This window comes from Microcaecilia unicolor, chromosome 8, assembly GCF_901765095.1.
Source record: "Microcaecilia unicolor chromosome 8, aMicUni1.1, whole genome shotgun sequence".
Classification (NCBI taxonomy): Eukaryota; Metazoa; Chordata; class Amphibia; order Gymnophiona; family Siphonopidae; genus Microcaecilia; species Microcaecilia unicolor.
Window position 1 is genome coordinate 74,453,508 of NC_044038.1, and position 144,162 is coordinate 74,597,669.

The window sequence follows — 144,162 nt, forward strand, 5'->3', positions numbered from 1 at the left end:
CACCTCCTAGTGGACTCCTTCCCTGGCAGCGTCTCCCTCCTTCGTTGGTGGGACAGTTGGTGCAGGAGCAATCCTCCTTCAAAATGGCTGCCAAGATGTCCAGCGGTGGTGTCTGGGAGGGGGACCACCAGAGTGGGGTGGGTGTTTGGGCCTGCCACCAGTGGGTGTGTTTGGGAGTGTGGCTGCTGCCAGCACAGCATTTTCGGCTGAAACAACACTGAACACGAATTTTGGGCGGTTTCGTCACCAAAGCCGGAACCCAGTCACCTCTACTCGCCTGCTTAATTTCTTTTACTGAATGACCAGAGTTGGATCGAGAGACAGTGCTAGATGTGGTGTACTAGATTTTAGCAAAGCCTTTGACACAATTGTACATAGATGACTTATAAATAAACTGAATGCTTTTGGTGTAGGCCTTAAAGTGACAGACTTGGTTAGGAACTAGTTGAGTGGAAGGCAACAAATGGACAAGTGGACGTGGTAAATGGAGTCCACTTTGAGGTTCAGTTCACAAACTATTTAAACAAATTCTCAATACTACACGACTCCCAGTCAGGATTTCGGACCACAGCACTGAAACAGTACTAGTTACTCTCATGACAAAATTCAAACAAATGATTGCAACTGGCAAGAACATACTACTTCTACAATTTGACATGTCTAGCGCCTTCAACAGGGTTGATCATGGAATACTAATGCATATCCTTGAGTACTTCGGAATTGGAGGCAATGTTCTCAATTGGTTCAAGGGGTTTTTAACCACACGATCATACCAAGTGACATCAAACTCGACTACATCAGCCACATGGATACCTGAATGCGGAGTTCCATAGGGATCCCCCCTTTCACCGACCTTATTCAACTTAATGATGATACCCTTGGCCAAACTACTATCAAACCAAAACCTCAACCCATACATATATGCAGACGACGTAATGATCTACATCCCATTTAAACAAGATTTAAAGGAAATTTCCAATGATATCAACCAAAGTCTACATATCATGAATACATGGGCGGATGCATATCAGCTGAAACTCAATGCAGAAAAAACCCAATGCCTAATACTCACCTCTCAACATAACACGATCAAATTCACCACCATTAACACACCAAAACTGAGTCTTCCAATTTCGGACACCCTAAAAATTCTTGGAGTCACCATTGATCGACACCTAACACTTGAGAGTCACGCGAAAAACACACCCAAGAAGATGTTCCACTCAATGTGGAAATTAAAAAGAGTAAGACCTTTCTTCCCAAGGACCGTCTTCAGCAACCTGGTACAATCAATGGTACTCAGTCATTTAGACTACTGCAACGCACTCTATGCTGGCTGCAAAGAGCATATAGTCAAGAAACTCCAGACAGCCCAGAACACGGCAGCTAGACTCATATTGGGTAAAACAAAATATGAAAGTGCTAAACCCCTATGAGAAAATCTACACTGGCTCCCTCTTAAAGAACCCATCACGTTCAAAATATGTACCCTAGTTCACAAAATCATTCACGGAGATGCCCCAGCCTACATGTCAGACCTGATAGACTTATCACCCAGGAATGCTAAAAAATCATCCCGTACATTCCTTAATCTTCATTTCCCCAACTGCAAAGGTCTAAAATACAAACTAATGCATGTGTCAACCTTCTCCTACTTGAGCACACAATTCTGGAACGCGCTGCCGCGCAACTTTAAAAAAACGATCCATGAATTAACATCTGCAAACTATTGAAGACCCATCTCTTTAACAAGGCATACCAAATGTGAACTCCTCTACATATATCCAGAATTGTCTTATAATATTTGATTGTTATACTAATATCTTGCTTTATCATTATCATGCTACCCAAGATCTTTCTGTAATACTAAATGTCTATTTCTTATACATCTCCACTATTCATGATGTATTGTAAGCCACATGGAGCCTACAAAGAGGTGGGAAAATGTGGGATACAAATGCAATAAATAAATAAACATTTTTGTAAGCAATATTGCTGAAGGGCTGTCTGGTAAGGTTTGCCTCTTTGCGGATACCAAAGTCTATAATGGGGTAGACACCTCTGACAGTGTGGTTAGCATGAGGAGGGACCTAGCGAAGCTTGAAAAATGGTCTGGACTTTGGCAGCTAAGATTTAACACTTAAAAATGCAGGGTCATGTGTTTGTGCTGCAAAATCCATAGGGAATGGTACAATTTAGAGATTGAAGAACTTTTGTGCACGAAAGAGCAGCAGGACTTGGCTGTGACCAAATGTGATGATCTTAAGGTCGCTAACCAGTTAGAAAAGGCAAAAGTGAAAGCCAGAAGGATGCTTGGGTGCACAGGGAGAGGAACGGCCAGTAGGAAAAAGGAGATGATAGTGCCTCTATATAAGGGAAAGAGGGATGGGATTTGATATACTGCATTTCTGTGGTTACAATGAAAGCGGTTTACATATTATATACATGTACTTTTTTTGTACCTGGGGCAATGGAGGGTTAAGTTACTTGCTCACAGTCAGAAGGAGCTGCAGTGGGAATCAAACACAGTTCCCCAGGTTGCTGCACTAACCATTAAGCTAATCATCCACTTGTCTCTGCTGACACCTCATTTAGAGTACAGTGTACAATTCTGGAGTCCACACCTTCAAAAACATAAACAGGATGGCGTTGGCCCAGACGGCAGCTACTAAAATGGTAAGTGGTCTTCATCATAAAGTGTATGGGGACAGATTAAAAAAATATCTCAATATGTATACTTTGGAAGAAAGGCTGGAGAGGGGAGATGTGATAAGAGATTTAAATGCACATGAGTCGTCTCTTTCAATTGAAAGGAAGCTCTAGAATGAGGGGGCATAGGATGGAGGTGAAAGGGGATACACTCAGAAGTAACCGGAGGAAATATTTCTTCATAGAAAGGGTGGTGAATTGGTGGAATGGCCTGTTTGTGGAGATGAAGACTATACCTTGGAATAAGTACATAGGATCTCTAAGTGAGAGGAAGGGATAGTGGATGGCATGGATGGGTAGACTGTATAGACCATATGTTCTTTATTTGCCTTCATTTTTCTCTGTTTCTATAAACTCAGTTTTTCATTTCTCCAAGCACATTCTCTTTTCCTCAGAACAGCCCACCACATACTCTGGTGACCTTGGTTTGATTCTCACTACAGCTCCTTGTGACCATGGGCAATTCATTTAACTCTCCATTGCCCCAGGTACAAAACTTACATTATGAGCACGCTAGGGACAGAGAAAGTACATGCAAAAATAGTATATGTATATCGCTTTACTGTATCTACAGAAAGGTGGTATATCAAGTGTGGAATAAACATAAACATACTCTCTTCTTTCCCCTCCAATGCCAATACCTACCATACTCTCTCCCTTTTTCTCCTTTCCTAAACCAAATCCCACCACTCCCTCTCTTTTCCCCCTCCTTCCACTAGTCCTAGGATAAATCAAGAACAAGTATACATATGATGTAACACTTCATACCATACGTAATGAGTTTATATTGTTGGGCAGACTGGATGGACCATACAGGTCTTTATCTGCCACCATCTACTTTGTTACTATGTCCTTCCTGCCCAAAACAGTGGCGGTAGTTTAAAGGGTCGTGTGCTTAAATGCTAGAGAGAGAGAGCATCCATCTTCAGTTGCATCAGTGGAAGATTTGGCGCAACAAACAGGGAGCAGTGTAGAGAGTTGCACGGGGACAGAAATCCTACCCATCCCCGCCCGTCCCTGCTGGAATCTTACCCGTCCCCACCCATCCCCGCTGGAATCTTACCCGTCCCCACCCATCCCCGCAAAAATTTAAACCATCCCAACCCGTCCCCGCAAGAATTTAACCCATCCCCACCCATCCCCGTAAGAATTTAATAGTACATAAAAGAAAGTTCCAGTCAGCTCCCTTTCTGGATTTGAGCCACAGCACTGTAGGCAAGGACGGACCGGAAGTTGGAACTTGGAACACTCTGGTGCGCACATGTAAGATTTGTCTCTGATTCACTTGGATTGTGTGCTGAGAGGCCACCACATGCACGCGCCAGTAGGTCAGGTGACATCTGATTCTCGTGCCTGTGTCAGAGCTGAGGTCTGTGCACCAGCCTGGGAGCAAAGAGGATTAATAGTAACCTAGTAAGTGACAGCAAATAGACCTGAATGGTCCATCCACTCTGTCCAATAGTCACACTCATGATCAATTCATCATTAAATCAACGAGTGTGATATTATATACTTGATTATGGTCTTTCTTTCGTGTTTCTAGAACAAAGACCACAGGAGTCTATCTGGCCCCATCCTTATGTTCCAAGTGCTGGAGTTGCCATCGAAGCCCACTCCAGCCTATTCATGTTCTCATTTGTGGGACACAGACCGTAAAAGTCTGTCCAGCACTGTCCTCATGTTCCAGCCACTGAAGTTGCTGTCTAAGCCCTTTCCAGCCCATCCTACACCAGATTGCCATGTATGAGACACAGAACATACAAGTCTGCCAGGTATCAGCTCTAGTTCATCACAGCCAGAGTCGCCATCTAAGCGTCACTTGACACATCCACACACATGCAGCCATTTAAGGTTAGCTTTTATATAACTTCCATTTTCTAATTAGAGATCCTCTGTGTTCATCCCACGCCTTTTTGAATTCCGTCATCATTTGTGACTCTACCACCTCCTTAATGGAAGACTTTCCACATTTATGCTGTTAAATCAAGGAAGAAGAGGAAGAGGAGACAGCACTCAAATAAATTGGTATTCGGTAGATGAGAGGCTGGTGCAGGTGCAGCTTACACTTCCACGGGAAGCCCACAGAACTGGTTCCATCCCCGCGGGAACCCCGCAGGAACTGCCTCCGTCCCCGCGGGAACCCCGCAGAACTGCTTCCATCCCCGCAGGAACCCCGCAGGAACTGCCTCCGTCCCCGCGGGAATCCCGCGGGTTCCGCGGGATTCCCGCGGGGACGGAAGCCGTGCAGCTCTCTAGAGCAGTGTGTCTGTGCAGCATCGTTGGCCCATTCAGTGAGAACATGGCAAACACGGTAGCAGGCCGCAGTAAAGAGAAGCCAATGAACAAGCTTTGTCAGCTACATCACCTATTTGATGACTGGGTTGGGGGGGAGGGGGGTTCTCCAATCTCCCTGACAGGGTCACTCTGACAGTGTTCAGGCAACAACAGTGAGGCACTGAGGAGGCAGCTTGCACCACAAGCATTAGCACACATTTAACAGGGTGCATGGTTTAAAATGGTGCATACTAAGCGCTATTTTATAAAAACACATCAAAGCACCTGTACATCTTTATAAAATACTAGAATAAGCGGCAGAAATTATGCCTACCTTGTAAGAGCTGTCATTTACATCCAGAATATTCAATTAGGCATGTAGATTAGCACAGTTAATAATCTATGTATGTACTTGTGAACTCCACCCCTGTATACGCAACAAAGCATATGCTGCTGTCACTGCACCTTTTACACTGGCCACATATGCATAAAAATGACTATTTTCAAGCATAAAATTTAACCTAAAGTGTAAACCAGCAAATACCTATGCCATAGGCCTGTTCAGGGGCAGAGTTTGGGTAGATCACAGGCAGAGTCACAATTTACATGAGTATTTTATAAAATACATGTGTACATGACCAAGCCGATTTCTGCTAGTATTTTATGAAGACACTCTCCCCAGTATTTAACACACAGCCCTTGTAAGAAACTACCACCGCTACCACTTGCAGTGGAGAAGTAGCCTGATGGTTAGTGCAGCAGGCTTTTATCCTGCTGACCTGGGTTTCATTCCCACTGCAGCTCCTTGTGACTTTGGGCAAGTCACTTAACCCTCCATTGCCCCAGGTACAGAACTTACGTTGTGAGCCCTCTAGGGACAGAAAAAGTACCTGTATATAATGTGTAGAGCACTGCATACATCTAGTAGCGCTATAGAAATGATTAGTAGTAGTACTACTTGGGTGAGGAGAACAAGTGGAGGGAGAGGGGAAAAGAAATTTAGTGGTGGGGTTTGGTTTAGGAGGGAGAGAGTGTGGCAGGCAAAAATAGATGCCTTCCTGCCCTATTAACCTAGAGCCTGTTTAAAATGACCTTCATAGTGGGGTTGGGATTCACTTGTTCTCCTCACCCAAGTAGTACTACTACTAATCATTTCTATAGCGCTACTAGATGTATGCAGTGCTCTACACATTATATACAGGTACTTTTTCTGTCCCTAGAGGGCTCACAACGTAAGCTCTGTACCTGGGGCAATGGAGGGTTAAGTGACTTGCCCAAAGTCACAAGGAGCTGCAGTGGGATTGAAACCCAGGTCAGCAGGATAAAAGCCTGCTGCACTAACCATCAGGCTACTTCTCCACTGCAAGTGGTAGCGGTGGTAGTTTCTTACAAGGGCTGTGTGTTAAATACTGGGGAGAGTGTCTTCATAAAATACTAGCAGAAACCGGCCTGGTCATGTACACATGTATTTTATAAAATACTCATGTAAATTGTGACTCTGCCCGTGATCTACCCAAACTCTGCCCCTGAACACGCCTATTATTATTATTTATTACATTTGTACCCTGCGCTTTCCCGCTCATCGCATAGGTATTTGCTGGTTTACACTACATGCACTTTTAGGTTAAATTTTATGCTTGAAAATAGTCATTTTTATGCACATGTGGCCGGTGTAAAAGGCTTAACTTAGAGGGAACAGTGGTGGGATTCTTAGCTTGTTCTGTGATAATGTGTGCAATAGATGGAGATTGGCTTTCATGGGATAGGACAGGGGTTCTCAACCCACTCCTCGGGACACACCCAGACAGGTTTTCAGGATATCCACAATGAATATGCATGAGCAAGATTTGCATACTAATAAGGCAGTGCATGCATATTCATAGTGGATATCCTGAAAACCTGACTGGTGAGTCCCGAGGACTGGGTTGAAAACCCATGGTATAGGATAAATACACACTTTTTGAGAGACAGTACACTATTGGTCTGATTGCACACCCAGATGTATACTGTTATTCCCAACTTAAGGAACACTGTAGCTGAAATCGTACAAACTCCTTTCAGGAAAGAGCTCCAGCCAGGCAATTTGATATTTTCATACAGCTGATATAGCTACAATAAGAAAAAAAAAAGTTATTAATTCCGCACCATACATAACTCATTTATTAAGTTCCAGACTGGATGGCTGTAGACAAATGTGCTAAAAAGTCACTTTTCAGTGGCAAACGATTGTTGAATTGCCTAGCATTAATTCAGCTTGTTTGTTTGACCTTGTGGTGTGGACTGCGACCAGATAAAGGTGGGTTTAATTCCTCACTCTCAGCTACACATGAAGAATTTTCATGGGAACCTGCTTAAACCCTGCAGTCACAGGCCTTCCAACAAGTAACATGCCCCAGTCACAAAGTTCCACATTTCTGAGCCACACTGCAGACATTTTGAGAAGCTCCAGGCTTCCAATAAAAGCTCCAGGTACCAGTCCCAGACTTCTGTAAAACTCATAGGCTCCTGTCCCAGACAGGTCACTAATTGTTCCAAAAGTTAACAGATACTCTGAACGTTACTGACCACCCTCCACTTTGTCCTCTTCAGGATGCTCAACAGGATGGAGCAATCCAGGAGGCTGGTCACCACATTTAGTGTTTGCTAATATCACGCACGTCAGTTCCCAAGGAAATTTCAGCTCCCTATTCCACTCAAAGTGGCTGTGTCTGTATGGTGAGTCTTTTGGTGATCTAGGAGCATGCCTGGGCGGGTGTAGCTCTTTCCACATACCTCGCATCTATATGGCTTTTCACCAGTGTGTGCCCGAGAATGCTGTGTCAGTGACTGTTTGTGCCGAAACCACTTCCCACAGGTTCCACACCCATACGGTCTCTCCCCCGTATGCGATCTCAGGTGCACCTTTAGAGTACATTGCTTCCGGAAGCTTTTCAAGCAGATACTGCACTGGTATGGACGGTCATCTGAGGGAAGATGGAATCCTGTGCTCTTACACTCTGTTGCATGCTGTGGTGGAGGGCAGTATGACACCATTTGGTGGAATAACCTTTCATCCATATCAACCTGTTCAATGGAAAAGCTTTCGGCTTCACTTTCCACCACTGGTGCCTGGCAATAGGTAGTGAGTCCAGCACCTTGGTGGGTTGGTGCCTCTTCCATGTTCACTGACTGTTGCAGTGCAGGCTTGGATTGGGTGCTAGGGATGAGGTCTTTGGCACTCTGGTAGTACAGTGTATCTTGGATGTGCGTTGGCCACTGTGTTGAGAGCTGGGACTGTGTGCTAAAGTTGCCCTCAGGCTCCTCCTGTTTACATGGTTCCTCTTCCATGTGCATCTGCCAATACGCTGCAAGCTCAGAGGGCTTGTTGAAGACCATCTTACACTCTTCACTCTTGTAGAGTTTCTCCTCGTGTTCTTCCTGGTGCAAAGCAAGCTGGGATGGTTCAATGAAGACAGTTTCACACTCCTCACATTTGTATGGTTTTGCTTCTTTGTGTACCTCCTGGTGTAGAACAAGCTGGGATGGCTCAATGAAGACCATTTCACATTCCTGACACTTGAATGGTTTCTCCTCCCTGTGCACCTCCTCTTGATGAGCTACTAGCAGGGAAAGTTCACTGAAGACTATCTCACACTCCTCACACTTGTATAGTTTCTCTTCATTAAGCTTGTGAAGGACGAACTGGGACGAGGTGACACAACCTATGTCCCAGTCATGCATGGTTTCTTCACATGTCAGGCCTGGAATGGAAAGGTCACAGTGCGTGACCCAGTTCCCCTCTTTCTCTGGTTGTTTCAACTGGGATTGTGAACTGAATTCCCGTGTGCAGATAGACTCACCTTTTTGGGCACTTTCCCTCCCTTGCCCATGGGGCCTGTCTTTCTCATGCACCCGAAGGTGCTCCATGAGGGACGGTTTTTGGCTGAAGCTCTCGTCACACCTGCTGCACTGGTATGGATTCTCCCCAGTGTGTGACCTTAGACGAATGCTCAATGCCAACTCCTTGCAAAAGCCTTCTTGGCTCTGGTAAAGCTGTGGGGCTTTATGGGTCTTGCAGTGGGACATGAGCTGGGCTTCTTTAGTGAATGTCTTCCCACACTGGCCACAAGCATGTGGCCGGTCTTTGGCATGGGTCTTTCGGTGCTCAGCCAGAATGGTAGGCCGGCTGAATCGCTTCGGGCAGGCTTCACAGCTGTAAGGCCGATCACCAGTGTGTGTGCGTAGGTGCTGGGTCAGTGAAGACTTGTGGCGAAAGGTCTTCTCACAGGCAGAGCAGCAGTATGGACGCTCTCCTGTGTGGATCCGCTGGTGAATTACTAGGGTGCACCTCTTGTTGAAACTTCGGCCACAATCCCCACAGTGAAAGGATCTGTTGGAAAGTGGTACTGTTAGGGGTTCAACGGAGGGAGTCTGGTCACTGAAGGTGGTCTCCACCTCCTGCTTCACTGTTGGTTCTCCTACAGTCCATTGCTCCTGGCTCAGTGTGAGAATCTGCAAGTGCTGAGGGAGTGCTTCACAGTCTGTATGTGCCTCTGCTTTCACTCGTGTGTGAGTCTTTTGATGCAGGTTAAGCAAGGAGCGCCGACAGAAGCTCTTCCCACACTCTGTACACTGGTACGGCCGTTGCCCTGTGTGGATCATGCGATGGCTCACCAGGGAGGAGCGATGCCGGAAGCTTTGGCTACACATATCGCAGTGATAGGGCCGCTCCCCTGTGTGGATGCGCCGGTGGATTACTAGGGTGGCATTCTTTGTGAAGCTTCTCCCACAGTCATTGCAGATGTAACGCTTGCTGTGGCCATGGGCCCACAAGTGTTCAGACAGGGTGCTTTGTCTGCTGAAGCTCCGTGGACATTCGGGGCACTGGTAGGGTCGCTGCCCTGTGTGGATTCTCCTGTGCACCAGTAATTGAGGCTCTTTGCGGAAGGCATGACCACAGTCGGTACATTTGTGCATGTTCTGATCCGTGTGTGTTTTCTGGTGGCACACGAGGGATGACTGGTGCCGGAACCTTTTGCCACACAAATCACAATGGTAGGGGCGCTCTCCAGTGTGGATCCGCCGGTGGATCACCAGCGTAGACTTTTGCCCGAAACTCTTTCCACAGTCGCTGCATGGGAAGAGCTGGGTGGTAGATTCTTGGAGGCTTTGACATTCAACGTTAGGAATTAATTTCTCTTTGGTATGTGTTTTCTGGTGCATGTTGAGTAAGGAACGGCGGCAAAATTTCTTCCCGCACTCATCACACTGATATGGCTTCTGCCCTGTGTGGATCATGCGGTGGCACACCAGGGAGGAGCGATGGCGAAAACTTCGGTTGCACAGATCACAGTGATATGGTTGCTCCCCAGTGTGGATGCGTCGGTGGATCACGAGGGTGGCATTCTTGGTGAAGCTCTTCCCACAATCATTGCAGATGTAGAGTTTGCTCTGGCCATGAGTCTGGGTGTGCTTGGACAGTTCACTCCAATTGTTAAAGACAATGGGACACTCATGACATGGAAACAAATTCTCACCCATGTGAGTCCGCTGATGTACTGCCAACTGGGACTTGCGGTGGAAGTTGTTGCCACAGTCCATGCACTCATACAGCTTCTGATCTATGTGTGTTTTCTGGTGACACACAAGGGATGACTGGTGCCGGAAGCTTTTGCCACACAGACTGCAAGGATAGGGACGCTCCCCAGTATGGATGCGCTGGTGGATCAGCAATGTAGACTTTTGCCCAAACCTCTTTCCACAGTCACTGCACAGAAATCGTTTGCTTGGAGCCTGAATGCCATTCTGACCCCGGACCCCTGTGTTGGTGTCCACTTTCTCTTCTGTATGTGTCTTCTGGTGCATGTTGAGCAGGGTCCGTCGGCAAAAGCTCTTCCCACACTCGGCACACTGGAACGGCTTCTGTCCTGTGTGAGTCATGCGGTGACTCACAAGTGAAGAGCGGTGCCGGAAGCTTCTACCACAGATGTCACAGTGGTAGGGTCGTTCCCCAGTATGGATTCGCTGGTGGATCACCAGTGTAGCATTCTTGGTGAAACTCTTCCCACAGTCACCACAGATAAAACATTTACTGGGACGTGGTGGTGTCTGCGTATCTTGCAGGACTGTGTCCTTGCTGCTGGCCTCACTCAGTCGCTCCATGCATGGCTCTGAAGTCTGTCCTGTGTGAACCTTACGATGCACATTCAGCAGGGAGCGTCGACAAAAGCTCTTTCCACATTCGGCACACTGAAATGGCTTCTGCCCTGTGTGGGTCATACGGTGACCCACCAGGGAAGAGCGGTGCCGGAAGCTCTTGCCACAGATATCACAATGGTATGGTCGCTCCCCAGTGTGGATCCGCCGGTGAATCACCAGTGTGGCATTCTTGGTGAAGTTCTTCCCACAATCATCACAGACAAAGACCTTGCTTCGGCCATGTTCCTGCAGATGCTCTGAACCAGCATTCTCTGAGCGAAAGCTGCTGGGGCACTCCATGCATGGGTATAATGCTTCCCCATTACGGGTCCCCTGGTGCTCTACTAGCTGAGACTCCTGCCCAAAGAACTTTCCACATGCTCCACACTCATGCAGTTTTTGCCCAGCATGTATCTTCTGGTGAGTGGTAAGGGTGGAGCGGTGCCGGAAGGTGCGACTGCAGAGATCACAGCGGTACGGCCGTTCCCCAGTGTGGATCCGCCGGTGGATCAGCAGCGTGGCATTCTTGCCAAACGTCCGTCCACAGTCACTGCAAACAAAGAGCTTGTTCTCACCGTGCCTCTGGAGGTGCTCGGACAGGGCGCTATCTGAACGGAAGCTGCTGGGACATTTGGTGCATGGGTACTCCTTCCTTCCTGCATGGGTCTTACGGTGCATGAGCAGCAGGGCCTGGCGGCTGAAACCCTTTCCACATTCAGTGCACTGATATGGCTTCTCGCCTGTGTGAGTCATGGCATGGTTGACCAGGGAGGAGCGGTGCCGGAAGCTCTGCCCACAGACATCACACCGATAGGGTCTCTCGCCTGTATGGATTCGCCGGTGGATGCGCAGGGTGGCATTCTTGGCAAAGCTCTTCCCACAGTCACCACAAATAAAGAGTTTGCTGTCATTTGGAGTCCCAGGAGTCTGGCTGCTAATGCCATCTGTGGTGTGGGTCTTTTGATGCAGGTTGAGTAGAGAGCGCCGTCTGAAACATCTCCCACAGTCAGAGCATTGATAAGGCTTCTGACCTGTGTGGGTCATGCGATGGCTCACCAGGGAGGAACGGTGCCGGAAACTTTGGCTGCAGACATCACAATGGTAGGGCCGTTCCCCTGTGTGAATGCGCCGGTGGATCACTAGGGTGGCGTTCTTGGTGAAGCTCTTTCCGCAATCACCACAAATGAAGAGTTTGCCACGGCCGTGGGTGTGCATGTGCTCCGCCAGGGCGGGCTGGCTCCCAAAGCTCCGGGGGCACTCTGGGCAGAGGTAAAGCCGCTCCCCTGTGTGGATCTGCCAATGTGCCTGAAGCTGGGATTTTTTGTTGAAGCCTTTGCTGCACTCACTGCACTTGTACATCTTCTGCCCTGTGTGCGCCCTCTGGTGGCAGACGAGGGAGGAACGGTGTCGGAAGCTGCGGCTACAGAGATCACAACGATACGGCCGTTCCCCGGTGTGGATCCGGCGATGGATCAGCAATGTGGGGCGCTTGCTAAAGCTCCGCCCACAGTCAGTGCATTTGTGGGGTCTATGCTCTACAGTAATTGGAGTGCACTGATGTGCAGATATCTGAGATGGTTCAACAAAGCTCCTCTTGCACTTTTCACACTGGAGTCCAATCTGTTCAGGAGACAGAGTCTGCACCTCTGCACTATTCTCCTCCTTGGCTACTGAGATTGCCACTGACTCCTGGTTTCTGTGTGTTGAATCCCAGCCTGTATCAGAACCTGGGATCTGCTCGTCTATAGTAAAGTTCCATGACTGCATCTCAGGGTTCAAAGAGAGAGCAAATCCATTTAACCACGAGGAGACATAGTTCTCATCACTGTTCATGTGCAAGATAGACTGGGTTAGCGTCATGTGTTTGTCCAGGGCTGGCTCAGAGGGCAGCAAAAGTGACGAGATTAAAGATGGGCTCCCTGTAGGCATGGTGACATTGCTTTCAGGACATCTGGCACTGTCCAGCCACTGCTGTTCCCCTGGAGTGTGCAGTGTGGAATGATATGCAGAAGCCTTGGCTGTGTTCTGTACAGAGATTTCCGCTCCATCCACTGAGGTCTTGCAAACTCCACCGTCCATTTCAGGCTCCCCGTCTGTAATAATAGAGAGAAAAGACAGAACAGGTTCAGGCAAATGGAAAATAATACTAATTCCTTTGTCATGTTTCATACAGCATCTGCCTTGTACAGTAAATTAGAAGATTATTCTACCACAGCATGAGTCAATGCATTTCCTATCAGACCAGTAGCCTAATGGCTAGAGCAGTAGACTGAGAACTGTGTTCAAATCCTACTGCAGCTCCTCATGATCTTGGGCGAGTCACTTAACCCTCCATTGCCTCAGGAAGAAACTTAGACTGTAAACCCTTTGGGAAGAGGGAAACACCTACTGTGCCCGAATGTACAGTGGTGGAAATAAGTATTTGATCCCTTGCTGATTTTGTAAGTTTGCCCACTGACAAAGACATGAGCAGCCCATAATTGAAGGGTAGGTTATTAGTAACAGTGAGAGATAGCACATCACAAATTAAATCCGGAAAATCACATTGTGGAAAGTATATGAATTTATTTGCATTCTGCAGAGGGAAATAAGTATTTGATCCCCCACCAACCAGTAAGAGATCTGGCCCCTACAGACCAGGTAGATGCTCCAAATCAACTCGTTACCTGCATGACAGACAGCTGTCGGCAATGGTCACCTGTATGAAAGACACCTGTCCACAGACTCAGTGAATCAGTCAGACTCTAACCTCTACAAAATGGCCAAGAGCAAGGAGCTGTCTAAGGATGTCAGGGACAAGATCATACACCTGCACAAGGCTGGAATGGGCTACAAAACCATCAGTAAGACGCTGGGCGAGAAGGAGACAACTGTTGGTGCCATAGTAAGAAAATGGAAGAAGTACAAAATGACTGTCAATCGACAAAGATCTGGGGCTCCACGCAAAATCTCACCTCGTGGGGTATCCTTGATCATGAGGAAGGTTAGAAATCAGCCTACAACTACAAGGGGGGAACTTGTCAATGATCTCAAGGCAGCTGGGACCACTGTCACCACGAAAACCATTGGTAACACATTACGACATAACGGATTGCAATCCTGCAGTGCCCGTAAGGTCCCCCTGCTCCGGAAGGCACATGTGACGGCCCGTCTGAAGTTTGCCAGTGAACACCTGGATGATGCCGAGAGTGATTGGGAGAAGGTGCTGTGGTCAGATGAGACAAAAATTGAGCTCTTTGGCATGAACTCAACTCGCCGTGTTTAGAGGAAGAGAAATGCTGCCTATGACCCAAAGAACACCGTCCCCACTGTCAAGCATGGAGGTGGAAATGTTATGTTTTGGGGGTGTTTCTCTGCTAAGGGCACAGGACTACTTCACCGCATCAATGGGAGAATGGATGGGGCCATGTACCGTACAATTCTGAGTGACAACCTCCTTCCCTCCGCCAGGGCCTTAAAAATGGGTCGTGGCTGGGTCTTCCAGCACGACAATGACCCAAAACATACAGCCAAGGCAACAAAGGAGTGGCTCAGGAAGAAGCACATTAGGGTCATGGAGTGGCCTAGCCAGTCACCAGACCTTAATCCCATTGAAAACTTATGGAGGGAGCTGAAGCTGCGAGTTGCCAAGCGACAGCCCAGAACTCTTAATGATTTAGAGATGATCTGCAAAGAGGAGTGGACCAAAATTCCTCCTGACATGTGTGCAAACCTCATCATCAACTACAGAAGACGTCTGACCGCTGTGCTTGCCAACAAGGGTTTTGCCACCAAGTATTAGGTCTTGTTTGCCAGAGGGATTAAATACTTATTTCCCTCTGCAGAATGCAAATAAATTCATATACTTTCCACAATGTGATTTTCCGGATTTAATTTGTGATGTGCTATCTCTCACTGTTACCAATAACCTACCCTTCAATTATGGGCTGCTCATGTCTTTGTCAGTGGGCACACTTACAAAATCAGCAAGGGATCAAATACTTATTTCCACCACTGTAACTTGCCTTGAACTACTGAGAAAGGCACAAGCTAAATCCAAATCCAGTCTGGTATTCAGCATATGCCAAATAGCTAGATCTACTGTACATACACACTGAAGGCAGTGCATTCAAATCCTCTCATGCACAGTTATTGGGTGTACCCTGATGACTAGGCCAAGAACCACTGGTGTAGTAATTATGCAGATTCCTATTGAAGAAATTCTTCACCCATTCACATCGGACTGGAACCTTCATACCCAAAATTCTAGAAACTGATTATTGTTTAATTTATTTTATACTAGTGCAACCAAGCCCGTTTTGTCAAAAATGAAACGGGCCCTAGGAAGGCTCTCATCTAAGCGATTTCTCCTCTCTCCCCTGCCCTCCCCTCCATGTCCTGCGATTCCTCCCTCCCCTCCCATCCTCCCCTCCATGTCCCGCGATTCTTCCCTCCCCTCCGTGTCCCGCAATTCTCCTCTGCCCTGCCATCCCCCCCCCGTGTGCCGTGAACCCAGCCAGCCAGCCATAGAACGTTGAGGTACAAATTATTATATAGATATTGCCTTTCCTGTAAAACATAACAAGGTAGTTTACAAGAACAAATTAAAAATCAAAAGAAGGGGGAAAGGTACGCCATTTCATATAGTCAAAGACAGAGAAGGGGATACTCACAATCAAATTCCATCATAGGCTTTATGAAAAAGATATGTTATTAAGGCTACCTTAAATTTTGGAAAAGAGGGTTCTATGCGTAGTGTTATGGGCACCAAATTCAGAGAAACGATGCAGCACAAAAAAATGTGATACTACATGTAGATTCTTAAAAATGCAGAACGGGGAGAAAGTAAATGTAATCATCCATCATGTAAAGAGCGTAATGTCCCAGAGTATGAAACGTAATCAAGGGTGGGATGACATCACGAGCCAAGATGGACGGCTGAGTTCTGCATGCCCTACTGCGAAACAACAGGTTATCCCTGACATCAGGTGGAATTAAACGTCTTTCCTAGCACGATCTGAACCATCTTCTAGTGCACAACTTTTGGGAGTGAAATGTCACAACTCCAGAGACCCATTCTCAAAGACTTTGCTTACCAGCCGCATTTGCAATCTCCCCTCAAGGCGGCAACAAAGATAGTATCAGCAGATGGCAATCTTGCACTTACACAGCGACAGAATGCCGAGCTGGATCAGTTAGCTTTAGTGGCTGCCATACCAGAACAGATGTCCGATTTTTGAGAGCTCCTCCACGAAAAAAAACTGCCATCAAGGCGGTATGCGAGGAGCTCTCCATCCTGGCTGCAGATCTCCGAGAAGAGATCAGCGAGTTAGGCCACAGGGTGGAGGATACTGACACAAGGCTGCAGGAGCAACAAGAGGCTTTTTTGGCACTGGAAACTCAGCAAACGGACCATCTCCTTCTACTGGACAAAGTTGAGGATTTAGAAAATCGCAGCCACCGATCAAATATTCAGATTCGGGGAGTACCTGAGACAACGGAATATACTAACTGAGAATTGGTGGTCTAAAAGATTGCCAGCATGCTTTTGTCGGAAGGCGATCAGGTTGTTTCTCCCTATCATATTAAGCTAGACAGAGTGCTCCAGGTCACTAATCGCCCAAAGGCGAATGCCTCAGGACATTGTTGCCTGTTTTTCAGATTATAAAACTAAAGAGGCTGTGCTCTTTAAAGCCCACTCAAAGGCTCCCATTATCTGGGACACTTGCTCCATCGAGGTCTACCAAGACTTGGCAGCACGGATTGAGCAGAGATCCTTGACAAGTATCTGTGGGAAAAAGACTTCAAATACCGCTGGCAATATCCATTTGCACTAGCCTTTTATATAGCAGAGAAACTACATGTGCTGAGAAATATGACAGAGGCGAAGCTCTTGTTCCCGGATCTGGATCCCCAGTCCCCCACAACATCTTCAGATACATTTTACAATCGAGCGGCTTGACATTCCGTTCCACACATCCCATGTGGCAACAAGTTATTCAGGGCAAGGGATGCTTAACCCAGCAAGAGTCGGGCTCACAACTTTCCTCTGGGAAGGGAACTTGAAGTGTTGTAAGAGCTTCCAACGGATTAGCTCTGCACACTCTGGGAACAGGCATGTTGCTGTCCTCACTACTGGAGCTGAGGAGCTTCTTGTGGGCTTTGTGTCTCCTGGTTATGAGCTTGTACACTTTATTTTTCATAGTACATATGGTTTGACCATGTTCTGTTTATTGGACTGAGGCTCTTGTTATGTTGGGGATGACCTGAGGAAGTATGCATAATAGGGCTTTAGACTTGCTGTTTACCCTCCCCCATATGATCATGCCTACTTGGGCATGCGTTTCTGCCTTTATTGGAAGGCTTATAAGGTTTGAGCGAGGGAAGGGGTGGAAGGGTGCATAAGGGATACATAGAAACATGAAGGCAGATAAAGGCCATATGACCCATCCAGTCTGCCCATCCTCTGTAACCCCTAATTCTTCCTGTTCCTAAGCGATGGTGGGAGGGGGAGTGTTGGATGGGTATCATTATATTTTGGATTGGCTTGGATCATGGTATTTGTTTTTTTTCTGTGTGTATTTGAGAGGTTGGGTGATGATGCCACCTGTGGAAAGTTCCTGAAGATGTATGGTTGAGTTAACATGTTTATCCCTTAATGTTAAGGGTCTGAATATCCCATATAAACATGATTTGCTTTTCAAAGAAGTAGTGTGCTTGGGGGTAATGTGCTCTTTATTCAAGAGACGCATCTTTTGGTGAAACATGAGCACTTACTTAATAATATGGCAAAATATGCTGTAGTGCATCTAGCCTCCAACCATGCCTGGCCCAAAACTGCAGGGGTTGGTATTCTATTAAGTAATGCCCACCCCTGGCATATTTGTAAGAAAATTTTAGACAAAGAAGGCCACTATCTACTTTTAGTGGTTGAGGACTTGTGTTGACGCTCCTTACTCTTTATGCTCCCAATCAAAATCAGGGCTCATTCTTTACTCATCTATCTGATCTACTGGCAAAAAATATAGAAGGTATGGGGGAGACTTTAATATCACTCTCAATCCAAGTCTAGATAACTTGGCTGTGAGAATTACCTATGCCAGGAAGGACAGTGCCTGTCTGCACTCTTTTATCACTCACTGGGGTCTACATGATATATGGAGGGAGGTACATGGTGATGAAAGAGATTGCATTTTCTATTCCTCTACACGACACCTGTTCCAGAATAGATATCTTGGTGGAGGGGGGGAGGGCGATTCCCTGCTAGCAAATACGTCTACAAAGTGGACATATATCCTAAAACCTGGTCTGATCATGCTCCTATCACAGTTCATCTAGCGTTGAATAGTGGCAGGCATACCTTTATCCCTGGCATTTGAACAATGCTTTGTTAGATGGATGACCTGTGCATTTGCAGCAGTTAGAAAAGAATTTGTTAGACTATCTGCATTTTAATGACACTCCAGATATGACTCCCTTGACTATCTGAGAATGCTTAAAGGTAGTCCACATTCATAAAAACACTTGCCAAAAGGAGCAGGATCTTCGGGATGAAATCCTCTCCTTGGAACACCTTTGTAAGCAGGGGCAGGGCTCCTCCAGACATCAGGCGGCCTTACATAAGGTTAGATTATATAATTTAGAGCTTCATACTATCAATGAGCACTTGAAATGTACTAAACAGGAATATTTTGAATTCAATAAGAAAGCGCGTAAAATACTGGCCCACAAACTAAAGCGACAGGCTACTCATAATTATATCTATAAGATCTTAAATGACCAGGGTCTGTGCTGCACACGGGAAGTAGATATTCCACAGGCTTTCTTAACATGCTATAAATAGCTCTATACCCTGGGGAATACTCCATCTACAGAAATGATTGATGCCTTCTTAGCATGCCTTTCCCTTCCAGTATTGGCACCTTCAGAAGTTGAAGCTCTCTCTGCCCTTATTACAGTTGATGAGGTGTTATGAGCTATCAAGCATCTCCCTGCTGGAAAAGCCCCGGGCTATGATGGACATAGCAATACATTTTATTTAAAAAAATAATGTAAAGGCATATTGGCTCCATTGCTCACTAAAGTTTATAATTCGATTGATGCAGACACAGTTCTACCTCATTCGTGGCACTTGGCTATGGTGATGGTATTAAGCCTGATAAAAACCCTCATCTCTGTAGTTCTTATAGACCTATATCATTACTTAGCACAGATTACATGATCTTCACTAAAATTCTAGCACACAGACTATAAAAAGGTCCTACCCTTCTTAATTCATGAAGATCAAGCTGGCTTTATTCAGGGCAGACAGACCTTTGATAACACCAGGAGGGTTTTGCATCGCATTGCTACTGTGGAGCAGGGTGCAGACCCCACTATTTTAGGGTCCCTAGATACAGAGAAGGCCTTTGATAGGGCCTCTTGGCCCTTTATGTTGGCTGTTCTGAGGAAAATAGGCTTGTCGGGGCCATCTTTGCATCGGATGCAGGCGCTGTACAAATATTTCTTGGCAGTGGCGTTCCTAGCGTCGACGACACCCGGGGCGGATCGCCGATGCGCCCCCCCCCCCCCCGGCGAAATAGCCCCCCCCAGGTGCACGCCGCTAGGGGGGGGTGCTGCGGCGCACGCCTGTCGGCTGCGAGTTCGAATCGCTACGCTAAATTCTCTCGTTCGCTGTAGCTCCCTCCCTCTGCCCCGGAACGATTCGAAGTCGCAGCCGACAGGCGCGCGCCGCGGCAACCCCCAGCGGTGTGCACCCGCGGCGGACCGCCCCCACCTTGGTACGCCACTGTTTCTTGGCCTTGCTCAAGCTAAGTGGGTCTTTCACTACTTCCTTTGAGCTCTCCCGAGCCACTCGGCAGGGGTGTGCATTATTTCCCTTACTCTTCGTTTTATCCATTGACCCTTTGGCACATCTAATCTGCATGTCCCCTGCAGTAACAGGGGTCAATTGTGGAGGAACAGTACATAAGCTTATGTTGTTCGCAGATGATATATTATTGACATTGATACATCCCCACACCTCTTTACAGGTGTAATAGATATTTTAGATTCCTATGGTTTGGTATCAGAGTTCAAAATCAATTTACAAAAATCAGAAATTCTTAACCTTACAATGAAGCCAGAGGATATCTGACCGCTGCAGCAATCTTTCCCTATCTGCTGGGCCTGACTCTATCAGGTATCTGGAAGTTCAATTGACCAGTTCTTTGCATCAGATCTATAAAGCAAACTTTCCTCCTAAATTGAAGGAGATGTTTGCAGAATTAGATTGATGGGACAGTCTTCAGGTTTCCTGGTTAGGTTGTATATCGGCTCTCAAGATGATTGATCTCCCAAAACTACTTTATTTGTTCTTGGCTATTCCATCTCCCAAAACTACTTTATCTGTTCTTGGCTATTCCATTATCCTTTTTCTTAGCCTTAAGGAAAAAAGCGTTTGCACATATTTGGAAACAGAAACCCCACAGAATGGGACATCACACTTTTTATATCAGCTAAAGATTCATGGAAGAATGGGGGCACCTTATTTTGAATTATATCACCAAGCGGCCTTCCTGCAAACTGTGGCAATCTGGCAACAGGGCAGCAATAATCCCTGGACTAGACCTGATCAGCACTCAGTGGGAGCAACCCCCTTGTGGGCTCTTCCCTGGCTCCCCTTACCATGCTTGAAAAACTTAAGACGGATTGTTTAATGAAGGCTCCATTATTATTTTGGGTTAAGATAAGATCTTGATTTTTCCCTAACACAGTATCTCCTCAATACACTCCCCTCATTTTGTTCCTGGGTTGATAGACAAAACATATGCTCACTGGGCTGCCAGGTCCTTACATATTTTGGGACAAGAAGGGGTAGAAGGTGAACTTCTTCCCTTCTCTGAACTTCAAGACAAGTATGGCTTGCTCCATTCTGATTCTTTCCACTATAGACAACTCAAAGGTTTTCTACTTTGTAGAGCAAGGGATGATCGCTCCTTAGCAGAAACCTCCACAGAATTAGCTATGAACTCAGGCACGGGGAAAGGGGGGTTGTCTCTAGATTATATAAAGCACTAGTAAAAAAGCCCCGTTTCTGATGCAAATGAAACGGGGGCTAGCAAGGTTTTCTTCAGAGTGTGCATGTGGGAGTGTGTGTCCCTGCCCTCTGCCCTCTCTCCCTCCCCCTCCCCCCTTGGAGTCCAGTCCTTCAGTGTTAAGTTTCCTGCTGTTCTGTGTTACAGAGAGAGTGAGGGCATCTCTTTCCCCTCCCCCTCTGAGTCCTTCACTGTTACAGAGAGAGGGATTTCGTGCTGTGCTGTTTTCCTTCACTCATGGGGAAACCGGATATCTCTGGCGCTTCACACTTCCGGCTGGAGGCTTCAGAACGTTGGTCTTGCCTTTTATATATATAGATTGTTGAAAAACGGCACTCCAGTCCAGAAATATATCGCTAGAAGGGAAACAATCTTGTCTTATGATCCCAAATAATGGGATAAAGTTTTTCAATACTTGTTTAAGATATCTATTATTACCCCTATGACTGAAAAGGGCTATAAGACTTTTTTTTACCAGTGGTATTATACTCCAAAGAGACTGTTTCGGATCTATAAGACTGGCTCACCACTGTGTTGGTGTCATTGTGGGGAGCAGGGGTCTTTCTTTCACGTCTGGTGGACATGTCCGGTAGTACAAGCCTTTCGGACAGCGTTTCTGCAGGAACTACATTTTTTGCCAGTCGCCTACCCACTGCGCGCTGATTGTTGCTATCCCGAAGGAAATACACTCCCTAGTGATACGTTTTCACGGCAGCTAAGACAGTATTGGTACAACTTTGGAAACAAACTGCTGCTCCACCACTTGAGACCGTCTTTAAAAAAGTGGATTATTATTGCTTGATGTCCCAATTTATGGCTCACAAATATAATCGTATTGTCTTTTACCACAAGATATGGGACATTTATACGGCTTGGAGGGCAGCTGCCCAAATTTTTACTTTACCTTGGCTTATCCATGACCCTTGTTCTACTGTGGTCATTAATACCTAGTTAGGGGAAGGAGGGGGACAGGTTTACCACCTTTGTTCAGTAAGCTTTCATAGAACATATACGGTTATCTTGTTCTCTGTTGCTATTGTACTTGCTTGTCATTGAATCAATAAAATGTTCACCAAAAATAAAATGAAATGTAATCAAGGAGGCTAAATAAGATGGAGAACCAGTGTAAAGGTTCACAGATCTTACATTCAATATATGATTGTATAGGCAACCAGTGATACTTTTTCATTAAGGGAGAAATATGACCGTATCTTTTAGCATGACAAGAAATCCATATTGTTGTGTATTGACTGAAGATTTTTGATAAGATACTGTGGAAGTCCAGCATAAGAGATGTTACAATAATCAAGACACAATGCTATTAAAACATATAATAGTGTCTGTGGAGAAGAATCAATTACAACTTGAAGTGGAGGAGTGGCCTAATGGTTAGGGTGGTGGACTTTGGTCCTGGGGAACTGAGTTCAATTCCCACTTCACGCACAGGCAGCTCCTTGCGACTCTGGGCAAGTCCCTTAACCCTCCATTGCCCCATGTAAGCCGCATTGAGCCTGCCATGAGTGGGAAAGCGCGGGGTACAAATATAACAAAAAAAAACAAAACTTGACTCTTTAAGGTAAGGGATGGAACCATCAAGTAAACCCCACCCCTCCAAGTTTAATTCAAGTAAGATTCAACCTTCCTGGAGTCTATTCTACTCTCTCCATTTCCACCTGCCTTTTTACTTTTCTGTATTATTTTGTAAACCACTTAGCAGCATCTTTTTGCTATTAGAAGTATATCAAATCTTGTTAATAACTTATCTATCGCAGCAACAATCATGGTGTCTATAGAAATATGACAGTAGCTCCAGACTGAAAGGCCCACTTAGGCTGCCCGATTCACTTACTTTTGCAGTGCCATAAGCCTTGGTTTGTCCCTGGCTTTCCTTTTACTGCAACCAAGGATCCTCTGTGCTTATTCCAGGCTTTCTTCAGTTCTGTTACTGTTCTGGTTTGGGAGGTAATCATATACACCCACCCTTCTTTCTGCAAAGAAATGTTTTGTAATGTTATTCCTCAGTCTCGTACCATAACCCCAGTGCTAGAATGTCCTTTCCATTGAAAGGTTGGTATCTTGTGCATTATTTTATATCTCTGAGGTACCTGAATGGGTCTGTCATATTCCTCTTCTTTCCCCTCTCCTCTAGGGGACCTGGGAGCTCCAGTGGTCCACAACAGAAATTCAGGAGCTTTGCCAAATCAAACACACACTAATGAAAAGAAAAAATATATATACATACACAAGTTTTTAGTTAATTTATATACAGAAGGAAATATTTGCAGTGGGACATGGAACAAGTGAGAATAATTTTTACACCATGGCAGGGATGTTTTACAAGGAAAAAAATTGGAAATCCCTGGCTTTAAGACATACGTTGTAGGTTCCTTAGACTTATTTCACAGGACTTAAGGTGCAGACCCTGTACTATGCTGGCGATCCTTCTCTGGGCTCTTTCACTCTGTCTGTATCCTTCACAGGTGCAGTCTCCATGACTGGATGTGGTACTCCAGGCAAGATCTCACTAATGAGATGTACAAAGACATTTCCAGCTCCTCTGTCCTGTTGGCTTTACCTCTCCCTATGTCCCTTAGCTGCCCTGTCACATCGTTTCACTGCCTAGAGATCATCAAATGTGAATACCCTCCTGCTCAGTCCATATCAGTATCTCAACCTCCCTCCTCTACTACCCAGGCTTCCACATTGAAACAGGAAGCTCTCTAACAGAGGAAGAGGTGGACTGCAGTGATTGACAGCACTGCACATGTTCTAAGTCCCTACAGGCTGCTCTGTAAGGGCTGCTGAGTCCAGCATCTTGCATGACACGTTTGCCTCACTTGTTGTGGGACCTCATTTCCTCCACCTTCTGCAGAGGCCAGTTCAGCAGTGGATGATCTTAACATGGTCAAACAGGCAGAACAGGTGACAGCAAAAACCAGGATGCTTGGGTGCATAGGGAGATAAATGGGAAGCAGGAAAAAGGAGGTGATACTGTCTCTGTATAAGTCTCTGGTGAGACTTCATTTAGAGTACTGTGTACAATTCTGGAGACCACACCTTCAAAAAGATATAAACAGGATGGAACTGGTTCAGAGGATGATTACTGAAATGGTTAGCAGTCTCTGTCAAAAAGTGTAAGGGGACAAACTTAACGATCTCAATATATATACTTTGGAAGAAAGGCGGGAAAGGGGAGATATGATAGAAATGTTTAAATAACTCTGAGGCAAAAATGAACAGGAGGCGAGTCTCTTGCAATTGAAAGGAAGCTCTGGAATGAGAGGGCATAGGATGAAGGTGAAAGGGGACAGACTCAGAAGTAACCTAAGGAAATACTTCTTCATGGAAAGAGTGGTGAATAAATGAAAAAGCCTCCCAGTGGAGGTGGTGGAGATGAAAACTGTATCTGAATTCAAGAAAGCCTGCACCCTCTAAAATACAGAGCCGGAGCAAAGCCCTTGTTGCCTTGCTCTAGTTCCAGCCCTGTAAGCCAGCCATAAGCTCAGCTCCACACCTTACCCATTGTGGTTCTGGGCATGCCCTGATGATCTGAAGGGGCTGGATCACAGCTGTAGCCCTTGCTTTAACATCAGCAAAATGCCTGGTTTGGCTACTTGGTGTCCTGAGTGACAAACAAAGCATCAGGGATCAGCTGTATTATTACATCTTCTGATTATAAAAGCTGTTAAATAGACACTTCCAGAGTTGACTCTTACAAAAAATATTAGGCATTAACAGCAATTTCCCTTACAGTATAATACAGAAATTAACAAATGCTTTCAGAGACTTACCAAGAGATGCTACAGTCTCACAGTTCTCCCTCCTCAGCCCCTTCTAAAGCTCCTTCTTCCATTCTTCTATTGCCTGCTACTCATCCTCCGAAAAATACACCGTTATGTCTTCAAAACCCTTTGGTATCTGCAACAGCAAGAACAATTCTTCCATAATCCACTGGAAACACTCCCAAGAAAAGTAAACATTAATAGGATTCCAAAATGTGCCAGTACCACAACTCTGTTTTAATGGGAGAAGAACGTAAGGGTGCATAGAGCACTAGGCTGAGAAACAGGAGTCCTAGGATTCAAATCCAGTTTTCTCACTAACTCCTTCACACACGTCACTTCACCACCCACTGATCCTGGTACCCACTTGGAATGTAGGCTCTTTGCGGCAGGGACTCACTGACCCTGGATTCTAACAATGCTGACAGAAAGAAGGACTACAGATCAGTAAATTATTATTATTATTATTATAAGATGTAGCCCTTGCTTTTTTTTCTCCCCTTCTGCATCTCATTCCTAGATTTTTTTTTAACCTTTCTGTTCATTGTAGGTCTATATTTGGAATCTTATGTGGCTTTTTATGAGAACTTTTTCATAGGTTTGTTTCCTGATATACTTTTCTTCTCCAGTCTTTCTTTTCTACCTTTTGAGTGCAGTTTAAATATGGTGTTTGAATTTTTGTTGTTCTATTCTTACCCTCCTATGCTATATACAGTCCTGTTTTCTGTCTGTCTGTCAGTAGTTTGTTGTTTGTTACAGCTATTATTAGATTAGTATGTACATTACCATGAAGAAAACAGATACAAATGTAGGCAGATAAAGACCAACAGGCTCATTTTCAAAGCACTTAGCCTCCCAAAGTTCCATAGAAACCTATGGAACTTAGCCTCCCAAAGTGCTTTGAAAATATGCCTCCATATGGCCTACTCAGTCTGCCCATCCATGCCATCTATTCTCCCTATCACGCCCTTAGAGATCCTATGTACTTGTCCCAAGCTCTCTTGAATTCAGATTTTTTTTCGTCTCCACCACTTCCTTTGGGAGGCCATTCCATGAATTCACCACCCTTTCCATGAAATAGTATTTCCTCAGGTTACTTCTGAGTCTATCTCCTTTTTACCTTTATCCTATGCCCCCTTGTTCCAGAGCTTCCTTTCAATTAAGAGACTTGTCTCCTGTGCATTTATGCCACATAGGTATTTAAATGTCTCTATCATAAATCCCCTCTCCTGCCTTTCTTTCAAAGTATACATGAGATCTTTAAATCTGACCCCGTACACTTTATGATGAAGACCACTGACCATTTTAATAGCCTTTCTCTCGAAAAGAGATGCTGAGGGGGGGGGGGGGATAGGATTGAGGTCTACAAAATCCTGAGTCGAGTAAGAATGGGATTGATTTTTCACTCTTTCAACAAGTATAAAGACCAGGGGACACTCAATTACATGGAAATAGTTTTAAAATAAGTAGGAGGAAATATTTTTTCACTCAAAGAATAGTTAAGCTCTAGAACTCATTGCCGGAGGACATACTAACAGTGGGTAGCATATCTGAGTTTAAAATCTCTCTTAACTGTACCCTTCTCCTCCACTGCTAACTCCAGAGTTTGCTCTTTTTATCTTGCTGTACCCTAAGCCTAGAATAGACTTCCTGAGCCGATACGTCAAGCTCCATCTCTGGCTGTCTTCAATTCTAGGATAAAAGCCCACCTTTTTGATGCCGCTTTTAACTGCTAACCATTACTCACTTGTTCAGTACCCATGTTTTATCATTCCCACCTTAGTAATTCCCTTATCCCTTATTTGTCCTGTTTGTCTGTCCTAATTAGATTGTAAGCTCTGTCAAGCAGGGACTGTCTATTCATATTCAAGTGTACAGCACTGCGTAGTAAAAAAGGTTTGGACAAGTTCCTGGAAGCAAAGCTCATAGTCTGTTATTGAGAAGGACATGGGGGAAGCCATTGTTTGTCCCTACATTAGTATCATGGAATGTTGCTACTATTTAGGTTTCTGCCAGGTACTTATGAGCTGGATTGGCCACTGTTGGAAACAGGACACTGGGCTAGATGGACCAGTGGTCTGACCTAGTATGGCTATTCTTTTGTTCTTATCCTGTTTATAACTTTTTGATGGTGCTTTTCCAGAATTGTCCATAATATTGTAAATGAAGTCTCACCAGAGTCTTATATGGGGGCATCATCACTTTGTTTTTCTTACTGGCCATTCCTCTCCCTATGCAACCAAGTATCATTCTAGCTTTTGCCATCACCTTTTCTATCTGTTTGGCCACCTTAAAATCATCACATACGAATGGTGGCCTATCAAATAATTAATAAATTAAAAAGTGAGCATCCCTGCCCTTCCATCCTCTTCACCTTCCCATTCCCATTTCTCTGGGGTCATCTAGTTTAGCTAGCCTCCTCTTCCTTTCATTCTCCTGTCACTCATCTATGACGTCATGTTCCCACTCTCCTTTCACTGATGCCATCACATCATCTTTTCCTCCCCCTCATCTGATGACTTCACAACTCCATACCCCTCACCTGGGGAGCTCATCAACTTCTTTTTCTCAGCCTGTTGCCCCTCCATACACGTCTCTGTCATAGACAGCTCTCCATAAACCAGTAGCAGCAATATGGGCCATGAGGGTTCTCTTCCGAGGAATTACTTTTCCCTCAGGCTTTTAGCTCCCCAGGCACAGCACATTGCATACATCAGCTGAGACCTCAGGAGCAGAAAAATCGCTCTGACCGGATCTTAGGGAGCTATCTCCCCGGGTCCAGAGGAGTCCATGCAGCCCCTAACCCCCTCCTGCATTGTTATATGGAGCTGAATAAAGACAGGCAGCCCAGCTGCAGGGACAGCAGGCACACAGGAAATACATACAATCTGGTCTGCTCCTCTATGGTGGCTTCGGGAGCTCAAACCTATTTGGGAAGCGCTGCTGAAAATACCAGGTTATGAAGTAATGCCGTCGCTGTGGTAATACTGGACAAATTTCTATAAATACAAAACAGGAACTCTGAGTCCTCTCTTGCATTTTTTTTTTCAGTCTTTGTGCCCTCTGCAGTTTGTGCATGTTCATCCATGAGTTCTCCTCAGTTCGCAGGACTCTGGCTTTTACAGCTCCTGAGTCCTGACCTGTCTGTGCTTCCTGTATTTTTCTGGAGTCCAATTGCAGCCCCTGCACACTGCGAAGCCTCCTGTGGTTTCAGCTCACGCATTTTTGAATTTTGCTGTGCTTTATTCCATGCACTTTTTCCTGGGGCCTCTTTTGGTTCTTGCTACTCGTTTTGCATTTTGGTGGAGTTTCCTGTATTTTCAGCCCCTGTGTTCTCTGTATTTTTTCCTTCTATGCTGTACTTTTCCTGAAGCCTCGTGTGGTCATTTTATCTCCTGTTTTCTATGTATTTTCAGTTGCACTATGCATTTTCCTGGAGCCTTCTATATTTTCAGACCCTGAGCGCTCTGCATTTTGCTTGGAATGGCCTTTTGTTTTCAGTTCCTCCAGCAAAAATGCATGAGAATTCAGATTAATTTTAAAGGTTAAAGGAGACTGAAAGGGGAGAACACAGAGACACAATTGGGACTAAGGACAGGGAAACTTGTGTAAAAGGGAATACATGAGCAGATTCCATGAATGGGGTGGTTCTACCCAATTACAAATTAAGCAATTAATTAATCTATCAAACATACAGACTTCCACTTAGATGAGGCTGAATTCAATGCCATGTCAGGGCACTGGTACTGAATATCCAGGCTTGTCTGTTCAGGAGTGAGCCACCAACACTTATGAGAGTCTTCAGTTGGGAGGGACCCACATAAGACACTTTTAACAATGTCCCAGCTGAATATCGGCCTGGACGTGAATAAGGAGGTTTGGCACTCCAACCCCCCCCCCCCCGGTCTGCCCATATGGATCCAAACCCTCCCCCAATCCCCTTTTTGACCCCCCCCCCCGGTTCCAATCCCTCCGTACCTCCTGGATCTGATCCCCCCAATACCCTTTCACATCCGCTCCATGCCCCCCTCCCCCCCCCCAGTTCCATCCCCTTCAGAACCCAGCCACCCCTGGGACTTACCTGGAGGTGATCTCTGGTAGTCTAGTGGAATGGGGCAGGAGTGCTCCTACTACTACTACTACTACTTATCACTTCTCCTATGCTCTTGTCCCACAATGGTTGTGATGACCCATAGCAGTAATATCACAGAATTACTCCTTGCCCTTGTATTGCAAGCTGATCCCTAGTGGTGGTACTGTGAGAATACCACTAGGGGTCATAATGGCCATTTTAAACCCAAGCCCAGATGGGGCAGGAGCAGAGGGATACTGTTTCTGCTCCGTTCCACTAGACTACCAGGGATCACTTCTGGACGTGCCCAGAACCACAATGGGTAAGGTGTGGAGCTGAACTTATAGCTTACAAGGCAGGAACTGGAGCAAGGCAAAAAGGGCTTTGCTCCGGCTCCATATTTTGCAGGGTGTAGGTTCCATAGAAACACAGAAACTGAAGGCAGATAAAGACCATATGGTTTATCCAGTCTGCCCATCCTGCCATCTACTCTCCCTTTCATTCTTTAGAAACCCTGTGTACACATCCTAAGCTTTCTTGAATTCAGATCCTCCGATAAGGGGATTATGGTATGAGACTCAGGAATAACATTACAAAGCATTTCTTTGCAGAAGGAAGGGTGGGTGTGCAGATTACCTCCCAAACCAGGACAGTAACAGAACTGAAGAAAGCCTGGGATAAGCACAGAGGATCTTTGGCTGCAGTGAAAGGAAATCCAGGAACCAACTGAGGCTTATGGCACTGCAAAAGTAAGTGAATTGGGCAGCCTAAATGGGCCTTTCAGTCTGGATGCTTGAACTTTGAAGAACGCTATTCATAAGACCAGCCCTGATGTAGATTGGAGCGAAATACACATGTCTGCTTCGGTCTGTTCACCTTTCAAAGATGTGCTTAATTTGTACATAGGAAATTCAATTTATTGTGATACAGAAATTGCTATTGTTAATACAAAAGATACGTTTAAAATGAGATATGAGAGATATGAAGATTTGAAGAATATTGATTCAAAAATAAGAAAATAAGAAATGACCAATTAAAAATATAGCGGTCTGAAGCACACTGATGCAATGGTCTCTTAGCACCTTTTTGTACCACTTTTAATGGTCATTCAAAAAATTATTTAATGTTTTAAAATGTATTTATTTATCAATAATTTCAAATTAGTCAAGCAAAAGAAAAATACTTGTACAGAAAAGTGTGATTTAACTTTTAACATTATTTCAATATTAAGTAAAACAGAAAAGAAAAATGTTATGCCAATCATACTTGTCCACATATTGGGATCCAAGATTACAATCAATGGAAGTTCTAATTTAAAGAAAAATAATAAAAGTAAGGAGGTCTTTTACTAAAGTGCGCTGGCGTTTTTAGAGCGCGCTAAAAATAGGTGCACGCTAAACGCTAAAGATACCATTTTATTCCTATGGGTGACTTTAGCGTTTAGCACACGCCTATTTTTAACACGTGCTAAAAGCACCAGCGTGCCTAAATAAAAGACCCCCTAAATAACCTAACATACCACAGAATTCCTATTCATCAATAAATAAAGAGCCAAACACTAGGCACTAGGTACTAATTACCCCCCCCCCCAAAAAAAAAAAAAAAAAGCTGTAAGATGGGAAAGTTCATAAAAAACATATTTAACCGATTGGTATCTGATTACACATTTACACGGATAACATAAAAAGAAAGTATCCCCTAGCTGGAGCTTCATTAATACGAATTGCAGACATCTCTTCTGGGTGTCTCTAGAAACATCCGGAAAAATTTGAATTTTCAATCCCCAAAAAGTCTTCTTATTTTTAAACATTCTCATTAACCAAGTTTTATCAGGCTCCAACACCACAGTAGCCACTAAGGTTGACACAGAAACTAGATCAATATCTGAAGGCTCTAAAAGAGCAGAGACATCCAGTGGTTGCGTATCTTGAGCTTGCTGATTAATCACTGGTTTGGTAGCCAAATAATACACTTGTGAAAAAGGTGGGATATTTTCTTCAGCAACCTCCTAGTGGTTAGGGTAATGGATTTTGGTCCTGGGGAACTGAGTTCAATTCCCACTTCAGGCACAGACAGCTTCTTGTGACTCTGGGCAAGTCACTTAACCCTCCATTGCCCCATGTAAGCCACATTGAGCCTGCCATGAGTGGGAAAGTGCAGGGTACAAATGTAAAAAAAAATTTCTTTAATATATTTTTTAAGCATATCCCAAGGGGTAACTGCAAATTGTTTAGGAAAATTAAGAAATTGGAGATTATTGTTCCTAGAAAAATTATTTAATTTTTAAGTGAATATGATTTAGGTTATACCCACAATGAGTCTTTACAACATTTTCTATGGTTTGGATGTGTGGGCTTAAAGTGTACTTCGCTGGACTGTGACATCTGTAGAGATTTTTTTCTCTCTTTGGTTTCTTTTCTTTATAACCATTAGGATATCGCCAACAGGGACCTTGAAAAGATCTAGCTAAGGTGAGCATAAGCTTCAGCTGGAAATATATTGCTGAACATAAGCACAAAGGGGAAAGTTATCAATGTGAGCTACTGCGTTAACCCCAGTTATTAGTAACTATGTCTCGTTGCATAAAATGAGACCTGTGCTAAAATAGCAGGAGTTAATGGTAAAAAAACCTGTCTTAACGGTAGCCCACATTGATAACTTCCTCCCAAAGTCTTCCCCTGAACAGTCTAGTAAAATCATAAAAATAATTTTTAATTCAGTCGTTTGTTAGACATATAGGCAATGTAAAATCCATAGAACTGGACAAATATGATCATGTAGTCTTGTATTAGTTAATAATCGTGTAGCTGTATTCTATGCCCATTACAGCCCTTGTAGTAAGGCAGATGCTCTATGTGAATAGAATTAACAATCTTAAAAGATTTAACAGAGTGGAGACAAGTAGCTTGATGCAGTGGGATGGGAACCAAAGGATCAGGTTAAAATCCCACAGCACATCTGGATCTGGAAAAGATTTAACCACTAGAGGGCAGAAGCTTTGTCTTAATTTAAACCTTGCTTTGATGTATTGCCACAGGACCTACTGATTCCAGCCAAAAGAGGCTCAAGACATACACACTGTTTTATGGTCTCTCCTTATATGGCATTTTATGGACTAACCGGTTAATTGAGGCATGAGTTTTCCAGGACCAGATTTCACCTTCTCAAATGAAAAACATGTTACATAACCCTGTATTGCCTCATGTACAGCAAATCTTTTTCAGACACAGGGAAGTGGAAGAAGTAGAGAAGATAAATTGAGGCTGCAGGATAGTAGATTTAGGAGTAACATCAGGAATATTTTTTCATGAAGGGGATGGTGGATGCCTGGAATATCCTCCCACTGGAAGTGGTGGAGACCAAACCAGTGATGGAATTAAAAAATGTGTGGAATAAGCACAGAGGATGCCTGTAAAGCAGGGGTTCTCAAACCAGTCCTCGGGACACACCTAGCCAGTCGGGTTTTCAGGATATCACACTGAATATGCATAAGATATATTTGCATGCAAATCTGTCTCATGCATATTCATTGTGGCTATCCTGAAAAACTGACTGTCATGAGGACTGGGTTGAGAACCCCTGCTATAAATAAAAAGGATGGAATCAAAGAAAAACTTAAATGACCTTCACGCCTTAAACAGGGCTTAGAAGGGTGTAACCTGCATGGAGTGGCAGGTTCAACTCTGGCTGCCTCGTTGGGCAGAATGATTGGACCATACAGGTCTTTATCTGCTATCATATACTATTACAAGTCCTCGGGCCACACTCAGCCAGTCGGGGTTTTCAGGATATCCCCACGGAATTCAATGGAGATATCCTGAAAACCCTGACTGGCTGGATGTACCCCAAGGACTGTGTTGAAAACCCCTTAGACCAGTTGTTCCCAAACCTGATCCTGGAAGCACTCTAGCCAGTGAAGGCAGTGCATGCAAATCTCTCTCATGAATATTCATTGTGGATATCCTGAAAACTTGACTGGCTGGGGTGCCTCCAGGATCAGGTTTGGGAACCACTGACTTAGACTGTGAGCCCTTTGAGGGAAATGTGTAGTGTACCTGAATAGCTACATCCAAATAAATAAATGTGTGTTTTGCCTCAAACTTATTTCTCTCTGTTCAGATCCCCACCTTCCTCCTCTGCACAGAATCCTCAGAGCTGCTTTGGGGTTTTCACTGCAAACCAAGGACTTCGGTTTGCTAAAAGGCGCTACCTAATTACCATATGCTGACACACTACTGGTCCAATTTTATGTAATGGGATCTATTTGCTAATAACATCAGCTAGCACGGGAGTGGACTTTAATACATCTAGTTCCAGATCATCAAGATCTTATTTTTTTTAGTTCTTATCTTACTTTTATTCCAACCTGTCATCTTGGCCAAGGCACCCAGCCCTGTTTTCAAGCTTATATCCTCAGTGTCATTTGGTATTTTATAGTCCTTGTTTCTTCTGTTTGAAATCAGTATTATGAAGATAAGCTTTCAGGAGTGTGTTTCTGGCAAAGTGTCCACATCCCTAACTGGGATTGTACAGCAGCTCTGGAGGTTAGTCAGTTGTTTGAGAATGCAAACACAGACTGGGCTTTTCTCCCTGCAGTAACTAGAATATAATAATTAAAACTCAGCAGATGGAAGCTTGGCATTATTATTATTATTAGCATTTGTATAGCACTACCAGATGCACGCAGTGCTGAACACCTGACACAGAGAGACAGTCCCTTTTCAATAGAGCTTACAGTCTAAAATGTCAGATCAACTGCACCCATGCCCATTACACAAAGAGATTAGCGTTATACCATATTTTATTTTATCACCAGAGGTTATCTTTATAATCTTTTCTGCTGTTTTATGTTGAAACTCTGCAAAACATTAACCAAACTTGTATGTTATATAGTTTGTTTATGAACATAAAGGCTCCCCAGCATCCCTTTGCAAACATTTTATTGCAAAATTGCCTTTTAGTAATATGAAGTCATAAAATGTCAGGCTTGGAGACAGAGATGAGGCACGCAAAGTCCAGGGAGATGGATGGGTTCATGCCAATAGGAACACTGACCAGTAAGTGTCAGTTACTCAGAGAAGCGTTCTTTCTTAAGCTACAGGAGTGGCCAGGGCCGGCACAACCATTACCCAAAACTAGGCAGCCACTAGGGCAGCAGCTTCTTGGGGGCAGCAAAGAGCAGCTGTAGTCGAAGCAACACAACAGATCCTGACTGCCAGACAGACTCAAAGAACCACCAGCACATACTTTCACCTGCAGAAAGGGTGGCCAATGTTCAAACAGCCCATTTATCTATGTAAAATGACTTTTGGAAATTGCCCTCTTTATTTGTGTGTATGTGATAGATTAGCACAGGGTTATCCAACTCGCGGCCCACGGGCCATAACTCGGCCCGCCAGCCTGATTTTCTTGGCCTGCAGAAGCACCTGGATGATGACCTCCGATTAAATATTCCCACAGGTTTCGGCACACCATGAGGTTCGGAGCTGCGTGGCACCAGAAGTTGAAGTTGTTCCCGCGGTATCGAGTTGATACCTTGGGAACAGCTTCAACTTCTGCTACCGCGTAGCTGTTAACCTCATGGCGCGCTGAAACCAGCTGCGGCAGAGAAGCCAATCCTGTGGGAATATTTAATCGGGGACTTCACCCGGAGCTTCTGTGGGCCATTCACAGCAGGGAAGCAAGTCTCCTCTCCATCGAAAGGTGAGCAGTACACAGTGGTGTGCTGGTAAATGTTTAACAACAGACTCCCCGGTCCACCTCTGCGCCCCCCCCCCCTCGTCCACCTCTGTGCCCCCCCCCCCCAAATTGCAGAGCTGGTTATAGCCGGGGAGAGAGCCTGCGGGGGGGGGGGGGCAATCTAATTCATGTTTAATGTGGGATAAAATGCCATAAATAAGTAAATAAAAATAAGCTTTTAATGTTGAGCACCTGATTCTCAAAGTGGACATATTCCAAACACTATGAAAATAAAATGATTTTTTCTACCTTTGTTGTCTGGTGACTTTGTTTTTCTGATCATGCCGGCCCAGTGTCCGATTCTGCTGCTATCTGTCCTCTTAACTCCATTTTCAGGGCTTCCTTTCCATTTATTTCTTTCCTTTCCTCCTTTCTTCTTCATTTCTGGTCCTCAGCTTCTGCCTATTTTCTTCATCCATGTGCAGTTTTTCTCCTCTCTTCCTTTTCCCTCTTCTCATCGCCTTCTTCACTCTTCCCTCCCCTCCATCCATGTCCAGCATTTCTTCTCTCTCCTTTCCCTCTCCTCCATCCATGTCCAGCAACCCTCCTCTCCCCCTGCCCTCCATGCACCCATGTCCAGCAGCAACCCTCCTCTCCCCTGCCCTCCATGCACCTATGTCCAGCAACCCTCCTCTCCCCTCCATCCACCAATGTCCAGCGACCCTCCTCTCCCCCCCTGCCCTCCATCCACCCATGTCCAGCAACCCTCCTCTCCCCGCCATCTACCCATGTCCAGCGACCCTCCTCTCCCCCCTGCCCTCCATCCACCCATGTCCAGCAATCCTCCTCCCCCCTCCATCCACCCATGTCCAGCAACCCTCCTCTCCCCTGCCCTCCATCCACCCATGTCCAGCAGCAACCCTCCTCTCCCCTGCCCTCCATGCACCCATGTCCAGCAACCCTCCTCTCCCCTCCATCCACCAATGTCCAGCGACCCTCCTCTCCCCGCCATCTACCCATGTCCAGCGACCCTCCTCTCCCCCTGCCCTCCATCCACCCATGTCCAGCAATCCTCCTCCCCCCTCCATCCACCCATGTCCAGCAGCAACCCTCCTCTCCCCTGCCCTCCATGCACCCATGTCCAGCAGCAACCCTCCTCTCCCCTGCCCTCCATGTACCCATGTCCAGCAACCCTCCTCTCCCCTCCATCCCCAATGTCCAGCGACCCTCCTCTCCCCCCTGCCCTTCATCCACCCATATCCAGCAATCCTCCTCTCCCCTCCATCCACCCATGTCCAGCAACCCTCCTCTCCCCTGCCCTCCATCCACCCATGTCCAGCAACCCTCCTCTCCCCCCTGCCCTCCATCCACCCATGTCCAGCGACCCTCCTCTCCCCCCTGCCCTGCATCCACCCATGTCCAGCAACCCTCCCTTCCCCTGCCCTGCATCCACCCACCCATGTCCAGCAACCCTCCTCTCCCCTGCCCTCCATCCACCCACCCATGTCCAGCAACCCTCCTCTCCTCTCCCCTGCCCTCCATCCACCCACCCATGTCCAGCAATCCTCGTCTCCCCCCTGCCCTCCTCTCCGCCATCTTCCAGCCCTCTCCGCTCCCCTGGTCGTCCATCTTCCGTCTGCCCTCTGCTCCCCGATAGTAGCCCTGCTGGTTTCCTTTCTGTGCTGCCGCTGCCGCCGCCCTGCCTTTAAAAATTTTATTTTCCCTCGAGGCACGCCAGTGTTGAAGCGAAGGCAGCAGGCTCAGCTCGGTTCCTGCCTTCGTTCCATTCCTTCACATCATGGCTCCGCCCTTGCCTGACGTATTTTCTGTTTGCGCAAGGGCGGAGCCATGATGTGAAGGAATGGAACGAAGGCAGGAACTGAGCTGAGCCTGCTGCCTTCGCTTCAACGCTGGCGCGCCTCGAGGGAAAATAAAATTTTTAAAGGCAGGGTGGCGGCGGCAGCGCAGAAAGGAAACCAGCAGGGCTACTATCAGGGAGCAGAGGGCAGACGGAAGATGGATTAGCGGGGCGGGGGAGCAGAGGCGAGCCGGCTCGCACAGGCCAACAACCGGCTCGCAAGATGCCAGTAAATTTAACAAACGGCTCTTGCGAGCTGGTGCGAGCCGGCTCCAGCACACCACTGACAGTACAAGACTCATTTATCGCCAGCTGATTTCTACCGCGAGCTAAAAACGCTACCGCGGCTTAGTAAAAGATCCCCAGTGTCTCTTGCAGATGACGAAGGTGCACTAATTCTTTGCTCACTTTTGAAACATAAGGAGGGGGAACTAGGTATTCCAGATTTAGCCCTATTTGAGTCTTTAAGTGGGGAATTTTTAATGCTGTTCCCTGTGTTGGAAACAGATTGCTGTTTGGGAGGCCAAGGGACTTCAGTACGTTTATCAGATGTTTGACAATGGAAGATTATGATCATTTGAGAGTAAGGGGGGAATTTTTAATGGTCTCTCCTGTGTTGGAAACAATATGGTGCTTTGGGTACCTTTTTTCCTTTGTGGTGGGATTGTTCATTTTCTAAGGATTTCTAGTTATCCATTCAAGATTCAGTGCATACAATTCTGGGTATCCATATTTTATTGACTGTAGATATGTGGTTACTGAATTGTTACCCAAAGAGCTTGGATTAAAATACCAGAATGTTTTTGCACTGTGTCATATAGGCTGCTTGATTCGTAATTCCAATTTTGTTCTGTGTTCTTAGGGACTATGTGAGTGTGTGATTCTCAGAAAGAGCATTAGTGCATGCGCGCACACGTGTTTCGGCCCTCTGAATGTTACAAAATGTGGCCCGTGATAGGAAAAGGTTGGACAAGCCTGAATTAGCATGCCTTCAGAGGAGGTAGTGTATATTAGGGACCTGAACATTTATTTGGGGGGGGTGGGGGACATAAGGATGAAAGTTTGTTTACAGCGAGCGCCCAATGTCCTGTAGCTAGGATGGGGGGGCCTCTTCCACACTCTCATCCATTGAACGCTCCTTCCTTAAATTCTCCCTCTCTCCATGCCCCATTCACTTGCTAGTCAATTGCTTTGTGCTCTTTTCAGTTTTCTTCCCCTGCACTCTCTTTCCATATAATCTGTGCTTTCCTCCCCTGCACTCTATTTCTGTGTGATCTCTTGTCTTGTGCTTTCCTTTCCTGCACATTTTTCTCCTACACACTCTTTCCTTGTGGTCTCCTGTGCTTTCCTCCCCTCCACATGCCTCTCTCACACTCTGATTCCCTATGCTATCTGCTGTAGGACCTCCTTGTGTGGTGTGTTTATGTGGTTTTATGTCTTTGCTTGTGTTAGTTTGATTCATTTATGTTAGGTATTGACAATTATTTGTGTAGTTTTGTGATTGGAAAGGTGGTCTATAATGATTCATTAAAATGCATAAAATTCTTCCTTTCTTCCTGAGTGTTGTCACCCCCCCCCCCCCCCCCCCAGGGTTCCTGGTAAGGCAGGTAAGAGATACCCTAGCTCCTGACTCCCTGGGGGTAGAAGGCTATAGAAAAAGAGTGAAGGCAATATTTCCATCCTGTTAGTTACATCACTCTGGAAACTGCATTGACAACAGGGGAGCTCGGATGTCACCTCTATCCTCCCATCCTGCACAACATAGAAAAAGCAGACCTGATGCAAGGTGATGAGTCAGTATTTGGCTCCAGGTCAGCAGATCCAGGCTGAGACAGTCCTGGCTTTACCCAGTAAAGTATTTTAATGGGTAAACAGCAGGCAGGGAAGCAGGTTCAAATCACACCACCACTCCTTGTGACCTTGGGTAAATCACTTCACTGTCCATTGCCTCAGGTACAAATTAAATTATGAGCCTTCAGGAACTTGAAAATACCTACTGTACTTGAACGTAATTTGCCTTGAGCTACAATTGAAAACGAAGTGAACAAACATTATAAATCTCTTTACTCCTATCTATTAAGGGAGTAAAGAGATTTTAAAATGTTTGATAGACTTCTTGCAGTTCAAGCATCGAGGTCCTGGAGTGATTTTAATATTTGTTCTGCTGCTCAGTTATCTTTTTTATTATTCAAGAAAAATGTAAATCGCTATCTTTTAAGAAGTTTGTTAAAATTAGTTCTTTAATAAAATTCTCTGTTTTTCGCTTCCCAAGAGACTGACTTGGTTTTTTAATTATTGTGAACCACTAAGAAGCAGGGGCGTAGCCACGGGCGGGTCCGAGTGGGCCTGGGCCCACCCAATTTGGGGTCAGGCCCACCCAGCAGCAGGTCGCAGGCTCGGCTCGCAGCAATTCCCACACGCTGCCTTTCCACTCAACAATCTCCTTGCAGCTACTAAGCACTAACCTGGAAGCCTCTCCTCTGCAGAGGCTTCCGGGTTAGCACTTAGTAGCTGCAAGGAGATTGTTGAGCAGCAGCCGGCAGGCAGCGTGTGGGAATCGCTGCGAGCCGAGCCTGCGACTGGAATCGCTGCTGGGCGGGCCTGCAAGGAGGGTGAGGGAAGATTCGTGAAAGTTGCTGCATGGGGGAAGGGATGATGGGGAAATGATGTTGCACGTGGGAGGGAAGACGGGGACAGCATCTGCACAGAGGTAGGGAAGATAGAAGGAAAGATGCTGCACAGGGAGGAGGGAGGATGGAAAGATGAGGCGTGGGTGGGGGAGATGCTGCAAGGGGAAGAAGGGAGAGATGCAGCAAAGGGGTGGAGGGGTGAGGAAGGGAGAAGGCTGCATATGAGGTGGAGGGGAGGGAGACATGCTGTATAGAGAGGGGATAGGTGGTGAGAGGGGGAAAGATTTTGACCATAGGGGTGGAGAGGAGGGGGAAATGGTGGGCATAGGGGCATAGGTGTCCTAGCATGTATCAGTCAACACTACATGTAACACCTGAAGACAAATCAGAAACCCAGTGGCGTAGCGAGGGCGGCTGACACCCTGGGCGGGTCGCTGCTGCGCAACCCCCCCCCCCCCCGGGTGCAGCACGGCGCACGCACCCCCCTCCCTCGGAGCGCATTCTTACCACTGGCGCTCCGCCCCGAGTGCACGTCGTCGCTGGGAGCTGCGTCGGCTCCGCTGAGCAGGGAACCAGCGGAGCTGACACCCCTCCAAGCGGCGTGCACCCACTGGGTTTCTGATTTGTCTTCAGGTGTTACATGTAGTGTTGACTGATGCATGCTAGGACACGGTAGGGTTACCAGCTGGGCACTACATAATCATGAACAGCCTGATCTAGCCCTGCTGTGCATCTATAGCAGTGATTTAGTGTTCTATAGCAGTGATTTAGTCTTCAGGGATCACCTAGCCAGACAGGTTTTCAGGCTGTCCACAATGAATATGCATGACATAGATTTGCATGCACTGCCTTCTTGGCATGTACATCTCTCCCACCCCCCCCCACCCCTTCCTACACCACTGCAGAAACCTAACTGTAAGCTTAAGTCAGTGTGTTTTATCTAGCAAAAAAGGTGCCAGTACTCAAATGCTAGGCCACTCTTCAGTGCAAATTGGGTGTATTCCATAATAGTTTTTTTGAAATGCTCACAACCCGCCCATTCCATGTCCATGGCCACACCCCTTTTCCTTCTGTGTGCATTAGAATTTACGTGCACCACATTATAGAATACGCCTAGAATGTTCTGTGTGTAAATTCTAATTAAAGCCAGTTAGTGTCACTAATTGGTTAAGTACCAATTATCGGTGCTGATTAGCATGCAGCCAAATTATCACACACAACTTAAGGCACCATTTATAGAATTATTATTATTATTTATTACATTTGTATCCTGCGCTTTCCCACTCAAAGCAGGCTCAATGCGGCTTACATAGTAATGGGAAGAACAATATAACAATCTCTATATATAAAAGGCACCTCCAACGTTCTAATTGAAGCCTCCAGCCGGAAACTTGAGGTGGCATAGATATCCGGTTTAGCAAGTACACAAAGGAAAACAGAGTAGTAAATCAAGCTGAGAGAAATAGCTGAAGGACATAATTGTTTTCTCAGGCACCTGGAGTGCTTGCCCTGGGTGATTAACAAGGTCAGCTGGGGTTCACAGCTCCTTGCAAGTCAACCAATTAACTCTGCCCTGAACTCTGCCCTGGGTGGTTAACAAGGTCAGCTGGGGTGCACAGCTCCTTGCAACTAAAACAATTAACTCCTTCCAGACTCTTAGGAGCTTGCCTTTACTCACCCAGACTGCCGTCATTGCCATACACTCTAAACCAAACAAACCTAGCAGCTGCTGCTCCACATTCTCCTTTTTAAATTGTTGCTCCATCAGAAACAAGTCTACAGCTGTTTCAACTGGGAGGCAAGGTGGCCCTGGAACTGGGAGGGTGGGGACTTTGAAACTCTGAGGGACGGAGGGTGGGGGACCCTGAAACTCAGACGCACCCTGGGACTGGGAGGGGGGACGACCCTGGAACTGGGAGGGAGGGAGGGAGTGGGACCCTGCAACTGGGAGGGAGGAGGGACTGATGGGCCCCTGGCACACACTCTGATTCTCATTCCCTTTCTCTCACACAGTCAATCTCACACACACTCTCTCAAACATACACACTCCGAGGAAAACCTTGCTAGCGCCCGTTTCATTTGTCAGAAATGGGCCTTTTTTACTAGTATACTATAACAAATATAACAGTAATAAAAGAGATAAGTAGGTAAAGATAGGTGATGTGGAAGGGAGGAAGGTGGGAAATTTAGTCTGGAGCAATGTCGTTGTCTTCTGGGTATGTGTTGGGTAGATGGGTTCATAAGATTATTATTAGGGGGAAAATGGATACGCTTGGCTGTTTAGTAGCATAAAGAGTCAAAGTTATCTATTAAAAATAAAGGCGTAGATATTCAGCTGGCAGCGAACAACATTTTTTTCTTCATGTCTGGAAATTCAGTGCCGGGTCATGTCTGGGCCTGGCATTGAATATCCACACATAAGTGGCTGGAAAACACATAGCCGGTAAAGGGGGTCTTTTACTAAGGTGCACTAGCGTTTTTAGCTCGTGCTACAAATCAGCTGGCATAAACACTTAGATGAGGAAAGGAAGAAGAGTGGGAATAGAGACCAAGGTTTCCAGAGACGGGAACACGAACAGTTTTTAATAAAACAGTGTTTATTGATAATCGAAGCGACTCAACACAACGTTGTGTTTCGGCCAAAAGGCCTGCATCAGGAGTCTGTGTGAGTGTGTGAGAAAATAAACTTAGGAGACATAATAGTTGGGCGCGATGGTCTTTAAGAAGGCCGTTGTGTATAGTTGCTACTGGATGCAAAGACAAGAAACCTTATACAATGCTGAAAAACACAACAAAACACTGAGATGGCCATTATATTCCTATGGGCATCTCAGCGTTTAGCACCAGTTGATTTGTAGCGCAAGCCAAAAACACTAGTGCACCTTAGTAAAAGAACCTCTAAGTATGATATTCAGCACTTAGGGGCCCCTTTACAAAGGCCCCTTTAACTGGCTATGATGAACACCATAAAGACTGTGTTTTATGTGGTCCTAATTATTTGGTACCATAGCCAGTTAAGTTCTGAATATCGGCACGTAACCGGCTAAGTGATGATTCCACCCTCAGAACACCCATAAAGTAGCTGGTTTCGGCTTAGATGGCAACCAAGCATTTTCAGCGGCATTGAATATGATTGGTTAGCCCCAGACAAGTGACTTAAACAGTTAGGAGCCATTTCTGGTTGTTTTTAAATCTTTTTGAATATCAACCTCAAATTGTTTATGTTGAAATTTCTTTATTTTCAAAAGAACCAACAGTAAATGGGCAGTTCAGTCTCTCAGATACCATAAGATACTCAATATGCCAGAATGCCCAATGCAACAAAAAGTACAGTACAATGTCACAACTCCCTTGAACTCCGTCCCTCCACCATTCCTCCACACACCCCGTCAAAGAATTATCCTTCAAGTGTTGCTAACAGTTAAATTTCTATATCATTTAACAAGACAAAGCAAACTCTTGCCATCAGAGTGTCTAAAATAGGTGTCCACATTTAGATGGATGTCCCCTTTACTCCACCGAAAGAAGTTTCATTCGCAAGAATTTGTGCATGAGATCTCCACTGAGAAACGGGCTGATCAGTCGGGATCCTTCTCTTATAGCTGTTACATCATCTAATAGGCTGGCCACAAGACTGATAGTCCACTGGCTGTGATGCATGCAAGCGAGGTGAATGACCTTAAATTGTTTATGCAGTCATTACCAACACCAACCACATAAGCACTTTGATATCTCTCTCTGTATGTTTAGCACACTGCATGCAGACACTTTATTAGTATGGGGGTAATTCTGATTAGCATACTGTCATATACATATGTATGTCTACATATATGTGTGTGAGTGCCAGATACCTGCCTACATACGCACTGTTCTATATCTTTGATAAGGCCTAGTTTGCAGATGGACGTACACATGGGCAGAGTGTGGGTAGAATGCAAAGTTAGATACAGTGCACTCCATTTAAGTGCACGTCGGATAAGCGCATGCTCTGTTTAACTGCATGCCGTACTTTGGTCCCGTTTTTGGCACCATCAATTTCTATGGGGACAAATCGGTTTAGCGCACCACTGATAAGTGCAAGATTTGCTTATATGCATGGTTCCAGACCGCTCCTCTACAGGAAAGACTCCGCATAAGAGCGTGCACGGAATATAGAAGCCGATTTGCACGTGACAACCAATGAGATTTCAAATTTACCACCCTTTTAACTGCCACAGGCAGAATAAGCGAAAGAATGTTGTTAGAGCGTACACGGGTCGTCGTCGCAGCAGAACTGTAAGACTTTAATACTGGCTAAACGAATAGAAGTTCTTAAAAAATTAGAAAACAAAGAGGCATATTTTCAAAGCACTTTGGGAGGCTAAGTTCCATATGTTTCTATGGAACTTTGGGAGGCTAAGTGCTTTGAAAATAAGCCTCAAAGTCAGGCATCTATTACTAAAGAATATGGTGTCAATCCCAGTCAAATTTCACGTGTTTTGAAGCAGAAAGACCAGCTTCTGGAAGACTGGCAAAACAATACAAATCCACAACGGAAACAAAAACAGGCGGGAAAAGCTGAGGAGGTAGAAGATGCTCTTCGGTGGTTTTCTCGAGTCAGGAGCAGACAGTTTCCTATCAGTGGTCCACTGCTTATGGAGAAAGCTAACCAGCTAGTTGAAAGTCTTGGACTAACTGAATTAAAAGCCACTGTTGGATGGTTGGAAAGATGGAAGGAGAGGAACAGTATAAAATTCAAGAAACAGCATGGTGAAAAACAAGACGCTGATGACTTTGGTGCCAAAAATTGAGTTGTTTCAGTTCTTCCTACCATCTTGAATGAGTTTGCACCCCGTGACATTTTCAATGTTGATGAAAACGGTCTCTACTGGCGAGCGATTCCTGATGGAACACTTGCATTCAAATATGCCGAAACTACTGGAGGTAAAGCGTTGACCGAATGACGATCCTCCTTTGCTGCAATATGGATGGGAGTGAGAAGTTGGAACCCCTCGTCATTGGAAAGCGCAAACAGCCCCGTTGCTTCAAGAAAGTAAAGCGACTTCCTGTGTCATATGAGGCTAACGCAAATTCATGGATGACTGGGGAAATTTGGAAGCAGTGGCTAAAGAAGTTAGACACTAGAATGCGGGCACAAAAACGTCAGATTTTGCTGCTGTGTGATAATTGTGCTACACACAGGGATGATGTCAGGCTGTCTAACGTCAAGGTGGTCTTCCTGCCACCAAACACTATCTCTTTGATCCAACCTATGGATCAGGGCATAATAGCCAATTTCAAAGAACATTAACAGACTCTTGTGCTACGTCATCTGATGAGTGTTATGGATGACCAGACTGGCAAGGATAAACGTGATGTTAAACTGGCTCGTAATCTATCACTGTTGGATTCCCTACATATGCAGAAAGAAGCCTGGAATCATGTTACACAGGCAACCATTGTGAACTGCTACAAGCAGGCAAGCTTTGTTAAGGATGTAGAGAAGGACAAAACAGATGCAGCTGTTGCAAACGCATCAGATGAACAGGTTATTGACATCCCAGTTGGTGTTACTGAAGAGGAGTTTCAATGATACATAGCTGTTGATTACGGTCTACAAACAGCTGATGACAGCACTGATGTCGAGATATGCGCCTACACGCAGGCAACAATGGCTGATCATGAAACAGAGGATGAAATGAGCAGCGAGGCACATGCTGACGAAATTCAACAACCTCTTCCTGTCACTTTTGCAAGAGGGCCTATGTGGAGGACACTGGATGTCAGTGCTATGACAGTTTTTACCATCTGGCAGACCTAGTCTTTGGAACTCACAGACCCAATAGTGTATAGAGGACTATAACTGATTACTTCAAGTAAGCCTAACGTCAGTTAATGGAGACTGTATACTGTATGTATAATAATAAACAGTACTATACATATGTTTATCAGATGTCAAGCTTCTTTGGGTCACAACGGTTAAGTGCACGCTCCGGTTAACTGCATGCATTTCTTTGGTCCCAGACCCTTGCACTTAAGCGGATTGCACTGTACATAATTTAAAGAATACTATAAGTTATGTGCATATCTTACACCAGTTCTACAGCTAGCATTGTGGAGAGAGTAGTGTTTATTATTGTCATTTATTTCTGTCTGTATTTTGGATGTTAACCTCTATTTTTATGAATGTTTTAAAGTAAACCACTTGGCTCAATCACTAATTTGTATTGTGTAGTTATCCTATATAATAATTCTCACCTCCAACAGGATGTGCTTGGGACCATGCCTGCCGGAAGTGGTCTGCTAGGCAGGCACGCACTGACCTCAGTGACAGACAATTTGGCAAAGCAAAACAATCTGAGTGCTGGCCATTAGGACACAGGGTTGATAGGAGAGTTTTAAAAGACTGAAGGAACCGAAAGTGTTAAATGGGGGGAGGGGGGGGGAGTTCTGAACGACTGAAAGACATGAACATTTGGGAAAAGAAAACAATCTGAATGCTGGCCATTAGGACACAGGGTAGATAGGAGAGTTTTAAAAGACTGAAGGAAACGAAAGTGTTAAACTGGAGGGGGGGGGGGGGGGGAGTTGTGAATGACTGAAAGACATGCAAATTTGGGACAGGAAAACAATATCAATGCTGGCCATTAGCACACAGGGTAGATGGGACACTTTAAAAAAAAATGAAGGACGTGAAAGTATTACATCTTGGGGGAGGGGTGAGGAGGAAAGCGGTGGGGTATCCGGATAATGGGCGTTAGGGCCACGGGGGTACATAGACTTTTGAAAGCCTTAAGGAACCCAAAGTTTGGGAAGGAGGAGGAAAAGGAGGGGAGGGAACGGGGTGAGGGGCATTAGGAACAGGGGAGGGGGCCCTGTCACACACTCTCATTCTCACACACACACTGTCACACAGACAGTCTCACTCGTCACACACCCGCACATTCACTCTGGCTCTCTCTCTCAAACATACACACTCCCAGGAAAACCTTGCTAGCGCCCGTTTCATTCGTTCCAGAAACGGTCCTCTTTTACTAGTATATAAGAATTTTAATAAAGCTAAAGTGTAAGGGAGCTGTTGGACGTTGGCTGCTGACCTGATATGGAGGGGTATGAAAGTTCTGGGCATTGCCTTAGACACCTGCACAAAGGTTGCTTTGCTTCTATCAATAAGTTTTATCACGTATCCTATATAATAAAACGTATCTCCAACATTCTGAAGCTGACTGCATGGCTGAGGCATTCCTGCTCTCTGTATCCATCTCCTGAATTGACATCACGTACTTCCGGGTTCGTCACAAGCAGAAGTGACCAACCACACGAGGTTTCTTGGCTTCAGAATGTTGGCGGTGCATTCTATTAAATAGGATTGGTCAGTTCCTTGAAGCACAGCCAGAGCTCAGCATCCTGCACAGTAAGCTCAGACACCAGAGAGAGAGAGGGAGGGAGGGAGAGGGGCCTGACACCAGAGAGGGGGGGGGGTATCTCTGTCACACACACACTCTCTTTCTCACACACAGTCAATGTCTTTCTCTCTCTCACTCTCACACACTGTCTCTCACATACTCTGTCTCACACTGTATCACATTCACTCTCTATGTGTCAGTCACTCACACACTCTCTTGGTCTCATACACTCAGTCTCAGAGAGAGTCTGTGTCTCACACACACTCTCTCTCTCACACACTGTGTCTCACATACGCACTTGCACACACTCTCATTCTCACCCACACACTCTCTCTCACAGACACACTCGCACCCAGACGCACTCTCTCTCTCTCTCACACACACACACACACTCGCACATTCACTCTCTCTCTCACACACAGTCACTCTCACATAAACTCTCTCAAACATACACACTCCGAGGAAAACCTTGCTAGCGCCCATTTCATTTGTGTCAGAAACGGGCCTTTTTTTAACTAGTTGTTTAATATTGTAAATAGCACATTATGCCATTCTATGTACTGCTATTTGAATATTTTTACCCCACGTATGCAAATATTATGACCACTGCCAAAGCAGGAGCATTGAAACTGCTAAAAAAAAAATCGCCCAGTAAGTTGCAGGTCATAGTAGAAATGGTGGAATCTTTCTAGGAATTTGGCTTTTTGTGTCTCCCTAACTGTATTTTGCAATCTTTGCTTACGTCAGGCATAGCAAGGCAGGGTTAGGGATTCATGCTGCCTGTGTACAGTCACGTAGAACAGCAAGGCAGCTGAGTCACCCAGGGCAGGAAGGAGAGAGGAGGAGCTGCTCTCCTAACTCCAACTAGATTTAAACTAGAGACAGAAAAAAACAGTGCTGAAAGTGCTAAACACAGCTTCCCAGAGAAAGCCAAGAATTCTGGGTGTCTCCAGCTCCTAATCCCCTGCACTCTTGATGTTTTCCTCAAATCTATTTTGACTCTTTCTGCATCTGCACTCTCTGCATTTGCCTGACAGTGGTGTAGATACAGGTGGGCACAGGCCCACCTAGCAGCAGCAGAGTAGCAATGTGTCATGGCCCTGCCCTGGGCCCATGGATGCACTCCCACCTCGCCCTTAGTTGTGTTGCTCCTCGGGCCGGTCCTGTGGCTTTCATTCGGATGATGGCTGCTCCTTTGCTGCGATGTCGGCCCATCTAGGGCACGCACACGCACTGAAGATCTGCCTTTGAAGGGGCAGTGTGCTGGAGTTCCAGGACGCCTGCAGAGACCCATTTCCAGCCTTGGGGGTACTTAAAGACGGTGCCTGCCCTCCATCAGGGCCTTCGCAATGAGGTCTCCTTGTGTTAGGAGTTCCTGCCTCGTTCTAGTTGCTGCCATATTTCCCAGATCCTGCCTTGCCTTTGTGTTCCAGCTGAGCCTTGCCTTGACTCCAAGTGCCTGCCTTCTCTACAGACCTAGCCTTGCTTCCAGTCCTGCCTTGTCCCTGAGTTCTTGCCAAGCTCCAGCCCTGCCTTGTCTCCGAGTTCCTGCCAAACTCCAGCCCTGCCTTATCTCTGAGTTCCTGTCTTGCCAAGCTCCTGCCTTGTCTCCAAGTTCCTGCCAAGCTCCTGCCCTATCTCCAGACTTAGTCTTGCCTTGGACTCTTGTTTCTGCCCTGTCTTGTCTAGACCTTGCCTTCCTTTGCCTTCAGCATCTAGTCCTAGTCTTGTCTATCTTTCTCCTTGTCCTGTCCAGTCCCATCTGGATCCAGTTCTTGCCTTGCTCTCCTGATGTCTGTCTGGACCCAGTTTTAGCCTGGTTCCTTGCCTTGTCCAGTTGTGTCTTGCATAGCCTCCTTGCCTTGCCCAGTCTTGTTTAGTCCTGCCTTACCTTGCCCAGTGCTGCCTTGGTTCTAGCCTAGGATCACCTTGCCTTGTGCCCAGGGGACTTGTCTACTGCAGTCGGGGTCTGACTAAGGCTCAAGGGCTCACCGTCCTGTGTTTGTGACACAATGTGACTGGCGGGGATCCCCAAGCCCCGCCAGCTAAAAACTCCTGGCATCTCTCCCTTCAGGAGATTGGGGGATCACTTAACTCTACGCCTGAACCCCCCCCCCCCATATCTTTAAATCCTTAAGGTTGTCACTGGTAGCAAGCAGCAACACACTCCACTTGCTCACACCAGCCCGAGCCTTCCCTCTGACCCAACTTCCTGTTCGTGAGACCATGAAGTTGCGTCAGTGGGAAGGCTAGGAGCCAGTGCCAAGGAGGTTGTATGACAGGAGATGGCATGATGTCAAAAAGTTGAAGCCTTGTCCCACTGCACATGTGGGCGCTCCGGAGCAGCAGACTTGTTTTTGGAGCTGCAGGAGGGCAGCTTTAAGAAAGGCCCTGGCTCTGCCTGAGCGTTGGGGCCAAGATGTGTGGACTCCTGCAGCTCAAAAACAAGTCTGCCGCTCCAAAGCGCCCGCACCTGCGTCAGGAGTCAAAACGATGACCCGTGCCCCAGGACCCCCGCACCCAAGAGGTTAAAAAAACCCTTGGGTTATAGAACGGTTAGAGGGTTCCCAAGGCCAATTATAACAGTTATGATGAACTTATTTGGAAACAGGATATCCTCACTGAAATTTGGTCATGTATTACTGTACACTATAGACCAGTGTAGAAAGATGAGCACAAAATACAGAGAGTTTATTACTGCTCTTTCTAATAGCTACAATAAATTTTAATGCTGTTTTAGTAATTTTAAATTTTATTTGATATATATCTACATACGGGAACCTTGCAAATAAATAAAAATGCTGTAAAAAAAAAAAACAACCTCCAAACACAGGCAGTCATAAGCATTTGCCATTGTTTTACGTAGAACTATCTTTATTGTCATCATAAGCAAAAATAAAGGCATATAGGGCAGCCCTGAAATCCACAATACACCATCTATTATCTATTATTATATATAAAAGGCACTTTGAAGCCTCATGCTGGAAACTTGAGGCGCCCGAGATATCCGGTTTGGCCTGCAGGCTCCAGTCACTGTAGTTCCGCCCTCGCGTCAAAACGCGATGATGTTGAGGGCAGGGCGGCCCTCGCGTCAAAACGTGATGACGTTGAGGGCGGGGCGGCCCTCGCAACCACGTCACTGAGGGACGAAGGGAGTAAGGGACGAAGAGGAGAGGTGTGCAACTTCGAACGGAGGCACGGAGGGGGTGTCTGCAACTCGGGAGGGAGGGAGGACCGGGGGGGGGGGAGGGGGATTACCCTGCTAGCGCCCGTTTCATTTTTGCCAGAAACGGGCATTTCTTACTAGTTGCAAATAAAAACAGCTCTGTACATTTTGAATATAACCCCACCCCCACACAAACCCCACCCCAACTCCCCTTATATCTATCCCCCTAAATCCCCTCCTAACAGAAAGAATGCAAAATCATGGAGGTTTACTAAAACAATTAAAAATCTCAGAAGTTTGCTATTGTTTTCAATAGCGTCTGCATGTTTAGAGGTCACTCAATATAACGGCAAGCTCCGCCCACTGGCTTCAGCCCACACAATGGTCCAGATAGGGTCATGCAGTCTCCTTTCTTTAAAACCTCCTTAGCCAGTGCAGAGCTACTGCTCGCTGCTGGCGAATATCTAAAGATTTAATGGTAGTGGGACAGGGGAGTGAAGTTAAGTGACATGCCCCATTACCTGAGGGGAAGAAGAGATGCTGGGCAGCGAGACAGCAGGGTGGTCGGGGTTGTCGTGCCCAGGGCCGTGCCAAGGGTCTCTGGTGCCCCCCTGCAGACTGTCAGTTGGCGCCCCCCCCCCCACATGTTACTACTACTTAGCGTTTCTATAGCGCTACTAGACGCAGCGCTGTACACTTGAACATGAAGAGACAGTCCCTGCTCCACAGACCTTTCAATATACCAAACCTCCAACGCCAACCATCCGACTCCAACTCCTACTGACACTAGGCTTCAAAATGTTTTTTTATCTAAATCTAAACTACTGGACAAAAATATATATAAAGTAGGGCTGTATATTTAATGCATTTTAACACAATTAATGCATTAAAATTCTTAACTTGCATTAATCATTTTAACACATTAAATTGCATCTAGCTGCTTGCTCCCGGTTCCGCTACCTACCTATCTTTCTCTCTTTCCTCCTCTCCCAGACTCTTCCTCCCTCTGGTATATTTTTCTCTCCTATTGTTGCCCCTTCCCTCCCCGATGGCCCTCCTAAAAAAAAAAAAAGGAATTAAGATTTTAAATTCAAATTTTAGCTTGGTTGTCTCTGGGAAAAACTAAGAGACAGCACAATATTAATTAACTGGAGAAATGAAGTGTCCAATTTCAAGAAGCCAATGGTGGATCTCTGATCTCTCTCTCTCAAATTGTCTCATCAACGGATTTCGTAAAGAAATCCACAAAAGCAAAACAGATCATTCATGTATCGAGCATCAGACATTTCCTCAATCATGTTGGTCAACAACCAGATGAGACGAACCTAACCTTCTGCTTCCGTCAGTCTGCAGCCAAACTCACACAGGGGTACAGCACTGTTCAAGTAATCCCTGGATTATACATACACCATCTGCACAACGAGAGAGCGTGAACCAACTAATACCTGCACCAGCCCAGCACATTTATTATTTATTTCATTTCAATGCTTTAGACTGACTAATCATGCCCCTCATGCACAACAGATGCCTGCACAACCTCCACTGCAGCCTGGCCGCTCACCAGCTCTGCTGGACACAGATTTTCTTAACTGTTTAATTACAACAGATTGGCAAATCCACGGACCAATCTCCAGCCATAACTCCTGAGGTTTAGAGGGGGTCAGATCCTCGTCTCTGTCCAGCAATGAGCACACCAAGACACGGCCCCAATCCAGCAGGCCTTGTGCTGAAGCAGCCACGTGTAACCGCGATGTTAGCGAGCGCTGACAAAGACCGCCAATGCAGAAAGCCATGCAGTACAAACACCCGCCGATGGCCCTACGCTTGGCTTCTACCGCGAGACTAACAAGAAAACATTTGTTCTCTTAAAGGCAAGTTTTTTGCCTTTTTCTTACCTTGATGATGAAAGGAGAAGGTTATTGCAGATGCATGACAGTCTTCGACCCCCCATATGAGGCAAGCTGCCATCACCGGCTTCAAATCGACCTCTCAGGGTGAACCAGCAGGCCATAGCAATAGGGAGAGCTTGTGCTGCAATTTTCGGCGCCAGCGGGCTACAAAAACTGATGGCAGTCCAGCAGACGTGACCCTTTGAAAGCGAGGTTCCAAGGCGATTGGGAAGCAGGGCGGTGCCAAAGAGCCGAGCGCTGCGCGCAGGAAGGCAGCAGAAGCATGCGCATAAGCGCCGACGCGCCAAGGTTTTTTTTTTCATTTTGATTTTGAAATAGCACTGGATGGCAGCGCCCGGTGCGGCGCCCTTCTAGGCAGGCGCCCCCCTGCGGTGCTTACCCCGCTTACCGGGTTGGCACGGCCCTGGTCGTGCCCACCCACTTTGAGCTCAGACCCACCCAAAATTGTGTGTCTACTATGCCAGGGCTGCCGGCAGGGGGGGGGGGGGCAAAATTCCCCAGGCCCGGGCCTCCAAGGGGGGCAAAATTCCTCAGGTCCGGGCCTCCAAGGGGGGCCTGGCGCCGGGATCTCTCTCTCTCTCTCCTGCTCCAGATGGGACCTCAGTGATCGTGTTCCGACAGGCACAGTAGAGAGAAAACTCTGGTGCCGTGGCCAGGGCCCCCCTTGGAGGCTGGGGAGGACCCGGAGGGGCACCTCCAGCGCTGCTCTTCTTTCAGCTTAGCAGCTGCTTTTCCTCTCAGGCGGGCATACTCAGTTTTGAAACCAAGCATGCCCTGAGAGAAAAAGCAGCAGCACAGGGGCAGGCAATCAGCAGAAAAGCAGCGCTGGAAGAACACATCTTCTGCTGGTGGGGCCTCGGGAACCCCGCTAGCCAACAAGGTATTTCAATTGGGCAGTGATGGGGGGGGGAGGCGGCGGCCCTGTCCCACCCTGGTTCAGTCTCTCAGCGGCCCTGTACTACACCCCCTGCCCGCCAGTGGGGTTGCAGCGGCAGGGGGAGGGGGGGAGAGGGTACAGACCCCCTCCAACCATCCAAACTCGAGGTCTGGCTACGCCTCTTGCTCACTGCGGGCAGACTAGTTCTATCACGGAGAAATCCTTAGTTCCCAGCAGCATCCCAGAAATTATTTTTGTGTACTCAAGATAGGCGCAGTGTCCCATAGGTGCACGGAGCCATAGATAACATGGCACCATGCACTGAGGGGCATGTGCGTTCGCGCCAGCGGGGTGCCTTAGAAGCGGGGTGGGCTCGTTCCCGCTGCCAAACGGCACCCCGCTGGTAGGGGAGGAGAGGATAACTGGGTTTAAAAACCCAGGGGCAGAGCCCGGACGACCTCTTCTCGCGTCCGGGCTCCAGGTGCACCCAGCCCTCCCCCCCCCAAACTATCTTATGCATTGTACTTGTATATATCCTTTCGCAGCTTTGGCGGGTTACCCAAGCCTGATGGTGTAAGCTGGGCAGCTGTGCTTACGGTTGAGCTCCCTTGCTGGGCGGCGGGGAGCTCAGTGGACGATTGGTCAGTCTTGCTATGACGGCGGACTGGGTTGGACATTGAGCCAGAGGCTGGACCGGCTTGGGTATGACCAGGGTTGAATTGTGCTGTATATAAATAAAGCTGCGGCCGTGTTATGCCATAAGAAAATACCATGTGTCGTGTCATTATTGTGTTGCGTGTGCTGTGGGAATCTGTAATTTTGAAACTGAGGTGTCTCGGCTGCCTATGTTATAATGAATACAAGTAAATCACATCGGTTGTGCTACAGAGAATTCTAAAAGTTTCCAGACATCCATGACCTCATTTGGCAGCTCTATATACAAATCCGGCTACAAGGAAGAAGGTTCCGGCCTTTGACGGCCAGTCACTCATTTCATTTTCCTCTTCAGCTCGCTTTAGTGTACTTCCATTTACTGCTCCTGCCGTGCTCATCACGCTGTATTCCAAATACAGCCTTCTAGGAAAGTCAGGATTCCAGGAACAAATCCAAGTCAAAACCAGAACTGGATTACTTTCCCGCGACTGAACCGGATCTAGGGCACTTGAAATAGCAACAACGCACAGTACACGAGCGCTGTGTGAGCCGGCTCTTGGCGCTTGTAGGAGTACCTCTTTTAAGAAGCTGCCCATCCCTCTTTCTACCCCGCCCCCTGACTCCTCTCTGTCTTCTGATAGGTGAAGACTGGTGGATCGCCGCACTTGGGGAGCGCGCCCTCCCTTGCTTTTAAAGGCTCCCTCTGACCAATGATGCAGGCGGCGTCCGAGGGGAGACGTTAGAAGAGAGGTGATGTGGCGCTGTAGTAAAATCATTGTGGCCCTGGGTGCTTGTAGGGGCCCTGCAGCTGCTGGTCCCCGAAATTACTGTGCTCGCGCTGGTCAACTGAAGGGCATCCTGTTCCGGCAGGTGAGCAAGAGGAGCTGCTGTCGTGGGGGAAGGGGAGAGACAGGTCACAGGCTGGGAAACATACAAGGAAAACGGGAGAAAGTCAGTCGGATGCTAGACTGTGTCTAAGGGGAAACTGAAAGCGAAATACATTTTCTGCCTGCTATGTAACTGCAGAGACGGCAGAGATACTGCACGTTTCCTGTGTCCTCAGGAAGAGAAGATGATTACAAGCTTCCTCTGAAAAAAAAAAAACAGAACAGCAAAACTTTGCATGATCTTGGGTGAACCCCCCGATTTTGTAAATATAGACCAAATTTGGGTGCGGAACAAGCTGTTAACAATCAAGTATTCGCGTTAATTGGCTCTAACTAGCATCTGTCAGGGGGTTCATTCTGTAACACAGCTGAGCTGTCTAAATTGTCTCATGTCTAATTGTAAAGGAGGTGTGGCCATGGGAGGGGCAGGGGTGTTGCCAAAATGTAGTGTTGTAGAATAATAGGGTCATGTACCCAACTGCCATGAGGATTTATACAAGCTTTTAGCAGGTGTAAGTTCTCGCATCGAAAATTGGGGCCTGGAATCTGTGCTAAGCACAATGCTATGAAGGACTCTTGGCGTGGATTACTGTTTATAGAATGAATTTAGTACGATCTTTCTGGTGCCTAACTTTGGGTGCCATTGAGTCAGTCCCATTCTACTACTACTACTACTGTTCTGTTCTTCCATAGGCTGCAAAAACACAAAGCTTCATTTTATTGCCTAATCTATGAGTTTTTAATTTTTATTAGCTGTGTACAAATTGTTCTACTGGTAATTGACATGGTAATTGACATGGAGTACACTCTCATGGTGCGTCCTCCTCCCCTATCCCGCTCTCTGTTGGAGTTCCTCAGGGATCTGTCCTTGGGCCCCTTCTTTTCTCAATCTACACCTCTTCCCTAGGCTCCCTGATTTCTTCTCATGGTTTCCACTATCATCTTTATGCCGACGACACCCAGCTTTATCTCTCCACACCACAAATCACTGCGGATACCCAGGCCAAAGTCTCGGCCTGCTTATCCGACATTGCTGCCTGGATGTCCAACCGCCACCTGAAACTGAATATGTCTAAGACTGAACTTATTGTTTTCCCACCCAAACCCACTTCCCCTCTCCCTTCACTCTCTATCTCAGTTGATAACACCCTCATCGTCCCCGTCTCATCTGCCCGCAACCTTGGTGTCATCTTCGACTCCTCCCTCTCCTTTTCTGCGCACATCCAGCAAATAGCCAAGACCTGTCGCTTCTTCCTCTACAACATTAGCAAAATTCGCCCCTTCCTCTCCGAGCACACCACCCGAACTCTCATCCACTCTCTCATTACCTCTCGCCTTGATTACTGCAACCTACTCCTGACCGGCCTCCCACGTAGCCATCTATCTCCCCTTCAGTCCATCCAGAACTCTGCCGCACGTCTTATCTTCCGCCTTAACCGATATACTCATGTCACCCCTCTCCTCAAGTCACTTCACTGGCTTCCAATCGGATACCGCATACAGTTCAAACTTCTCTTACTCACCTATAAATGCACTCGATCTGCGGCCCCTCCGTACCTCTCTACCCTCATCTCCCCTTACGTCCCTACCCGTAACCTCCGCTCTCAAGACAAATCCCTCCTTTCAGTACCCTTCTCCACCACCTCCAACTCCAGGCTCCGCCCCTTCTGTCTCGCCTCACCCCACGCCTGGAACAAACTCCCTGAGCCCATACGCCGTGCCCCCTCCCTACCCATCTTCAAATCAATGCTCAAAGCCCACCTCTTCAATATCGCCTTCGGCACCTAACCACTTCACCTCTTCTCAGGAAAACTTATCTACCCCAACTTGACATTTCGTCCTTTAGATTGTAAGCTCTTCCGAGCAGGGACCATCCTTAATTGTTAATTTGTACAGCGCTGCGTAACCCTAGTAGCGCTCTAGAAATGTTAAGTAGTAGTAGTAGTAGTAGTAGTAGCTTGTGATATGCTTATGTTTTCCTTATTTCTATATATTTATTTTATCTTTTTAATTTTTATTTAACAACTTTTGAGCTGATGTATTGAGCAGTGAGATTTCTCATTGGTTAGTGGTCTCTTGTTTTGAGAGCTCACCATAGGGCACACAATATCACTTGAGCAGGTGTGCTGTTGAGATGGATGCAGAAACTTTCCTATGAGTTGGCAAAAAGGATTACTGCATGGAGGTGTAGTAGTTTTTTTTGTTTTGTTTTTTTTGTGAAACTGGCCTGTGATGCTCTCTTTATATGCTGATTTTTGCTGATGCTACGTTAATGACTTGCTGTGTGAGATTGCACAGCATCAGCTTATTTAGGTGCTGATGATCAGAAGCCCCACGCTGTTCCAAATAGTGCCGGAACAGCATGGGTCTATAACTTCCCTATGATGAAAGCTAATAGCATGCAAATTAATGCACGCTATTAGCTCTTATCATATGCCCAGGCACAATCCTCCCACAGAAGTTGTTTGATGGGTCCAGGCTGTCAAAAACCCGGATCTGTTAAACAGCAGAAGAGGTTTAACAGGTCTGGGATTTTATCCTGGCCCTCTCAAACCTAAGCCCCCCCCCCCCCCCCCCCAAATACAAAAACCCTGGTGGTCCAGTGGAACCGCTATCTATCTAGCCTGCCCCCCCCCCCCCAAACACAAGACCTGGAGGTCCAGTTGATCTCCAGGCCCCCCATCCCCAAAACACAAAAACCCTGGTAGTCCAGTGGAACTGCTATCTATATATCTAGCCCCTTTTCTTCCCCCCCCTTGCCAGTGATCATGAGGGAAGAATGTGGGAGAGTCATGATTGCATGCAATTAGCATTCAGAGCCGCAAGAGCATTATTACACGCTGTTGCTGGCTCTCTCCATGGGGGGGGAGCAAATGCAGGAGCTATTGGCCTCTAGCACCTGTGTTTGCTTCTGATCAGAATTATAGTAAACAAAGGGGTACTTTTACTAAGCTGCGCTAGGAAGTGGCTGGCGCTATGAGTAATGCATGGGTTTGCCGCTCGCTCCTGCCACTTTCTAGTGCTGCTAAAATGTGGCTGTGATTTGGATTTTTTTTTTTTTTTTTTTAGTGCATGGCCATTACTGCCGGGAGTCCTTACGGACCTTTATTTAGGAGGCGGTAAGGACTCCCATATTACTCCTTCACTAATCAGGTAGCGCATGGTATGCCTGTGCTACCCGATTAGTGCAAGCACGCCTACCCTCCACCCCAGACATGCCTCCCGTGGCAACATTTTTTTTTACAGCTGGAGTAGCGTGGTACTTGAAGAGCGTGTCCCACAGTACTGCCCACGTTAGGCCTACTGCACCTTAGTAAAATGGCCCAAAGGTTGCTGCTTGTAAAGAGGAAATTGTTTAGAATTTTCATATGTGTGGTCTTTATGTGAAATTTTGATCAGAAATGTTGATATTTGTGTTTTCATGTGTAAAGACCCTTTTGCAAAATAACTTTGGGGTTCTTTTACAAAGGTGCACTAGCGTTTTTAGCATGCGCTAAAAATAAGCATGCACTAAGCATTTGAAATACCCATATATTTCTATGGCGTCTCTAGTGTTTAGCGCGAGATAATCATTAGCATTCTAAAAATGCTAGCAAGCCTTTGTAAAATGACCCCTTTGCATTTTAGTACACTTCTCTATTTAAATATTAGTTTGTGGGTTTTTTTTTTTGTTTTGATTTTTTCAACTTTAATATACTGCATATCAGCCATGCACTTAGGTGGTTTTGCAATATTTAAAACAGTAACAAAGATCTCTAAAAGCAAAAGGACCCTTTTACTAAGTTGTGTTAGGTTCTAATGCAGGTCAAAATGTGCCTGCAGTAACTACCAAATTAGCGCGTGCCAATGAATTTTAAAAATGTATTTTTGGAGTGGGCGTTCCTGTGTTAATCACACACGTGGATGAAAAGACTACAGTGTCGGAACAGATTGATATTTGGAATATACACTTAGTTAAGATCTTAGAGAAAACAGCACCACTAAAAAAAGTTCTTATGCCCCACTCACAAACTCACCTTAGCTTTCTCCAGAACTTCGGACCCTTAAGTGTGAAGGATGGAAACTGGAAAGGAGATGATGTAAATCTTGCCTGGATGAGGACAGGTAAACTGTAGGAATCACTTGACAAAGTACTGCCAAGCCTTAACAGCAGCCAGAAACCATTTCTCTCAATGCATTAAACAGGCAGCCAATTCAACCAAGCACCTGTTCAGCATAGTAAACAGACTACTGCAACCCCCACGACAGAACCAACCTGTCCAGTCACAATTGAACTGCAGTGATGTTGCTGCATACTTTGCCAACAAATTTAAGTCTCCACTAGGATTTACAGGCAATCCCACCCAATCTCCAATCAGCTAACCAGGACGTACAAACTTGTCCCCTCCTGACACAGATGTGTAGGACTCCCTTAACCCAATGAGGGCCTTGACAAAATCCTAAGAGACCTTTGACCAACTACCTGTTCCCTCGACCCCTGCTCATCAAAGATAGTGTAGCAGGCAAGTAGGGGCCTCATAGAAAGTGCCACAAAAATCGTGAATGCCTCCCTTTCTAATGGGCATCTACCAACAGCATTAAAAAGGGCAGTGGTGCGTCCTTTGCTAAAGAACAACCTTGACCAGGACAAACTGGAAAATTACTGGCCAGTATCCCATCCCATTTTTATGAAATCTTATAGAACAAACAGTCTGTGATCAACTTGCTGATTGGCTTGAAGAGAGAAACTGGCTAGATCAATGTCAATCTGGATTCAGACCCGGTTATAAAACAGAATCCCTACTAGATCTTCACAGAAACTGAGACGGGATTTAGTACTGCTAGATTTCTCAGCACTATCTCTTTGACACTGTGGATCATGATATTATGCTAGCACGATTGGCAGAAACGGGTATCAGTGGACCAGTACTTTCCTGGTTCAGACCCTATCAGACAGGCAACAGTCCATACTATTCAGGAGCATCTCATCACCACCATGGGCACTGTCCTGTGGGGCACCACAAGGATCAATACTACCTATTCTGTTCAATATCTACCTCAAGCCACTAGCCAAGCTGATTTGGTCTGTGGATACTCGCTCTACATCTGTGAGGATGATGTGCAGCTGCTCGTACCCATTGAACCTGACTTACCCACAGCCCTGAATAAACTGACTTCCTGTCCTACTTCAATTCGAGAATGGGCTAAAAGCAACAAACGTTTCCTGAACCCAAGTAAAACCTAGCTTCTGTGGGTCCCTAACACATCACAAGTCATGAATCTTGGAATACAGCTCAGTTCAACATTTACTCTGATCCCCCAAATCCAAGCAACCTTCAAGAGCAGCTTCTGTTACTTTTGACAACTACATTGCCTCTTTCCTTACATTGAGAAGGCAAGCCTTGTCTCAGATGTGCATGCCATGATAACATGAAGACTAGATTAATGTAATGCACTCTACAGTGGTCTAACTACAAAGGATTTGCATCAGCTCCAATTGATTCAGAATGCTGCAGCAAGACTAATACAAGGTTGTAAGTGACGTGACCACATCACACTATTTGTGCATAAACTTCGCTGACTACCAGTACAGTACAGAGTCAAATTTAAATGTTTGACCTTCAAGGCGCTTAAAGGAAATGGCCCAGAGTACTTGAAGAACAGGATCTCCCTCTACACACTTTCAAGGTCACTAAGATCCTCCCAAGGAGTACCTTAACCACACCCTCTCCAAAGCATATCACATGATGTTATACCCACAAGCGAGCCAGAGTAGCAACCACTCTCTGGAATACACTCCCTGAAAGGCTTCACTTAACATAAGACTATCTCTACTTCAGGAAGCAGGTGAAAGCTTGGCTCTTCAACCAGACCTTTAACAGAGGAAGTAAATAACACCGGCTGCACATACTATAGCAGGATATGTTTATCCATTCCTACCCTAGCTAAGATAATGTTCAGGCAACTTTCTTTACATTAGTCCCTTATTTTCTTACTTCTGTTACTCTATCTTATCTATATGTTCCATCTTTGCTTACACTCTGTGCTGTCTATTAAAATTGTTTTATTGTGTTAACATTGTAATGTAGCATACTAGGCCATACTTCGTAATGTTTGAATATTTTGATTGCTGTAATTCTCTATTGCTTGTTTCACTTATTCTTGTTGTACACTGCCTTGAGTGAATTCCTTTAAAAGGCGGTAAATAAATCCGAATAAATAAAATACATTACATTACTATGCTACAATACTGTGTGCTCACTGGTTAGTGCAGGATTACCACGGAGCCGTTAATGCTTACAGAATAGATGTCACTAAGTGCTCATGCTTTAAATTTTTTTCTTTTTTAATGGCTGCATGCTAATGGCAACAAAAACCTAGTTTTTTGAAATCAACTTTTAGCTAAGTTCTCTGACTGAATATTTCTGTATAATTGTAATATTTAAAGTATATTTAATTTTGTTGCGACCTGCTTTAAAACTTGTATATTAAGTTAATCCAATCCAATTAGCGCATGGCCATACAAAAAAAATGGAAATTCGGCCATTTTACTGCTGTACAAAAAATGGCTGTCACAAATCGCCTAGCCACCCACCTGTGGTTACCCCGTGGTCACTTAAGTCTATCCTCAGCACAGCTCAGGTGCGCCTGCAACTGCCGCTTATGCTCTACACTAGCACCCTCTTCCCACTGACTGGGTCACAACTGCCTCTGGGCGAGTCTCCCGCTCTCCAATTATCCCCAGTGGTTTTTAGGTTAGATAACATGGCGCCATGCACTGAGGGGCATTTGCGTTCGCGCCAGCGGGGTGCCTTAGAAGCGGGGTGGGCTCGTTCCCGCCGCCAAACGGCACCCCGCTGGTAGGGGAGGAGAGGATAACTGGGTTTAAAAACCCAGGGGCGGAGCTACACTCCCAGTGGTCCCACAGTTCCCAGAATGCACTCACAGAACGAATACGCAGACCACCAGGATTCTTTCAGTCCAGACAGGCAGAATGCACAAACAATTGTGTTTATTCTCAGAACTTGGAACAGTGGACAAAAATGTGCAATTGGCAAACAATAACAGGTAACTGAAATATGGATCAATTATAACACTAACTAAACATCTGTATACTGTCTAAAACAGTACCTGGGAAGATCTGTACATATAATTCACCGAGCTCAGCAAAGAGATCTCTTTCTTCCTGGCTAAGACTGAAGCAACAGTCAGCATCTGCTGGGTAACTTCCAAAACTCCAGGCCAATCAGAGCCCAGAACAGTCAAGTTTCAAATAAAAACTTTACCTCACTACAGACACTTCTATTATCTATGTGCCAAATAAGAAAAGAGAAATCGGTCCTCTTAACAGCTTTAAGCATAAACATGCACCATCTGCTGGCCAAACAGGAGCAATATAATTTAGAACACAATGCAGGAAAATATCCAATACATTTTACATGTTTAAAACACCCCCTCAGTTCAAGGCTAGGGTTACCATGTGTCCGGTTTTACCTGGTCATGTCCCCTTTTTGAGGACACTGTGGGACATCCGGGTCGTTTTTGGCCAGCATGCCCTTTTGTCCGGGCGGACAGGCAGGTGGGCCTCAGGGTGTCCTATCCTCCCCTCCCCTCCTTTACCTTATTTGTGCCCTTGTGGTCTAGTGGTCTCTTTGGGGCAGGAAAGAGCCCCCTCTTTCCTGCCCGGTGTGGCTGCAGACCTGTCTTGCTCCCGGCGCCGCTTCAAAATGGCTGCCAAGAGAATCTGTTTTCATTTGTTTTTGAAAGTGTGCAGCTGCAAAGCGGCCGTTGACCTTATGCTTGCTGTTTTGTGGGCAGCAGGGATTGCGACAAAGCAGAATGCATACAGTAGAAGCTAATGTGTGTGTGCATATGCTATATTTCCGCTCATGACCTAAACATGTCCACAAGAATAACTTTTTTTTTTTTTTTCTTGTGGCTATGAACTTGTGTATAGTTCTAACTGTATCTGGGTTGGCCATTTTTATTGAGTAATGGGTAAATAGCTGTGAAAATTGTCTACAGAGATTCTGGGGTGTGAATCTGAACTTTAAATGGAGAGATGAAAAGAGGAAGAGACAAGCTTGAAGGCCACAGGCGAGTTTCCTGAGAGTTGAACATTAAACTCTAGTCCTGATTTTGAAGTAAAATTTTCCCAGATTGCCAGTACATTTTATTTTGAAAATTAGGGAAGCCTTCCTGAGTGGCTGAAGGGGAGAGGGATATAGTATCTTCTCAAAGAACATATGCCACCAAGAATATTTGGTTTCTGTAATCTCTGGAAGAAAAATGATGTTGGATGCCACTGAGTAATAACGCCCTGGAGCTTCCTGTCCATTTCCTTCTCTTTTTCTCTATGCAGCTATTTGAGCCAGTGAGTGCCACCTACACCTATCTGCTGGCAGATGCAGAGAGCAAGGAAGCTGTCCTGATAGACCCTGTCTTGGATACTGCTCCACGGGATGCTAAGCTTGTGAAAGACCTCAGCCTGAATGTGTTGTATGCAGGTATTAATCACATGTTTTCCTTCACATGTACTGAGCACCAGGAATAAAAAGCTTTGACAGCCTGGCAGTATCCAGACATCTGGCACAGATTGCCTGGTTTTGTCTGCTAGGTAGTGCCCGAGTACACCAATAGTGACAGATCTTGGGGGAAGATATCATCTTTCCCTCTCCCCATCTGGTCTAATTTGGTTCTGTATTTTCTTCTCTTGATGCAGCAAACACACACTGCCACGCTGACCACATTACAGGCACAGGCATCCTGAAGAAACTGCTCCCTGGCTGCAGGAGTGTCATCTCCCGAGACAGTGGCGCGTGTGCTGACATCTTTATACAGGAAGGGGATCGCATCAAGTTTGGAAAGTTTGTGAGTTGTGGGGAAAGGGTGGAAAATCTGTCCCATTCACTGCCTCCTCCCCACGTGGTTAGTGACTCTCCATCTCTCACTTCTAGATGCCTTGTTCTGTATGTGTCTTTGTTTTTATCTCACTATCTCTCTCTGCACCTCTTACCCTCCTCATGTATTTCCAGGTGATTAACAAAGGCAGGATTTGGAAAATTCAGCAAGAATCTGTTATGCACCACTGAATGGCTTCATAGGTTTATGCATTATGTTTGTGTACTTGTGTTGTGTTGTGCTTTGGCACTGGGATCAGTGGAATTGTCAGTTTCCCGCCCTAATTTTTGCTTAGTAGTTTCCAGTAATGTTAAAATATGCACAAGTCAAAAACAAAACAGCCTGCAGTAGTTGAGGATATTTCAAAATATTACCCTAGAATCTGGAAGGAGTTGGTCCAGAGCAACGTTTTTCCAAATGTTTTCAAGCTGGTGGCGCGTCATCCACCATGGGGGCAGTGTGGAAATGAGAGGACTTGTGTCCAAACCAGAATCTACAGGAGCACTGAAACCCTCTCCAGAGAATGGAAAGCCTCGAAGGAGTAAGGTTGGGAGGGGGGAGATTATGCAGCTCACAGAACCAAGCAGGGCCTGGTTATTTGTGCCTTACTAATTGCCTGTTAATTCCCACACTGTGGTGCTCATGCTCCTATCTAGGAAGGAGAGGGGCATGCATTAGTGCTCAGGCAGGCGCTTCTGCAGTTTGTGTATTGCTGGTATCTTGCTGAGCAGAACCCATGTGCTGATCTGGATGTGAACATTGGACCTGATTAGGTATCCCATAGAGTGGGGATAAGTTACCAATGCCTGAAGGCTTACCAGTGTGCCATAGTATACTGATTGGGGAAATACTGGTCCAGAGAATAGATATTAAGATAGTATATGGGGTCTGATTTAAAGATCTAAGCATGTATACCCTGGAGTAAGTGGGAACAGGTGATCTGAAGCATTTAAATACTTTCAAGGTAAAATAAACAAGAGGCAGGCTACTTTCAATGGAAGAAGGCTAGAATGAGAATTCATGAGAGGAGGGTAGAAGGGGAAGACTTGAATACTGTATTTTCACATGTATAATGTGCAGAAATTACCGTGCAATGTATAAAAAAAAAAACTCATATAATGTGCCCATGAATATACCATATTCATGCGTTATGAGTGAAAATCTAGCAGCATGGGGCCTTTCCTCTTCATTACCTCAATTTCACTGGAAAGGTATCTCCCACAGTTCATCGCAGCTGGCAATTCTGCAGGGCTACATGCTGGATTGGGTTCTGCATTGTCAGTGTTCTGCAGAGCCACTGCTTCCATTTGCCCCAAAACAGATGCCAGGGATGTACCCGCAGTTTACAAGGCCTCCATGCAGTCCTCCACAATCCAGACAGGCAGCTTAGGCAGTGTCGGGGGGCCTTCCCTCTGATGCTCTTGATGCTGCCTTGATGAGGACTGTTGTGCTGTAGAAAGCAGTGAAGTAAGGATAACTGTGGGGAGAGGGAAGGAAAGAGGGAAGGGTTATTCTACCTCCCCATGACTTAAATAATTTTCTTTTGGATGCATGAGGACTGCAGGTAGGGGAAGGAGAGAGGGAAAGGGAGATATGCAGGACACATGGAAGACTACAGTGAGGCCATCTAAAAATAAATTCTTATAGCGAGCTCATGCATATAGGAAAGAATGCGGGGTGGGGGGTCTCTCATGGATTGCAAAAACACATATAATGGTCATGTTGTATGCGTGAAAATACGGTAATCTTAAAGTTTTCTGCACAAAGCATGTGGTTGATGCCTGGAACAGCCTCCCAGTTTGAGATGGAGACTAGAATAGTGTTGGGGCTAGAAGGCATAGGACGCATGCAGAAACTTTTAAAGGTGAAAGGACAGAGCTAGGCATGCTGAGCAGAAGATGAGGATGGAAGTATCTATTATCCTATTGTCATGTTTCTGTACAATAGCTGGCAGTAGAAGACTCAATAACTGTAAATGCTATTCCCAGTCCATTCACATGTGATTGATTTGAAACATAAGCACAGATGCAACCACTTCCAGGATGGAATGAGATGGTTGTCTGTTTGTGCAGCAGTGTAATTTTGTGCCACCTCTGTGGCTCTGATTAAAACTCTTTTGGTTATTTGCTTGTTAAAAAGTTAATTTATTTTTGGTTAACTAGATGTGGTTTGCTGGTTAATGTCATCTGCCTCCTTTCCTTCCCTCTACAGTCTCTTGAAGCCCGTGCCACTCCAGGACACACGGACGGCTGCCTAACCTATGTCCTCGATGATCAAAGCATGGCATTTACAGGGGATGCCCTCCTGATCCGCGGCTGTGGACGCACGGATTTTCAGCAGGGTCTGTATCACAAACAGGGTCTGAGAGGAACTTGCTAACTCCTTTTGGTCACGTGGGAGGTGGGTGGCTCCTCATACCTGTGCAGATCTCTTCTCCTCCTCACCCACACCACTTTTTTTTTTCATGCTCAAAAATGGGGGTATTTAAAAGCCAGACTGATATTGTGCCATCACAAAGCCATGTGACAAGTGCTAAAGCGTCTATGCCAGACTATATAACTGTAGCCCAATATTCTTGGATTTGTAGTCCTTAAAAATCCAGCATGCACGAGGGTGTGTGTGATTGTATTTACTAGCTATTTCATCGCATGGAATGATGGTGGTGGATGTTTGGGCTTGCTGAACCTCTATAGAGCAGCTTATTCCCAGCCTGCAGCAGAAGATAATCACCTATGCATGTGCTAGGGGATGATATGTGTTAGATTTTCCATGTATATGCAAGGTTAAAGCAGGTTACATACACATTTAAAGACAATGGGTTTTACTGTTAATGTGGGTTTTACTGTTAATGGGGTTATCTGTGTGTTAATGCCATTCTGTTCTGTAAAAAAAAAAAAAATAATAATCTGTTCATTAGGCTAACCCCCCCCTGCCCCCCAAACAAATATTGATTTGTAATTGGCTCTATCTCCTGTAACAGATTATCATTGCTCTTGCTGTCTCTTTACATCTTGACTTTGCAAAATTAGGTCCAGGAATATATGAAGCTAACAAGAACCAATTTTTTTTTCCCATTCTGCATTTTGGATTTTTTTTTTTTTTTATTAGCATCCTGAATTTTTTCCTAGGATAGCTTGCAGGTTAACCTTTAATTTGCAGAGACTCCAGGATAATTCTAGAGAGCTATGAGTCTTGGGAGATGACCAGTTGTCCGTCTTCATTGACCTGGTGGCCAGCACCAGATGTACTAAAATTAAGAATAGGAGAGGGAGAACTTCATATGAGAGAGGCTAGCAGGAAGGCAGATCAGTGTTTTCCATCTAGCAGGAAGTACCTTAACAGCAGCAAGTCCCAGTGGGGTTATTCTTTAGGAGTATGTATGCCGTCTAGGAGTAAATTCTTACCTAATCACTTTTGAAATTTAAAAGAAAGTTTAATTTCTTATGTTGTGGTCAGGCTGCAGTAAAGCCTAGGGCTTTACAGGACCAGAGGGTCCCCTACCATTTTTGGTGTCCTTATCTACAGGGCAATCAATGAATTGGGCTCCCTCAAGCCCTCATCTCAACACTGCTTCTAGGTAGGCAAGCAATCTGTTTTCTTTGACTGTAATTTACCAGGCGCCTCACATGCTATGTCCCAGGAAGGATTTGTCTATCTAGAGGGCTGTCTCTACCCCCTTTTCTCCTTGCCTCTACGTGCTGGTTTATCCAGCAGTCCCTGAGTATCTTCTGCACCCTGTACGTTCTTCCCCTAAGATGTGCAGTAGCTGAGGGAAATCTCCAGTCAAGTGGCTCACAACTTCACTAAGCAGGCTTGTAAAGTTCTTGCATGATCTGAGTCCCAAAGGTGAGCACATCTTGAATCCCGGTGGAATGAGCAGGAGAGAAGTGAGGTCCAACCAGCTCAAATTGGGGTGGAGGTGTTGGGATAGGAGGCCTGAATTCTGTCTCCTTCCTTTAGGGTGAAGGCCTGCTGGAGGAGGGCAGAACATCTACAGAAAGAATGCTTAAAGATTCCTGTCTGGGGAATCTTCCAGAATGTGTGCTGTGCTGTCTCTTGTCCCGCGAGAGAAAATGTGCTGTTTTTGTGAATTAATGGAGTATTAGATCATGTTTCAGCCTGGAACAAGATCAACGCCCCATCCAAGTATTATCTTTTCCACCATGTCTCATGTACATTTTTTATTTCATTAATTGTTCCCCTACTTTGTAGTCCATAATGGAAAATATAGATCCCCAGTAAGGTTGGTTCAGCGAGTTAACATTGTTGGGGTAGGGGCTTGTGAATTTTCTCATTGAGGTCTCCCCACCCTTTTCTTTATGTCTGCACTGCTGAGACCACATTCAGGGTTGCCAGGTGGAAAATTTTTTTCCAGCCCACTCGAGCCCAAAAAACAGCCCAAAACCCGCCCAAACACAAACCCCGCCCCTGACACCCCCGCCCCCGCCGTCATCAACCCCGCCTCCCACGTCATCGGCCCCGCCTCCCACGTCACTAACCCTGCCCAAAAACGTCACTAACCCCGCCCCCCGCGGCCGAAAAAACCGCCCTGAAGGCCAAAAACAGCCCAAAAAACCGCAACCCGCCGCGGGCAAAAATTTCCCGCGGCGGGTCGCGGAAAACCGCCCAATTGGGCGGTAAAACCGCCCACCTGGCAACACTGACCACATTCCTCCCATCCAGTTCATTCCTATTAGTACCTGCAGCAAGTGCAGAACCCTCCCCCCTCATTTGACTCTGCCAATAGGATCTTGTGGTTTGTGATGCAGCAGGAAGAGGTGTGACTACCCACTGGGGACAATATCTGTCAAGTAGTTGGCATTTGATTGAAATATCCTTTCAAAATGGTAGAACTCCTCCCACTCCAAATATAAAAGTTTTCATCAAAATCCAAAGTGGTTTCACTGTATATTGCTGTATGACTGTTCTTATATACTCCTTCTTAGATGATATACAATCTATTGCTTATACATCTCTTATCTTTTTAAACTGCAAATCTTCTAGAAAGAAGATCCACAGGAGACTTTAAACATTATAAAGGTTTTAAAGAGATGAGAATTCTTGGTGCGGGAAAATGCCTCTGTTCGTCAGCGGACTGAATCTCTTTCAACTTAACACTCACTGAACTGACTCTTCATTGGGATACAAATGTAACAAATAAAAATAAAAAATAATTCTTTCACAATTCATGATTATTTTATATTTTTTGATTTTTTTTAATTGATATTGGAAGCAAATCAAGCTGAAAGCAAAGACCCAAATTTTACTTATCTTCAGGTCTCAACAAGCCTGAAGATAAGTAAAATTTGGGTCTTTTTGCTTTCAGCTTGATTTGCTTCCAATATAAAAAAAAAACAAAAAATATAAAATAATCAAGAATAATTGTGAAAGTATAATAAAAGCAACAGGCATAACTGGTTTTTTGCCAATGAAGAGTCAGTTCAGAGAGTCTTAAGTTGAAAGAGATTCAGTCCACTGACTGAGGCATTTTCCCGCACCAAGAATTCTCGTCTCTTTAAAATCTTTATAATGTTTAAAGTCTCCTGTGGAGCTTCTTTCTAGAAGATTTGTGGTTTAAAAAGATTGTTCTTATATACTCCTTCTTAGGTGATATACAGTCATACATCAATATACAGTGAAACCACTTTAGATTTTGATGAAAATTTCACTGAAATATAACAGCCAAAACTAAACTATTTTTGATAATCAGAATTAAGCAGGGATGGATTACTCAACCAGTTGGGTGTTTGAGTTCATGAATTGCTAGTGATCTGAACAAGATTTGATGAACTGGCAGCACTTTGACCCTGAACTGTTTTTACTGTGTTTACACTTTCAGGTAACTCCAGGACGTTGTACGAGTCTGTGCACAGGAAGATATTCACTCTGCCTGAGACCTGCCTGCTCTACCCAGCACATGATTACACTGGTGAGTATTGACCTATTGTGTGGGGCAGTGCCCACTGTAACCTGTGTATGAATTTACTGGTGAGTACCAAATTCTTCTTAGAGAGCTAAAACTTCCTAGTGATTTACAGAAAAATTTACACCAAAAGTAAAATTATACAGACTACCAAGTTATAAAAGCTTAGGGTCAAGTCTATATACCCCCTCTGGGGTTCAGAAACAATTTTTCTTGTCAATATTTATAAACATTTCAAAAGCGTACAAACAAATGGTACTTTTGGGGGTATGCGCAGAAGGCTCATTTCCCACGGATGACTTATTATTTCCCCCCCCCCCCCCCCCCCCCCAATTGTGCGGCAAGAGGAGAGGACAGAAGTGTAGATGAGCAAAAGGAAATGGTCCTCCTTGCAAGGATGACTCGGAATGGCAGACGTCTTTGTCAAGCAGAAACAAACAGGAGACAGTCTACTGCAGAAGCAGAACAGACAACCAAACAGCAGCAGCGATCCAAGTAAGGACAAACACAGCAATAGTTTATCCAAATGCCAACTTTAATGGAAACGGGACCCAATCTGGTCAAGGTTTGGAAAAACCTTCATCAGGGGTCACATAGGTTTCTACATTGCATTCATAGATTAAACTTGCTGGTTACTGACTTTTGGAATTGGACCAGAGCTTTTTCTGTGCAGGTATTGCAGTACATGCATTAAATCTGTGAATGTATTGTGGAAACCTGTGTGACCCTTTGACAAAGGTTTTTCCGAAATTTGCCAGATGGGGTCCTGTTTCCATTAAAGTTGACATTTGAATAAACGTGTTGTCAAAACATAGTCCTTATTTGAAGTAAATAGTCTATCAAAAAAGGTGCATGGCAATCAATAGCATCAGTCTGTAGCACAAAAGACTCAACACAGCTGTGTTTAGGCACTAAGGCCTGCACCGAGAGTCAACGATACCAAATCACAGTTACCAGGGCTGTGCCGATGCAGTAAGCGGGGTAAGCACCTCTGGAGGGCGCCGCCGCGGAGCTTACCCTCGCCCCGCACCACCGAGGCCTTTAAATCTTTTACCTCGGTCGCAGCAGCGTCAGTGAAAGCGCTGCCAACCAGTGGCGTAGCAAGGGCGGGGCGGTGGGGGCGGTCCGCCCCGGGTGTCACCAGAAAGGGGGGTGCGGCCGCTCCTGCTGCTGTTCTTCCTGGCACCCCCCCCCCCCCCGCACCAGCCCTTTAAAAATAAATTGCCGACGCGATAGCGAGCGCAGCACCTCGTGTGCAAGTAAAAGAAGCGGATCCGATCATATCATTGGGCCTTCCCTCACTGTCCCGCCCTAGAGGAAATAGGAAGTTGCGTCAGAGGAGGGTGGGACAGTGAAGGAAGGCCCAATGAGATGATCGGATCCGCTTCTTTTACTTGCACACGAGGTGCTGCGCTCGCTATCGCGTCGGCAATTTCTTTTTAAAGACCGGGTGGCAGGGAGAAGACGAGGCAGGGTGAGGGTGGGGGACAGATGGGGTGAAGGCGGGGGGGGGACTCGGATAACAGAAGGGACTGGGTGGGAGTCGGATGGGCAGAAGGGACTGGGTGGGAGACAGATGGGGTGAGGGTGGGGGGCACTCGGATAACAGAAGGGACTGGGTGGGAGTCGGATGGGCAGAAGGGACTGGGTGGGAGACAGATGGGGTGAGGGTGGGGGGCACTTGGATAGCAGAAGGGACTGGGTGGGAGACAGATGGGAGAAGGGGCATGGAGCTGGAACTGGGGTCTGAAAAGTGAGCAGGAGGGAGAATGGGGTCATGCCTTGGGCAGGGGTGGATGGGAGAATCAATGGATCTGGAACTAGGGGCAGCCGCAGGTGGGAACTGGGAGCCGAAAAGAGGGGGCAGTGAGAGAGGGGATTCAGGATCGGGAGGCGGGGCTGGTGGTTGGGAGGCGGGGATAGTGCTGGACAGACTTGTACGGTCTGTGCCAGGGCCGGTGGTGGGCAGCGGGACTGGTGGTTGGGAGGTGGGGATGGTGCTGGGCAGACTTATACGGCCTGTGTCCTGAAGAGCACAGGTACAAATCAAAGTAGGGTATACACAAAAAGCAGCAAATATGAGTTATCTTGTTGGGCAGACTGGATGGACCGTGCAGGTCTTTTTCTGCCGTCATCTACTATGTTACTATGGAATGGGGAGTGAGAGGGAGGGCAGACCCTGAATGGATGGGAGGGGGAAGAGAGAGGGCAAATGGTGAATCGAAGGAGCAGAGAGAAAGGGCAGACAGTGGATAGAAGGGCGTGAAAGAGCAGACAGTGGATGGAAGGGGCAGAGAGAGAGGGCAAATGCTAGAGGGAAAGGAGAGAGTGGATGGAAGGGGGAGAGAGAGATGGCAGACTGGGGCAGATGGTGGATGGAAGGAACATTAGAGAGGGCAGACACTGGATGGCAGAGAGAGAGAGCGAAAACAGATGCTGGATGGAAGGAAGACGGTGAAAAGAAGATGAGGAAAGCAGAAACCAAAGACAACAAACTGTAAATATATATTTTTATTATTTTGCTTTAGGATAGTATTTTAGCTGTGTTAATAAATGTTTATAAATAGAACATGTAAATAAGGTAATCTTCTTATTATTGGACTAATTTTAATACATTTTGACTTAACTTTCAGAGAACAAAACCCCCTTCCTCAGATCAGGATAGGATACTGTAACAGCACTATACTGTATTGACCTGAGGAAGGAGATTTTGGCCTCTGGAAGCTAAATGTATTAGTCCAATAAAATGGTATTTTATTTTCTGTATTTGTTTTATTTCTATTTGTTAATTTGTAAAGTGGTGATTGGTATTTGTTAGTTTTTTCAAATTTACATCTGCTGTCTTTATATTTTGCACAGTACTAGGAGACATTTTCTGTTTCTGTGGTGTTGCATTGTATGCAGAGTCTGGCATCGGGGGTTCAGTTTAATTTTTGTCTAAATAGAAAGTTTATGATTACTTATTCTATAGTGGATTAGGGTGTATCTGTGTTTGTGAAAAAGACATGGCTTTCAGTTGGCATTGACTGTGCAGGATCGACGATCTGTACTATTCTGTCTGGTTTCGTTTTACAATAGGTGAATTGATGTTGTAGTGCTTAAGATGCTTTCCTTTTCCTTGTGTGACTCGTAGAAACGACTGCTTATGGTATGGTAGAATTGCTCTATAGGTCGTGAGTGTTTTGTATTCTCGGTATGCCTAGTACTGGATTGGGGGGGGGGGGGGGGGGTTAAAAAATAACTGGCCCCGGGTGTCAACTACCCTAGCTACGCCACTGCTGCCGACGTCTCCCTTCCCTTGCACTCGTTGGTTCCCTCAGTGTCCCGCCTTCTTCTGACATCAGAAGAAGGCGGACACTGAGGGAACCAAGAGTGCAAAGGGAAGGGAGACGTTGGCAGCGCTCCGCTTTCACTGACGCTGCTGCGACTGGAAGTAAAAGATTTAAAGGCTCCAGGGCGTGGAGGGAAGGGCAGAGGGGCATGGATGGGAGGGCAGAGAGGCATTGATGGGAGAGCAGGGCCCAGGGAGAGGACAAATTGCTGGAAGGGGAGGGGAGAGAGGATTGCTGGCTATGGATGGAGGAGGGAAGGGCAGAGAGGGACAAGGATGGACATGGGGGCCCAGGGAGAGGACAAATTGCTGGAAATGGAGAGGAGGATTGCTGGCTATGGATGGAGGAGGGAAGGGCAGAGAGGGACATGGATGGGAGGGCAGGGCCCAGGGACAGGACAAATTGCTGGGAGGGGAGAGAGGAGGCGAGGATTGCTGGCTATGGATGGAGGAGGGAAGGGCAGAGAGGGACAAGGATGGACATGGGGGCCCAGGGAGAGGACAAATTGCTGGAAATGGAGGGGAGGGGAGAGAGGAGGATTGCTGGCTATGGATGGAGGAGGGAAGGGCAGAGAGGGACAAGGATGGACATGGGGGCCCAGGGAGAGGACAAATTGCTGGAAATGGAGGGGAGGGGAGAGAGGAGGATTGCTGGCTATGGATGGAGGAGGGAAGGGCAGAGAGGGACAAGAATGGACATGGATGGGAGGGCAGGACCCAGGGAGAGAGGAGAAATTGCTGGAAATGGATATAGAGCAAGAAATGAAGAAGAAAGGAGAAAAGTAAAGAAATAAATGGAAAGGAAGCCCTGGAAATGGAGTTAAGAGGACAGATAGCAGCAGAATCAGATACTGGACCAGCATGATCGAAAAAAGAAAGTCACCAGACAAAGGTAGAAAAAAATCATTTTATTTTCATTTTAGCGTTTGGAATATGTCCACTTTGAGAATTTACATCTGCTATCTTATTTTGCAATGTATAGCAATTTGTTTCTAAGAATATTGCTGACAATTCCTTTCAGTGTGGCAAGTGGTGAGCGATCATTTTCATGGGGGGGGGCGTGATCATTTTCACGGGGGGGGGGGGGGGGGGGGCGCCAACTGATAGTCTGCAGGGGGGCGCCAGAGACTCTAGGCACGGCCCTGACAGTTACGACACTGATAGCCCGAGAGCACTTTGAATGGACTACAGCATCAATAAAATCACTTCACAGGGAAAGCAAAACCACTCATGTTTGTATCTTGAAAAAATATATGACCGTGAGCAGTTTGCTTTCTCTATGAGGTGATTTTTATTGATGCTGTAGGCCATTCATGAAGGTTCTCGGGTTTAGTGTCAACTGCTGCAGGCCTTAGTGCCGAAACACAGCCGCGTTGAGTCCTTTGTGCCACTGACTGATGCTGTTGATTGCCACGAACCTTTTTTGATATAGACTGTGTTTTGACAAGACATCTTCATTGCCTATATTCTTGCTTTTTATCTGTTTTTCCACAAGAGGGGAAGACAGATCTCATCATCATTCCCTGCTGTCCTGGGCCCAACTGCTGATTTTGAAGCATATGGCTGTGTGTGTGGAATCTTGTGCATTTCAGTCTGGCTCATGACCACAGAGGAAGAAGTGGCTGGATAATGCAGCTATGCTAGTCTTTTCTAGCTGTTCAGTCAAAGGGAGTGGGGATATGTGCCTGGGTATTGCTTATGAGAGCTCTGGTGCATTTGTGGGGGTGGGGGGGAGAGACCTTCGGGACAGAACTGAGGGACCTTCTGGAAGTTAGGAAGAGAGAACTGGGGCTTTGGGGTGGGAAGAGACCAGGAGAACAGAGGGTCAGGGGGAGAAGGAATAACTAAGAGGTGTCAGCACCGGAGAAGGAGCAAATAAGTTGGGGGTTGAATCTGCAAAAGGTGGGGATTTTGGGCAAGATGTGGGCTGGCTGGAACATGGAGAGTGGCATAGCTGGGAAGGGTTAAGCCTGAGGAGGGAAAAAACTGGGTGACGTTTCAGGCCTTGTGATGGTTTGGGGGTGGAATTCTGCACAAAAATTACAAGTGATGTGTGCAAAACTTTAAACTATTGAACACGCTAGGAGTAAAATGGGCATTTGCAAAGAAATTGTTAAGAAAAAGTAGTATATAACGCTATCGCGTAATCTGTCTTGGAAGAGAATTAGGGCTACGTTTTTCAGAAGTGGCAGACTTAATAAATACTAGCATTTAAATTTTATATATATATATATATATATAATATGCAGTGCTGACTGTGTGTAATGTAGTCGTTGCCATCAATATACACAGATTTTATAAAGGTTGTCCAAATTTACGTGCAAACTTGGGTGCAGTCTTGAGATGCCCATACAACTTAATTGGTTAATGAGCCAATTAACGGCAATAACTGGATGCAATCAGTTGGCTCAAATTAGGATTTGTCCTTGCATTTGGCTGTGTGCTATTCTATTAAGGCATGGCGCATAAATGTAATAATGCATAACTCAAAAGGGGTGTGGGCATGGGTGTGTCAGGAAATTCCAAGAAACTACACGCGCTATTACATAATACTGCTTCAGCATGCCTAACTTGGGTGCCAGCATTTACACTAGGTTTCAGCAGGCATAAGTCTGGTGCCCAAAGTTACTGGAATCCGTGCTAAGCGTGATTCTGTGCTCTTTATACAAGTGAACTTAGCACCAAATTTTTTTTATCATTTATACAATTTTGTTCCCCCTATGTGTTGAACATAAACATAAAGGGCTGGATTCAGTAAATGGAGCTCAAAATTTGGCGCTGAACGTTTTTTTAAAGGGTGTTCTGGGTCGAGTGCCCTTTATAGAACAGCATGTAGTGCTGGGATCCATACTCGAGTTTGGTCGTGAGGATTTACACCAACTGAAACCAGATGTAAATCCCAGCACGCAAGTTGGTAGTGGATCTGCAGTATTCTCTAATACTGCAGCATCTTAACGGGAACGCCCCAGACCTACCCATGTCCCTTCTTATCATTTTGCCCCCTTCGCAGATCCGTGCGGAAACATTTAGGCCATTTCTGCCCCATTTTGATGCCTTGCATCCATTAGAAACTCGGCTTGGAAGTAGCACCTAATGTTGGGCGCCGTATGTAGAATTTCCCCAATAGGGGGCGATTCTTTACGGTTATGGTTTATTAGAACTTGCTATAACGCCATGACTCGCTGGCAGCAGTTTACAATACAATAAAACAACTTCTGTTAAGAAAAGGAAAGGAACTACAAAATTTTGACAGGAAAGTGGATAGAGCAGAGATGCAGATGGGTAGGGAAAGTAGAAAGATTAGAGTGAAGAGGGGAAAAGGTAGCAGCGGTTTGCTGTAACAATTCAGTCTGTAGTAAAAGCTTTAGCAAAGAGCCAGTTCTTTAGTTTTGATCTGAAAAGTTTTTAAAGGAGGTTTCAGCACGGATGTCTAGTTGGAGAGAATTCAATGAGAAGGGGCATTAAAGAAAGCACAATGACGAGTAGGCTCTTAACTGGGCGAATTTGGGGCCGGGCCGAATTAGATGGTGATCATTTATTAAACAAAGGAGCAATGGCGTAGCCAGAAGGCAATTTTTGGGTGGGCACTAAAATTACCAACTTGTTGAAAGAGAAAAAACAGCAACCTGATGCACCCATGCTCTGTCCCTACTCCATGCGCGACTTCTACCCCACTCCCAATGTCTTCAATGAGGGTAGCAGTGCAGGCTTCAATGGCTGCAGGCCAGTTGAGAGCTAAGGGAAGTACAATAGTCTGCATTCTTCAGCCCCATTGAACTATGGTCCTCCAACACACATATGGTATTGAAGCCAAACACATTCCGCATGCAGAGAACCTCCTGGCCCTCCACCAACAATAGATACAGAGCAGAGCAAGGACATTTCCCCATAAAACATGCCATACAAAGAAATTTTGGTTTCTAGTGTAATCTCAATAACAGACATATAAAGTAATTTAATTTAAAAAAATTTATAAAACAAAAAGTCAGAACCTAGAGTAAATCTACCTTGTCAGCACTAACAAGGATCCTACCTATAAAAAGGCAGTGCCTTAAATATTCTAGTGGGGCCCTAAAATACCAATACATTTATCGAGAAAGCTGAACAAGCCAAATTACTACAGAATGCTACATAGAAACTTCATACCAACAGAATACCTAGGTCACACACAGAACACAAATGCGGACCTGAACATGTATACCCTGGAGGAAAGGAGGAACAGGGGTGATATGATATAGACGTTCAAATATTTGAAAGGTATTAATCCGCAAACTAACCTTTTCCGGAGATGGGAAGGCGGTAGAACAAGAGGGCATGAAATGAGATTGAAGGGGGGCAGACTCAAGAAGAATGTCAGGAAGTATTTTTTCACAGAGAGGGTGGTGGATGCTTGGAATGCCCTCCCGCGGGAGGTGGTGGAGATGAAAACGGTAACGGAATTCAAACATGCGTGGGATAAACATAAAGGAATCCTGTGCAGAAGAAAGGGATCCTCAGGAGCTTAGCCTAGAATGGGTGGCAGAGCTGGTGGTTGGGAGGCGGGGCTAGTGTGGGCAGACATATACGGTCTGTGCTGGGGCTGGTGGTTGGGAGGCGGGACTAGTGCTGGGCAGACTTATACGGTCTGGGCCGGGGCTGGTGGTTGGGCGGCGGGGATAGGGCTGGCCAGACTTATACGGTCTGTGCACTGACGAGGACAGTACAAATAAAAAAAGTAGCACATATGAATTTATCTTCTTGGGCAGACTGGATGGACCGTGCAGGGCTTTTTCTGCCATCATCTACTATGTTACTATGTAAATGCCAAATACAGAATAAGTGACCACAAACTCTAGAAATATAAATTAAACAGAAACCCCAAGAAACCAGACCTTGCATGTAGCACAACACCAGAGAAACAAGCAAAAGGCATTTCCTCCTGTGCAAAATATAAAGATGGCATATGCCAGGGATGATGTTAGGGGGGAGTGCAACTAGGGCATTTGTGCTTGGTTCCCTGGGCAGAGAGAGCCCCAAGCCTGCTGGAAGCTGAAGAAGGCACAGCCTGCCCTGGGCCCCAGCCATGTTTAACACCAGCTCTGGCAAGATATACATTAAAAATCTGACACATTATATTCACAGCATAGAAAATAATTTTTTGTACATTTTTGTTGTCTGGTCATTTTATTTTTCAAATCATATTGGTCCCAGTCTCTGATTTCTGCTTCTCTCTGTCTTCTCTTAACTCGCCAGGGTCTCCTGTCTATTTGACATTTCTTCTTTCTCTATCATCTATCTCCCATCTTTGTTTTACTGTATTTCCTTTTCCAGTGTCGCCCCTGTGTTCATATCCCCACATCCATCATCGTTCCTCTGTTCACTTATGTACCCCCATGTCCAGCATCTGTGTTCGCCCCCTTGTCTGGTATCTCCCCTTTGTATCCATATGCCCCCTCTCCAGTGTCCAGCACTGTATCTCTATTCCTTATCCCCCCCCCCCCCCCGTGTCAGGCATTGCCCCTCTATGCCCATATGCCATCCGCAATCAGCATCTCACATTTATATCCCTGTCCCCATGCTCCCACCTAATGCCTGTCATCTCCCTTCTGTATCTGTACACCTCCCTATGTCCCCTTTCTCCCTCTTCCACACCAATGTGTCCCTCTTCTCTCTGATCCCTCCCCAACCAGCCTCACTCTTCCCTTCCCCTTATGCATCTGGCTCTTTCTCCCACTGTGGGTTCAGCATTTGACCCCCCCCCCTCCTCTTCCTTTATCCCCTTGTCCAGCATCTCTCTCATTTAAAGCTATAGGTGCTGCCTGGCAGCAACTCACAGATGTGATGTCTTGCTCTGGGGCCTTCCCTCTGCTGCATCCCGCCCTGTGTAAACAGGAAGTTGGATCAGCGTGACAGAGGGAAGGCCCTGGAGCAGGATACCACGTCTGCGTGGAGTTGCTGCCAGGCAGTGCAGATAGTGAAGTGCAAATGCTGTGATGGAGGTTGAAGAGGGTGAAGAAGACACAGAGGAGTGGAGGAGTGGCCTAGTGGTTAGGGTGGTGGTTAGGGTCGTGGACTTTGGTACTGAGGAACTGAGTTCGATTCCCGGCACAGGCAGCTCCTTGTGACTCTGGGCAAGTCACTTAACCCTCCATTGCCCGCCGCATTGAGCCTGCCACGAGTGGGAAAGCGCGGGGTACAAATGTAACAAAACAAACAACTGCGGGTGGGAGGCTGGAAGGATGGTGAATCTTGCGTAGCTGTACTTATGGGTGGGCCTGGGCCCACCCGTAGCTACGCCCCTGCAAAGGAGATGAGCTGGAGAGTATGGGATAGTGAGGGAAGGGAGATAGTGGGGTAGACCAAGCCTATGGGATTTAAATGTAAGGACTAACAATTTAAAAAGTATGCATTGATAAATCTGTAACCAGTGGTATTTTTGAAGCAACAGGGATGCATGATCATAACTGAATGGCCGTGTTCACCTAGAGTTAGACACCCCTTACGTGCTTCAAAGGTATCATTAAATTGGCAGGTACCTATGTGCACAAGGCTGAGGTAGTGCCTAAATGTCATAGCACCTAACTGCAAGGGGGTGTACACATGGGTGGAGCACGAGCAGGCCATGGTAGTGTCTCCCAGTTAGTGCAGAGCCAGTACTAGACGTGATGCGGCCCAGAACAGATGCTAGGGAGGGGACCTCAAAGCTTGTTTGTAGATTGTCCCTCTTTCAACTTCAGGCAGGTTTGGGACACCAGTAACATGGGGGCCCCTGTTTGCCCACCCTAACACTGGCCCTGGTTAGGTGCATAGTTTATTGTATAAATTCTGTGTCTCACTAGTCACACCTATTTACATCTACTATTGACATGGCATATGAAAGCACGCCAACACATGGTTGTGTCAGTGCTAACCTTACACTAGTATTCTATAAGGAAATCATGGTGTCAAGATGTCGTTATAGAATTGATGCTAAGTGCATGGCATTGGGATCTAGACCTAGGCACCAATATATAGAATTGCCCTTAAACCTTATCTAGGGCATGTTTACTAAAGAATGTTAAGTTCTTAATGTGTATTGAGTGTTAGCCAAAAGCAACGAGCCTTAAGTGCATAGGACCTGTAGTAACTGTTGGAGGCAGGTCAAGCACTCCCCCTGCTGTTTTCACACAGATGTGTTCCCTACTGTGCTTTACTTTTAGGTACATCTGCACTCATAGTGCCTGATTCAGGTGGCATTTGGTGAACCTATTTGACAGCATATTCACTGTAATGGGTAGGCCAAGTCCAATCTCTTCCTAGTCCCCGCTAAGAAGCTAGGCCTGGATTCAGTAAATGGTGCCAGATTTAGACATCTGGGAAATTCGCATTTGCTGCTATTCTATATAAAGGGCGCTCCAGGCTGAGTGCTATGTACAGAATAGCGTTTAGCGTATATTGCAGCGCCCAACTTTGGGCACGAGGACATAGATCAAACGAAACCTGATGTAAATCCTGGCGCACAACTTGGGCACAAATTCTATAACACTGCACATAATTCTTAGGAACACCCATGACTTGCCCATGCCCTTCCCATAGCCACACTCCCTTTTGGATTGCACACGAGAGGATTTGGGTGCAGATCTTTATAAAACTGCAGCCAGATCTGTGCACAAATCCAAATTGGAGCCAATGTCAATAATTTATAGCCAATTATTGATATTGATTCATTAACTAATTTATTTGCGTGTGGATCTCGGGGATCACATGCAATTGTGGGCGTCCAGATTTGGGCACCGTTCATAGAATCCAGACTTTTACTGCATAGGCTGTTTTGCATGGAAATCTAACACCAAGATCATTAGACTAGACTAAAAGATACCTTTATCTGTATTATCCTTCATCAGGGTACTATTAAGAGTCCTGAGTAGATCAATTTTCTTAACACTCCCCTGATTCCCCAGAGTTTCCTTAAGGGTGGTAAGCTTCTCCATGCGCCCATAAATTGTGATACTGCATTCTCTCTTCTTCTACCTACCCCTTTCAGCCCTCTGACCTTGCCTTTAGCATTGCAGCGCTGAAGGCATGCTAGCTACTTCTTTCAGCCGCCCGATGCCTCTCTGTAGCATCCCGCCTGGAAACAGGAAGCTCTGTCAGAGGAGGAGGCGGGACGCTACAGAGGGGCTTCCAGCAGGTGAAAGAAGCAGCACTAAAGGCAATGTTGGAAGGCTAAGAGGGGCAAGAAGGAGTGTGACAGAATGTGGGGCAGGGATAGAGGGTTCAGGAGTGCAGGAAGATTTGCTGGGAGAAATTGGAAGAGAGAGTGAGAACGGGGATGGGGGAGGGAGGGTTCAGGAGTGTAGGAAGATTTGCTGGAGGGGGATGTTTGACAGGAATAGGGGATGGAAAAACAAAGGAGGACATAACCATGGAGTGGAGGGGAGAAATGGTGATTGTGGAGTAGAGGGAAGGGGAGAAATAGTGATTGTGGAGTGGTGAGGAGAGAGAAGGGAAGAGACTGTCCCAATGGAAGAGAAGGGGAGAAAAGGAAGGAAAGGGAGGAGGTGGTGCCTATGAATGGGGAGGGGGAGATGGAAACTAGACAGATTTGAAAAATGGAAGAAAGTTGAATGTGAAAGATGGATATAGGGCAGGAAGTGAAGGAGGAGGAAAAAAAAGAAAAAAAAATTGTGAACAGACAGGAAGCCCTGGAAATAGAATTCAGAGCAGAGATAAGCAGAACCAGAGACAGAAAACAAGATAGCACAATAAAATCACCAGGCAAAAAAGGGTAAGAGTTTATTTTTGGTATAGTAACTGAAGTGTGTCAGTTTTGAGAGTTTACATCTGCTATCTATATATTGCACTGTACAGGAGAAAATGTTAAAGGGGGCGCTTTATGCGATTAATCACGCGATTAAATGTTTTACTCAATGTGCAGTCCTACCTAAGACGGAACATTAAGCCCCCCCCCCCCCCATCCTCTGTGCAACAGTAAGGGCTTCCCTTGTCACCCCTGGATATAACAAACTGCAGAGATGTCCCCTGGTCTTGTACTTTTTGAAAGAATAAAAAAATCGATTCACTTCTACTCTTTACACCACTCAGGATTTTATAGACCTCAATCACATCTCCACTTAGCTGTCTCTTCCAAGCTGAAGAGTCCTTACTACTTTAGCCTTTCCTCATATGAGAGGAGGGGAATTCCATATCCTTTATCATTTCGGTTGCTCTTCTTTGGATTGAACGCAGTACTCAAGGTGAGGTCACGCCATGGAGGATACAAAGACATTATAGTATTCTTGGTCTTATTCATCATCCCTTTCCTAATAATTCCTAGCATCCTGTTTGCTTTTTTTGGCTGCTGCCACACACTGAACAGAATATCTCAGCATACTATCTACAAAACGAAAAGAAGCACCAAGAGCCTTCAAAATTAGGACACAGTTCCTTTAATTATATGACTTGAAAATCAATCTTCCATTAATGACTCAACATGGGCTGTGTTTCGGCACACAGTGCCTGCGTCAGGTGTCAAATGTGTTCTGACGTAATGAATTCAGTATGCCGCAGCGGAGCTTCCTTTCATGCATATTACAAAGTTGGTCCCCTTGTGCTTTGATCAGTGAATCCAACAGCCTTTTCATTTTTTGTTCTGTACTTGGGACCCTCTCTGTGCTGTCTAACGTTTATATCTAAAACACATAGATCTTTTTTTTTCTTGGATGCTGATCCCCAAGGTGGACACTAGCATCAGGTATCTGATTTGGATTGTTCTTTTCAATGTGCATCACTTTGCATTTGTCTACATTAAGTTTCATCTATCATTTGGATGCCCAGTCTTCCAATTTCCTAGGGTCTTTTGCAATTTTTCACAGTCCACATGTGTGTTAACAATCTTGAATAGTATTGTCATCTGCAAATTTAATCACCTCACTTGTCATTCTGATTTCTAGATCATTTATAAATGTTAAATAGCACCAGTCCCAGTACAGATCCCTGTGGCACTCCACTTTCACCCTCCTCCATTGAAAGAAATAGTCATTTCACTCATGTCGCTCTTGATTCTGCTAGGGAAGTTTTGCTTTCACTATACCTCTTCGCTACTTTTAACTTGATTGACCACACCATCCTTCAGCGCTTATCAGATTTCAACATCACTGACATTTCTCTTGCACAGTTTAAATCCTGTCTTTCTGACAGGCCTTTTCAAGTCCAGTGGTAAGACTCCACTTCTGTTTCCCACTCTCTTCCTTGTGGTGTACCCCAAGTGTCTAATTTGAGACCCTTCCCAGTGCAAAGTCCAGAACTTGGGCATTCAAGTCAACCCATGCTGTAGAATGAAGAGCTAGTGTGGAGATGGGAAGGCGGTAGAACTAGAGACATGATTTGAGGTTGAAGGGTGGCAAACTCAGGAGTAATGTCAGGAAGTATTTCAGAGAGCATCGTGAATACATGGAATGCCCTCCCGCGGGAGGTGGTGGAAATGAAAACAGTAATGGAATTCAAACATACATGGGATAAACACATAGGAATCCTGTTTAGAAGGAATGGATCTACAGAATCATAGCGGAGATTTTTGTGGCAACATCGGTAATTGGGAAGCGAAACCAGTGCTGGGTGCAGACTTCTACATTCTGTGCCCTGATCGTGACTGAAATGGATGGGCTGGAGTGTAAATTTTAAGGGGCTTCGACTTAACTTCAGAAATTTTAGTACAAGAACAGTACTGGGCAGACTTCTACAGTCTGTGCCTTTGAAAATGGCAAGGACAAATCAAACTCGGGTATACGTGTAAAGTATCGCATACCATGTATAATAAGTTTATCTTGTTGGGCAGACTGGATGAACCGTACAGGACTTTATCTGCTGTCATTTACTATGTTACTATGCTAAGTAAGGATCCAAGCTCAGAGGCTCTCTTGTGGGGTAGCCTAATTGCTTTATGAAGGAAAAATATTGCAGACAACTGCACTCTTATTTTTGACATATCACCTTTTAGAGTGAATGGTATATCAACACAGTGTAATAAATGTTTGCATACAGAGTATGGTGATCCTGGGTAAACCTTGGGTCATATAGAACAATTCTGTGAGCAGTTATGCTAGGAAAAAGGGTTTTGCTTCAACACTGAACTTATTAGCACATCCTTCGCCATTACATACCAGCAATAACAACTTCATATGCCCCACATTAGACTAATGCTTGCCCTACCCCCAGTGACATTATCTAGGCACATGGGCATATCTTTACAGGTCTTGTGTCGCAGGTCTTCAGCTGCTTGTTGCCCACCTGTCTGTGACTATGCAACACTCGGAGCCGAGCACACTTTTACATCAACAGCTCTCCAACAGTAATGGCCACATGTACCCCGCATCAGGCTAGTTCCTGCCTCACCTCCAGTGACAGAACATATAAGTATATCTTTCCAGGGCTAATGCCAGAGGGCCTATGTGCAGGCGGGGCACATGCCAACAGTTGTGTTGACCAAAGGAGTGTTACTGATTAAGGAGCTGCTTAGGGTGATCCTTTGAGTAGAATTGGAGCGAGAGCCTTGATGTTTCCGAGGAACTGCTGTATCTCTATGGTCATTTTCTCTTGGAACTGGATATTCAACTAGATGTCTGTGATTGAGATAATACCAGTTACGGTCATTATGGACAATGTTAACGCCAATTTTTAAAAAAAGGTTCCAGAGGTGATTTGGGAAATTATAGACCGGTGAGCTTGATGTTGGAGCCAGGCAAAATGGTGGTAGAGACTATTATAAAGAACAAAATTACAGAGCCTATTCAAAAACATGGATTAATGAGACAAAGCCAACATGGATTTAGTGAAGGGAAATCTTGCCTCACCAATCTATTATATTTCTTTGAAGGGGTGAACAAACATGTGGATAAAGGTGAGCTGGTCGATATTGTGTATCTGGATTTTCAAAAGGCATTTGACAAAGTGCCCCATGAAAGACTCCAGAGGAAATTGAAGAGTCACCAATCTAATACATTTCCTTGAAGGGGTGAACAAACATGGTGAAAGGTGAGTGGGTTGGTATTGTATATCTGACAAGTCATTTGACAAAGTATCTCATAAAAGATTCCAGAGGAAATTGCAGAGTCATGGGATAGGAGGTAGTGTCCTATTGTGGATTAAAAACTGGTTAAAAGATAGAAAACAGAGAGTAGGGTTAAATGGGCAGTATTCTCAATGGAGAAGGGTATAGTGGGGTTCCGCAGGTGTCTGTGCTGGGACCTCTGCTTTTTTACATATTTATAAATGATCTAAAGATGGGAGTAACTAGTGAGGTGATTAAATTTGCTGATGACACAAAGTTATTCAAAGTTGTTAAATCGCAAGAGGATTGTGAATAATTATAAGAGGACCTTACAAGACTGGGAGACTGGGCATCCAAATGTCAGCAAGTGCAAAGTGATGCATAAGGAACCCAAATTATAGCTACATGATGCAAGGTTCTATATTAAGTCATTGACTAGAAAAGGGATCTAGGTGTCATAGTTGATACGTTGAAACCGTCTGTTTAGTGTGCGGCTGCGGCAGCTAAGAAAGCAGATAGAATGTTAAGTATTATGAAAGGACTGGCAAACAAAAATGAGGACATTATAATGCCTTTGTATCGCTCCATGGTACTGCCGCACTTCGAATACTCTGTGCATTTCTGGTCACCGCATCTCAAAAAAGATATAGTGGAATTAGAAAAGGTACAGAGAAGGGCGACGAAAATGATAAAGGGGATGGGATGACTTCCCTATGAGGAAAGGCTAAAGCGGCTAGGGCTCTTCAGCTTGGAGAAAAGATGGCTAAGGGGAGATATGATAGTGGTCTGTAAAATAAGTGGAATGGAACGGGTAGACGTGAATCGCTTGTTTACTCTTTCCAAAAATACTAGAACTAGGGGGGGAACACAATGAAGCTACTAAGTAGTAAATTAAAACAAGCTGGAGAAAATATTTCTTCACTCAACATGTAATTGAACTCTGATTCGTTGTCAGAGAATGTGGTAAAAGCAGTTAGCTTAACCCCGCTAAGCTATCTTCCAGAAAGAACCAGGCACACCCATTAAAGGGGGGGCCGACCACAACCGGGCTGAAGGCCAGCGAAGACAGAAGTGTGGGGGAGGGTACAGGGAGGGCCTAGCTAGAGAGCAGAGGTAGTAGTGGGAGGGAAACAAGGGGTAGCAAGGGGAGGGGGCAGGAAAGAAGGGGAGGAGCAAGGGAGGAGGAGAGAGGAATTTGAACTGCACAGGAAGTCCTTTTGAATTTGGAAGCAGGAGAAGAGCAACCCTGGGCAGCAGCTCCTGAAATTTTTACAGGCACATGTTTTGTGTCTGCCCTGGGTAGAGCTTGTGCAGAGTACAGCTAAAGAAGCTCTTACAGCAGAGCACGATATTCCAGCAAATTGAGAACAAATTTTACGGTATGTAGACATTTAAAACTTTGTGCAGCTGCAAGGCATTTTAGCTTTCTCCTGCCAACCCCCATTTAGCTTTTCCAGGATGGCCGGCCATCTCGGGTTAGCTGCCTATCTCACGGCATTATGCGCACTAGGCTAGAGTCCCACATACGCTGCCCATGGCGCATGGCAGATGGGTTTGCCACAGCGCGGTTGCCGTTTTTGGCCGGCCATGCAGTGCTCGCAATCCGCAGTGCAAAGCACGGCACTGAGGCATGACTTGGAAGACCTTGTGCACAGTACTGAACCGAGGCGCAAACGATCTCAGGGAGACGAAAACACCTTTAATGGTACGTCATTTTTGCTCTTCTCCTGCCTCAGCGGCACACCGCACGTTAAGATGCGGTGATGGCCGGCCACTAATACTTGGCCGACAGTTACGCACTATACGGCAACGGACCTTCGAGCCCCGTTGTGGCCGGCCACGCCGTGTTATCTAATTCGAAAAATTAATGCGTTATAAGCTGTCCATGCAATACAGCGACGGACCTTAAAACCCGTTATGGCCGTTGATTGTTCTACAGGCACACGTGTCTAGGCCCATTTCGGTTGATCCGGCATACCTAGTGCATAGCACGGCACTGAGGCATGACTTGGAAGACCTTGTGCACAGCACTGAACCGAAACGCAAACGATCTCAGGGAGACGAAAACATCTTTAATGGTACGTCATTTTTGCTCTTTTCCTGCCTCAGCGGCACACCGCATGTTAAGATGCGGTGATGGCCGGCCAATAATACTTGGCCGACAGTTACGCGCTATACGGCAACGGACCTTTGAGCCCCGTTGTGGCTGGCCACGCTGTGTTATCAAATTCGATAAATTAATGCGGTATAAGCCGTCCATGCCATTACGGCGACGGACCTTAAGCCCCGTTATGGCCGGCCACACCAGATTTTCGATGTAATGCAGCAAAAATGAGTGCAGTATAAGTCGCTCATGCTGTATAAGCCGCCCAGGCCACGCAGAGCTATACAAGCCCCATTGTGGTCGGCCACACCGTGTTATCTAATTCGGTAAAATTTACTGCGGTATAAGTCGCCCATGTTGTATAAGCTGCCCATGTCACGCAGCATTACGGCCATGCCATGTTTTCTACTCGGTCGACTACGCTTCATCCTAAACGTTACTTACCGGCGCCATGTCTGTATGATTGGCCTGCCATGCAATATTTGAGATGCGGGTTTTTGCAGAAACGTCCACATTGCGATCCTCGCTAGTCATGGTCTTCTCTTGCGGGCCACTTAGGGGGAGTCCCAAATTGGCGGGACATGCGCTTCGCTACGCGTTGTAATTGCCCGCCCATACAGTCGGCCATTAACCTACAGAGGCACGTACGGCAGCGGTGAATTTCGATAGGGTGGCCATTTGCATGAGTGCCGATTGTAAAAACGGTGGCCACTTTCAATACACCACCCATTCCGACTAGCAGTAAAATTTAAAAAAGGCAGCCAGTTTTATGGCGCAAAAATTCACTAGAATGGACATTCCAAATACAAATTTAACCGCAGCGGCCACCTTGGATACCGCACGCATGTGTCTTTGACACACGGCATAGGCTGGAACAATTGATATCATACCGTTTGGTGCCAGCATAGCGGGACACAGTACTTAGGGGCATCAGACAAACATATCGGTTACAGTATGCTACTCTCAGCTGCCGTTAGGACCAGGTCCACGGGGGGAAGGGTTGGTACAACAGTGTTAGTCCTAGAGGGCCATGTGCACTTAGCGGCCATTTTGACTAGAGCGGCCACGTGGACTAAAGCAGCTAATTTGAAAACGGTGGCCATTTTGATAGAAGGACCACTGGTCTTACTGATTTATCTGCCGGATTTACAGGGGCCCGGCCATTTTAATTTTAGCGGCCCATTTTGCATACGGCAGCCGTTTTGACTACCAGGCCAAATTTGAATGTAACAGCCATCGCCCGTGGGGCTTTAGGCCGGCCATTTAAGGAAGGGCGCACTGCGCAGACAGCACGCAGTCTGATATGTAGCTGTGAGCAAGGAGGGTACAGTTTACACAGGCACCATAGGATGCACGCAGCGATTGGGGAAGCCGGTGTCACCACAATCAGTTATTATGAGGTCATTTTGCTTTAAATTGTCTATTCTTTTAGTCTCTCCATTGCAGTAATGTCATTGTAGTGTGTGAAGGAGACCTATGCACCAGCAAGGCCAGCCAAGCGGCCCACCAAAACTCCGCCAGCTAAGACGCGGAGTGCTGCGGCCCCAGACCTTAGAAGTCACAGTGGACCTACACCACAAGCACAGACGGTGCGGGGGCCTGCAAGGGAGGTAGCAGCACCGCAGACTCCACCTCCATAGTTGCGGGGCTACCGCCAGTACCGGCAAGGGGTAAGTCTAATGACAGCACCACACTCCTTCCAGCGCAGACGCATGACATAACTAGATATGCAGTACGGGATGATAAGAATGGGTGACGGAGCCCAATATGGCAGGACAGAATGCGGTTGTGGCACCGGTCGGTGCACAGGGGACCAGTCAGGATGTGGGAGTACTTAATCACAGGAGCGATGCATTAGGCACCATTCTCACAATACAGGTGGATTGATATCTTCTCCCTCCTTGTGTGGGAGTTGCATGAGGAGGGTACCGTAGGCAGGGATAGCGTAACAGATAAGACCCCAAGATATTCGGGTCCTTCATGGACTGGTCGTTGGCTGTTCACATACTTAGGACACTCAGCTGTTCACATACTCAGGACACTCACTATAGTGAAGGAAATGGAAAGGGGCCCGGACTTGGTGTGGGATATGGAATACAATTTTAAAAGCGCATGAGATATTTAGGGGACAGGCATAGCTTAACTAAGATATTAAATTTACAAGAAAGCAGTGCAGACAATCCATTCATATCGGGTCAGCACCAGTGGTAGTCCTGTCAGGCAATGCCGTCAGGACAAAGGCAGGACGGAGGCAGCGGACATTGCACCTAGCACCCGACATGCCCGCGCGGGCAGGCATGCTGCAGGGCAAGGCAGGCTCCCCAGGGACAGGGAACAGCAATCTAGTAACACGGGACAGGGTACTGAGGGAGCTAGCGCTCCCCCCATCAAGCTTATGAGACAGGAGAAAGCAACCTATTAACTCAGGACAGGGTCCGGAAGCCAACAAGCTTCAAGGTTAGCCCGTTACCCTGACAGAACGGGTGCATCACCACAGGTTTCCAATCAGGTTGCATGATTCCATATTAGAGGACAACACCACAGTGACAACACTCCCCCAACAATGCATGGGGTAGTGGAGCAACTAGCCCCCGCTAGGTCTCTGGTCCTCATCTGAAGGACTTCCTGTTCAAAGACCGGGAATCACAAGAGTGGACGGATGTGTTACAGGTCTTTATCCACTTGGCACAGAAATTGGACATCCCATTAGCTGTTGAAAAAACAGTAGGCCCACGGCGAATCCTTACGTTATAGGTATTGAATTGGAACTAGATGTTCCAGACTGCCGGCTGACAAAATTGATAAGCTTGCCAGAGCGGCGAATACCAGGTGGCACTGTAAAAAAGCAAGGCTGAAGCAGATACAGGAACTTCTGGGTCCAGTAGGCTTCGCAATAAGGGTTATTCCCAATAGCTTTAGCAACATCGGGAACAAACAAATCGCATTTTCATCTCAGATGTACACAGGACATCAAGCGAGATTTAGCAGGTTCTTGGCCCATGGGATTTCATTTTAGCACGATTCACCCACTCTCACGGAAGCTCTGCATTTTCTTTACAGATGCGGCAGATTTACTTCCAGGGAGCGTGGTGCGCAGCAAGCTCGGGTTTCAGCAGGGACCACGTAGGATATCATGTTTCCTGGGGGGACCTGGCATATCTCACAAGTCAATTGTAATTCCCTCAGACAATATGGCAGTAGTTGTCCGCCATGCACTTCCCACAAGTTATGTGCGCAGACAGATAGTTCCGCAGTGATTACAGCTAAACATATACCAGGCAGGGAGAATGGTTATAGTGGATGCTCTTTCTCGTTTTTAGAGCGCAGACCCGGAAATGGGACCCGATGCTGCGATAGTTAATAGATACCTCGCAGACAAGATACACAACCGCACATATAGTCAACACTTAGAAGAGAAGGGTGGTACTGATATATTCCCGGCCCCCGGCATGTATGAAGGGAATTAGCAGAAACCAGGTCTCAATCATGTTCGCAGCCATCAGTTTTCTCGCCAAAGCGGTGGCTGTTCAAAATCCATCTAGGTCATTTGTTGTCACGAGACTGATGAAAGGATGGGGCAGGCCGGGAGTACCCTACCCAGGTAAAAGAAAACCCAGTACCGGCAGGGAAATGGGCTGTCGCATTGCATCATTAGAGGAGATAAGTGACACTGAGTTTGAGGGCCGTCAAGTCAAATGTGCATTCTCATTAGCTTTGCATGGTGCTCTGCGAGTCAGTGAGTTGGTGGCTACGTACAAGCATGCCCACCATGGCATGTCCCTCTTAATACGTGACGCGGCCATTACAGCCGCTGCAACTGACCTACTTATTCGCAAATCAAAATGGATCGGAACGAACATGCCCTGTCCTGAACCTTCAAGCCGACTTAAAACAAAGACCAAAGACCAGCCTGCTGATTCATACACTATGTACAGTACCCACTCATTTAGGATTAGGGCAGCTACGGCAGTGGCAGCGCTAGGAGTGTCCATAGAGGCCATCAAAAGACTGGGCCGATGGCGACCTAATGTATACAAGCGCTACATCAGACCCATCTAGTGTATACAAGCGGTACATTGGACCCATTAAGGCATCCACAGCAAAGTGATAACGGTTGCTTGCACTGTGCTAACATGTCGCTTCCCATTATATTCTATTACAAGTATCCATATCCAGAATGAGCTGCAGCGGATTTGGATATGCGGTCACTCATCACTTGTATGTACATTAGGCACAGGGAAAGGCGGTGGGCGCATAGAAGGGCAGCAGTGAGACCGAACAGTGAGAGCCTGGGTTGTCAGGGTGATAGAGGAGCCAGGGCGATAGAGTAGCCAAAACAGGGTATAGGTAAGGGAGGGATGCTTCAGGCATTCATGTGTGCATTAAAAGTCATACGATCCCACATGACTTGCGAATAGATACAAGCCATAGCGTTAGGGCATGACCGCAGCTAGGAGGGGTGGGGGACCACGGCAAACGAGGTGTCGTTGCCGTGGCCTGTGGCGTTAGACTACAATGTTTACGCACAGACAGCAATGGGTACACAGCAGCTTGACACATAACAGTTACAAGTTTGGGGTAACTACTGCTGCAGAAAGAGTTGTGTGGAAAATTATCAAGTTGATGCAAATGGTAGGCTTGCATGTGAGCAGCCTTGTTATAAGGAAACAACGTGTATACAGCTTGTCTCCTGGCTTGGGCGGCCGGGAGGCCTAGAACGTCATTTTGTAAATGTGGTAGGTGCCTCCTTCAACAGGAAACAACGTGTATACAGCTTGTCTCCTGGCTTGGGCGGCCGGGAGGCCTAGAACGTCATTTTGTAAATGTGGTAGGTGCCTCCTTCAACAGGAAACAACGTGTATACAGCTTGTCTCCTGGCTTGGGCGGCCGGGAGGCCTAGAACGTCATTTTGTAAATGTGGGAGGTGCCTCCTTCAACGGGAGACACCAAGTGACGTCGGGTGCTTGGAAAACAGCACAGGGGGCCACAGGGGCTTGGTACGGCTTGGCCTGTGGCCCAGAATATGCAACTACGTGTAGAAGCTGTGTACCCGGGTAGAAATGCATGCTGGCATAATGATTAGTAGAAGATGTAATGTAATTTGTTTAAGTTGTAACAATTTTGATGTTCCTGGCTGCGGCCAAAATAAATCCAATTCTATCGAAGATATGGCTTGTAGTGTGGTATTGAAGGGGGCGGGGGTTGATACGTCTGAGTGTGTGACAAATGCCCGAGTTGAGAAAAGTCCATAAGTCATTGTTAAGAAGAACTTTGGAAAATCCACTGCTTTAGTTCTAGGATAAGCAGCATAAAATGTATTGTACTGTGTTGGAATCTTGGCAGGTACTTATAACCTGGATTGGTCACCGTTGGAAGGATGCTGGGCTTGATGGACCTTTGGTCTGCCCCAGTATGGCAACACTTAAGTTTATTATGGGGCTCATTTTTGAAACAAAAATGTCCAGAAACCTTCCAAATCATTTTTGAAACTCATTTAAAAAATATTTTTCTATGCAGTTGGCCTAAATCTCAAGGGGGTGTGTTTGAGGCAGTTTTTGGGTGGGATTAGGACGGGCTTACAATTTGAACATTTTTCTGCAATAATGGGAACATTTTAAAAACGTCCAGGGCAAAAAAATAAGACTTTTTGGTTAGACCTGTTTCAAATGACTAAGTGCCAAAAAGGTGCTCAAACTGACCAGATGACCCACTGGAGCGATAAAGGCATGACCCCCCTCCCACCCCCCAAGAGGTGAAAGTACATACCAGGCTGTATGACAGCTGCTGGTATAATGGCTATATTAGAGCAGCAAGCAGGTCCCTAGAGTAGCCTAGTGGTTTGTGCAGTGGACTGTAGAGAAGGGGATCCAGGCCCATATCCTACTCTACTAGTGCACTTATGATGGAAAGTGTGAACGCTCCAAAAACCACAAAATACCAACAACCAACATATATATGACACCTGCAGTAGTATAAGGGCAATTGTGGTGTACAGAATTTTTTTTTTTTTTGCTATTCCTGGAAGGTTCACCATTCAATATGTCGCTTCACTGGCTTCCGATCAGATACCGCAAACAGTTCAAGCTTCTCCTTCTCACCTACAAATGCACTCAGTTTGCAGCCCCTCATTACCTCTCCACCCTCATCTCCCCTTACGTTCCCGCCCGAAACCTCTGCTCACAGGACAAATCCCTCCTCTCAGTACCCTTCTCCACCACCGCCAACTCCAGGCTCCGCCCATTCTGCCTCGCCTCACCCTATGCGTGGAATCAACTTCCTGAGCCCCTACGCCAAGCCCCCTCCCTACCCTTCTTCAAATCCTTGCTCAAAGCCCACCTCTTCAATGTTGCCTTCGGCACCTAACCTTTATACCGCTCAAGAAATCTAGACTGCCCCAGTTTGACTGCCCCTACTTGACTGACTGTACATTTGTCCATTAGATTGTAAACTCTTTGAGCAGGGACTGTCCTATGTTAAATTGTACAGCGCTGCGTAACCCTAGTAGCGCTTTAGAAATGTTAAATAGTAGTAGTAGTAGTTATGATGTGATGTGTATCTGGGACCTTTTATGTGACATTCACTGTCATTCCTCCTGCTCTGCTGGGATTTCTGTGGGGCCAGTCTAGTAAGAATGCTGCCCTCCCCCATCCCCAATACATCCCAATGGCTTTTTTTTTTTGGTGCGCTTTTCTCTTGGACAATTTTTGTTTGAAAATATGCCTTTAAAGACACACAGAGCACAAAACCATCTAAAACGGTGTGATTTTCAAACATTTTCTGGTTTGAAAATGACCATGTTTGGCACTGGATAGACATTTTGGACTAGAAAAATTGGCATGGAAAAACTTATACGTCAAGTGCTATTCTATAAAGGGTATCTGCACGTTATAGAATAGCATCTAATCCACACCTAACTTAAGGCGCCAGTATTTACGCCTTCTGAAACATGTGTAAATGCTGGCACCTAAATTTAGGTGTGGATTGGGTGTATTCCATTCTCTAATAATATCAACAAAAATGGAATCATTAAAGATTGGATAACCGAAGCTCAATTCAGTCTAGCCCTTATCTCTGAAACTTGTCTACATGCAAAAGATGATCCAGCAATCCTAGTCCACCTGGATACTGTATTCTTCATTTCCCCAGTGCCAAAAAGAGAGGATGTGGCTTAGCTATTATTTATAAATCATTCCTCTGGGTAATAAACTATTACTGAATTTCAATCCCCTAACCTAGAAATTGTTGTTCTTTATAATGAACAATTTCTTATCCAAATCTATCTACCTCCTATTATTATATCGTTCTTCTAATAGTTGGAACCTGGCTGAGGCCGAACTTACTGAATTTATATACAACAATGTGTCAATAATTACAATATCATTATGATAGGAGATATCAACTTACATATTGAAAATGCTACTAATCTAAATACTAAAACAATTCCTTGATTTCCTTAATGTCTGTTCTCACTCTTCAATGGAATGTCCTCCCACATCATAGGACATCAGCTAGATTTATTAGCAACCAGATTTGCAGACCTTATTAACTTTCTCATCTCTGAACCACAATGGTCCCTGATACCTTGGTCAGATCATAGCAGCCTTTCTTTCATGCTAAAGTGGAAAGAATCCACCCATTCATCTAAGCCTATTAATGCATCACATACCTTCAAAACCAGAGGTAAAACTGACCCCTCAAAAGTTTGGTCAAATGACTTAGTGGTAACTTACTTTCCTCTAATCCATCTACTAATTTCATCCAACAATGGAACGACACTTGCAAAACTATTCTAAACGAACTTGCACCAATTACAAAAAAATCCTGACCAAAAAAGAAGTTATCTTCATGGTTTAATGACGATCTCCTACAAATGAAACGTAAATGTAGAATAAAGAATTTGGATCAAAAACAAATCCAATGAACAGTGGACTAATTGGGGAAAAAAACTCCTAAAAACATACAAGAGCATGATTATCAAATAAAAACCACTTACTATTCAAAACTTATACGCAAAAAAACAGTTAAGTCACAAACTTTACAACTTGTAAATAAGCTATTGAATACTCAACCTGTAACTACTACAAATGAACGCATTCCAACAGATGATCAATTGGTGTCATATTTCAAGCAGAAAATAGCAAATCAGTCAAGAACTAAATAAATCCTTAACATCAATAGATCATTTTCTTAATCTTCACCACTATGCTCCCAAGCAGACAGAATCTGGTCGACCTTTCACCCACTTACAACTGTTCAAGTCAAATGAATTCCTCACAAATACACTAAATAAAAATGCCTACTTGATAACTGCTGTAGTTACCTTCTCAAGTCAGCCCCTAACTTATTCATCAGCTATTTGCATTCAAAATGGCAACATTATTTTGACTCCCATACCGAAGAATACTCAAACCAACCTAAGTGTTGTCTCTAACTACAAACTAGTGGCTTCAATCCCATTATTGGTAAAGGTAATTGAGGGGTTAGTCTATTAGTTGGTGCGTGACTAATCTCCAACTTCACTCCATTTTACATAGCTTACAATCTGCTTTTAGACCTTCTCACAGTATTGAAACTGTTCTCACCACCCTCCTAACTAAATTTAGACAAGAACTTAACTTTGGTAATAAAATACTAATACTCCAATTTGATATGTCCACTTCCTTTGACACTGATTATAATATCCTTCTAAACATCCTTGACTGTTATGGAATCTGTGGAGCTGTGTTTAAAATGGTTCTCAGGCTTCCTAAACTCTAGATCATACCAGTCGGATACAATTTCTTCAGCATGGTCCCCTGTTTCTGGAGTGCCCCAGGGCTCTCCATTGTCCCCCATCCTACTTAACATCATATTGATTCTGAGGCAATTTACTGGTGAAAAATGGTCTCCCAACATTCATTTATGCAGACGATGTTACCATCTATATTCCATTCAGTAAAGAAATAAATTAAATTACTAGTATCATAATAAGGTATCTCTCTAATGGAATCTTGGGCATCCAATTAAAATTAAAACTCAACACTGATAAAACTAAATTCTTAACAGTTACTAATCCTCATCACACTATAAATCTTAAATAATTTACCATTGAGAACATCACATATCCCCTTGACTCAACTATGAAAGTCTTAGGAGTCACAGTTGACCAATTCCTCACTCTAGATAATGAAATTTCCAAAGTGGTCTCAAGTGTCTTCATTATAGAAATTGAGGAGAATAAGACCATTCTTCGCAAAATCATTCCGTACCCTAGTTCAATCCCTAGTCCTAACAAAATTTGATTACTGCCACTCTTTTTACACAGGATTTAAAGGGGATCTCCTTAAAAAAAAAATACTACAAACTGCTCAAAACACTGCCGCACATCTTATATTCAGACTATCACACTTCACCAAAACACCCCACCCTTCTGTACAATTTGTATTGGCTGCCAATAAAAGGTAGAATATGCTATGTACCTTCATTCATAAAATTTTGTATGGCTTGGCCCCAATATATATGAACAACCTCATTGAATTAAACCTCACGTAATGCCTCTAAATCATCTAGAGAATATCTTCTTATCCTACATTTCCCGAATTGTAAGAAAGTTAATTTACAAAACTATCCATACTGCTAACTTTTCAAATCAAGGCACGAAAATTTGGAACTCCTTATCTAAAACTATAAAATGCATTGATGATTATTTGTTATTCTATTGAAAACTCACTTCTTCAGTTTAGCCTTTAAGGAAATTAGCACGCTTCTCAAATAAACTCATGGCATTAATTTTTACCTGATCCTACCTCCCACTACTCCTGTCTGTCCCAGTTAATTCTAGCCCTTTATGTTTTCCTCCATATTTCAATTATCAGCTTAAATCACTAAGGGTCCCTTTTACCAAGCTGTGGCAAAAGGGGGGGCCTTTGCTGGTGGCGGCACATGTTTATCACACGTGCCGAGGACCCCTTTTTTACTGTAGTGAGTAAAAGGGAAACCTCTCTTTCCTGCAGGAAATGACTGTGCTGCAAGTAAAGCACTTGAGCAGCCATTTTGGGGAGGGGGGAGCCCTTACTGCCATCCATTGAGGTGGCGGTAGGGGATCTTGTACTAACCCAGCGGTAACTGGCAGCCTGTGCCACTGCCCGATTACCACCTGGTACACTTCGGCACTACAAAAATAAATATATTTTTGTAGCTCTGGATATTACAGTGCACTAGGGGTGGGAAGTACTGCCGGGCTGCTGTGGTAGCCCGGCGGTACTTCCTGTTTATCGAGCGGTAAGCCCGCGTTGCGCTTAACACCGCTTAGTAAAAGGAGCCCTAAGTATTTTGATTACATCTGTTCCTAACTCAAGTTTTTACTGGTCTAACATTATATGATGTATTTTACTTTCTGTTAATATATTCATGCTTTTCTAATTGTTATGTAAACTACTACTACTATGTTCAAGTGTACAGCCACATTGAACCTGAGTTCTACTTGGGCTAATGCGGGATATAAATGTAATAAACATTGATTCTAAACTTTCATTCAATAAGCAAATTTCTAATGTTCTAAAATCTGGGTATTTTTGGGTGCATCGTTTACGGTCAGTTTGAAATTAATTAGACTCCAGACTCTTCAAAATTCTGCAATTCATCTATTGTTTAGGGCAAAACGCTTTGATTCTGTTACTCTTTTATTCTTGGAATCTTCACTGGTTACCTGTTTCCTACTTCACCTGGTTTAAAATCCTGTTGCTTTCAAAACATTACATTCTGGTAGTCCTGCATATCTTTCTTCTTTAATTATCCCTTAGACTCTGTTCATTTAGATTCTAACCGCTTTTTTGTTAGACAAAAATTTTGATACTTTAGATAATTTACTGTTTGCCTCGATAATGACTCCCAGTTGCAACTTTTGAGGCAGTTGCAGAGTCTGAAGTTTGCTCTATTTGGGGTATATTGAATCCTACAGCATCATCTTGCAACAGTTGGGTGGGAAAATTTGCTGCAGCGATGACTTGTCTTGTAAGTGCCTCTTAGATCTGGTAGATGGCCTGATTCAATAAAAATTGTATTCAGGCTTTCCTAAAACGAGTTGCTTGACCCGTTGATTCTGGCCAGTTCCATCTCTTCCTCCTGCATTAGCTGAAATGATTGAGAGGGTGGTTTTGATGCAGTTGAATGATTTAGTAGAGCAAGCTGAATTGTTAGACCTGTTTTAGAAGATCACATAGTACTGAGACCCTTCTGCCTTCTAAAGTGGTTGTCATTAGAAAAGGTTTGGACCGGATTATGTTATGATGTTGCTTGATTATTGTATCTGCATTGATACTCTTGGCCATTTTGAGTCCTTCTCTGCATGTGATATCCTTGGTCGTCTGATTCCTTAGATGAGGTTTGAGTCCTTTAGGTTGTCTGGCACTATCTTATCTTGGTTTACTCCTACCTTTAAAGGGCAGTACCAGCAGATCAGTGTGGGAGACTCCTGTTTTCTGAAACCTTTGAAGGCAGGAGTGCCTCAGGGCTTCATAATATGTGCTCTTTTTATAATCTTTATCTCGTACCCAGTTGTCCGATATTTCAAGAACGGAATGTTCATGATCAAATCTATGAAGATATTTGGTCCCCCCCGTCCCCACAGTGCCTTTTCAGATGCTGTTAAACTTCAGCACTGCTTGCGGACTACATCTACCTGGATGACTAATAGGTTGGTTTTGAATTTCACCAAGATGAAGATCACCGTTATTCCCATAATTTTTCTCCAACTGACATTCCTTCACACGAAGACATACAGGTTATGATCTCATTAGCAGGATTGCTGCTTGGGTTTCATTTTAGAGTCTACTCTTACAATAAGAGCACAAGTTAACCCTTTAGTGTCCAGTGTTCCCATCAATCTGTTCCCATATGGCTTATTACGGGAACATTGAACACTAAAGGGTTGGCAGTCAGTCAGCTTTCTTTAGGCTGCAGTTCTTGAGTATATGTAAACCTATTGCTGGATTTGGATTTGATATAGCACTTGTCCGTCGTACAACCACAGCTGTGTACATATAATAAATATTGTTACATTCTGTGTCCTTAGTAGGATCACAATTTAACTTTTGTACCTGGGCCAGTGGAAAGTTAGGTGACTTGCTCAGGGTCATAAAGAGCCATAGTGGGAATCCAATCCAGTTTCCCTGGTTTTCAGCCCTTCTCTAACCATTAGGCTTCCCAGTGTGATCTTAAAACTGTTCTCCAGAGTTTGATTTTTTTTCAAGTTCATTATTATAAAATTCATTTTAGCTGAGGATTTCTCAGCAAAACACGTGAGCACTACAGCTCATAGAATGCATCTTGCTTTACTGATATGTATCACCACATATCCAAAAAAAATGAGAATAATGGAGTATTATCACTGCTCAGTCTAATGCAGAATGACTCCACTGAAACTTTTTATTGAAAACATTTTCCATCCCACTTCACATATAATTCTGAGTGGCTTAAAACATAACATTCATAATAAAATTTAGATTGCAAGCATTAAAAATTACTGAAATTGCTGTCCTATAGGAAAAAAAAATCCTTGACAAAAGTTACTACACTACTGCTGACAAGTGTTAGAACTGTATCCAATCGCAGCTTAAATCACAGTGTCTTGGTGTATAGATGTGGCTCATAAACTTAACCTGGACTGCTACTGCTTTAAATGTATACAGATTGGCATTGGCCAGCATTTTGCAGTGCTGCATCAAGGCATCAACAGACCAAGAAAGGAAGCATTTTGATATGGTACATGACTCAAAGGCTTTAACTTGTCACAGTGATGATAATTTTTCATTCTTGTCTTGTACAGTTGAATTATTATGGATCGGTGTGCCAAAGTTTCTGCTTTGGCTGCTTATTCGGTATTGTATCAAATTCAAAGTTTGTTTTGACTAATACTGAAAGCTTTGCAGAACAAAACTCCCTATTGTCTGGCCACAGTTTAAACAATGTATAGACCAAGCAGAGAATTGAGGTCTGAAGCCACTCTGCGTTCCATTCCTTCTCTACATAGAATTAATTTTTCAGAAACTGTTCTGCTCCCTTTTTTTTTTTCCACTGCTGGTCTGGGAAGCGTGGAATAAGCTCCTGAGATGAGATTGTTGTCTGATTACTGCAAGGTTTAAGAAGCAACTGAAGTTCTCGTTAACAAAAGGCTTTTGGCCTTTTAGTTCCATACTCGGCTATTTAGTTCTTGGTTTTCTAGACTGCAACGTAAGGCAGGTAAGTCAGAAACCTGTATCAAGAGAAGCTTTATTTTTGTTTTATGCCCTTGTTAACCTGTTTATCCTTTGTACTGATTCCATGATGTCTGTTTTTGTGCTTGATGTTTCATTTCCTTTGGGACCCTTTTCCTAAAGTTTAGTGCACACTAAAGGAGATATTAGCGTACACAAAGTGCATCATGGACCAAAGGTATAAAGTAGAACAAGCAGAATTTGGCACATGCTAAGCTTTGGTAAAAGGGCCCCTTAATATATGTTTAATTTGTAATCAACTTTGTTATAAAGTATGAGAAGACACTACAAAATATATAAAACAATATATTTTAATAATAAACAATATGTAAAACTATCCAAAAATCAGCAAAACAAGCAGAAAAATTTACTATAGAACAGCATCAAAACCTTTATATATAAAAAAAAGCTCATACTAGAGAATGACATAGGGACAAAAGTTGTCCCCATCCCCATGGGTTCTGTCTCTATCCCCATCCCCTCCCTATCCCTGTGGGCTCTGTCCTTATCTGCAGAAGCCTCCAACCCTTATGATTTTATATTTAAATCTTTTTATTAAAGTATAAAAAGGAACAATATGCTGTGCAACTGTTGTTTATAAACCACAACTAGAAAACTATAATAACCCCCCCCCCCCCACCTTCTACCTTTCCAACCCCAACAATAGCTGACTTCTACTATCCCAAGGAATCCTAATCCACCCTGTTAAAATGTCTAGGGGTACAAAATATGACCCATTTTGTATGCCTTAGCAGGGGAGAAAGAGGCCATATGAAGCACTATTATGATTTTTTAATCTGTGGATGAATAAGTCATCAATAATCTTAGGATTCAGGCTAGCTCTCCTGTTTTCCATAGTCCTTCCGGCAATAGAAGATGTGCTGGTAGCAGGAATGTACAGGATCCCCCATGGAAATTTTCCAGACAGTGTGGTAAAAGCAGTTAGCTTAGTATGGGTTAAAAAAGGTTTGGATAGTTTCCTAAATGAAAAGTCTGTAAGTCATTCCCAAGATGGACTTGGGAAAATCCACTGCTTTTTTCTAGGATAAGCAGCAGCATAAAATCTGTTTTACTCTTTTGGAATCTTGCCAGGTACTTGTAACTTGGATTGGCCACTGCCTGCCTCAGTAGGGCAGCGCTTATGTTCTTATAACACCTACTTTGAGTGTGTATCAGCATCTATTGTATGTCCAACATTCCTGCTCTGTTTCCCTGGCTTGGACTGTTCCCTCCTCCTCATCCTTCTCCCTGGCTCCTGGCTTATTCTCAATTATTCTCTATCAGTTTTTCACACAATTAGTATACTGGATCTGCAGCCATTCATTGATACCTAACCTTATGACCCCAATTTGTACATAACATAATGGAGTGTTTGGTTATTGAGGAACAGCCGGCCGGTGATCCTGGCTTTTATCCAGCAAATACATTTCCCTGAGGCCCAATCCCAGCCTCCAAAAGTCTCCCAGTTCCTCACCTTGCATGCACTGCACAATCACAATCTCTCCAACTTGTGCTGGCTGTGTGGTGCCAGATAGTTACGGTGGGGTGGGGGGAGGGTGCAGCAGCAGCAGTAGTAGTAGTAGAGTTCTGGACTGGTCAAACTCAGCTGGTTCACTCTGAGCCCTCCAGGGCTGGCTACTATGTCGGGCTCAGGCTTGCAGTTGCAGCTTGCTTTCTTGCCTTTCTTCTCTGCCAGCCCTAATCATGGTATGTGTTACTGGGAGGGAGTGGACCACCCTGGCAGTGAGCAAGCCAGCCCAGCTATTTGGTTGGTTGCAAGAACTTCTTTCTTTAGTAGGCTGTGGTATAACTTCCCTCATTGTTCTCTGCTTTTAACATTGCCTCAGGTGTTTCATTTTCTCTTAAGATCATATTTTAGTCTTTTCGGATCTTGCGAGGTACTTGTAATCTGGATGGGTTACCGTTGGAAACAGGATAGTGGGCTTGATGGACCTTCAGTTTGATCCAGCATAGAGATGCTTGTGTTCTTATGTCTCTTATAACTTGATAGTGGGGAAAGATTTTGTGGGAGCCTATATCTGCCTGCCAAAAGGTGCTCCCTAGAAGGTTTGATCTGCTCTGTAATCTTCAGGGAGACTAGTGCTGGATCATCAGACCCTGCAATTCCTGCTTTCTGACTAGTCTAACCACCAAAGAATGTGCTTTGTGTGTAATCAGAGGCTTCCCTTCCTCCATATCCCTATTCCCAGCATCCCTGAGATCCAGCCCCTCCTCTAACTGGACCAGAATCACGGAGACATTAAGAAATAGTCCACTCAGGCTCAAGTACAGGATCCATAGTTGGGATTCATATGTTATCTGGGGCAGGCTGTGGCCTGATAAACCCCACTGTAGCAGCCAAAGAGGAGGTACTGGTTCCTATTTCCTCATAGACCAGTAGGCCTGTACACACTGAATCTGAGATTGGCAGAGAAGGCTGCAGGCACTGATGGTAGGAGGCAGCCTGTAAGGAAGGATGGAAATGGTCTGCTGTAGACTTTGCCAGCAAATGAGTGCTTAATATGGGCAGGTCATTAGAGTCTGTTACCCAAGTTGGGGTTCTGTAGAAGGAATGCTTCCTTCCACCACAGAGCTGAATCCATCAAAACTACTGGACATTTTCACAGTTGAATACAGGGCCAGGGGACCTAGTCATGATATTCTCATGGTGGCCTCTGCAGCCCATACAGTGCCTGCTGTAGATGACTCAGCCATCCTCTTACTTCAGATACATCTGCTTCTATTCCCTATGGAGCTGTCAGAAAGGTGGTACTCTGAGCATTTTGTGGTTCTACTTCTGCACTGTTGCTGCCAGTTTGGTGTATTTCAAGAAAAGACCAGCAGGAAGGAGTGACATCTCAATAAGGGCTAGATGCACTAAACAATCATTAGAGCCCTTCCCTTACCGATTCCCTTAGCGAATCGGTAAGGAACGGGCATGCATCAAGGAATAGGAATGCAAATGAGCTGCTCGTTGTAGCTCACTTGCATTCTCTATTCCATCGTTAAACAGTCGGCCGGTTGAGCATGCGCAGAGCAGCCAAGCGTTATGCTGGCTGCTCTGCGCATGCCAATCCTTCACGCAAAACAAAAAGTTAGCAGCACATCTGATCCCGCTGCACAAGGGCTTAGCTGTCCCCCCAGCACCGTCTATGATTTCCTGCCGCTCCCTCCCCATCTGTGACGGTCTTTTTCTCTCACTTGATCGCTCCCTCCCTCCCTCCGTGTGTGATCCAGTCGGGATCCAAGAAGAAGGCACAGCTCCCTCCTCCAGGTCTCTCAGCCAATCGCAGTGCGTTTAGCTGTCACTGGTGTCAGCTAAACGCGCTGTGATTGGCTGAGAGGCCGTGCGCTGCTCTCCCTCCCGGCTGCTGCTCACCTTTGTGCCGGATGCTGCGCTTACTTTGGCCGCCCTGGCACAACTTGTGGATGTAGAGCAGCACCTTGTTCACTCCGCACTCCACCTTGATGCAGGGCAGTTGAGGACGCCCATCCATAAAGACGTCCTTTTTGGCCGTCATTCCCCCCCCCCCCCCCCCCGCAATAATAAAAGCGTCCTTTTTGGACGTGCTTCACCTAGCTGAGAGATCTGGAAGTCTCTGAGCCAATCATAATGCGTTTAGCTGAGCTAAACGTGCTGTGATTGGCTCAGAGACTTCCGGGTCTCTCAGCTGAGTGAAGGACGTCCAAAAAGGATGTTTTTATTATTGCGGGGTGGAGGGGGGAATGACATCCAAAAAGGACATCTTTTTTTTGAAGCGGAGCGCTATTTTTTTTGAGTTGTTGCACTGGTTGGAGGCAGGGATCGCGACGAGATAATCACTGTATGGGTGAGAGGAAGGATCATGCAGGCAGACGCAAGGGAACCGGCTTCGTGCAAGGTGGGTGCGGGCCCCTCACTCCTCAGCCGCTACTGTCGACCCGGACTTGCAGTGGTCAGCCACGGGTGCGGGTCCTTCACAGGGTCACTGTCTGGCTTCACTTCGAGGCGGTCTCCCAGCGCGCAGTGCTCCTCTCTTCCGCCGCTCCGATTCAGTCTTGGCGTGCGGTCAGCTGTTCAGCACTCCCCTCACCTCAGAGCATGTGCGGGGTTGCTACTTTCAGCCTGTGATGCTGGGTCGAAGAAAGGCGCTTATGGTCAGAGCCGCGCTGTGCTGTCAGGTTGGATAGAGCTGTTTCCAGCGTCTGCTCGCCTGGGGAGGACCGTCCAAAAAGGATGTCCATAAAGGACGGCCCTGACGACCACTTGCCTTTTTTTCCCCCCAATTTATTTTTTTTTGTTACTTTTATAGAAGTTTTTCAATCTCGTGCAGCCCCAACGAGAGGTACAGACCTCTTGTTAGATTTTCCATCAAGTCAGTCGGAAAATGGTAGTGCATCTCATTACAATAGAGTTTCTACACAATTTGCTCATCTGCATTCTGTTTTCATTAGCTGCTACCGTCGTTGGAAAATAGCTTGGAGAAGCCTTTAGTGCATGCCAGGGTTTACTACTTGTTCGTTAATGGCTTGTTAAGTTTAGTGCATCTGTCCCTAAGTATGCTATGCCTACAGCCATTTAGCCAGTAGAGGGAAGCAGTGCCAGAGTATGCTTTCACTGCTAGATCTGAGAACTGCTCTGAAAAGCAGCATCCATAGGAGAAGGGAAAGCAGCTAGCCATTGATAAGATGCCTGCATAGTCCCTGACCTTAGCTATCTTCTGAAATGCTTCCTTCTGTACCACGCCTCATTGAAGGTCTTGGACTTGGCTCCATCTGCTGGTAGGAAGGGGGAAGAACCTGCTCTGTTAGATTGGTGTGGCAAGACTGCAGTATTAGGAAACACAAAAAAAGTAATAATGCTAAATAGCATTATACACACAGATTGGATTTTTACATTTTTAAGTGAGGAAGGTGGATTATAAGGGTTCTGATTTTTGGTTATAACTGAAAATGATGATTGTCAAATTCCCCTGCAGGGTTATTTTAGAGAGAGTACCTGTGTATAACATGCAAACTACTTTGGTTGTATCACAGAAAGGCGGTATATCAAATCTGTGACCCTCACTGAATAAACCCTGAAACTCACTAGCTCCAATAACATCACCCGGCAGCTGCTGTCACAGGCATGTAATGTCATCAGAACCGACAACTATGTCAGTCCCTTAGCAGCACTGGGAGCTTCTGTTGTTACTCCTGCCTCTTCTGTTTTGCCACAGACTTTCAATCAGGAGAGCAGGCAGTTCATATAAAGGCTTTGAAACTTGAGGTTGTTTCAAAACTCCTTTTGAATGCTGGTGAAACAAAAGACAGTGGTGTGAACAAAGAGCTGCAGCTGGCAGAGGAGGCCTGTTACAGGCGAAAGAGAATGGGATGGCTACCCTTCTGCTGAGGGTGGGAGACCTAATACAGGGGCTTGATGCTGGTGGGGGGGGGGGGGGGGGGCTGGGAATGGGAAGCTGTTGCTGGGAGAAGAAAGAGGTGGCTGATGCTGTTTCTAGGGATGGGAGGAGGTCTGGCACTGGAAAATTTGAGGTTTGGGTCATTGAATGGAATCCACCTAAAATGCTTCTAAAAAAAAAAGTCCTCCACCCCCCCCCCCCCCACCACAGTGCTAATACACCGATAAAGCTTTATTTTATTTTATTTTTTTTTTACCCTTGGAGAGCACCTAATTAAGAAAACTAAACTCCTAAAATTCCAAACTCTCAGAAACCCTAATTATATAAGTACTGAAATTTAATAGTGAGGGTGGGAAAGGGTCATGGGGGGGGGGGGGGGGTTTAATAGATGGTTTCTAAATTAGGGTGGAGTGTCATCAGAGTTCAGGCACTCTGCTCGAGCAGCGACGTTGAAATACTGCTGTGATAGTTGAAGGCTCCACTATTTGTTTGTGATGCAGCATTGCAATATTGTTTTATGTTAGAGGGTCATACATGGACTTCAATATAATGTGGAAAGCAGTTTATGAGGGACTTTTGGGAGGGGGGAGGAAAATGTTGGGAGAAATGTTTGATGGTAGATTGTTCTATTCTATGAGAGTCGCATACGCATTTGTACTGTATGTCTTATCTCCATTTGTTACTTGAAAATGTTCTTTCTGAAGTACCATCAATAAACTGTTAGAGATTTTTGGAGGGGGGAGGAAGGGAGGGACGAAAAATGTAAAATGTTCTTGGAGAGCAGAGGTAATTGTTCTATTTCTCTGTGTTAGTTGCAAAATGGAAGTTGTCTCTTCAATAAAATATATTTAAACATAAGTACTGAATTTTAAATTGAAATGTGCTTTCTTTCTTTTCACCTTAAGTAGAGAGGTGTGGTAGCCGTGTTAGTCCACTCTTAAAGGTTATCAATAGAAATCAAACAAAATAAAACATGGAAAAGAAAATAAGATTATACCTTTTTTATTGGATATAACTTAATACATTTCTTGATTAGCTTTCGAAGGTTGCCCTTCTTCGTCAGATCGGAAATAAGCAAATGTGGTAGCTGATGGTATATATAAGTGAAACATCCAAGCATTACAATGACAGTCTAGCAGGGTGGGGGTGGGTAGGAGGTATGCATGGGGACATCAAAGCATTTCATTGATGGTCTAACAGGATGGGTGTGGGTAGGTGAGAGGAGGGTGATATTTTGCTATTTGTAGCAAAAACATAGTATCCACAGCAATTTTAAAACTGAAGGTCCAGGGGGGTCACGTGATGCCTGCTACCTAAGCGGCAGCAAAACGAGGAGGCTCCGCACCCTACCTGCTAATATCAGCAATTTAAGCAAAACTGGATAGCTCTGAACGGGGGAAAAGTGCTGGGGACTAAGGCTAGAGCCACTAGGAATCCATAACAAGGTGGCTATCTAAGGCATGCCCTCAAAAGCACAAAAAAAACCGCCGAACATCCCGAAGAGCAGCGTGTCTAAAATGGCGGAACCACAACATCAAATACCAACGACTTCAGCGCTCCTGCCGGAATGGACTCAGGAGATCTCTCGTTCGGTGTCTGCTGCCTTGGCGGACAAACTGAACAAGCTACAGTCGGCGGTCGATGAAATAAATGAAAAGTTCGACACACATGCGGCCCGTATCAGCGAGGTGGAGCAACGAATCTCTACACGGGAAGATGAAGCACGGAATACCGCTGTGCAGATGGCTGCTCTCCAGAAGGAAATGGATGCTATGCGGGAGCGGGTGGAAGAGCAGGAAAACCGCTCTCGCAGAAACAACCTGCGGGTCATAGGGCTACCAGAAACGGTAAAAGATCAGAGCCTCTATGATTTTTTTGCTAGATGGCTCCCAGAGCGACTGGGACTGGATATTCAGGAAGGCCCCTACTGCTGTGATAGAGCGCATCGAATTGGACCAAGGGGAGAGAACATTGCTAGGCCCCGCACAGCGATCGCTCACTATACGAGCTGGCAGGCAAAAGAGCGTATTTTGAAAGCGTCCAGAACAAGGGAGGCACTGGAATATGAAGGGCATCGGCTGCTGCTGTTTAACGACTACTCTGCCAGAGTGGCACTTATGCGGAAGGCAATGGCGCCCACGTGTTCCGCGCTTTATAAACAAGGAGTAAAATTCGCCTTGCAATACCCAGCTAAGCTACGAATATGGTATGAGGGCAAGGTCCTGGTACTATCGGAAGCGGCAGAGGCGAAGGCCTTCCTGGAGACCTGCAAGCAAACCAAAAACCGGGCCCAACACGAGCCGGAACAGAGAGCGGAAGGGGAAGGAGAAAACGGGAGAGGAGACCATCGAATCTAAATGAGAGGCCTTAACGGGGCATCGTGGACTTGGAGTTGAATGGCGGAACATTACTTAGACCTAAAAATGAACAGCTAAAATCGAAGTCCCACTGCTTAATTAAGAGCCAATGGAAGCAGACGGAGTGGTAGAAATGGATGCCCACAGGGAGTTCTTATATCACAGTAATGTAGGAGAAACTACTGGGCCCTACTGCTCTGCTCAGCCAGCACATCGTGGACTCGAAGCTGCAGGGTAAAGCATTACTTTACTGCCTTAAATTTGGGAGTTTGGAGCGGAGAGAGCCAGTGGGCAGATAAATATGGAACAAAAACGACAAAAAAACACCAAAAAAAAAAAAAAAAACAAAAAAACATGTGTTGGTTAATAATATGTATATGCTACTTAGATACTGTTGACAGTAGTTGGAGAAACAAACAAATAGTTGTATAGAGAAAGTTCCTAGGTATTAATGTTTATAACATCCAGTTTTGCATGAATACTTGGATAATAAGGAAAGACGGGGGGGGTGGGGGTTGAGTCCTCTTTGGGCTGTACTGGGTAGGTGAAGGATGAGGACCAATAATAAGGGGGAAGGGGAAGAGGAAGGGGGGGAGGGACAAGGGAGGAAGGGGCGGGATGGGAAATTGTATGGTACTAAGGGTATGAATGTATTGGATGTCAGAGGGGAAAGGAGGATAGAGGGTTGGAGAAGGATTTTGATGATTGAAACTGTGAGACATGTGGGGCACAGGGTGACTGCATTGTGGAAGCAGCAAAGATATGGGAACACCATCTGGGAGGCTGGCACACACAGTTTCCGACCTTGCGGGCCCGGCTGGGAGGCTGACAAGGTATGTCAAAATGACACTCAGGTCAATAGGCATCTGTGTCTGGGATATGGGTAGTCTTAAAATTATAACACTTAACGTGGATGGCATACACTCCCCTATTAAACGCACCAAAATCCTTTCTTGGTTAAAAAGAGAAAAAGCTGACATTGCATATCTCCAAGAAACCCACCTTACAGCCTCAGAACATCAAAAGCTAAAGAGGGGATGGGTTGGAGAAATTAGTTACTCAGCATATAATTCCAGGCAGCGGGGGGTGGCAATTCTAATACATAAACAAATCCCATTTCACTGTCATAAGGTGATCCAAGATAAAGAAGGCAGATATGTGTTAGCCATGGGTGAATTATGGGGACAACAAATTCTCTTTTGTAACATATATGGACCCAATGTATACTCCCATAGATTCTTCTCAGACCTTGTGGCAAGAATAATACCTTACTCTAATTACCAGATTGTAATGGGAGGGGATTTTAATATAGTAGCAGACCCCACCAATGACTGCAAACCTATGAAAATGAGGGTGCGGAGCTGGGAAGATAGAGGGATCCCCTTTGTGACATCCCAGCTAGGGTTGGTAGACATCTGGCGGCTGCTGCACCCCCAAGATGGGGAGTATACGTTTTACTCACACCCACATAAGGTATATTCGAGACTGGACTACTTATTGGTGGCACCTTCCCTGGTACCAAAAATTGTGAAAGCAGAAATAGCAGATAGCGCACTTAGCGATCACTCGGCAGTTTCGATGGCGGTATCTTTTGCAGCGGAGCCGGGCGAAAAGGTGTGGCGGCTCCCACCCTACCTTTACCAGGATAAGGAGTTTAGAGAATTTCTGCGCCTTAAATGGTTAGACTATCAAACACATAACAACACGCCAGAGGTCAATGCTAGCACCTATTGGGAGGCATCCAAAGCTGTTATGAGGGGGTACATCATTGCATATGTGGCAGGCAAGAAGAAAAAAAGAGAGGCGGATTTGTTGCGGCTCTCACAAGAATACCATCATATCAGGAGGGCACATATGCAGAATATAAATGACACGCACAAGGTGCAGCTGACCCATCTTAAAAAACAGATTGATGTCATATTACAGGCAAGAGCAGAGAGGGATATCTACTACCAGCGGTTTAAACTGTTTAAATGGGGCAGTAAAGCGGGAAGGCTACTGGCAAATCTGGTGAGACCCCCACGTAAAAGGCAATTAATCTTTTCTATAAAGAATGCTCGGGGAGAGGTATTCACTAATGAACATCAAATTAGGCAGCAGTTCATTCAATATTATAGCTCTCTGTACCAGGAGCGGGAATATGATGCTGTTCAGACAACAGCCTTTTTTCAGGGGTTACAGATACCAAAACTGACAGGGCCGCAATTGGATTCTTTAAATGGGCCTATGACGGAGAAAGAAATACGGACAGGTATAAAAACGCTAAAACTTACTAAGGCACCAGGGCCCGATGGGTTTGGCCCTGAATATTATCGAATATTGAGTGACCTGGTGGCTCCTCCACTGAAGGCATGGTTTAATGGAATTGTGGGAGAGGGTTTGACTATACAGCATAATGAGGCGCATGTGGTGTTATTACCGAAACCTGGCAAGGATGTGGAACAGGTGGGTTCATACCGACCAATATCCTTGTTAAACCAAGATATAAAGATTTTAGCGGCCATACTGGCTAGGCGGTTGAATCAGGTACTACCCGAGTTAATTCATGAGGACCAGGTGGGCTTTGTGCCAGGTCGTCATGGCTCTATGAACATAGTGCGAGCTATGATGGCCATTCACAAATTCCGGGGAGAGGGGGGGCTGGAAGTTATAGCTGGGCTTGACATGGAGAAGGCCTTTGATAGTATATCTTGGCAATACCTATTCGAGACCTTGGGTCAATTCGGAATGTCGGGCCCGGTAGTATCTTGGATTGAAGCCCTCTATAGAAGCCCTATGGCCCGACTGATGGTAAACGGGAAGCTTACTGAGCGGTTTTCTCTGGGCAGGGGTACCAGACAGGGATGTCCCCTCTCCCCACTTCTCTTTCTATTGGCAATCGAGCCATTGGCCATAAAAATCCGTAGCACAACGCAGATACGGGGCATCCAAGTGAGAAATAAGGAGTATCGGCTGAACTTATTTGCTGATGATATCTTATTATATTTGGCAAATGGCCCCAGAGATCTGCCTAGGGCCCTTGAGTTAATTAGGGACTTTGGAGATGTATCAGGACTGAGAGTGAACTGTGCCAAATCCGAGTTACTTCCGCTATCAGGAATAGAGGGTGATCCCGGGATGGAGGGACTACCCATAACACCAGTCAAGGGGGCGATGAGATATCTGGGGGTTTTTCTTAGCACCAATACAAAACTTTTCTACAAGAAAAACGTGATTAATCAGATAGAAAACATCAGACAATTGTGCGATAAATGGAAAGACCTACCACTCTCCCTGATGGGCAGAATAGCTTTGGTAAAAATGATTCTTCTCCCAAAAATTCTTTACCCTATACAGGCAGCACCTATATGGGTACTAAGAAAAGAAGAACGACTGTTTCGGTCAATTATTAGGAGCTTCATTTGGAGAGGGAAAGGGGCAAGAATAAGTCAGACTAAACTCTCACTAAGGAAGGAGAAGGGTGGGCTAGGCCTCCCAGACCTCCGTATGTATAATGTCGCAGCGCTAATGCGCTTCATCTACGAGGGCATTATAGGGCAGCAGAGGTACCTACCAGAGCGGGGGATGGAGATCTGGAGTAGACCCTGGTCATTTACTAACTTAATTCATGGGGGCGCCAGTGGCGACATCAATATCACTGATAGGAGAGAGCTTCTGGGACCTATGCGAAGAGCTTGGGGGTGGTGGAGGAAGCGTCAGCAGAGAACGCCTGATGTCTCACCCTTTATGAGCCTAGTGGGCAATGAGGCATTCCCACCTGGGATGGGTAGAACAGCATTCACAAAGTGGAGAGATAATGGATGTAGGATCTTGGGACAACTACTGGAAAGTGACACAGATACTTTTGACACATTTGACAGGGTAAAGGAGAAATGGGACCTGACGAACAAAAATCTGTTACAATATTTTCAAATCAGACATTACTGGGCTACCATCAAATCAAAGTATGGGGAAGCATGGACATGGGGCCAGCTAGACAGAATCCTCCTTAAGATTCCATACCAACTAAATAGTTTGTCGACCTGGTATAGAGTGCTAAATGAACACCGGCGGGAGGAGGAAATAAGGATATTGATAGTTAAATGGAATGCAGAATTGGGTACCAAATATACCGAGCAAACATTCCAGAAACTATTTACAACATTGTATGACATGGTTAAGGCTGCTGACTTGCAGGAGACGCAATACAAGATCTTACACAGGGCGCACATATCCAGGGCAAAAGGGGCAAAGATGGGATTATGGACTGATAATCGCTGTATTAAATGCCAGGGGGCGGAGGGGACGCTGCTACACTCTTTTTTGGAATGCCCGGAGCTGGTGTTGTGGAATGAGGCTATACAGCTGCTTAATAATGTGGTGCAGAAAACTCTGACCTGGGATTATGCAACCCTGCTGCTCGGAGAACAATCACTCTTAATTGGGCAGGGTCTAACTCAACCATATAGGAGGCTGGTATATGTTTCCCTCTTGTTGGTAAAAAAAACAATACTACAGTTCTGGGGCACTGTAGAGGGTGCATTAGGAGCGGCATGGAAAATGAAAATGAGGGAGGTAGGCACACACGAGAAGCGAATTTATTCTAAGGCTAGCAAACCAGAGATCCGCAGGTATGTCGCGCTGTGGGAGACATGCTTACAATTACTCACATGAAGGGATACTAGGAGAAGGAGAATGTAGGGATGAATGAGGGGGGGGGGGAGGGAGGGTATGAAAGTTGAGAAGTGGACTGGAATATTTGATGGAGTGTAAGGCACTATGAATGGGGGGATTAAGTATCAAAATGCAATGCGGGTTGTACCAAAGATTTTCAGATAGATATAACTGTTGAATATAAATATGGACTGGTGACGTTGGAATGTACATGGGACAGTGATGTTTGTACTTGGCATTTACAACTTGTTATTGCGTGAATAAAAATATATATAAAAAAAAAAAAAAAAAAAAAAAAAAAACTGAAGGTCCAAATTTTGGAAAATAGTGTAAAGAGTGTGTGAATTTTGCCCCAATGTGCAGTATTCAAAACTTGCCCTCATAAAGAGTTTCTCTTGCTGCAGGTCAGAGCGTCACCACTGTGGCAGAAGAGAAGAGGCTGAACCCCCGGCTCACCAAGACCATGGAGGAATTTGTGAAAATCATGGAGAACTTGAACCTGCCCAAACCCCATCAGATTGGTAAGAACAGTAAAGAGAGCGAGCCTGGGTTTTATAAAACTGAGACACTGAAACAGGAGATTTTGCTGGGGGCAGGAGAGATGTACTGGCCATAGGTATTGGGGGGGAGGTGCTATTCAGCCCTGGAATAGTAGGGGGAGGTGCTATAAGGTAGATGCATTCACAGAACTGTGTGTATGAGGGTATTACAATACTGCTGGAATAGGAGGCAGTGCTGCAGATCAGGATTGAGGTGCTTTAGCAGAGCCTTGTATGTGAGGGTCTCTGTGCTGGAATGGAAGGAGGTGCTGCACGCCAGGTGCATTGGCACTGTGTGTATGAAGGTCTCGGGGCTAGAATAGGTGTTGCAGGCCAGGATTGAGGTTCATTGGCAGAGCTCTGTGTGTGAGTGTGTCTTAGTCCTGTAATAGGAGGAGGTGCTGCAGGTTGCGATTGAGGTGCACTGGCACAGCTGTGTGGGTGAGGGTTTGAGGACTGGAATAGAAGGGTCTGCTGCAGGCCAGCATTGAGGTGTACTGGCAGAGCTGTATGTGAGGGTCTCCATGCTGGAATAGGAGGAGGTGTACGTCTAGTAGCGCTATAGAAATAAGTAGTAGTAGTAGGTGTGTAGGCTAGGATTGAGGTGCATTGGCAGTGTGGGTGTGTGTGGAGGTGGGGGGGGGGGGGGTTCTACAGGCTGGAATTGAGGTGCACTGGCAGAGCTATGTGTCTGAGGGTCTCAGGGCTGGAATAGAAGGAGGTGCTGTAGCTCAGGATTGAGGTGGATAGACAGCTGTGTGTGCATAGGGAGAATGAATATTGCCACACTGGTAATGCAGAGGACTGAACTCTTTCACCCCTACCTTTTCCTTTGTTACCCAGATATCGCTGTACCTGCAAACCTGAAGTGCGGTATACAAGATTCATGAAGGAGAGAGAACAGTGCAAACAGGCAGGGAAAATTCATCCCTCCTAGGTCTTTTGGAGACCTGCAGCACAGTACCTCAGAGAAAATGGCCAGGTTGTGGACTTTGCCTGCCTACCTACCCACCCTACCAGCAACATGGCACTAGATGAAGAAGAGGAAAGATTTTTATTTTTATTACCTATATTTAAATTCTGTATATGTGGGCTGAGGGCGGGGGCTGATTCTGTACGTGGCAGATCTTAAATTAGGGATGGAAAATTTCTGGTCCTTAAGGGTCACGCACTAGTCAGCTGTTTAAGCTATCCCTAATAAATATGCATGTAGGAATCTTGGGCCTAATCATTACGTATGTCCTGACAATATTAAATGGGAGTGGCCCATGAGCAGAGATTATTCCTCCTAATATCTTTCTACCTTTTAATAAAAAGGGTGAAGTGCAAAAGTTGAAGCTTTTAAATGAATCATATTAGCAGAGCAGCTCTATGGTTTCCCTTTATCTCATGCCCCTCTGTGACCTAGGAAGCGAGGTAATCTTGTGTACACATAAATACCCCAGTGCACTGATAATGCCCCCTCCTTTGATCTTTTTCAGCCATCTTGCAGCTCTATACTTAGTGGAACAGGCCCAGAATAAGAGAAATCAGAGTTGAAATCCTGATGGTCTTTGTGCCCTGCAGAAAATCACTTCACCCTCTACTGCCTCGCATATAAACTTCTGGCTGATGGGCATTTTATACCCCAATATTCAGCACCAGCCCAGCCCTGGATACTGGTGCTGAATATTTGGTGGTTGGTTGTTCAGTAGTACTTACCGATACTGGCATCTCTATTCTCTATAAAAGTCATGTTCATGTTAAACCAACAAGTATATAATATTGTATTCATTGTTGATTTAATCTTGAATTGATAACGAATGTGACTGTTGGGCAGACTGGATGAACCAGTTAGGTCTTTATCTGCCGTCATTTACTATGTTTGCATTACAAAGTTTTAACGTAGTATGAATGGGAGTCATGAGGCCAGAAGCAAAAAAAAAATCCTACATTTCCTTTCACATATGCCCACTGGATGTTGTTGCATCTAGGGGAGAGAAGGGCTGCAGCTGTCCTCCCATTGGGCCCCACTGGGGCCACTAAACTGTTCTGACCATGGCCAAACAGGGAGGAACGAATCACTTAAAAATTTTTCAAAGTGGTTTAAGTAAGCAGGAGAGGCTCCGGCCTGCTTAAATCACTTGGGGCCGCCCAACTGCTGATATTTAAGTGGCACTTAACTGGGCAGTGCTGCTGAATGTCAACTCTGGCCATAAAAAAAGTGGGCTATTGGTGGTAAAAGGGACAGTCTTGAAGAGGAGCTGGCAGATATGCAAGTGAGAGCAGTACCAGGACCCGCATTGGTAGCCCGGCCAAGTTAGGATAGCTCAAATGTTGTCCTAAATAGGCTGGGTTAGCTATGCGAGTCCTGGTACTGAATGTTGGCCGGGACCTGCATAAATTTGCCCAACCTTTTTAAACCCTTTGACCTCTTATGGTAGCCATTTTCTTTTGGCAGCCGCAAGGGGCAGGAGGATTGAGTGGGCTTAACTCCTCCTCCCATTACCCTCACTGGACATGGATATCAGGTAGGCCTTGGTGGGGGAGAGTAAGGAGCATGTACATAAGGTGCTTCTCTAATGTTTTTCTGCTTTCAGCATCAGTTCATCTTAGCACCATTCTTCCTACTTAATCGTGCTAGTCATGAAGGTGTCGCACTAATATATGGAAACCATGACTATAACATGAAGAGCTGAAGACTGGATCTTCATCAGAGCCATTTGTAGGTGTTAGGAGGATACATGTAAAGCAGGAGGACACCATAACGAAGAGGGTGTAAGTGTGTGTTTGATCATGGAGCAGTGGATCACACCTCAAGGTCTGATTATGGTGAAGGTGTTGCTGGTAAAAGGATCCCAGTCATTTGACTAACATCCTTGCCTCCTTCTGCCTTTTTTTTTTCCCTTAGTAAAATCAGCACAACCTCTAACCACTCTACAAGTCCAGAATGATGCACAAATAAAGCCAGATAATTGTAATTGCCTTTTCTCTCCATATCCCTCCTTCCCAGCCCTGCCCCCCATCTTTCATAAATTAAAAGCATTGAGAGAGAACTACGGAGCCTCACTGTTAATGAATTAAGGAATGGTTACCATATCTGCACAAATTTATTTCCTGCCTCTCCCCAATCCTATACACTGACTGCTGCTCCATTTGCAATAAATCATGCTTTTGATTTTGATCATATATTCTTATTGAATTCATCCTACAGTCTGTGATAATAGCCACAGTCTCCACAGGACTTACAGTGTGCACTAACCATTAGGAAATGACTTCTAAAATGTTTAATTGATTTTCATTTTGTGAATATAACATCAAGAGGAGACTAGACCATGTTTACTATTTTCATCTCCTTTAATTCTGTATTCAATAAATATTCAAGGTTACTTATAAAGTTAAGAGCATCACAACCAGTTGAAATATTAAAACCAATAGAATCATTTAAGTAACTATTTTATGAAAAGATAAAACAGAAGAAGCTGCAATTCCAGCATCGAGGAAGTGGGACATTCAAGTCAGGACATTAATGTATTTTACACAAGGCTCTGATGCACTTGATATGTATAAGGATGTTGGAAAATACAGTGGGGGCAGCTGTTTCATAAACCCACATGCATACAAAAAGCAGCATCACTCGGCATTTTCCACCTAAAGATGCCATTAGTTATATATGGAGGGGTTGATACTCAAAGCGATTTAACCAGCCAGAAACAGCTCCTGGTTGTTTAAATCATTTGTTTGTGGCTATCCGCTGATATTCAGCAGAACTTAATCAGTTAGCGCTGCTGAATATCATCACAGCTAAATTGAAAGCCAGCTATTTTGTGGGTGGTCCATGAGTGGAGTTGGCACTTATGCGGTTATGTGCCAATATTCAGCACTCACCCCCTAAGTTAAATGGTCATATTGGGCCACATAAAAGTCAGTCCTTAGGTGGAAGTGCTGAATATCACACTTAAACGCATAAGCACTAACCGGCTACATAAACTCGGATATTCAGTGCTGGTGCCTAGACGTGACCTGGCATCGAATATCCAGGAACAATGCCAGCAGTGGCTAAAAAAAACGTTCACTGCCACTGGCTGAATATCTACCCTGGAAGCAGGGGCTGACCAACCATTCAGGCAACTGTGCAGTGCCCAGGATCTGCAGCAGTTGGGGGCCCAGCGTATCTCACCCCATATGTCCAACATCTCTTACTCTCCTTCCCCTTCAGCTCTGGTCTGGCATTGCTCCTGTCACTCAACTGCTCCCTTTCTCCCCCTCCCCCCATCTACCTTTAAACCTGTGCAAAAATCACTGGCGGCAGCAGTGATCCACTTCAGCTATCTGCTGCCAAGCCTAAACCTGCTCTTCCGTGTTCCATTCCCTTCTGATGTATCCCTACTTCCGCAAGGGCAGGACTTGGGGGAGAGCAGGCTTGGGCTCGGAGGCAGAAAGATGAAGCGGATTGCTGCTGCTATGTTGCACAGATTTAAAGGTAGAAGGCGACGGGAAGGAGGAGAAATGGTGTACCTGGGGGCAGTAGGGAAGGAGAGATGTCATAGAGGGAGATATGAAGGGAGGGAAGGAAGAGAGATGGAGACATGTTGGACGTAGGGGCAGAGGGGAGGGAGAGAGAGAGAGATGTTGGACCCCCTTCCCCTGGGGAGGGATGGAGGGAGAGATGTTGGACCCAGGGGGCGACAGGTTGGAGTTGGGGGAAGGAGGGAGAGATGTTGGACCCGGGGAGATAGAGAGAGAGAGATGTTGGATCCAGGGACAGGTGGAGGGGGAGATATGTTGTATCTGGGGGCAGAAGGAAGGGGAAGAGTGAGAAATATTGGAGCTGGGGGCAGAAGGGAAAGGGAGAGATGTTGAGATTCAGGGAGGGAAGTCGAGAGAGGGAGATATGATTCAGGTACAGGTGCAGGGAGAATGTTGGGCTCGAGCAGAAGGGTGGAAAGGAGAGAGGGAGCATTTTGGACTTGAGGGCAGAAGGTAGGGAGAGATGCTGTACAATGGGAAGGAAAGAAGAGAGATGGAGGCATGCAGAGGTGGAAGGTAAGGGGCAGAGAGGCTACAAGGTTGGGGAAGGTGAGAGATAAGGAGAGAGGGAGGAGCTGCTAATCTAGGTGAGAGGAAGAGAAGATACTGGAAATGTTGGAACCATATTGAATTCCTTCAAAAGGCAGTAAATAAATCCAAATAAATAAATATAGGAGAGGCCATGGGGGGGGGGGGGGGGGAGTTGAATATGTTAGCACTGGGAAATGTGTGTTGCAAATTGTTTTGTATTATGTTCAGTTTAAGAGGAAAGATACATTTCTGTTTTTATTTCTTCAATGTTGCAATACATGCCAAGTTTGACTTCATATTTCTTGTTTGTGATCCCTTGTTCTGTATTTAATGAGGGTCTGTCTGTGATTCGGATATGACTGAGATGTGGTATTCTGTTTGCATATAGATTCTGTGTAGAACTCATTATCATTCCCACTTGTTCTGTTGTAACTGTAGTAGGTATATTGGTGTTGTAGAGCACATTGTAATAGTTGTAGTGTTGCCTATTCATGGGTAAGTTTCTTGCTGGTTGAATCATAGGATTAGTGCTATTGTCGTATGAAGGACCATGGAGCTGAAATTGGAGTCGGAAGAAATTTTGGATGGAGTCGAAGTCAGTAAAAATGTACTGATTCCAACTCCGGCTTCAAAATAAAAACATACAATATTATAATATATGGTAAATTTATCATTTCATGTATTTTATTTTTGTTCAGGTTCTTTGTTCAAATTTCAAATAAATATATTTTGTAATCTTAGTCCTAATTTGTACATAAAGAAATCTCTTATGTTTCCGTAATTAATCAAATTTCTCTTAGATTTACTATATATAGTAGGCGTCGGAGTCAGACAATAGAAAAATAGAGGAGTCGGAGTCGGAGTCAAAGGTTTGTACCTGCTCTATAGCCCTACTCATGACATGTTTGCTATATATATGTTGTGCTAGGATTTTTTTCAGGTTTTGTATTATTTCACAATGTGCCTGATAGTGGAGAGATTTATGTTGCTATTGCTCAGATGACATAAGAATCAGAATACATTTTTGTATGGCAACTTCAATGGAGAAATTTCCTAGCTGTGATCTGCATCTGTTGTTGATGGGAGGTTGGATTTTTGTGGATGCAGAGCACCTTTACATTCAACTCATTAAGAACTGCTATGCTCAAACCAAAGGACTGTGAGGGTCATGTATGCATTACATCACTTATGTGGCATGATCTGTTAGGTGTGTCCAAATGAAAAAGGTTGAGCCTCAGTGGCATTTAAAAAGGAAAACAACAGAAGAAAAGAGAGCAGACCCACGTGGTGAAGTAAAACAAGATTTATTCACCACAGGTGATTAAAAACGGTACAACTTTCCTCTAATCAGTTACAAAATACTGTAGCCAAAATGATCTATTTATGCTCTCGTTATGACCATGTGACCCTTAGATTGGTTACCAGGTTCTGCACAGATATTTTTTAAGATGGCTTGTATTGCATTTAACATACTACATGGAAATCCTCTCTTCTTCCACAGTTGATATCTTATCCTGCTTTCAGAGTGAATTCCCATTTTCATTCCACTTTACAGTTGGGATTTCCATCGGTTAAAAGAGTCCGGTATAAGAGATTTCATGATGGCTCTTTTACTTTCCAATCCAGTAAATTGAGGAATTCTATACCTATAGAAATTCGGTTGATTTTTGGGATTCTGCAGTTCCGTAAAGGAATGAAGACTTATCTTTTCAATAAGTATTTGAATGAGTAATTTTAGGATTTTCTTGATCTTAATGGTATGTGTCTGAATTTATGTAACCCGCTTAGATTCAGTATTGATATTAGTGAGATATAAATACCCTGAATAGAATAGAATGTGGGTCTGTTCTCTTTTCTGCTGTTCTGGATCTTGCAGACCATTTGCCTGTGTGCTTTTTGAAAGGAAAACAACATGCAGAGTGTACCACGAATGCATTGCTAGCATGATTTAATGACTGTGTATTACTTCATCAGGTTTTTGTCTAAAGTGACTTTAGAAATACTCTCTGTCAGTTGGGGGGTGGGGGCATCACTGTCTGCCCCTGCCATTTTTTGACACCTTCATGTATAAGGACCAGCAAGTGTACGTATATGGAGTCATTTCAGACAAATACACATAGCAGTGGAACCAGTTAAAGTGTGAAGCCCCCAAAAGTGAATTTTTTATAATTTAAGGAGGGAAGTTAGCAATATGGGCTGTCATTAAGACAGGTTATTTTACCACAATTCATGAATTTTAGCACAGGGTTCCATTCTATGCAATGAGACCCTGTGTCAAAGTAGTACAACTTGTAAAATAACCTGTCTTAATTGTAGTCTACATTAAAAACTTCCTTCTAAATGCCAAAAGATTTCAGGTGCTAAGCATGATTGCCCCCCCCCCCCCCCCCCCCATCCAGGGCTGGCTCAAGGGACTGTGGCACCCTAAGCCATATTTTGCATTCCCCCCCCCTCATAATCTGTTATCTCTCCCTCCGCTCTCCCCCACTCCACCTATGATTCAGTATCTCCCCCCCTCCCTCAAGTCCCCCCCCCCCCCTCCTGCTGGACCAGGTGAGGTACTGGCTGAGGGCACTGGTGATAAATGTTGCCAAAATTCCAGTCCCGCATCTGTCCCTCTACAACAGCAGTTTTCAACTAGTGTGTCATGGGGCTGGCCAGCAGCAACAACCACGGCTGGGAGAGGAGAGCACAGACAGCAGAAAACAGCCCAGCAGCAGAGACGTGGCTACACTAAGTCTAGCGCCAAGGCTCCTTCCTAGGCTGTGCAGGCAGCAAATGCGATTACAAGCTTTCACTTGTACCAGAACCAAAACCCTTGCTAAGCGCATTTGCTGCCTGCACAGCTCGGGAAGGAGCTGCGGCGCTAGGATTAGCGTAGCCACGTCTCCTTTGCCAGGCTGTTTCCTGCTGCCTGCGCTCTCCCAGCCACTGCCCTGCGTGCTGAGGCTGTGCTTTTGGTGTTGGGGGGGGGGGGAATGATGGAGCTGCTGGACTATGGCGAGGGCAGGGGGGAACACGGAGCTGCTGGACTATAAGGGTTAGGGGAAAGGGGACACAGAGTTGCTGGATCATAAGGGGGAAGGGAGAGAGGACAGGGAGTTGCTGGACTATAGGAGTCATGGGGGAGGGGACATGGAGCTGCTCAACTATAGGAGTGGGGAAGAGATGGGACACAACTGCTGGCTCATGGGTTGGAAGGGAGAGGGGATAGAGCTGCTGCATAATAAGGTATAGGGGACAGGGAGCTGCTGGACTATAGGGGTGGTGGTGGGTGGTAGAGGTGACAGAGAGCTGCTGGACTATTGGGGTGTAGAGAGGGGTCACAAAACTGCTGGATCATAGAACAGACAGGCTGATGCTGGAAAATGGTAAGGGAGAAGGGACAGGAAAATGCTGGACCATAAGGATTGAGAGGAAGTGAGGAAATAAGTGGTGTAGCCCTGAGTGGGCTCAAGCCATAAGTACATAAGTAATGCCACACTGGGAAAAGACCAAGGGTCCATCGAGCCCAGCATCTTGTCCACGACAGCGGCCAATCCAGGCCAAGGGCACCTGGCAAGCTTCCCAAATGTACAAACATTCTATACATGTTATTCCTGGGTTTTGGATTTTTCCAAGTCCGTTTAGTAGCGGTTTATGGACTTGTCCCTTAGGAAACCGTCCAACCCCTTTTTAAACTCTGCTAAGCTAACCACCTTCACCACATTTTCCGGCAATGAATTCCAGAGTTTAATCACACGTTGGGTGAAGAAAAATTTTCTCCGATTTGTTTTAAATTTACTACACTGTAGTTTAATCGCATGCCCCCTAGTCCTAGTATTTTTGGAAAGCGTGAACAGATGCTTCACATCCACCTGTTCCACTCCACTCATTATTTTATATACCTCTATCATGTCTCCCCTCAGCCGTCTCTTCTCCAAGCTGAATAGCCCTAGCCTCCTTAGTCTTTTTTCATAGGGAAGTCGTCCCATCCCCACTATCATTTTCGTCGCCCTTCGCTGCACCTTTTCCAATTCTACTATATCTTTCTTGAGATGCGGCGACCAGAATTGAACACAATACTCAAGGTGCGGTCGCACCATGGAGCGATACAACGGCATTATAACATCCTCACACCTGTTGTCCATACCTTTCCTAATAATACCCAACATTCTATTTGCTTTCCTAGCCACAGCAGCACACGGAGCAGAAGGTTTCAGTGTGTTATCGACGACGACACCCAGATCCCTTTCTTGGTCCGTAACTCCTAACGTGGAACCTTGCATGACGTAGCTATATTTCGGGTTCTTTTTTCCCACATGCATCACCTTGCACTTGCTCACATTAAACGTCATCTGCCATTTAGCCGCCCAGTCTCCCAGTCTCGTAAGGTCCTCTTGTAATTTTTCACAATCCTGTCGCGAGTTAACGACTTTGAATAACTTTGTGTCATCAGCAAATTTAATTACCTCGCTAGTTACTCCCATCTCTAAATCATTTATAAATATATTAAAAAGCAGCGGTCCTAGCACAGACCCCTGAGGAACCCCACTAACTACCCTTGTCCATTGTGAATACTGCCCATTTAACCCCACTCTCTGTTTCCTATCTTTCAACCAGTTTTTAATCCACAATAGGACATTTCCTCCTATCCCATGACCCTCCAATTGCCGCTGTAGCCTTTCATGAGGTACCTTGTCAAACGCCTTTTGAAAATCCAGATACACAATATCAACCGTCTCCCCTTTGTCCACATGTTTGTTTACTCCTTCAAAGAATTGAAGTAAATTGGTCTGGCAAGATTTCCCCACACAAAAGCCGTACTGACTCGGTCTCAGTAATCCATGTCCTCGGATGTGCTCTGTAATTTTGTTTTTAATAATAGCCTCTACCATTTTCCCCGGCACCAACGTCAGACTCACCGGTCTATAATTTCCCGGATCTCCCCTGGAGCCTTTTTAAAAAATGGGCGTTACATTGGCCACCCTCCAATCTTCCGGTACCACTCTCGATTTTAAGGATAAGTTGCATATCACTAGCAGTAGCTCCGCAAGCTCATTTTTCAGTTCTATCAGTACTCTAGGATGAATACCATCTGGTCCAGGAGATTTGCTACTCTTCAGTTTGCCGAACTGCCCCATTACATCCTCCAGGTTTACCGTGAAGTAAGTTTCTCCGACTCGTCCGCTTGAAATACCATTTCCGACACCGGTATCCCACCCAAATCTTCCTCGGTGAAGACCGAAGCAAAGAATTCATTCAGTCTCTCCGCTACGTCTTTGTCTTCCTTGATCGCCCCTTTTACCCCTCGGTCATCCAGCGGCCCAACCGATTCTTTTGCCGGCTTCCTGCTTTTAATATACCGAAAAAATTTTTTACTATGTTTTTTTGCCTCTAATGCTATCTTTTTTTCGTAATCCCTCTTGGCCTTCTTTATCTGCGCCTTGCATTTGCTTTGACACTCCTTATGCTGCTTCTTGTTATTTTCAGACGGTTCCTTCTTCCATTTTCTGAAGGCGTTTCTTTTAGCCCTAATAGCTTCCTTCACCTCACTTTTCAAGCAGGCCGGCTGTCTTTTGGAGTTCCACCCAACACGAGCACACATTTAGCAGTAGCTGGTGAGGATTCCAAGCTCCGCCAGCTGTAGACTTCCCCCTGATGGTAGCGAAAGTGCTACTCTCCACGATACTGGCACCTGCACATGCTCAGTTTTCAGCACATGTCTGCCACAGACTGCCAAGATGGAAAAAACATTTTCCCGCCAGCTGAGATATTTTTTTGGTGGTGGTGGGGAGGGGAGAACACTTGGTGCCCACCCACGTCTTGCCTAGGCCCACACAAAATCTGTTTTCCGCCTATGCCCCAGGATGAAATGAAAGAAAACAAGCAGAAATTGGAGAAAGGACAAATGGACAGCACACACTGGACGGGAGAAGACAGGATTATCCACCTCCCATGACTCTGCTTTCAGTTACCATGGCCCTAAGTTATAGGACGACCTTCCCCTACATATCAGAAACCAGTCCTCACTCCCTACCTTCAAACAAGATGCTTTATGTCATACTCTGTACTGAATGAAAATGTATGGAAACTAAGAAGGGGCCCATCTTTTTATCAAACAGAATGAGTTTAGCTTTCTGTGTAGCCACGTGGTGTGACACAGGAGGTGAATAGAAAAGACAATGTCCATTATTTCACACATTTCCATCTCTGTGCTTTCTATATAGGGGTCAATTTTCAAACTTCCCAAAATTTCACAAGTACTCTATTCAAAAGGGAAAACGTGTGCCTTCCTTTTGAAAAATGCCATAGACCCATCATACAGATGATGCACCTTTTCTGTGTGTGGGTAAAATTTCACATATGGGTCAATTTATAAACACTGTATGAACAATTTTTGAAAGGCAGCCATGGCATTCTTTAAAAATCTATGTATATTCCTTATTCTATTCTGAGTATATCCTGCCCAATTTCAGATCAGATTCTGAGCAATTTACAAATAATAAAGAATCAACTTAATTTGTTGAGAAATTACAAATCACCTAATAGAACTGTATAAAATTCATAATAGCTGGAAAAAAAAGGATTTTAATTGCTTTAAGAGTGCCTTTATCTTCACTGAATGTGTAATAAAACTCTGGAATTCATTGCCAGAGAATGTGGTAAAAACGGGTAGCTTAGCAGGGTTTATAAAAGGTTTTGGATACTTTCTTAAAAGAAAAGTCCATAAGCCATTATTAAGCTGGACTTGGGAACATCCACTGCTTATTTATAGGATAAGCAGCATAAAATCTGTTTTATTTTTGTTACATTTGTACCCCAAGCTTTTCTCACTCATGGCAGGCTCAATGTGGCTTACATGTGGCAATGGAGGGTTAAGTGACACCCAGAGTCACAAGGAGCTGCCTGTGCCTGAAGTGGGAATTGAACTCAGTTCCTTAGGACCAAGGTCCACCACCCTAACCACTAGGTCACTCCTCCACTCCACTCTTTGGGATCTTGCCAGGTACTTGTGATATGGATTGGCCACTGTTGGAAACAGGATACTGGGCTTGATGGGCCTTTGGTCTGTCCTAGTATGAGAGTGCTTATGTTCTTATAGATAGGCAGCGGAACCACATATAGATGCAGACAGTGGTGTAGCTAGGACTGAATGAGTCCCAGGTGGAAAAATTAAGATGAGCCCTGTGGTAATGTGAGCAACGGAGTCCTCACAAAATACAGACAGAGGGCAGTGTAGTGTCAAAAGGAAAAGCTTTATTACTGTAGAAAAGGGAAACAACCAGGCCTGTTTCCTCACAGGCTTTTCACTCTCAATAAAGTCTCTCAAACATAGTTCTGGAACCTTGCCCCTGACAGGTTCCACACTTCAATATGCACTATTTTCCCTCTTGGGTCAGGGTTCCTGCACCTTGTCCCAGACAGGTTTCACAGGTTAAATACACAGTCACTTCTTAACTCAGGCACTTGTAATCTGTCTCTAATACAACTTCACTGGATTAGTCAATATTCACTCTCTTAGCTCTGAGGTTTCAAGGAAACTTCTCCAACCTCACTGAAGCCTCTGCTTCTGGCAATTACAGGGTAACAATCTCTGTTGAGGGCCACTCCTTTTCCCCAGGCTCTCCCCAAGTACTGCAGCCAACGGGAACACCCTGGGAGTCCTCTGCACTCAGGTTCCTATTCTCTCTCCCGGAGAATGTTGTATTGGGCCTCCCTGACGCACTCTTCTCCAGGGCATTTAACCACCTCCCGGTCTGAGCCCTGTCTCTCTGACTCAGCCTCTGACAAACATGTTTAGTGCCACCTGCCGTAAGGTGGTTAGTCTGCACCCTCAATGAGGGAGTGTTCCTAGGGACTGTGACCTGCCACTATACCACTCACTCCCTTATAGGCCGCTATAGCACCATCTCTCTTATGATATTGGGGAGGAGACGGGGTTCCTTCAGAGGTTCAGCAATTAAACCCTACCAAAACAAACATTCCAGACCATTGTAGAACACCAGTTATAATAAAACACCATTAATGTTCAGGACATAAATACAACAAACCTACTTATAAAAAGGCAGCACCCTATAATACCAATATGCTTCCTGCTGTAAAAAAACAAACAAACCAGAAACGGTCAGACTGCTACAGATCACTAAACAGAAACTAAACACTAGCTGAAAGCCCAAAGGAAACTACATTCTAGCAGAATATTGCACCTTTGTCACATGTGCAAAACACAGATATTTCTCTGTCCCAGGAGGGCTCACAAGTTTGTACCTGAGGCAATGGAGGGTTAAGTGACTTGCCCAAGATCACAAGAAGCAGCAGTGGGATTTGAACTGGCCACTATTGCTGGATTGCAAGACTGGTGCTCTAAGCACTAGGCCACTCCTCCACACAATACAGAAAGAAATGCATTTACTCCTGTACTGTGCAAAATATAAAGATGGCATATGCTAGGGATGGTGTTAGAGGAGTGTGACATGGGCAATTAGACTGAAAGCCCACCTCTTTAACATTGCTTTTGACTCGTAACCACTCGCCTCCAGCTACCCTCCTCTCCTCCTTCCTGTACACATTAATTGATTTGATTTGCTTACTTTATTTTTTGTCTATTAGATTGTAAGCTCTTTGAGCAGGGACTGCTTTTCTTCTATGTTTGTGCAGCGCTGCGTACGCCTTGTAGCGCTATAGAAATGCTAAATAGTAGTAATAGTAGAACTGTCCTTGGCCCCAGCAGTGTCTAACACCAGATGATTAGATGTACATTTGAAATGTGACATACTCTAATCACAAAATATAAAATAAAATAATTTTTTCTGTTTTTTGTTGTTGGGACATCTCTGGTTTCTGGTTTCTGCTTCTCTGTGTTTTCTTTTAACGTACTCAGCAGTGTCTTCTGTCCATTTGACATCTGTGACAGAACGGTGTGTTTTAAGCCTGTAAAACTGCCTTATTTCCTGAAGTGTATTTGTCTAGTTTGGCCAGCAGGTGGTGCATGTTTATGTTTTGAAGCTGCTGCAGAACCAAGGCTGTTTCCTTTGGTTAAGCCTTTTGGAATGGCAGTCTGCAGTATACTTTAAAAAGTTGTTGTTCTGGGCTCTGATTGGCCCAGGAGTTCAATGAGAGAGAGAGCTTTTTGCTGAAGCCCTGTGATCAGTTATATTTGATAATCTGTGAGCAGTATATTTCTTGATTGATTGATTAATTGATTAGGATTTATTTACCACCTTTTTGAAGGAATTCACTCAAGTTGGTGTACAGTAAGAATAAAACATGAGCAACAGACAATTACAGCAGTAAAAATATTCAAATAACAATACAAAGTATGGCATAGTATACATCAACACAGTACATAATAGAACATTTTAATTGACAGTGTAGGGTATAAGCAAAGATGGAGCAAAGATAGAACATATAGATATGAAAGAGAGTAAGAGGAGTTAGAAAATAAGGTGACTAATTTAAGGAAAGTTGCACATGAGGCAGTGGCATTCCTAGGGGGGGGGGCGGTGGGTGTGGTCCGCCCCGGGTGCACGCCGCTGTTCCGGGGCAGAGAAGAAGCATGGAACAACGGAGGGCAGGCGCGCGCAGCACCCCCACACCAGCGACGTGCACCCGGCGGGGGGGGGGTCCTTTCGGCGGGGGGGGTCCGCGCTGCATCGGGGGGGCGGGGCGCATCGGCGATCCGTCCCGGGTGCCAGCCCCCCTAGGAATGCCACTGACATGAGGTCAGAGAGATGGTTAAATATTATCTTTATTTGCTGCATTTGTATCCCATATTTTCCCACCTATTTGCAGGCTCAATGTGGCTTACACTATGTTGCAAAAGGTATAATCATAAACAGAGTAAGAGGTATGATCTAATTTAACATATTACTGTGTAAGAAATTAGGTAGATAGGTCAGTAGAATTATTTACATAACACAAAATAAAACAAGTAAGATATAATGGCCAATAGTGATAATGTGATTAACATAATCAAATTAGAAGGGATCAGTATTAGTTGGTTTAGATATAGAATGGAATCAAGCCATTAAGGAGGATTTTTATTGTAAGTCTCTTCGAACAGGTGCGTCTTCAATAACTTCCGGAAGGTTGTCAAGTCATGCGTTGTTTTTATAGCATTCGGTAGTTTATTCCATGATTTTGTGCAGAGGTAGGTGAAGGTAGATGCATGTAGTGATTTGTATTTGAGTCCTCTACAATTGGGTTCAAACAAATGTTGTATTGTATGTTCTATTATCTATGTATCGGATGGTAATATGGAATGCACCATAATGTATGGGTGAAGGTTTGAGCTCAAGCCTAACAGTATTTAATGTGAGTAGTTTATGACCTATACATATTTATTATAGATATATGCATACACTGGTGATAAAGATCTACTTGGGCTCAGCTGTATGTACATACACAAATATTAGGAGGCGGAACATTGTATGTGCAATGATAGTTCCATTGTGACACCACCACTTATTCCTCTTGGGGATATAATGGGTGTAAACGGTATGGTCTGAGCACATTTAAAACACTTTATAATATTTATAGCATTTTAAAGTGCATATATAAAAAAAGATAAATTATTTTGAACCCAAGTTTATTATAGTGAGTTTATGGTTTAACTTGGTTTGTTGGATTTGTTCTTCCTGATTTTTTGTAATTTATTCTTTAATTTATAACATTATCTTTTCATAGGTGGGCCAGGGCTATTATGGTTTGGTAAGTTTTTCCTGTATAGGCTTTGAGTGTCTTTTGCAAGGTTTTGTGTTATTTTGCAAAGTGTGTGGCCTGTTTGAAAGCAGGCTTTGGGGCAGTGGCATAGCTAGGTGGGGTCACGGGGGCCTGGCCCCCCCCCAATTTGGTCTGGGTCCCAGAGTAGGGGCATAGCCAGACCTGTCTCCGGCGCTGCCGCATTGCCTGCCCTGCTCTCTCTTCCCCTCACGTCGGGCACGCTCCTTTTAGTGAAGAGCACGCTCAGTTTCACTAAAAGGAGCATGCCGGATGTGAGGGGAAGAGAGAGCAGGGCAGGCAATGCGGCGGCGCCGGAGACCAGCACTGGACGAAGTCTTCAGCTGGCAGGGGTTGGGGACCCACGCCAGCCAAGATGTACAGCAGTGGCAGTGGGCGGTGGTGGGGGCAGTGTGGAGGGAGGGGCAGTGACCAAAATGTGCCCCCCCCACCTTGGGCTCTGACCCCCTCCCACCTCGAGGTCTGGCTATGCCCCTACTCTGGGGCAAGGGCTGCCTTTGGCAGGTCTTATCATCCAGGATAAAAACGCTCAGGACTAGTGGTCTCTGCATCCTATAGAGTCACCCTACAAACAAAACCTTATCTGCTTTAAACAAAGTGTCTGGTAGTGGAAGAAGTGTGTGGTGTTCATGAGGATATAATCACAATTTGAATATTTTTTGGACGGCGAGTTCTAAGAGGGATAGCTCCTTTTTTGGGGAATATGAAGTTTGTAATATAGAACTGGACCATCAGGGTTTATGTAGAAATTCAGCCCAATCCTATAGAGAATCCAGACCTCTCCCATACAGAAGAATTTGTTGAATGATGCTATCAATTATAATGCTAATTTAAAAGAGTGTGTGGGAGGCAGAGGAGTAAGATTTTCAAAAATATCATTGTGCCCCTATACCTATTGCTTTTTTTTGTAGGAAAAAAGATACCAGTTCTCATACAGGCCCAACCTTAAGGGCAGGGTCACTATATATGGCTCCACCCCCACAGTAGCCACACCTATTTTACCAGCCATGGAGCATATAAAAATGAGTCGTTGAAAATATAATACAGAAGTCCCTGGGTCCAACAAAAGAACCCCTAAGAGTGACCATAAACTAATAAAATATGTAGAAAAAAATGAGCTGAAAACCACAAAAACTAGACTCTGGCATGCCGGATAACACCAGTAAAACAAAAATATTTTCCCCTTGTACTGCTATAAAGATAGCAGATATAAATTTCAAAAACTGACATATTCCATTCACTACATTACAAATTAACAACTACAAATAAAACAAAAAATTAACACAGCTACCACACTACTTTATCTTAAACTAAAAATAAAATTATTTTTCTACTTTTGTTGTCTGGCCACGTACTATTTTTTTCAGTTGTGTTGGTCCCAGTTTCTGGTTTTACTTTCTTTATCTTCTAACTCTATTACCAGAATTTCCTGTTTGTTTGTCATTTTTCTCTCCTCCTTGTCCTTTCAGCTTTCTTCAATTTCATTTTCTGATTTTGTTCATATTTAGTTCTTTCTTACTATCCAATCTTCAGTTTCCCTCTTTTGACTGTGTCTACCAACAGCTTGCCCCTCTCTCCCCCCATTTCCATCTAGCATTTGCCCCCCCTCTCCTTCCTACTCCCAACTAGGATTTTCCCCTCTCTCTTCTCCCCACTTCCATCCAGCATTTCTCCCCTTTTCCCCTCTCTCCCCATCCAGCATCTACTACTACTACTTATCACTTCTATAGTGCATCTCTCCCCTTGCCTCCTCTCTCTCCATCCAGCATTTCTCCCCTTACCCCTCTCTCCCCATCCGCATTTCTCCCCTTACCCCCTCTCTCCCCATCCAGCATCTCTCTCCCCTTGCCCCCTATTTACCATATAGCATCTCTCCTGCGGCCGCTGCTGTTTCTCCCAATGAGCAGCAGCGGTGGGCAAATCAAGGAGAAAAAGGTACAGAGCTGCAGTGCTCAGATGCGCACTGTCGCCTCTGCCAATCTCCTGTCCCTCTGATGTTAACTGCCTGTCCCGGGGCAGGGGATCAACAGAGCCGGCAGCGCCTTGCACTCCCACACCTGTTACTCCCTGCTTTGCCTGCTGCTGCTCATTGGGAAAAGCAGCTGTGGCTGCGGAAGAAGGGGGATGAGCGGGGAAGGAAAAAAAAAGGTGCCGGTATGCCGTACCGATGCATACCGGCATAAAAATAGCCCTTCCTATACCTCCTAGATATTCAGCGCTGCTAGACTGATTAGGCCTGGCACTGAATATCCGGTCTAATTCAGTCCCTGGCAGTCAGTGTTCAAAAAATACTGACTGCTGCAAGCTGAATATTGTCCTGATAATCTCAGTAATAACAATCAAAATAAACAATAACAAAACTAACCACAAACATCACTGTAGAAAACTGTAACCAATATACACCTGACCAAGAGCCCAAATCTAAAATATCAGCTCTTAAAATGATCAGAAAGCAACCGAGTTTTAAGAGCTTTGCAAAAGAAAAGATAACTAGTAATACTATTTATTTATTAAAAGTTGTTATTTACTGCCAATCTCAACATTCTTGGTGGTTTACAAAATAAACACTGACACTTTTACCACAGACAGCAATTAGAAGGGTAGTATTGTGTAGTAAAAATTGAGCTTTTACTGAACCCTCATTTCTCATGGGAGTGCCTAACAAATATAAACATAACTTATACTGTGGCTTGAGCTCTAGTGCTAATACCAGGAGACAACCACTAGGGGTCAGTGCCGCCATTTTGAACCCATTGCTGAGAAGGGGCAGGAGCAACTGGGGATTGCTCCAGTTTGACCTCACTAGACACCAGGCATTATGCCTTGGTGATTGTGTCAGACTTTGGGAAGGGGGGTCTTGAATAGGGGGACCATTGAGGAGAGAGGGCAGCTCAGGCTACTGCACATCAGCCTTTTAAGAAGCACCCTGCAGCATCAGGCTGCAGCTTTGTGGCCTGATGCTCCTGGGGGTGGGACAGGGCAGAAGAAAGGCCCCACCAAACAGCTGCCTTCAGCACTGCCTTTACTGCAACCCACCATATGTTTGCAGGAACGGCAGGGGAAAGTAGGAAGATGCCGAGGTGGACACACGTCGGACTTTGACCCAGGCACAAGGGGTGGTGGCTGGGGGAGAAACTAGACAGATGCCACACTCGGGCATAGTGGAAGAGGAGAAGAGACGCTGGACTTGGGGGAGAACAGAGGCAATAGAGACTAAGGGAGGGGGTTGCAGATGGAAGAGAGAGAGAGAGAGAGACTGGATGGTGGGTGAGGGGTGGGGGAGAAGCTAGACAGATGCCGAACCCGAGGAGGGGGAGAGATGCTGGATTTGGGAGAAAGCAGAAACAATACAGAGAGAGCCAGAGAGACCTGGAGAAAAGGGAAGCGACGGAGAGATAGAGACCTGAACCAAAAGGAAAAGGGAACAGAGAGGGCAGATGCTGGACTAAGGGGGGGGGGGGGGAGCAGAGGGGAGAGAGAGAGTCTGGACTGGAAGGGTGAGTGATACCAGACCACAGGGGTGGGGCGCAGGAGGAAGGGAAAGAGAGAGGAAAAAAGCTGGATATGGGGAGGGACAGGAACACAAATGAGATGCTGGCTCTGGAGGGAGTATAGAAACAAGGACAGAGAGAGAGAGAGAGACGCTAGACAGGATGGGTAGAAGCACACAAGAAAGATGGAAGGTGGATATAGAGAAGAAATGTCACGAGGACAGAAGAACTTGGAGAGAGTTAAATAAAAAAAAAAAACACCCAGAAAAACAGAAACGTAGAAGAGAGGCACTAGTACCAAAGCAATGCTCAGACAACAAAAGTAGGAAAAAAAGTACTTCTTTCTGAATTTACTAATTGTAATATGTCAGTTTGGAAAATGTGCATCCTCCCCTCCCCCCTCCCTTGGGAGCAATAGTGTTTTAGGGGGGCCATATCAATTTTTCCATCCAGGGCCCACTCAGTCCTAGTTGGTGCCACCTGTCTCTGTCATATTCCAGACCTAAGAAAAGTGAAAGTGGAGAAAGCTATGGTCACAGAGTGTTGCATCTTGAGATATTAAGGTAGCTTAGAGAAATTTGGGCTGCTGTAGAATCTGTTCGATAGAACATTGGAGACAGGAGTGATTCTGCAGTACTGAAGTAGGGTGGAGGCTGTTCACCTGTTTAAAAGAAACATTAAAACATAAAAAACGTAGGCAAAGACCATAAGGCCTATGCAGTCTGCCCACCCATGCCATCTACTCTCCCTATCACTACCTTACCTTATAAATCCTATGTACTTGTCCCAAACTCTGTTGAATTCAGGTACTGTTTTTGTCTCCACCAGGCCATTCCATGAATTCACCACACTTTCCGTGAAGAAGTATTTCCTCAGGTTACTTCTGAGTCTGTCCCCTTTCTCCTTCATCCTATACTCCCTCATTCCTGAGCTTTCTTTTAATTGAAAGAGACTCGCTTCTTGTGCATTTATGTGGAATAACTATTTAAATTTCTCTTTCATATCTCCCCCTCCCCCTTTTCTTCCACAGCATACATATTGAGATCTTTAAGTCTATCCCCATACACTTTATGGCGAAGATCACTGACCATTTTAGTAGCGATCCTCTGGACCGACTCCATCCTGTTTATATATTTTTGAAAGTGAGGTCTCTAGAATACACAATATTATAACTGAGGTCTTACCAGAATCTTATACAAAGGTATCATCACCTACTTGTACTTACTGGCCATTCCTCTCCTATGCACCCAAGCATCCTTCTAGCTTTCGCTGTCGTCTTTTCTACCTGTTTGGCCACCTTAAGATCATCATATATGATCACACCCAAGTCCTGCTCCTCTTTTATGCACAAAAGTTCTTCACCCCCTAAATTGTACCGTTACGTCTGGTTTTTGCAGCCCAAAAGCATGACCTGCATTTTTTAGCATTACATCTAAGCTGCCAAATTGCTATCATTCCTCTAGCTACGCGAAGTCCTTCCTCATGTTATCCACACCATCAGGGGTGTCTACCCTATTGCAAATTTTGGTATAATCTGCAAAGAGGCAAACCTTACCAGATAGCCCTTCAGCAATGTTGCCTACAAAAATGTTAAAAAGAACCAGCCCAAGAACTGAACCCCGCGGCACACCACTGGTAACATCCTTTTCCACCGAATGAACTCCATTGCAAATTACAGGTTGGTTATTCTGACTTTTGTGGTGGGAAAATTAATAAACATAGGATGGTGAAGTATCCTGAATTTGGTAGGTTAAAGGTCTGAGGCAGCATGGTTTCATCAGTGGGAAACAGGGGCTTAGCTAGACCTTGGCAGGAAGGGGGTCCAGAGCCCAAGGTGGGGGGCACACTTTAGCTCGCCTCCCCCCCCCCCGCCACTTTCGACCCCCCCACCGCCGCCGCTGCCAGGTACCTTTGCTGGTGGGGTTCCCAACCCCCGCCAGCATTTGTTTTCTTCAGCGCCGGTCTCTGGCGCGTTCGCTCACTTCGCTGATCTGTGCTGTAACTCCTGATGTCCTGCACAGATCCGTGCAGGATGTCAGGACTCACAGCACAGATCAGTGAAGTGAGTGAACGTGCCGGAGACCGGCGCTGAAGAAGACTAAGGCTGGTGGGGGTTGGGGACCCCCGCTAGCAAAGTTAGCTTGCGGGGGGGGGGGGGGGGCAAAAGTGGTGGGGGGGGGTTGGTGGGGGGGGGGGGGGAGTTGAAAGTGGAGGGGGCCAGGACTAAATCTGTGGGGGCCCATGCCCCCACCTATCTACACCCCTGGTGGGAAATCTTATTGACAAGCAGTGGCAACACAGTTGGTTGTAGTTGGTGCCAAAGTCTGAAGGCACCACATGGGATGCTAGGAGAAGGAGGGAGAAAGCAAGTGGAAAATGGAGGTAGCATGCTGAACCAGGAGAGGAAGATTGATATCCTTGGGGACATGTAGTGGGCAGGCCTCGCCTTAAGCCATTCAATTTTCAGAGGAACCCCACCCCTCTATATTTCCTGAGGGTGGGAGTGAGGTGATCTCCCCCCAGGAGGGTTTCTAAATATGATGTCTATTGGTATTAAAATCTTAAGTCTGGCTCTGTGTGGCAGATGAATCTGACCATTTCTTCAACTGAGAATTAGATTGGGTGTTGGCATTGGATGAGTGTACTTGGATTTCAGCCAAACTTTTGATACTGTCCCGCCTAGGAGGCCCCTAAATCAACTGAGCAATCCAGGGATGAGACCTAAGGTGGTGGACTGGATTAGAAACTGGTTGAGGGATAGAAATCAGAGTATGGTGGTAAGAATGTGCGTAATGAGTGGAGCGCCTCAGGGATTGGTTCAGGGGTGGGCTCTCTCCCATATTATTTATTTTATTCAATTATAATCTGCCTAAAAACCTAGGTGGATCACAGTAAAAACATGCACAGTTTAAAATACATACAATTTAAAACACAACACATATACAATACAAAACAAATAGATATACAAAATTAAAAGTCTCTCTGAGCACTATGATACTATTGCATCAAACACATTTGCGTGCCGACACTAAAGGCCTGCAGGAAAAGATAATTCTTCAAATGAGTCATCACTGCACAAATGCAGATCGACATGTAGCTTGTTCCACAGAAGAGGGTTCGCAATAAAAAAAAGCTGCTTCCCTTGTATCTGCATAATAAATGCTTTTCAGTGGCAGGATTGGTGACTGTTTGCACCGTCCAATCTCAACATTTGAAAAAGTCGATAAAGTTTCAACACCCGAGTCAGATGTAAAGGAGATATCTTTGTGAATGATACTGTGGAGGGGATAGAAGGAAAACGTTTATCTTTTTAGCAGAAGATGCTGAGATCTGCAATGTTAAGAGACACAGCTGAGGGAGTAGACAGAATAAGAAATAATGTAAGAAGGCTCCAGTGGTGGTCAGCTTTTTGGCGGCTAAGTTTGAATAATTAAAATAAAAATGGAGAATTATGAATTTGGGGTGCAGAAATCTGAGGAAGCAATACACAATGAGAGCGGAGTTACTGAATGTTCTTCACAGTAAACAGAGTACAGTGCAATTTCAAGGTAGTACAGCTGTGCAATAAGGCAGTGACTAGAACCAGAGGGATGCCAGAGTGCGTAAAGGACATGATTACATCATTGTACTGTACAGGTTGTTGGTGAGAGATCACTTGAAGTATTGTGTCCAGTTCTGAAAGCCATACCTGTGGACGGATTTCGATAGAGTGGAGGTAATCCAGACTTGGGCTATCAAACTGGTATTGGCCTGCATCAGAAGCCCTAGGAAATGAGACAAAGGGGGAGATGCACAAAGGTCCCCAGGAAGAACCACCCGCTATGTCCATCTCGGTAAAAATTACCGAGTTGGAAATACCGAGTGATTCAGAAAGCAAATCGCATGCAAATGAGCTTCTCGCAAAAACAGCAAGCAGCTTGGTAGGGAGCAAGGCAGTCACTAAGCTGTATACGCACAAGACAGCCGAACACTAAGCATGGATGCTGTGCGCATGTGCTGCCTGTGGCTTTCTCCACCCCCCCCCCAAATGCTACACACGGCTGGGGGAGGGGGGGAGGAAGAGCTTGATTTCTGGGGACATTAATGCAGTGACCAGAGCCTGCTGTTGTCAGCAGCGTGTTCATGAAGGCATTCAAGAAATGCAAGAAAGCAAAACTCCAGCATATCCGTCTTTTACACCACCAGGAGACTTTCGCATGAAAATGAAGGAGGACTTGAGGTCTTAAGAGCCACATTAAATTACTACCTGCATCTGTTCCACCATACGTTTTCCTTGCTTCCTTGCAGAAGGTAGGATAAAAATAAAGTTGCGCAGGTGTCCCAGGAAAGACAGGAAGCAGGGGGGACAGGGAGAGGCACATCAGCAATCCTTCTGGGCAGGATGTCACAGGAACCTGCAGTAAAAAGAGGGAGGGAGGTGGCCGATGGCTCCATTTAAAAAAAAACATACTGTTGAAAAAGTCTGATTTTATGGGGAGCTTAAATCTGGGGAGGTGTTGACAGACTTCAGCAAGGGCGTCAGTTGATCTGGACATGTCAACATGAGAGCTGGCTGTGCTGTGTGGAGCTTCAAGATAGAGCCCAGCTGCACAAGTGAAGAACACTGCTTACAGCTGCTCCAGACCTCCCGTAAATGTTGCCCATTAAAGGTAGGAAGACCTTACTGTGTGTCACTCAGAAATGGCTAAATGCTAAATGATAATTGGCTTGTTTGCATGCATTTGCATACAATTCTCATTGGCTGCCACTGCAGATGGAAAACAACCTGCAGAACCGCCTGCTGATGCATGGTCGGTAAACCTGCTGGAGCTGGTCAAAACCACATGCTGCTTGCCCAGTAATTTTTGTGCATCTGCCCCTTACGGACTTAAATATGTACCTCGAGCAGCATTTCCCAACCAGTGGACTGTGGCAGGAGCACAGGTGTGCAGCAAAATTCTTCTATGAGCTAGAGCCACCAATAGGGAGAAAAGCTGGGGTGGTCACAGGAGGGGTGTAGCCAGCAGAAGAGGAGCCAGGTTAAAGGCACAGGGGAAGTGAGAGTGGCATGACAGCGGACTTCCACTGGCGCCGGCGTGCGTTTTAAATGCAACATGATTAAAAAATAGGTGCCGGCGGAAGTCCATTTGGGAGAGCAGCTGCTCCCCTGGTGCCCCCCTAGCTACGCCACTGGTAGCCAGGCCTCCAATTTTTTTTTTGGGGGGGGGACCCAGAGGTGGACTGAGAGGGCAACATATCCCTCCCCCTTGTATTAAAAATAATACCTTTGTTGGTAGGGATACTGGAGCCAGCACTGTAAACACTGCAGTGGGTACTAAATATCCGTGCACCTAGTGGAAAACTAAACAAACCCAATAACTACAGATTGATCCTACATGGACATTCAGCGCTAAAAGAATACCTGATCTCTTTCAAACATGCAGAACCTCACCAAGTCTAAGTAATCACAAACTAAACAGAGACATATGTAGAAACAAATTAAATTGAACTCCCAAGAAGCCAGACACTTCACATAATGCAACAACTAGATAAAGAGAAGCAGTGATGCATGCCCCTCTGTTTTGTGCAAAATATAAAGAGAGCAGGTGTAAATGTCAAAAATGGACGTATTCTAATCACATTTCAAATTAGGAAACAGAAACAAAATAAAACAAAAAAGGAAAATAAGGTGCTACCTTTTTATTGGATTAACTTAATAGTTTAGTATACAGTCCTTTCTTGAGGAAGGAGATTTTGGCCTCTGAAAACTAGTCAAAATGTTTTTAAGCTAGTCCAATAAAAAGGTTTCACTATTTTCCAGTTTTTATTTATTATTTTTTTTTTTTTATTAACCTCTAGAGTAGATTAATACAGCTACTACACTACTTTATCCTAAATTAAAATAAAATTATTTTTTTCTACCTTTGCTGTCTGGCCATTTAATTTTTCTAATTGTGTTGGTCCCAGCCCTTGATTTCTGCTTTCCAATCTTCTCTTAACTCTCTTAACAGGAATTCCTGTCCTTTGTCAATTTTCAGTATCCTCCGATCTTCTTCATCTTCTCCATTACATCCATCTGCAACATTGATCTTTTCCTTTCAGTTTTCTGCCTTTCGGTACAGATTTCATTTATTCTTACTATCCAGTCTTCAATTTCCCTTTTTTAAACATATTCATACTCAACTTGCAAACTTTATCCTTAAACTACGTACTTCATCCACATCAGTCCGGTTTCCACCAGCATCATAACACAGACACACCATTCTTTTGGGTATCACTACATATATCCATACACAACTCGATAAATCACTTTCTGGTTTTCTTCTATCTTTAGACCTTAGTGCTGCATTTGAATTGATTGACCACTCCCTCTTACTGCATCAATCTCCATAGCATCGGTCTCTCAGATATAGTCTTAAATTGGTTCCAATCTTATCTTGCCAACCACAAACACTACATAAACTACAACAACTCAGTCTGAACTCCTTATTCACCCACTTCCTCATGGATCTATTACTATCACCCATTTTATTAATATATATTTCTCTGACCTCTGCTCACATTAGCTCAATCCTTAGGGTTTACCTTATACGTTTACGCAGATGACATCCAACTCCTTACAACAGAAGATTACCCAACCCCTACCGATATTAAAAATTTCAGTGATAGCCTCTGCAAATAACGGACTGGATACAAGAAAATTGCCTTACTCTCAATCCTGATAAATCTAAAGTTCTATACTTATTAACCATTCATCCAACACTCTACAAACGCCTATTACTCTCTGTAATACCCAATTCCTCAGCATATGGTTTACCCAGATTCATGGGATACTTATAGATGCTAACCTTTCGTTTCATTCTCAATAGGACAAGTAGTTAAATGCTCTCTATTCAGATTATGTGTTATCCATTCCATTCTATCGCTACTACAACCTTCAGCATTAAATATCTTGACACATTCTCTGTCATATCACAACTTGATTACTGTAATTCACTTTACCAAGGTCTTAGACTCAAATATCTACACCACATTACAATTAATACAGAGTACCGCCATTCGAATTATTCACATTGCCTGGAAGTTCGGCCATATCACACCCTTTCTGGCTCCCGATATCTAATTGAATTACTTATAGGTTGCTACTTATAAAGGTCTTGACTCTAAAGAACCCCTTACCTTTACCGCTTACTGCTCCCATACTCTCCATCTTGTTCCTTCGCTCTCAAAATCAAAACCTACTTATCGTTCCAACCTATAAACAAATTCACCATGAACACACTTGAACCTCAATATTCTCAGTCCAAGGCACATACCTCTATAATCTTCTACCCATTTCTTTGCGACATCAGACCTCACTCTTATCCTTTAAATCGGACCTCAAAACGTTTCTCTTTCAGGATGCTTTCAGTTAACCTTTAGTCGCAGAACATCCAGTTGAATTACCAAGAGCACTCCTATCGTTCTTCCCTCCCCCACTTTCTCTCAACAAGATGGAGTTCCTCCCACTGTCCTCACTTTCAATTGTCCGTAATACACATGCTTTGCTAGACTTTACTTTTTAATATTGAATACATTGTAAGCCGCCTAGATAGTACTCTTGACTGGCGGATAGCAAATCTAAATAAAACTTGAAAACGTGAAACTTCCTACACGATGGCGAGACCAACGATGCCCACATCATAGCAGATAGAACTTGGTCTGATTTTAAACCACTCAAACCAAAACAGTTAAGACACTACTGATAAAATATGCATGTGCATACTGTATGCTAGATCACTGTCCCAACTAATTTATTTATTAATTTGTTACATTGTACCCCACATTTTCCACCTATTTGCAGGTTCAATGTGGCTTACATAGTACCGTAAAAGCGTTCGCCAGTTGGTTGACAACAATTACAAGGTTGTATTGTGGTCAGATGAGGTAGGTGTGTGTCAGGCACCGTGAAGGTCGAAGGGAGTGAAGATTGTATATTGTCCAGTACGATCATGTGGTTATGCTGTGTTGCTGGGTGTGGGGATTTACGTTGGCTCCTAACCACTGCTCACTTGCCCTGTCCTTATATCCTTACCTCTTTATTCCCTTACCCTTAATTGTTCTGTCTGCCTGTCTTATCTAGATTGTAAGCTCTTTGAGCAGGGACTGTCTTTTTTGTATATGGTGTACAGCGCTGCGTATGCCTTGTAGCGCTATAGAAATGATAAGTAGTAGTAGTAGTATAGAATCGGTGGGGTAGCCTTTTTGAAGAGGTTGTTTTTTTAGTGATTTTCTGAAGTTTAGATGGTCATTGGATTGTTTTTACAGCTTTTGGGTCCATTCCATAGTTGTTGCGCTTACATAGGAGAAGCTGGATGCGTAAGTTGTTTTGTATTTAAGTCCTTTGCAATTTAGGTATGATCATGATGATCCGATTCTATTTCTGGTTGGTAGATCTATGAGGTCTGTCATGTATCCTGGGACTACGCCGTAGATAATTGTTGTGACAAAGATGCAGATTTTGAAGATGATACGTTCTTTGATTGGGAGCCAGTGCAGCTTTTCTCGGAGGGGTTTAGCACTTTTGAATGTGATTTACCAAATATCAGCCTGGCAGCTGTATTTTGGGTGGCCTGAGGTTTTTTGCGAGTTGTTCTTTACATCCTGCATAGATTGCGTTGCAGTAATCTGCATGGCTTAGGACCATTGATTGTATTAGGCTTCGAAAGATTTCCCTCGGAAGAAAGGTTTCATTCGTTTAAGTTTCCACATTGAGTAAAACATTTTCTTTATAAGATGAAAAACCCACCTCGAATGCCTCACCGAACACATCACACACACGTTTTCGAATGGACAATTCCCATCAGACAAGGGCGACATCATACTTATACTGATCCCTAAAACACACCAGCAACATCACAAACTACAGACCAGTAGCCTCAATACCACTACTGACCAAAACAATGGAGGGTCTGGTAGCAAGAACAACTAATGGAATGCGTGGAATGCGTGGAACTTAACAGAGATGAAACTAAATTTCAAATCTTAACCAACCCTTTTTACTCTATCCTGAATACACATTTTACTATTGACCAAATCACATACTCACAACCACAAGGGCCAAACCTGAAGATTCTAGGTATAACCATAGACCAAAAGCTCGGGACAGGCAAGTGAGATCCTTTAGAAAAAGGAGGAGTTAGTGGTTACTGAGGAAGGGCAGAGACCTTTTGGCTCATATCTGCTGTCATGTTTCTGTCTATCTACAGCTTTTCATCTCTTCCCTTTGTCCGGCTCTCCCATTCCCCTTTTTCTTCCTCTTATTTACCAGTCTTTCACTATCTTCTCCCCTTCCACTCAGGATCTCCCCTCTTTTCTCTACTCCACTCCCATCCAGCATCTCCCCTCCACATCCATCCTCAGCATCTTGTCCATTTCTAGCTTGCATCTGCTCACTCTTTCTACCCCCTTACATCCAGAATTTCCCCTCTCTCTTCCCTCTTCCATCCAGCATCCCTCTCTCCCTTCCAATTCAGATTGTCTCTCTCCTTCCATTCAGCATCTTCCCTATCTTCACCTCATCCAACATCTGCCTTCTCTTTCTCCCCCTTCTATTCAGCATTTCTCCTTTCTATCCAACATTTGCCTTCTCCACCCCCTTTCCATGCAGCATGTCCCCTCCCTACTCTCCATTCCATCCAGTAGCTTTCTCCTTTTTCTCTTTCCACCCTTTCCAACCAGCATCTCCCCTTCTGTCTCCACCCTTTCTAGCTAGTGTCCTCCCCCTCTCTTCCCCTTCCTGCCAGTGTCTATCCTTTTCCAGTCAGCATTCATCCTTTCTTCCCTCTTCTATCTAACATCTCCCCTCCCTTCCTCTATCCATGCAGCATCTCCTCCTCTCCAGCCAGTGTTTCCCTCTGTTTCTGCCCCCTTCCAGCCCCTTTACATCCAGTATATTCCCTCTTTCTACACTTTCCATCCAGCATTTTCTCCATCTTTCTTTATGTGGGAAGGGGATGGACTGGTAGAGTTATTAGCAGCATAGCTTAGAAAGCAGCTCTGCACCCTTGTGCTGTTATTTATTTATTTATTTTGCTGGAAACAACTAGGCTGGGGGGGGGGGTAAGGAAGCTGCTAGACTACAGATGCCAAAGAGTGAGATGTACCATCCCAGTGAGTTAGATTGAAGGTTAATGGGTGAGATTTTTCTCATAGTGCATTCAAGGTATAATTTTGGCATGATGGTGAGTGATATGTTTACAAACTTTAACTAAATTATTTCAGTACTTACTAACTACACTAAATCACATACTAAATTATTTAAAGATATCTCAAGAGGCAGTGCCTCATAATTTAAACATGATCAGACACAAGTCTGCTAAAAGGCAACTACTTCAATACATATCAGATCCTGCAAAATGTTGTAACTACCCTGTTCAAAGCTATGACAAACTATCTATGTTAAAGTTTTGATGCCACCTCAATAAGGCCAACACACTGCAAAACACTAATGCACAAACTTGTGCAAAAACACACTCGGAACCTTACCATACTGCAACAGCATTAACTCCCAGGACTCAAAAAGCAACAACCTTATATGTGAAAAGTTAGCACAGTAACCTAAAACACCAATACACTAATTAGAAAACAAAACAAATTGGGTCTGCAACAGATCCCTACACCGAAACTGCTGTACCTGCTGGCAAAATACCGCACTTTGGTCACAAGCGCAAAACATAGACAGACTCTCAACAATATGAAACAATGGACCACAGATCATTAATAGAGAGATGAAGGCAAAAAACTGAACTGGAAACCCCAATAATACAGACTCTTCATGTACAGCATACTAGAGAAATAGAAGCTGAAATGCAAAATATCAGAGATGCACATCTCCCAAAGCTGACATATTCCAAATTAATACATTTTGAAGAAAATACTTTTTTACCTTTTGTGGTCTGAGCATTTTATTTTATCATTCGCTTTAGCCCCTGTGTCTCTTTTCTGCTTTTCTCTGTTTTTTTCTGCTCTTTCTCCTGTCCATTTTACATTTTGCATCTCTTCTTGTCCAGCATCCATCTTGTTCAGTATCTCCCCCTATGTCCCTGTCCCTCTGCTCCCTGTCCCTCTGCTCCCCCTTTATTCAGCATCTCCCATCTGTGTTCCTATTTTGCCTTGTCCTACACCTATCCCTGTCCCTTTCCCTCCCCCATGATCAGCATTGCCCCTCTGTGACCCTATCTCCTTCCCCCAATGTCCAGCTTTGTTCCTGTGTCCTTATCTCCTCTCCATCCGGCACTGTCCTTCTCTGTCCCTATGCTCCCTCCATACCAATCATTTCTTATCTGTCTCCCTTATCCCACCCTTCTCTTCCCTTCCTCTTACACCCCCAATGCTGGCACCAGTATCTCTCCCTATGGCCATCTTTTCTCCCCCCCCCCCTCCGTTCTGGTGTCTCTCTCTCACTCTCCTCCCTCCCATCCAGCAACTCTCCTCCCCCTCTCCAGTCCTGCCTCTATCTCTTTCTTCTTCTTTCACCCTCCCCCCCCATGGTCCAGCATTCATTCATCTCCTTTACCCTGGATCCAACACCTCTCCATATCTGTCCTTCCTCCTCCTCGCCTTGAGTTCAGCAGCACCTCTTCCTGTCCATCCCTTCCTTCTCCTCCTTCCCGGGTCCAGCAGCACCTCTTCATGTTCTTCCATTCCTCCTCCACCTCTTTCCCTATCCAGCAGTACCTCTCTCTGTCCATCCCTTTCTCCTCTTTTGCGGGTTCAGCAGCACCTTTTTCCTGTCTGTTCCTTCCTCCTCTCCTCCCTACAGCTGTACCTCTCCCTATTTGTCTCTTCTCCTCCTTCCCTTGGGTCCAGCAGCACCTCTCCCTGTCCTTTCATCCCTCTCTCCCTGCTCCAGCAGCACTTTTCCTTGTCCATCCCTTGCACCTCCCTTCCCAGGTCGAGCAGTACTTCTCTCTGTCCATCCCTTCCACCTCCCCTTCCTCCCCGGGTCCAGCAGCACCCCTTCTTGTCCATTCCTTCCTCCACATCTATGCAGCTTACAAAGCTAAAACTAAAGAATAGAAAAGAATAGAAGGAAAAATACAAGAAGGAGGGGTGGGGGAGGAATAGTAAGGGAGGGAAGAAACAGAACTCCATTACTGAAGAAAGAGGGTATTATTATTTGTTTGGATTTAACTCACACCTTTTCATTAGTAGCTCAAGGAGAGTTACATTCCAAGTACACTAGAATTATATCAGAAAGCCTTAGGCGACTAAGGGTTGCCTACTCTGTGGTTTTCCCGTCCAATTAGGTGGTTTTTTTAATGCATTCTGCGGGAAAGTTTGACCTGTCACGGTTGTGGGTTTTTGGCTTATTTTCTTACGCTCTCGCAGCCGCACCCTGGAGCCCTGGAGAAACAAAACTATTGG

At 45.2% G+C, this 144,162-nt stretch overlaps 2 protein-coding genes across 3 annotated transcripts; one reads left to right on the forward strand and one right to left on the reverse strand.

The window, feature by feature from the left end:
• Positions 1-7,119: 7,119 nt before the first annotated feature.
• Positions 7,120-27,845, reverse strand: LOC115476344 (zinc finger protein 208-like). 2 transcript variants are annotated; one of them, XM_030212669.1, is made up of 6 exons: positions 27,540-27,845; positions 25,007-25,133; positions 24,735-24,837; positions 23,321-23,427; positions 23,065-23,203; positions 7,120-13,253 (listed from the first exon to the last, which is right to left on the reverse strand). In XM_030212669.1, exons 5-6 carry the CDS (start codon positions 23,183-23,185, stop codon positions 7,660-7,662), a joined length of 5,715 nt encoding a protein of 1,904 aa, XP_030068529.1. In that variant the 5' UTR covers positions 23,186-23,203; positions 23,321-23,427; positions 24,735-24,837; positions 25,007-25,133; positions 27,540-27,845; the 3' UTR covers positions 7,120-7,659. The 2 variants fall into 2 exon arrangements, with proteins under 2 accessions (XP_030068529.1, XP_030068530.1); XM_030212670.1 differs by lacking the exon at positions 24,735-24,837.
• Positions 27,846-53,888: 26,043 nt separating this feature from the next.
• On the forward strand, positions 53,889-115,666 carry LOC115476093 (persulfide dioxygenase ETHE1, mitochondrial-like). Its single transcript, XM_030212247.1, has 7 exons — positions 53,889-54,098; positions 62,457-62,601; positions 62,817-62,965; positions 65,207-65,336; positions 68,835-68,924; positions 112,388-112,504; positions 113,366-115,666. The coding sequence occupies exons 1-7, from the start codon at positions 53,982-53,984 to the stop codon at positions 113,410-113,412; spliced, it is 795 nt and encodes a 264-aa protein (XP_030068107.1). The 5' UTR covers positions 53,889-53,981; the 3' UTR covers positions 113,413-115,666.
• Positions 115,667-144,162: the final 28,496 nt, after the last annotated feature.

Excerpts from the sequence above, each read along its gene's own strand:
- LOC115476093 (XM_030212247.1), top strand. The coding sequence starts at position 53,982 with ATGTGGCGCTGTAGTAAAATCATTGTGGCCCTGGGTGCTTGTAGGGGC. Across the intron at positions 68,925-112,387 it reads CCCAGCACATGATTACACTG|GTCAGAGCGTCACCACTGTG; the intron begins GTGAGTATTGAC and ends CTCTTGCTGCAG. Across the intron at positions 112,505-113,365 it reads GCCCAAACCCCATCAGATTG|ATATCGCTGTACCTGCAAAC; the intron begins GTAAGAACAGTA and ends TTTGTTACCCAG.
- LOC115476344 (XM_030212670.1), bottom strand. The coding sequence starts at position 23,185 with ATGATTACCTCCCAAACCAGAACAGTAACAGAACTGAAGAAAGCCTGG. Across the intron at positions 13,254-23,064 it reads AGGCTTATGGCACTGCAAAA|ACGGGGAGCCTGAAATGGAC; the intron begins GTAAGTGAATCG and ends CTATTATTACAG.